The sequence below is a fragment of the Symphalangus syndactylus genome, chromosome 3 (assembly GCF_028878055.3).
Source record: "Symphalangus syndactylus isolate Jambi chromosome 3, NHGRI_mSymSyn1-v2.1_pri, whole genome shotgun sequence".
Lineage (NCBI taxonomy): Eukaryota > Metazoa > Chordata > Mammalia > Primates > Hylobatidae > Symphalangus > Symphalangus syndactylus.
The window spans coordinates 81,995,461-82,139,639 of NC_072425.2; the positions used below are offsets into that span (position 1 = coordinate 81,995,461).

At 35.6% G+C, this 144,179-nt stretch overlaps 1 long non-coding RNA gene across 1 annotated transcript; it reads right to left on the reverse strand.

Annotated features, from left to right (window-relative positions):
- Window positions 1-37,768: 37,768 nt before the first annotated feature.
- LOC129478348 (uncharacterized) lies at window positions 37,769-108,635 on the reverse strand. The gene is made up of 3 exons (XR_008656405.2): window positions 108,461-108,635; window positions 90,649-90,713; window positions 37,769-38,111 (listed from the first exon to the last, which is right to left on the reverse strand). It is a non-coding gene; the product is annotated as an uncharacterized lncRNA (long non-coding RNA).
- Window positions 108,636-144,179: the final 35,544 nt, after the last annotated feature.

Here is a 144,179-nt window from a genome sequence, read left to right on the forward strand (position 1 = left end):
CTAACCTCATGTGATCCACATGCCTCGGCCTCCCAAAGTGCTAGGATTACAGACGTGAGCCACCACACCCAGCCTTTTATTGAATATTAAAACAACTCCATGGCTTAGGCAATATCATTATTACTCTGCTAATGATCAACATGAAGTTAATTGTTTCCTCAAAGTCTCACAGTGGTTCAGTACAGAAACAGAATCTCAACTCAGTACCATTATGCCACATTGCTTTTAACCTAAACTATTATTTTATATGATAATATTATGTTGTAATTAAGTCTCTTGCTTACAATTCTGTCATTATTCTAGTGTTCAAAACACATGCTACAACGAAATAAACAGATCAAACATAGAGTCTGAATAAATATCTTTCAAAGCAGTTGGAGTGTTTTGCTGAAGAAACTACTCAAGTGTCAGTGATTTATCACTTGTCATCCTCCTAATATAAGTAGGTGTCCTGGTGACTATTTCTGATATTTTTTTGACAAGGAAGGAAATCAGACAAGGTAATGTGGTCAGGAAAAGAATCATAAATTTTCCTCTCTTTTTACAACAATTTTGGCCCATTTGATGTCTTACAAAGAAGTGGTGCTTGTTTTGTTCAACTGTCTCTCCATTTGTCAGTCAGTGGATTCATAAGCACATTATAAAAATGAAACAATAGAAAGCTTTCACTTCTACCTTGGTTCAAATTTCCCTTTTCCTTAAATCTTAAACATAAGGCAGTTCTTGCAATGGCTGTTGAAAGATGACACTGGAGCTGTCACCTAGGGGCCAGCTGCTGATGAACTCACATACCAGGACAAGGAGTTTAAAACTCACCTTGATGATAATGGGCAGTTTATAAGCAATTTATCTCCAGATTCATGCATCTCTGTGTTATGGTTAATCTGCAGTCTTTAGAATTAGACCTCCTGGATTTGAATTCTGGCTCTGAGACTTTCTAGGTCTAGGACAAGGGTGCTGTAGAAGCACATAGGAGGGCCCTCTGAATCATTTTAGGGGACACAGGAACAGGGAAAGATCAGACAGGGTAGTTCAGGGAATGCTACCCAGAGGAAAATATTCTAAGCAGAATTGCAAAGGAAGACTTGGCAGAAGCCTGAATATGCAAACAAAGAGGTCGAAAGCTGTGTAAAGTTTTCAAAAATGAGATAGGGACAGAGGGTGGGAGGAAGAGAAGAGACAGAAAGAGAATCTGTTATCATTGTGGTGACTGCAGACAGATGTTTAAGCTAAAATTTAAGTAGTTACTAACACCTGGTACCTAAGCATGTAACTATATTAAAAGAGCCTTTAAAGAGGTGATTAAGTAAAAAGGAAGCTATTAGGGTGAGTCTAAATCCAATGTGCCTGTTGTCCTTTTAAAAATAAGAGATTAGGACACACAGAGAGACACCAGGGTTGCCTGTGCCCAAAGGGTGGACCATGTGAAAAGGCAGCAAGAGGACAGCCAAGTCAAGTAGAGAGAACTCGGGAGAAAACAACCCTGCTGACACTTTGAAATTAGACTTCTGGTCTCCTGAACTGTGAGGAAATAAATTTATTTGCTTAATCAACCCACTCTGCGGTTCTTTGTTATGACAGCTCTAGCAAAACTAAGAAGGGAAAAGCAACTAATAGATGGGATTGGAGAGGTCAGCTTGAAGCCTGGACATTAATAAGCTCATTCTCATAAGATCATGTCAGAGGAAGAAGAATGAAGAAGGAAGGGCAAGGCCAGTTAGCAGTTAAAGATATTCCCTGAACTAAGACAATGAGCATAGGTATGGAAAGAGAAAGAGATAGACAAATCCAGAGAGATAAGACACAAATAACATAATTTAGAGACGGATTTCATGCGAGTAGCAGTGGTGTGGGAGAAGTATAGAACTAAAGGATAGTATCCTTTTACAAACAAGAAAAGAGGTAAAGGATGAAAAATTTTTTTGTTGTATGTTTTTGCTGGTGGATAGTTAGATGATTTAATCAGAGTTGGGGTGACAAATACAAATGAACACATAAAACACTCAAAACAAACATTCAATACCAATGTAGGAAAACAATATAACATGTGTCTTAAAGCTGTATGCAATTAGGTACAAATGCTTGTTTAACAAACTGGGCTTATAAACATGGAAAGATGGGATTCCCTAAACTGGAAGATGAAAAAAGAATTCCTGAAGGTTGGATTTGGTTTTTTAAGAATGTAATATTTGAGAATGTGAGGTTGAATGTAGAGAGAGAGAAAATGAGTAAAATGAAACAAGATTTGTGAGGTTGAATGGAGAGAGAGAGAGAGAAAGTGAGTAAAATGAACCAAGATATTGTGGGAGTATATAAAAGATATTTGTACACAGGAAGCAAAACAGGTTGGGCAAACAGATTAGTGGAAAAATATAGTTGGAAGTGGTTTCAAAACTCAATTTGAAGGAGATTGTAGAGTCTTGAATTCTGACATGCATGTGGGGTTTTAATTATCTTGATTATATTGGGGGTAGGATACAGTTGTCAGTAAATTTGTGACTTATGCGATATAGTACTTTATTTCTCTTGTAGGAAAGAAGTTTAGAGATGAGCAGCTTAGAGGTTATCTTGTGTCATTCAAAGATTGTCCTATACTGTTGTTCTGCTACATGTGGCTTCCATTCCCAAGGTCATTTTATGATCCAAGAATTCAGCAGAAACGCCAATCATCAAAAAGAATAAGTTGAAAGAGAGTAAAAAGGCAACCTCAAGAATGTCCCACACAATACTTCTGCCAACATATCTTCACGCAGATTTTAATTATCTGGCCACAGAACTGTAAGGCAGGCTGAGGAACTGTTCTCTTTTAGCTCTATGGCAATATTCCCAGCTGATAAGTGGAGATCTCTTATTGACAGCTAAAGAGAAAATGAATGTTCAAGATAAAGGCTATCCATACTCTGCTAATGGTTATTTTTGGTTTAAATTCCTCTTCTTGGAAGATTTATTTGTGTCTTATTATTGTTGTATAGTTTCTCTGGATACTAAATATTTTTACTTTTTGTGTCCTTTTATTTCAAATTATAAACTGTTTTCTTCTCACTAAAACTTGATATTACCTAAATAGTACCAAATATTAATGTATAGGATATTTGGGTTTTGCATGCTTTTGGTTTTTCACACATGTAAATATAAAAATATATTTTATAATGTTTTCATGCGTACAATATAATTATATGAGCAATGTGACCTGAAGTCTAAAATAATGAAATCTTCGTGTGACAATACCATGTGGTCAGTATTAGTACAAAGTAGAACAAAAGTAAACTTTTGTCACCTTGAGAACTTATAGCTTCCAAAATATTTTAACCAATAAAACATTTTGTAATTTCCTTTCACATATTCCTGCACTCACAGACTTATCTCTTAATAAAATATAATTCTGAAGAAATTGTTGCTAAAATTGTATTCTAAAGCCAGCAACATAACATAAAACATCAATGAAAAATTTCATTGTTAAATTGAATGTGATATAACATGCTTCAATCCTCTTCCAGTTGACATTGGGTTTTTGAAGCTTTACAAACATGAAGAAGACAAAGTATAGCTTCTGTTCCAAGAACTATACTTACGGTTAGATGAATGTGTCTTTCTGAAAGAGTGCCAACTCACGAATGTTCTTAGTGGGGAGATAAAACAATATCATAGATAGATTCAGTTACTGACTGTGTTGAGTCAAGAAAGCAATGACCCACTTGTTCAAAAGAGGAACTTTTTGAAAGAAAAAAAAGAGTACATGGTATGATTTTAGTTAATGCATTTTATTTATGTTCCTGGGATACAGGGTTTCTTGTGTGTTGTTATTATTTATTAATTTATTTAAATGGTACTAAATAGTTTCTGTTATATAAGCAATAGATACAAAGAGGGTAGTACTTGCTTGAATCTCCTACCCAAGTCGATCAACAATATCATACAGACCATTTCTTGTCCCTTGTTTCTCAATAGAGTTCAATTGTTGAATTGCAACGTAATCCACAAAGTCTTAAATGGTAGGTGACCTTATTAGCAATGATATTATGATTTGCTCCTTCTTTCCTTCATCAAAATAATAATAATAGTAAGACAACTTGGCCCTTCTAACAGTGCTCATATTATTTCCACCAAGAACTGGTTGTGGAATATAAGACAGGAGGTTACTGGTTGACTAGGTGAACTATGGAACAGTCTAAATTATCCAGAAATGAATTAGCTGTAATTATTTTTTATTTATTTTTATTTTTTATTTTTTGAGATGGAGTTTTGCTCTTGTCACCCAGGCTGGAGTGCAGTGGTGCAATCTCGGTTCACTACAACCTCCACCTCCCAGGTTCAAGCGATTCTCCTGCCTCAGCCTCCCAAATAGCTAGGATTACAGGTGCCCATCACGATGCCAGCTAATTTTTGTATTTTTAGTAGAGATGAGGTTTCACCATGTTGGTCAAGCTGGTCTTGAACTCCTGGCCTCAGGTGATCTGCCCACCTTGGCCTCCCAAAGTGCTGGGATTACAGGCATGAGCCACCGTGCCCAGCCAAATGTAACTATTTTTTAGAGCTCTTAAATTATATATATTTAAGGTATACAATACAATGTTTTGACATGCATACACATAGTGAAATGATTACTGCCCCCAAATAAAATAACATATTCATCTCCTTTTACATAGTTACCATATATAACTATGTAACTATGTAAGTATATACCTGTCTGTGTGTGTATGTACATATATATATATATATAAGGTAACTATGTAAGAGGTGTGTGCATATATATGTATACACACACACACATATATATGAGCACTTGAAATCTCTCTTGGCAAACTACAGTGTTATCAAAGGGGCTGGGGTAGGAGAGAGGGTAGAAGTAGGAGGCAGATTGGGAGATGTTGGTCAAAGGATACAAAGGGTACAAAATTGCAGATCTGTAGGATGAAAAGACAGCTAATGTATAGCATGATGACCATATTAACCTTAATTCTTAAGCAAGATTATATGGTACTTTGCTTCCCTGACAGGAATATCAGAGAAGAGAATATCAGGCACATACTGTAAACAACATACTAATTTATAAGCTTGGTCTAGGTAATTTAGCACAATATCATATCTTTTCATTATTGTGCATTTGCACACATACAGAAACACAAAATTTTATAATATTAACAATTAGCTCATGACAGACCTCATCATTGTTCTATGAATTGCCTATTTTTTAAAAAATAAAATTAACTTTTTGTAAGAATGTAGCAAGCAACATAAACCCAAGACTCATAATGAAAGTTGAGATCTTGAAAAAAAAATCTAACCGTAAATCCTCTCATCCTTTAATTAACCTATTTTCCTTTCTTCTTCCAACATCTTTTTAAATCCTGTGTTCAGCAAGGCGCAGTGGCTCACGCCTGTAATCCCAGCATTTTGGGAGGCCAAGGTGGGCGGATCACGAAGTCGGCAGATTGAGACCATCCTGGCCAACATGGTGAAACCCTGTCTCTACTAAAAATACAAAAATTAGCTGGGCGTGGTGGCACACTCCTGTAGTCCCAGCTACTCGGGAGGCTGAGGCAGGATAATCACTTGAACCTGAGAGGCAGAGGTTGCAGTGAGCTGCAATTGGGCCATTGCACTCCAGCCTGGTGACAGAGTGAGACTCCGTGTCAAAAAAAAAAAAAAATCTGTGTTCATCATTTATTTCCTTTTTATATTGTTTTCCTATATCTGTATCTGTTCTAAAAGATAGTTTTATTTATTCATTGAATTTTACATGTATTGTTATACTATCTATATGTAGAATGATAGTTCATTTTTTAAACTGTTCTCTTAAGTGAATATTCATCTACTCTCCCATGATGGACATTTAGGTGACTTCCACATTTTTTAACATTGTGAATAATTCTGTTATGAACATTTTTGCGTATGTCCCCTGCTGTACATGTACAAATAGACCAGCTGGATCATAGAGGATATGCTTTTTCAACAATAGAAGGAAATTTTGAATTCCTTTTGAAAGTGTTTGTACAAATTTACATTTCTAGTAGCAATGTATAAAACAGCATGTGAATATACAACATCTCCATTATAAGTTTATTTTCAGATGTTTTTAATTTTGTAATCAAAAGGGTACAAAATGGTAACTTAATGTGAGATTTGTGTATATGTTTGTGATCAATTATGATTCTCAACATCTCTATATGTTTGTTAGTCATTCTTATTCCCTCTTCTGTGAAGTGCCCGCATGTGATTCTTGCCCATTTTCTAGTGGGTTGTTTGTGTTTTTATTGATTTATAGGAGTTCTCTCTGTATTCTTAGATTTGATTCTTTTTGTCAGTACAAATACAAAATCTTCTCATGTGTAATTCATCTCACCTATTAATTTACCCTTTTCTCATTTAATCTTTTGTTAACCTGAAATGATCATAATAAATGATCCAAGCTCAAAAAGGAACTAAACCACTAAATGGGACAACTGCGACTCTTTTATCAGTATTACCGAAACCAATGCCACATCAAATATTGTGGCATTTTATATTCCATTTATCTGAGATATAATCAAAAAAAGATTAGTGCTGTAATAACTAGAAATCAATCATTGCAAGCTGCCAGCTAAAGCAGGAAATATGCATAAATGCTCAAAATTTTCAAGACTGGATCCATAGTTTAAGAATATGAATATAGCCATTATTACACTAACTCATACGATGATAACTTTGCTCCAAATAAAACATCTTTGGAAAAGAGATATGTTTATTACTTCTATAATACAACAGACCATTGCCTCTGTCACTGCTTGTTATGTTTAATTATATCTCCTGTGGTATAGCAACTATGTACAGCAAAATTTGTAAACATTGATAATATTGTGCCATTTACCTTAACCATAGCAACATAAAAGACAATATGTTGAGTTTCTATTTGAATATAGAAATCTAATCTATGCTATCTTAAATCTTTTTCCTGGGCCAATAAATCTTTGGCTTTTTAGAGAACTCGTCTAAAAAAATAGTGTACTAGGATTTTACCCTGCAGGAGTCTATTGTTCGTACATGTTAAGAAAATCTCAGACCTACTACCCACATTTTGCCTTTCCTGCCTAAGATCTCTTTTTCTATCTTCATGTGTCATGGTTTAATACTTACCTAGATAGGCAGTAATCTCAACTCATAAAATTTTTTATTCTGTAATATAGATAATATTAGGCTTTGTATTAATTTTATTTATTCAATGCCTTAAGATTTTAGGAACTAGTTTATACATAGATATCAACAAAAGTAAATTTTAAAAAATTAAGAGGGGAAGATAATTTGTTACATAGATTCCATGTTCTTACATAAAAATTCAAAATTAGCAAACACAAATTTCTCTGGCTTTAATAGTTATGTCTCATTTAACTTGAGTACTTCCTAATTTGTAAAGAAAAGAGTTAATTTCTTCTTGTTCTACCTTTGTTTTTCTGCTTGTTTTAACTGTAATAACTTGTAATATCTATTCTTCATTTTTTAATGTATTCAGTGAAAAAGTTTTTTTTTTCATTTTGTTTGAAGGTAATATGCTTCCCTATAGGAATGTAAATGCAAAAATATTTTCTTCAGATGTTCCTGCCTTTCCTGGCGCAGTTGAGCATGCTCACCATGGTCACCGAGTTACTTCTATATCTTAAGTAGGTATCTATTGTTATTCTTATAATTTACTTTCAGAATGTACTTGCTTAAATGTCTAGTTCGTAGATTAGATTGACTCTTAAACAGGAATAATAATACATATATATTTGTTTCTCCAGTTCCCAACAAAATTATTACATAGCAGGTGCTAATTGAGTATTTAAATGACTCTTTAACCAAATTAATGTTTATCTGCTATATGTTAAAATTAGATTTGTTTTCAGCACCCTCATAAATGTACAGAGCTGATATTCTTTGTATATTTTTATTCATAGAAATAGTTTATCATGATCACCACTCCTTCTGTTTTATCCAATCATATAAGTAACCTATGTTGATAGGAAGGGTCAGGACACGCATGATTGGAAGAGTCTTATGTACCATGATTGGGATGACCAACCTTCATGCAGATACAAGAACTCATGAATTGATAAATTTTTTAATGATTTGTAATACCATTCAAAGTGAGAAGACCTCCCTTCAACTGTACTTTATAATTTCATACTTTTGCATTATTTATTGTGCATATGCTAAATCAACAAAATGACAGAGCCTAAAAATTATGGTATATTTAATTAGATAGAGCACTGCTAGCGCTCTTACACATTTGGTGGGACAGAATGATGTTTTGTAGGCAGAGTTTATTAAAACCTTAGTAGAATTTGTGTGCGATACACCTATTTTGCTTATAATTGACCCTGTCAAAATTTGAATAGTTAAATTAATCAGCGTCTTCTTTATGTAAAGTGTCCATTTATCTGTTCTCTTTTTGCAATAGCTTAATTATAACCTGCTTCTAATTGCCTCTTCACTTCCGTTTAGCTATGTGGGCTCCTTCCACCTTCAGTATAGCTACATGCAGGAATTCAGCTTCAGTTGTAAAGGGATCTTAATTTGTTAGTTCATGAATTACATTATCAAAGTACTTGTAAATGTGACTTCAGGACTATCTTTGGAGAACTCAGAAATCATAGAGGACCTATGAGAGATTAAAATGGAAATTAGCAAATGGTTTGCTTTGCCAAAAGGCAGCAAGGATAAACCTTGAGAAATACAAGTTGATTAAGAGGAAACTCAACCATGGGAAAAAAATAGACATTTTTTTATTTAATGATTTTTAAGAAAATTTAGAAACTATAGGCACTAAGAATCAACATATATTATCTAAGAATATGTGAACATATACTTTTTAAATAGGAGAAAGCCTGGTATATCAGATGAGAATATAATAAAGGTATGTTTTACTTTCAAAAAAGTAATTCAAATGACCTCCTTTGAGATAAGATGGTGACATTTTGTTTGCATGCAAAACTAGTGGTATCAGAATACTCCATGCATTTTTGTTAATAACTTACTATCAAACTGATGGGAGGGCACAAGTAAATTGACGTAATTTTTTTTCTGTTGGCTTTCCTTTTCATTCAGATTGCATCAATGCTGGATATCAAAACATGTAAAGGATGCAGATGACACAAAGCTGGGAGACATTGCCAATAAAAACAAAAATAGAATCCAGAATGAAAATGATTTGATAATCTCTTCATTCCTATTGAAATTCAACAGGAATTTAAAGCCCAGCCAGTATGCTAAAAACATCAAATACATAGAGAAGAAATGCCTTGGCAACTCTTTCAATGGAGGGAACATCTGTGTTTATACCGATCGATGATGTGATAATGTTAGAACACATTTAATATAGTCTTAAATTGTTTCAAAAGAAACACGGATTCAGGTTTACATGAAGTAATAGATACAGAAAATATGCTGCTACTCAGACCATATCTGAATTGTTTTGTTAAATTATCTGTTATATTTTGGGGTGTATAGTGTCAAAATCTGTCTCTGCAGAGGAAGCTAGCTAGCATTGCATGAGAATCTAAATATCACGTCATATATGGAATGGTTGAGGAGTCTCTTTCACCATCACAAATAGCATGACACATACTAATTTTCTGAAATATGAATATGTAAAGAGTCCATTGTTGAATAAAAGCTAATCAAAACGAAAGGGTTTCTTTGCTGTAGGACACCTCAAATTTTTGATAAAGTGCTTGATGACATTTTAAGGAGTTGATATAAAGAAGTATTTTCCCATATTATTGAACCATGGAGTTCCACCAAACGTTTTTTGTTTCTTGTTTTTTTTAAACTCTGGTAAAAAACAAACAAACAAACAAAAACACTGTAAGAAGAAACGATGGTTATAGAGGAAGTAAAAATTTGTTCTATGCCCTGTTTCAAAGGGAGAATCAGGCAATTTTAAGTTCAATCTAAGAAAAATAAAAGTTCTTTACGACTGTATTCGAAAAGACTGAATGGCTACCTACAGGTAGGATGTAAGGAGAATCCACATGCAGCTGAGACTGGGTGAGACGACCTTTGAAGTTAATGCCCACACTTACAAAGTAATAATCTTTGCTCCAGAAAGCACTACCTGCTGCCATCTGTAAAAGAGACCTCCAGAGATCCTGTGATCCTAGATTTAAGAAGTCCTCAAAACCTATGAATCCTTCTTCCAGAATATACATTGAAAGAGGCTAATTGTCCATGCTTTTATTATGACCCCTTACTATGTTGCTGAGACAGGAATAATACAGGGTGGTTGCAGGAGATTAGAAAATTCCAGGCAGCAGTTTCACATGACTAGTAAAATAGCTTGTTGAAATAGCTGCAGAAATTATGTGCTGATAAGATCCTGAAAAATCAGGATGTGAAGCTGGTTAAACCAACTGGACTCAACATGACATTGGATTTGACCTAGGCTTCACCTAGAACCTCACTATGCAAATCACACAGCCACCAGAGCCCTAACAGTTCCAAGAATACCCAAATTTGGTGTAAAAATGGGTGGCACCACAGTGACACTTTTTTCCAATAACTTTCATGAATATTCCACACCTTGGTTAAAGAAACTCATAAAGGTAGCAACCACAAACCCTTTTGAGCATGACTCTCTCTTAAGTATGCCCCCACTCCGTTTTTGTTGTTGTTGTTTTTGTTGTTGTTGTTTTTGTTGTTGAGATGGAGTTTCGCTCTTGTTGCCCAGGCTGGAGTACAATGGCGTGATCTCGGCTCACTGCAATCTCTGCCTCCCGGGTTGAGGTGATTCTCCTGCTTCAGCCTCTGGAGTTGCTGGGATTACAGGAATGCACCACCACACCCGGCTAATTTTGTATTTTTAGTACAGACAGGGTTTGGCCATGTTGTTCAGGCTGGTCTTGAACTCCTAACCTCAGGTGATCCACCCATCTCGGCCTCCCAAAGTGCTGAGATTACAGGCGTGAGCCACCGTGCCCTGCCCCTTTTCTCGAGTGTATACTTTTCCCTTTGCAATAAGTTGTTTTACTCTCACAATTTACCAACTCATCCTTGAATTCCTTCTCACGGAGGTGTCAAGAGCCTAGACACCAGCTGTGGTGGAGGCCCCACTGGCATTTGGGGACCTCCCCCAACCCACCAGTATCATTGCCATTACTTTTCTTTAGAGTCTAGCGGTGTAATTCTGACTGCTCTTAAGTTTCCATTCTTGCCTCGCCTTCCTTCCCTGCTCCCCACTGCACTCTATTTCTACACACAATAGCCAGAGTACATTTTTGAAAACTCTAAACCAGATTACACTCTATCTATTCATGTTACACTAACCTCTTGCTATACTGGCCTTCATTCTGTTCCCTGGATCTTGTTAGGTTCTTATTCCTTTGCCTGGAGTAAATCACCCCAGGATGTTCTAATGTCTTTACTTCATTCGGATCTATGTTTAAATGTCACCTCTCCAAATAGGCCTTTCTGGTCTACTCTATAAATAGAAAACTTGCCTTTTTGCAGACTTCCTTACATTCCCCACTCCAAAGCCCAGGTCATTCTCTATGATTGTATTTTGCTTTCTTTTAAAAACATGTATATGTTTTAGTTCTGTCTCCTACAATGAAATCAAAGCTCAAAAGGGCAGAGACCTTGTTTCGTCATTTTATTTATTTATCTTAGGACAGTGCCTTACAGAACAGAAAGCTAAATATTCCATTTTTTTTTCAACAAGTAAGTATACAAAAGTATGGTTCATTTTCTAAAATGTAACTGGGTTAGTAATGGATTATTTTTACATAAGATAACTATAAAATTACCAAAATGACACTATGTTACAGCCAAATTAAAATTGCTGTTATTAAGCTAAAATCCAAAAATATGTGTTCTTCAAGTCATTTTTTTAAAGTAGCCTATATGGCATTTTTAAAAAGAAAATGGTTTAGAATATAAAAGAGGCATTTATTTACAACCCACATTGCAACAAGTTGCTAAGGTAACTACAGTATGGCTAAAGCATTTCATCACTTTAATAATTGTATAGATTTTCAGTGAGCAGCACACAAGACATATTAAGTAAGATGTATCACTGTGTAAATTACTTTAGAAATCAAGCTGCATAGCATATATTTACAAGAGGTGCTTTTCAATGCCTAAATATTAATAAATATGCCATTCATAATACAAAGTTATTTTCAAATGCTTGTCTTTACAGTTTCATAAATTGAAATATGTACAAATTAATAATTTGATCTAGAATTTTGCCTAACGCACTATGCCATGGCTAAAAGCCCTCAAAGTGACATTGTGAATAGTTCTTTAGATTTTCTTACTAAAAACAAAAAGAGCTTTCATGCATTATTACCTATGTGGTAGGTACCATTATAAACCACACTTCATATACACAAGAAAACTGGACAAAGATGTCTTAGGTCAGTACTTTACTTAGAGCACCTCGCTCCCTCAAAATAGAGTCAGTAACAAAGTTCAGGGGGATCTTATTTCCAGGTCTGTGCTCTTAATCACTATGATATTCTGCCTCTCCTTTATGTACTTTCTTTACTAGATACTCAGGATACAAATTGTATTTTCCTTAGAATGCAAGTTGCTAGAGATTCTGGAACTTTCCTGGATGTGTAATGTAACAGTCAATATAATGAAGTTAGTCAGCGCTATGAGTAGAAGAGGAAGGGGAGAGGTCAGAAGAACTGTAGCAAAAGGCACTTTATGACATTAGCATCCTATGGAAGTCCTGGTATTTGCATTGCCTGAGAGCAGGTTTCCTTTGGCTTTTGACAATTGATTTGACAGCAGTTAGCTGGTTGAGCTACTTAAGCTCCATGCACCAGTGATGTTAATGCTCAATCAGTTGAAAAATAAAGTATATGTCCCTAAGAGGTCTCACATCATCCAATGCAGATCAGAAGTAAATAGTGCTGCATGTGTGCTCCACCCAAGAATTTCTAGATCCCAGTTTGAGTTAATAGATTCCCAAAGAGACAGGGAACAATCATCTGGGGAGCCCAAGTTACGGACTTAGATCATCCATCTTCCTTTCCAGTTTCCTTTCAAAGGATTGATTAAAACAACAACAGGCAACAGCAGCATTTATCTTAATTATGGTAACTAAATGCAGGATTTGCACAAATGTGATACTTAGATATCTATATACTGAGGATAAAAGTTCCCAAAGTGACTAGTGGTTGAGTCTTTTACTTAGTTCATTTGAATCTATACCAGATTTCTCAATGATAATTCATTGCTAATTTAAAAATATAAACGGAAAGTAAGCACAGACTTTTCATTCCAAATGAAAAACTTCTGGAGCTCACTTCTTGCAAGGAATTTTGTGGGTGTTAATGTTCCTCCAACATCTAATGTATCTAAATAATATTAGCAATCATCTTTTGTCTAAATAGCACTTCACAATTTTCCAACACAGCAATATCCATTTTGTTACAGGATTTTCATAATCCTAAAAGCCAGTATTTTTAATTGACATTTTTACCCAAGAGGAAACAAACTCAAAGCCTAATTTGTGAGTGGAAAGGCTAAGACTGATCAGATTTTCTGATTGGCATGCTTATGTGTCTCTGGCATTTCATTATATTTCCAAAAAACTACATAAGCAGTTTCTTTTTTTCCTTTCTTTTCCTTTTTTTTTTTTTTTAGACGGAGTCTTGCTCTGTCGCCCAGGCTAGAGTGCAGTGGCGTGATCTTGGCTCACTGCAAGCTCTGCCTCCCGGGTTCAGGCCATTCTCCTGCCTCAGCCTCCCGAGTAGCTGGGACTACAGGCGCCTGCCACCACCCCGACTAATTTTTTTTTGTATTCTTAGTAGAGACAGGGTTTCACCGTGTGTTAGCCAGGATGGTCTCTATCTCTTGACCTCGTGATCCGCCCGCCTCGGCCTCCCAAAGTGCTGGGATTGCAGGCGTGAGCCACGGTGCCAAGGCCAAGCAGTTTCTTTTTAGCTAGAGACTTCAGCAGACATAAGGGGAAACTGAGTAGTCAGTTGATCTGTATTTGTTATATAAGATACATCAGAAATATGGCAGTCATGTTACATTTAGTAATGAGCAAGTGGCAATGGATTAAGGAAAAATTGAGTCTTAGTAACTAAACTATGCAACTTTCAGCCGTTCATGGCCTCAGTATTCTCACCTATAAAATAAAAAGGTAAAATTAAATGATATCCAAAGCCATCAATATTCTACTTTTAAAATTATAATGTAAATCATTATAATCAATTATTGGGAATGTTGTACAATTTTTATTTCTTAATGTCTTCTAAGAGCAGGTATAATAGAAATTTTTCTGGAAGCTGGAGATTTTTATTTTCCCACAGAAAATATCTCATATTGTCAGAATTGCCAGGATTATAATAACAGAAGTAAATTGGTTTGCATAATTGTATAGTAACAAGAATTGTTCTTTGTTATAGAGACTATAAATTCATAGATTTGCTTGTGAGACATTTTTACATTTTTCTTACATTTGGAAAACCTGGTTTGATTCAATGTTTTTCTAGATATAAATGTTTTCTTCTTTGATTTTGATGGAAACCAGAGACAGTTCAAATAGGAATATTAACTTTTTTGTGTTTATTTTTGTTACTGACTGAGGTATGCAAAGTTTGGTGACTCAAGTTATTCTGTAAAATAACATATAAGATTCAAATATAAAGATAAATATAAGAGGCATATATCCTTCATATGTCTTATGGCAGAGCACAAATGCTCATTTGAGGTTTGAAATTTTAATCAAAACAAATTGAACTACATGATTCTGAAATATTTCATCAATTTAAGGATAAAATATAAATTATGACTTCTATTTCTAATATTTTCAAGTGATGTCTATATACTCACCCACCCACCACCTATATATAGAACTTTCAACCATGCTGTGTCCACCTCGACAGTGCCAATATTTTATACAGTTTCAGGAAGAGCAAACTTCCCTCTCATGAGGACTTTTGGAGAAGGCCTACTGATTTCATGTATTTTGTTTCACTTTGGCATGATATTGTTGAACAGGAAGGATAATACCAGCTATCAGCAAAAAATCAGATTAATTTCTTTGTATGCCTACAACCACATGCTTAAGTATACAAGACAAAGCTATCAACAAATACTGAGTATTATTAATACAGATAAAGTATAAATAAGACATATGAACCTCCTAAAAAAGCTCTTCTTTACATAAAAAAATGAAATTCAAATGCTATTGACCCTCTCTATCCATGTCTTATTTTCATAGGATGGATGGTTCTGCAAGTAAAGGAAGATAAAGATCCTGTTATTGTTTCATAAGTCCCAAAGATAGAAAAGTCTCCACAGCTTTTGTTTCCATTATAGCATTGTAAATAGATGATAAAACTTTTCTTCTTAATGTATTGAACACCAATATTGTGTTAAATTAGAGAATTCTGAGTCCACTGTCAAGTTGAGACAAAATATGTTCAGCACTATGCCAGAAAAAATAAACAATAATACAATCCTAATTTGTAGCAACTGCAGGTGTTCATGGTACAAATACTCCTACTATAGTGAATCCCAAGCTACCAACTTGTCATCAATAAAAGTGCAATAAAAACTTGGGAAGAAAAAAGCTGGGAGAAGATGATCAACAATCAACTCTCCAAGCTAGTGCAAGCTGGCTCCAGCAAACACCTGACTGGGGGCCGCTGATATTTGTTTTGGCATCTAGTTAGTTTAAGCAAATACAAGAAGAATAATCTTGGAAGTGCTTATACCTTGCCTTTATTTATACAAGCTTCTATTATATTTAATTTAAATCAGAAATGTCACCTATTTTTTCACTTATATTTTACAGGAAAACCGAAACATTTAATGCTGCCAAGTTAAAATAGTTTTGAGTTCAAAACCTACTTCTCTTTCTTGCTTTCTCTGTTCCCAAAGAAATAACAAGAAATGATTTGACTGTAATTCTAGTTTCAGAATTGCTCAGAAAAGAAGGCACCAAATGATAGAAGCCTGGCTCAGTTTTCACTGTAGATTCTTCATTGAGGAAAGTTAATTCCCAATGGGCTATGTCAGCAATTTCATGAAATACACACAGCGAGACACAAAAGCAACATGAGGCAGTACACATCTCACTCTGTTGCCCAGGCTGGAGTGCAGCGGTGTGATCTCGGCTCACTGCAGCCACCACTCCCCAGGCTCAAGTGATCCTCTGAGGAGTTATATCTTTTTACCTCCCAAAGCCTTTAAATATGACCCATATTAATGTCAGTGTTATCAGTGAGGTCTAACATCTTTCTTATATTATATTACAGAAATGTAGTAACCCCAGATAGTGATGTTAAAATAAATAATTAAATCAACATTATAATGATTATATTTGGTTTATAAGACACTCAGCAAAGGAATTGAAGTTTAAAGAACATTTAGAACAAATATTTTAGCTAGCACTTGCAGTTCTTATCAGGGAATATCAATTTCATAGCAAAATATCCATTAGTGTAGCTAGAGTTTCATGACATGTGGTATGCTGGCCAAAACACTGGACTAGGAGAAAATAAATTCTGTTTCTAAGGCTGGTTCTAATGCTGCCACCAACAAGCTATGTGATTAGATCATGACCTAGCTTCTTCGTGCCTCTCTCCTATTGTAAAATGGCAGAGAGGGAGTTTGACACATTCAAGTATTCTTTCCAATTCAATACTTCCTGAATTTATGAATCATGGTGTTTACTGACAAATTCCTTCTCTGCAGCTGTAATTAAAATTTTTGGATTTGTAAATAAGCATTTTAAGTTGTCGTTTTTTTTTGCAATGCCCCAACTGGACAATATGATTGAATTCATGCAAATGCCTAAACTACATGGATAAACTATTAAATTACATAACTCATACTTGGTTCTAGAAAAAGTTTCCATCCAATGCACTGTTTTTACCTAAATACTAATGATTAAAAAAGAAAGAAGTCCTAATTTTAAATAGGTAATTCAGTCAGTCCTTCTGTTATGAATGGAACTGTGTCTCCTCCAAATTTACGTGTGAAGCCCTAACCTCCAACGTTACTGTATTTGGAGAAAGGGCTTGTGAGAACATGATAAAGGTTAAATGAGGTTATAAGGGTGAGGCTCTAATTCTGCAGGGCTTGTGCCTTATAAGAAAAGAAAGAAACACCAGAGTTCTCTCTCCTCATCATTTGATGACACAGTGAGAAGGTGGTTTTCTGTAAGCCAGGAAGACAGCCCTCATCAGAAACCAAATCCGCAGGCACCTTGATCTTGGACTAGCCAGCCTCTGGAAATGTGGCGAAATAAATTTCTGTTTTTTTAAACCACTCAGTCTATGGTATTTTGTGATGGCAGGATTAGCTAACTATGCACTTTCCTTTTTTTTTTTCATTTGAAACATTATGAGGCCTCAGTTTTATTTTTTCTCATTAATTTAGTAATTAAACTTCTATTTCATTGTTTATAGTCCTTATAGTTTTCTATTCGTGCTAATAAAATGAATTTAGTCAGGAAAAATATACATTCTACATCCTTCTTTCTTCTTTAGCCCCGATTCTGAAGAGTTATCATGTTCAGTTATTCTATCTGCCTATCTGCTAAATTTTCTTTTTCCCCTCTCTCTTAATTTTTCTTCCCTACTTCCCTAATTCAGATCCCTTTGCTACACTATGGTTTCCTAATTGGACTCTCTCAACGGCCCCCAATTTTTGCCTCAAAATGGCCCTACAATCAGCTTCTTCACATCTACATTTTTTTATTAAAATTTTTCAATGGTTCCTGGACACCCATAAGATAAAAATCTCAAACTTCTGCACAGATCTTTAGATCCTTCATATCAGCCCTTTGCTTCTTATCTTTGTTTATGTTGTTGCCTTTCTTTGGAATATTTTCCTACAATTATTTACCCACCAAACTGTTCCATATCCCTCAAATAATAATAATATCAAACACTTAATACTATGTGTTAGACATTGTCTTACATATTTTATGTGTATCTATCTATGCATTTAATCCTACAAAAACTCATGAGGGGTTTTGTAATAACTATTCTTACAACTATTGTATAACTATTCTTATAACTAATGTATTACTATTTTTATCTGAGTTTCTTTAATTCAGACTACTGAGTGTCATAAGGATTAGTAAGTTGGCCCATCACACAGCTAGTAGGTGGTAGAGCAGAGAATCTAACCTAAGCTGTCAAGAACCAGAATCTAGGCTTTTCTAACCTTAAAGCATACTGCCTCTCTGAATACAAATGTCATTCATTTACTTTGTGAAGTCTTCTCTAAATTTATCAGAAAATCTCTGATGATTTCTTCTTTTGTGCCTCACTGCACATTACCCTACTTTATTAGTTAACTTGCTCCATTTTCAGGTTATTTTATTCACCTTCACTTAACTGAAAACTCATTGAAAGCAGAGACCACAAATTTTCACCATTTTATCCTTGTAGCAGTGCTTAGTACATGGTCAATATTTAATAAGCGAAGTTTAAATAAGATCATTTTAACATTTTGCAGAGATCTTAAAATATTTTATTTTCTTTGAAAAAAGGAATTAACTCTTGATATGACTATATAATTTATTATCTTTAACTATTTTGATTGTGTAATTTTCAAGGAAAAATACAATAACAGAATAATCCATGCCAATAATTTTTTATCAATTATAATCTATTCTTAGAATTAAACAAAATATTTTTCCATTTATAAAATATTTTTAGAAGGATGACATATTATTCTTATTTTGAAAATATTCAAGCATCTCCTAAAATAAAACTATGAGCTGCAGTAAGAAGTCATCATTTTCAAAATTAGCTATTTTTGGCATTACATATAGCTTGAAAATTGATATTATAATTAAAATTGAAACAATTAAAAAAGGAGGTTTTTTTATTCAAACAAGCTAATTATATTCCAGTTTATTAATCATGAATCTATACAATAAAATATGATACCACTGAAGTCCACATGAACTGCCACCACCACATAGAGAACCATTATCATAGTTGGGCTTATTGAAATCATAAAACACAATATGCTTTACCAATGTCAGGTCCAGGTCTGATTCCACACCGTTATATTTCTCTCTTTTTTCCGTATAAACAATTGTCCATTCATCTTTATTGAATCCTATCTAAAGAGTCTTTGTGAATTCAAGTTTGTAATGAAAATTCTGCCTGTATACTTATAAATTATAGGAGAAGTAAAGTGTTTGAAAGGCTTTTCATATACCTACAGATATTTCCTAAGTCTATTCATGGATAACTCTATTGAAGAAGAGAGATAATCAAGAGTCTTTGTCATATATACTTATGTAGCAACACATATAAAATGAAAGCAAATTTAAGCAAAATTAAGTAAAATGAGGGTAGTTTCAAAGTTTAGGGAATAGCTTTTACCTCAGTTGGTGAAACTTATATCACAGTAAGCCATGAGATAATGTCTCACCACTCTGTAGCCAGTCCTGACACCTAATCCCTCAATCTTTCTCTGTAAAAGGGAAAATTCATGTTTCCCTGAACTTAAGTTTATGAACAGTGATGATGAACATAAGATGTATTTCATTGAATTAGTGTACTGGAACATCAAAGTATTTCCCAAATCAACTAGAGCTAAGTTGACATTTTAGTTACTTCCTCATGCTTTTTATAATTTTTATAATTTCTTCTCCAGTATAGTCCATAGGTTGGCATATTGTAATCTGTAATAAGGTTATAGAGATTGGATTTATAATGTAATTCAATTAAACCAAGTGTGGCCCCTTCAGCCTGTGAAATACAAAATAAGGTGATATAGAATGGTTTTTACTTGAACTTAACACCTAAAGAGTCTGAGATTGTGAAGACTGAAAGTAACAGGCTTGTGCTGTTACTTGTACATGGTTGGAAAAATTGAGTTTTACACAAACTTCGTTAAAATGTAAAAAAAAATGTGTTAATATGATATTTTATTAAATTTTTATTTTTATTGTATGAATTACTTCATGACACCCTAATTTGGCTTCTCTAAATTCTAAACTATAGAGACTTTTAATCTATGTGACAGCATAGTCAACTATTATAGGCTATAATGTTTACTATATCAATGCAGTATATGATCACAAATTCATTTCAACAAAAAGAGCAAGAATGCTGGTGGTGAAGACATAAAAACTGCCAAATATCACAAGTAGTGAAACAGTTCTCTTTTATGTAGCAGATTGTTCAGGAATGTTTGTCTATTTGTTACCTGATTAGAGCCTTCAAATGCCATAGAATGCCTGGATCTTCCAATCCTGGCTAAGGCTTAAGGATGACTGAAACAAAATTATATGTAATCATGTGCTGAATTATACCATTTACATCAGTCCCGAGGCCCCTTGTATTTTGTAGTAAGCATATCTTAGTGATTTTAGTGGATTTTTTAGAGTGGAATTAGAGACTACTTCATTGCCATGGAGGAAATGGTTTGAAGTTTTAAAAGTTCTGCAACCAAATATATGTGAATTAATTTGGAGTTTAACTGATGCTATGTTCTTGGTGCCCAGATATTTGTCCCAAGGAAAGTTTTATAGTAAGGAGCCAAAGTAAAGTTTTAAAAAGAACAACTAATGCTAATGGGGATTTAAAGCATTTTATTAAGGTTTCTGTCATTTCTCCATAGTCCTTATGAGCTCAGGACTTATTTCTGCTGGTCCAGGCCTCTCCTTAATGTAGAAGAAACGAATTTCTAAGAGTCCTTGCTATGCACGGAGAGGGAGATTTACTATCTTAGCCACTGCATTCTTTAATTTTTTAAGTGTTGTCTTTGGCTTAAAGGAATTATTATTTTTCTAAATTTATTTTTTGTATGTATTTAAGGTGCACAACATGGTTGTGTAATAATACATAATCATGGTAAGATAATTACTACAGTTAAACAAATAAACATATCTGACATTTTCCATAGTTACCTTTTGTACGTGTGTGGTAAGAGCACCAAAAATCTACTCTGGAAATTTTCTGTACACAATACAGTATTATCAACTATAATGTTCACGCTGTGCCTTAGATCTCTAGACTTACACATTCTACATATCTACAAGTGTGTACCCTTTGATCTACTTCTAATTTCTTCCCTCTTCCTGCCCCTTGTACATGAAGGAGATACTGCCATTTGTAACTACATGGATGAACCTGGAAGATGTTATGGAAGGTGAAATTACTCAAATACACAAAGCAAAAAGTGCATAAAATCACTTATATGTGGAATCTATAAAAAGCCACTATATTCTTGGAGTGAATACAGAGTCATGAGGCAGTCATATGGGAAGGGAACATAAGTAGTGAGCTGCCTTATGGAGTATGAAAACTCATTTTTTACTCATTAAGGATGATACTGACAACCAAGATGATGATGTAAAATAGCTCTGGTATTCTAGGAATTACATCTGTATCTATCTATCTATCCATTTTTTTTAACATAATGTATTTTACCTTCTCATTTTATGTTTATTTTAATCAGGAACTTTAGCATAAGTCAATAATTCATGGGTAAGGAACACATGAACAATGAAGGACATAGCGAAAACTCAACCTGAAATTAAAAAGTAAGAGGCAAATAAAACCTGATCCAGGAAGAAAGGTTTAGTTGTCAGAGAAAAGAAGAATTTTGAGAGTAGGTTGGTGACTTTTCCGTGTTCTTGCCCTGACTGATCTCCAGGATTGAGGAAAATGAGGCTGACATTAATTTCTGCAAGAACAGTTTCAAAAGCTCTGTGAAACGTGGAGTCACCTATAACGGTGCTTTGTGATCCTTCTCACAGAGTTAGCACAAATGCGAGAGAGGCTTTTGCTCCTATCTCCCCTTCCCACACTTTTCTTTAAGCTCCATGTTCCTTAGCAATTGTAGATGCTTCAGTGCACTGGTGCTGGTGCCCATTGAGAAAGACTCACAGAAACAACTCCAGGAAGGAGAAACATTATGCGAGTGAAACATTTGTTATTATTACTAACTTCATGTCATTTGTACAAAGGGCAGATATAGCTCTGAATATATATAGATGGCACTATTTTTTCCTGCTTTTCACCATGTATACACATTTACATATGCAAAAAGACATTCTCTTAAATTCATATAGGTCTAATTCAGCATAGACTATTGTTTTAGGTAAGGTTCCTTAGAAGCAGAGCCTCAGATATAAATTTTTATGCAAATGAAGCAAGAGAGGGCTCCCAGGTGAAAAAATACGACACTTAGTGAAGCCGGTGGAACAAGGGGAGGAGGTAGGCAAAGATGTGAGTTCTGCTTTGTGGTTTTTAAAATGTGGTCCCCAGACCCACAGCATCAGCATCACGTAAGAACTTTTTAACATGTGAATTCTCAGGGCTGGATGTACTGAATCAGAAACTTGAGGATGGGACCCAGTAATCTCTGCTTTACCAAGCCCTCCAGGTAATTCTGATGCACACTAAAATTTGAGAATCACTGGCCATCTAAAGTCTAACCTCAGCCTGCTCTTACAGAGAACCCTAGAGCATAAATGGCACTGCAGACTTCTCTCTCTTTGAGGCAATTAAGGCAGTTTTTGTATTCCCTGTGAATTAGTTATTGGCTGCAGACCAACCATGGGGGGGGGGCATAGTCTCCCAGCATTTCTGGGTGTGGCATTACTATAGACCGTTCTCATGAGAAGGATGCCACTGAGGACTTCTGGGAAATAGCATCTAACCAAGGCACCAACCGCATCTACTGCAACTGTATGTTCCACCAAATGGAGTTTTGAGTCAGTAGAAAAAGTTTTGTCACAACCTGAAATCCAGACTTCTAGGAGGTTCTCCTGGCATTGAAGAATCTAACTTTGGTGTCTACTACATCCCCACTTCATTGTTTTTTCCTAACCAGCATTCTGATTCCCAATATAAAGAGAAATGTTCAGTCCTAGAGCACTATGGACCCACAAGGGAAGAAACTATAATAAAACTATTGATAATATTGAAGACTTCTCACTCCTTTAAACATCTTAGTCAATGCATATTTATTGGGCACTACCTGAGGAAAAAAAATTTCTTAAATTAGAATTATTAGGGAAAGGATATTGAAGAGGACATGAAAAGAACAATGGCAGTTCCCTGCAATTTGGGGGAGTTCTTCTGAGGAAGTACCCTGATCAAAAAAGGAACTTGCAGGAATTGGTCACATGTCTGAAGGGAGAAGATAGCAGTGGCCTAAATGGGCATGCATCCAGCACAGTGTCCAAAGTGGGAGGTATCATGGAAAAGAAAGCCACAGAAATTAAAAAGGCCTATGTCCCAACGTCATTTCTGTCCTGTTGCTGGGACTTTCGCTTGTTTCTTCTTCTGCTTATGCTCACTTTTCATAGCTGTGACAAGACACTCCAAAAGGAAGTGTTAAGTGTAGACTTCAGTCATCTTTGATCTGGCCCTGCAGCTGATTAAACTTCAGTGTTAATGTCCTACTGGAAGCTTCCCTTGAGGAAAGCATATGTTTTCTCAGAACCACACATTTAGCTCCTTGATTATTTTTAAGTTGGTATTTTCATGTTTATTAACTTTGATTGTCCCAAATTTGTGGAGTCTTTAAAGGGCAAGAGATTTCTCACAGGTATACCTTATTTACAGTCCCCTTCAAATCTAACACAATGTTGGACAAACAGTATTTGCTCTTAAAAAACTTGCTGAACCGATTTCTTTCATTTTATCAGGAGTTTTTCACTTCTCAGCTTAAAAAAATAACCCCACCGAAGTAACATAGAAATATAAATCAACTCCAAATAGCGCAAATTGTAAAAATCTGAAGGATACTACCTGCTATTCTCCAAGCACACACTAAAAGCAATGTTTTAACACTTATGTGAGTCTTTGGGCCTCTTATCTCTGACACCATCCTTCTATTTTAACACAATGAAATTTTGTTTTGTTCTGTTTCCCACTGCTGCTGTATTGCACCATGCTTAGAAAATTCAGGGACCATACATAAATTTTTATACTAAAATTTGCATTCAACATTGGCTTGTTTCAGGTACACATAAACATAAGCACACTACAAATTAATACCTGAACCAAACAAAAAATGAGAATTTAAATTTCCCATTAATAGCACATGAGGGTGTGTGTCTGACACTAAACTGCTGAATATTTGCTCAGTAAAAGCACAGGCAACAGGTCCAAGCACCAGGAAATCTACATGCCAGTTGAAGTTTGAGTCATCTCAGGCCTCATCAGGCAAAGCTGATAAATAGCTTTTCCTGTTTAAGAGGAGGGTGATGGATGGCAATGCTGGTTTCAGACAATTGAAATGCAATGATTGTCATAAATCATCAAAGACCAATGGTGTCACTTTATTAGCACTGAGGTTGCAGAGGACAAGTCTTGATATGCTCCTCTGAGACACAACTATTTATACAGAAACCACTTCTTTTTATCTTGAGGTCCTTCCATCTCTTTAAGGAAAAATAAAAATATTAAAAAAAATAAACTCAAATCTATGATATTTTCACACAGTTGATTCCCAACTTTTTCATTGCAAGGAGCAAACGAAACTAAGACTTTGTTCTGATACATAATAATAGAAATGTCTTCTCTTCAGTGTAAGTTGTATTAATTCACAAGAATACAAGGGAATCACTCAGCTAACAAAGTGAATTGTTCAACAAAAGAACACATTGCAGTATATTATACTCTAAATCCTGATTAGTATTTTCTAAGTGGATTGAACCCAGATGAAGGCAAGAACAATCCCCAGAACTTTTGTAAATTCTAAGACAATGCCATATATTAATAATATCAGTGCTAAATTAATATATTGATTAATTGATTACTTTGATTTTCATATGATTGCCAATTTTTTGCTTTATTTTCCCCTTTCATAGGTGATGCTTTAAAAAGGACTTTAATCATATTAATTTACTATATTTTATGTCATAATTACAATTTCATTCAATGCTAATTCTAACATTCACCTTGTGCCCAATCTTTTTGCAGTGAATTTAATGCTTAGAAGGTTTAACAATGTTACTTTCAGGACACTTGCAGATTATCAAATTATTCCAAATCCTACGAAGTTTTACCAGTTTATGTAAACATTCCAGAAGATTCTTCTTCCCTCAAGCTAATATTTGTGCCATATAACTAGTGAAAAAGATAAAATTATCATTATTATTATTATGTTTCATTTTGAGAAATGGACAGCATTTCTCCACAGACTATTTCAGTTTGTATTCTTTTGGCATTCCAGTATGTAAATACTAAAATCTCAAAATTATAATCATCCCACTCAATTCAAGGTTTGGTTTCCTTAGTGCCCATCAACAGTGGATTAAAGAAAATGTGGTACATATATACCATAAAACACTACACAGCCATAAAAAAGAACAAAATCATGCCCAGTGCAGCAACATGGAGCTGGAGGCCATTATCCTCAGTGACCTAACACAGAGACAGAAAGCCAAATACCACATGTTCTCAGTTATAAGTCAAAACTAAACATTTAACACATATGATTGTAAACATGAGAACAGCAGACACTGGGAATCCCTAGATGGGGTGGGCGAGAGGAGGCTGTAGGCTGAACTGCCTGTTGGGTACTATGTTTATGGCCTGAGTGACAGGATCATTGGGACCCCAAGCCTCAGTATTACACAATTTGCTCATGAAACAAAACTGCATGTGTGCCCTTTAATCTATAATAAAAGTTTAATTTTTAAAAAAGACAAGGCAGGTAGGATATTTGAAATAGGATATGAAACACAAAGAGAGAAAACTTCAGTGAGAATAAGGTGGTGTAATGGCTTATAGCCTTCACTATCCATGTCATCATCTTCTACGAGCAGATCTCCAGAGAAAACACAAAGGGAATAGAAAAACAGAAAGAAAGGTGAGCACAGAGGGAAGGTATCAAAGAAAAACTAAAGAAGGAAAAATGGAGACAGTTACAACAAGGTTATTTTATACAGGCGATGAACAACATTCACAGCATTAAGTAAAAATAATTTTTTCCTTTATAAAAATAGAATTCTGAAATGAATTGACACATATGCATATTCGTCAGGCTGATATTTTCATCTACTCATTTATTCATTCAAAAAGTAAACTAGATCTTGTTAATTGATTATTAATGATGTTAAAGAAATTTTCATATTTTAAAAGGCTTTTCCTCTCCTTTAAAACTGTAAAGTATTCATACGCCTTATCTTTCTCTCACTTTCTTCACCTTGGACTTTAGAAGCCTTTAAGGACACTTGTTTTCTCTCCAGTTCAAGAGAACTGGCACTTATGGCTGGGTGTAAGCTTATAGGAGAGAAAAGAAGAAAATTCAGGATTCATATGATTATCCAATTAACTACAGTCAGGGTCTTATGCAAGGTCATTGTGTTCATTTGGAATTTTAGAATAAAATCTTATTTGTGACTGTGAACACTTTTTTTTGGTAAGAATACAACAGGCTGTTTCATGGACATGCAAAGATGAGAAATAAAATAAGATGATCTTATGGGGAATGAAATTAGAAACTCAGAAAACAATTTCTCTCAATCTCTCTCTTCTTTTCTCTCTGTTTTAACATAGTGCTTTCCTCTGCTGTGGAATATTATATGGTACAGGGTTTAAGGGTTCCTTTGTTAAATGCATTACATTGTCTTAAATAAACACAATAGACAAAAATACTTGCTGGACACACTTAAAACCAAGCACATGGTAATTTTGTACTGTGTCTGTTTAGCTAAACTAGAACTATGTTCCTTGGAATTTCCCTTCCTATAAATTTCTAGGTTAGGATTGGCCAACAGAAAAATCAGCATGAGAATTAGAAGGCAAGACGTGAAACAACAACCCTTACCTTTTGAAGGCTGATTTAGGGTAACAAGCTGCAGCTTGAAGAAGTGGTTGCTACTTTGCCTTCACCTTATTGGCCATACCCAGCAGTAATTCAGTTCCTACCTGGACTTCCTCTTGCAATTTCTCTGAGTCCTAAGTGAAGCTTGAACTTTAGTTTCTTTTGAAGATCATCTGTGGCAAAAGGTTGCAGTTTCTTTTGAAGATCACTTGTGTTGTTGAGTTTCGGGCTGGAGGAAGTTGGGTTTTGGTTTGTCTTCCTCATGGATTCTACTTTGTCCTTACTCTTCTCACTTCCCCCAACACACTTTATGTCCAGGTTTGCTTTCAGAGAGCTGGTCCTGCTTACATTTAACAATTTAAGGCCCACCACTAGATGTAGAAAATAGTTTTGTGTGGACTTTTTCATCAATTTCTACAACTATGTAAGGTTCAATCTCTATAATAATCTCTCTTATTCCATACCATTCTAGCAATGCACTTCCTGATGAAACCTTAATTGGTACAGAAATGAGCTAAGCAAAGTGGATCCAGAGGAAATAACTTATGGATGGCTTATGTGACTTGATTCTGGGTTATCTGGAACTGTTTTTATCTGAGCAGACTTAATGCATTAGTAAATCTGTTGCTACTGGTAAAGAGGACACTACCAGCTTATGACATGCAGTGACACAAAATTTATTGAATTGCAGCAACATGCAGATATCTTTAATCAAGTGCCTATAGAAGGAAAATCTTTGAGTGGCCAAGTATTTGCTGCCATGGGGCATTTTCATAAAAAATAAAGATGATCCTTTTGCTTGGTTATTTCTAAATGTGCCAGAACACTTGGGGAGAGGAAATAGTCAGCTAAAAGCTTTCAATTCCCACCACGAGATCCAAATAAAGAAGCAGAAATATCCTATGACTGCTCTGAAACAAAGCAAAGCAAAACAAAACAAAACAAAACAAAACTTAACTTTATCTTTCGTGGCTCCAGCACCAAAGTTTGAAATGAAACTAAACCAAAATGAAAACCAGACTCAAATTATGTGAGTAAATAGATTTGATTAAAGTAAATTGAATTCATAGCTTCATAGGGTCTCTTATTTTAGATTTAGGCATTGATTGGGAAAGACTTGCACCCTGGAAATGGTTGAGGCTATGTCAGAAAATCTGAAGCTAGTGTCCTTGAACCCTTAAATTTTGTCAAGTATCGTTTGCTAGTAGAGGGAGCCCTCTCTCCCCAGTCTTGGGGAAAAGAATCTGAACAATTTTATAAAAAGACTATAGTCCTTCTCAGGACCTGCCCTTCCTACCTCTCATTGTTTCTAGCACACACACACAGACGCAAGGATTGTCACACCCCATAATTGAATCACAGGGCCAATTCTTTAAGTTTTTGTACAAAGCCATGGCATCCTGTCAAACTTCTCTCTTGAGAAATAGCTTCTGGCCTACTGCCCAGCCATTGTAGAGATTGTTTTACCAAGGGCCATTATGTTTTGATGTGACTTGAGCTGCCTGTCATGAGGTAGATGTTTCCTGACATATCCATTCCTAAAGCTGGGCATGCACAAATGGATTCCATCATTGCACAGATGTGACAGGTAAGAGACTGAGCTCAAACAAGTCAAAAGTCATAACTAAGTTACATGAGCAAGTGGTACAGATGCTCATGGCTCCTACTCCTTCTATGCTGCTTTCTTGCTCACAACTTGAACACTTAGCTATGTAGAGGGCTCCTCTATATCCATTTGCTGAGGAAGAAAAAAACTCGTGGCTAGTTTATGGATGGTTCTGCATCATATGCTGGAATGCCCCAAAAGTGGATGGCAGCAGCATTATGATTCCACATATGGGTGCTAAAGAAGGGTGGTTAAGGGAAATCCTCTTAGTGAATAGAAAGTAGCAAATTTGTTTGTTCACTCTGTGTCGGAGGACGTATGCCTGGAGATATGGCTGAAGTATAGACCTACACTGATTCATAAGTATAAACTAATTATTTTATGGAAAATCAGGGAATTAGGAACACAACTGGTAATTTAGTGATAAGGAGCTATAGGGCACAGATATGTGGAAAGATCTGTCCAAATGGACAAAAACAGCAGAATTATGTGTACTTCATGTAAATGCTCTTCAGAGAGCAAACTGGCAGATGAAGACCTTAACAATCTGATGTACAAAATGATCAATTCTGTAGATATTAGTTAGCTTCTTTTCTCAGCCACCAATTTTGCCCAATGGACTCTTGAACAAAGTTGTCATAGTGGCAAGGATGGAGGTTATGCATGGGCTAAGCAACACCGATTTCCACTCTTCAAAGCCAATCTGGCTGCAGCCACTGTTTAGGCCTTAATTTGCCAACATCAGATTCTAACTTCTAAGTTAGGTATGCGTGACTTAACTAGAAGAGAAATGAACAACTCCCAAAGTTTGTTAAAATACCATAAGGAATTTATCACTTAGTAAAGTCATATTTTTAGTTGTATAGTAGATGGTTTTATCAAGTTACATTTTATTAATGTCTTTATTTGGAAGTTAAATATAGATAACAGATTGCATGGATGTCACTTCAACAAGGATACACTAGATGTTTTATGCTGTTTCAGCCTGATTAAGCCAAACCTTCCCCCAGAATCTCTGTCTCTTTATGGCTTCAGGTTAGAGTTGGCAAAAAAGAAAATTTGTAAAAGTTTAAAAGGTAAATTAGTTGGGCATGGCGGCGGGAGCCTGTAATCCTAGCTACTTGGGAGGCTGAGACAGAAGAATCACTTGAACCCGGGAGGCGGAAGTTGCAGTGAGCCGAGATCACACCCAGCCTAGGTGACAGAATGAGACTCCATCTCAAAAAAAAAAAAAAAAAAAAAGGTAGAAGTGGGGCATAAGACATATACTAAAGGCTGTTATAGGACACCAGACCCCACTGCAGCTTGTGCCAATTGTCAGTGAGCTGGTGACTCACATTTTTGATGTGGGCAGCAGCCAAGCCTGCAGCTCCCTATGCTTCCACCAGATATTCTTTTTCAACTTCTCCTAATCTTGTATCATGTACCTGTGCAGCTTTATGGTAAGTCCCAGCTTTTTCTTCAGGTTACCCACTTCATTGCAATTGGACGTAGTTTCAGTTTGTTTCTGTGTGTAGCAGTTTGTTATTTCTTTCCACTGCTTCACATTCACCTTTTCATCTTGACTGCTGTCCCTTGTCATCTATAGGCACTTCAAGCCCATCACCATATGCACAGACAAATGCCTCTCATGAACTCTGTAAGGTCTAATCCCTGTAATAACTCCCTTGTTTTGTATCACTCATGGGAGTTCTGCTTTTTTGATGGAGCCCTCACTGAAACAGTCTGTGGAAGTCAGTTTTTAATAAAGAATAAGAAAGAAATTTCCCAATAGTCATTGCCAATCTAATATCTGTAGAAACAGTAGGCTAGGCATTGACCAATTGCTGAACTTTCTCAATTGCTAATGTTTAGAAGTATGCATTTAATCTTCTATGTCAGCTAAAAAAGCTGTCACAGTGGACAACTCTAGCTTACAGGAGCATTATGGGAACAGCCTTTTGTGCTTTCACCGAGATAGCAATTGCTGACTTGGTAAGTCCAAAGATCCAGGATGTGTCTAGAAAAGAGTATATGTCTTCACATTTGCTGTCTTCTGCGTCAGAGAACCCATGCTATTTAGTTGGCCTAAAATATCCTATTTTAGACAGTGGTCATAAGAAGGTGACCAAGTTGCCCTGTTTAAGTGCCGTACCCCAAATAATTGGTTTCTATGTTTACAAAGTTGGTTTAGAAATGAGAATTGGTTTACAGGACTATTCCTGCAGGAGAAGTGGGGTTCTCCTAGTGAATAAAATAAAAAGCTGGAAGGGAAGTGATGTTTACAGAGAAAAACTCTAATCTAAATCAAAGTCACCAAAGAGGTTCAATTTTTCCCAGGATACCAATGTTAGTGCACAAGGCTTAGAATCTAGGCTAGAATTTTATATTTTGTGGTAATAGTGGAGAAGAATATTATTATCAATATATTCTATGGATTTGTTTAAGTATCTTTGAGAGTTTTTTGTAGCACCTCAAATTGGATTGAGACTTATGATCTTCACATTTAGCAACCATTATCCACATATCATTAGCTATATACTTATTTTTTCATTTTGAAACACATAAGCAGCACCAAATGTATTTACATCTATAGAGAAAATATATTTTAAAAATTAAGTATTTTACCAAATGTACCTTTTAAAATTAAAAATATAGAAAGAAAAAAAGAAGAAAAAGAAAAGAAGAGAAAGAGAAAGAAAGAAGAAAGAAAGAAGAAAGAAAGAAAGAAAGAAAGAAAGAAAGAAAGAAAGAAAGAAAGAAAGAGAAAGAAGAAAAGAATCTATAATGGTTTGTTGTATTTTGAATTATCAAAAAAAATTAGTTTTAATGCCCTCAACTTACTAATTGTATTTTATCTCTTGTGTTTGGAAATTAATTACCAAGTGCAGTAAGGGAGAAGGGATAGATGCCTTTCCCCTTTTCTTGTACAACCACCTCCCACAGTACAAACGGATGTGCATAGGATGACATCTCATTTGGATCTCATTGTTTTGTCTTGGAAAGCCGATATCATTGGTACATGGGGAACTGAAGTATTTGTTGTAAGTAAATAATAATCTGTTCTGTTCTGGAAACTTTATTTTGCACTCAGAATAATATTTAAAAATATAGACATTAAAAATGTAATAAGGTCTTAAGAATGAAATGCAATATAGGGGCATTTCCTTTTCTACATTTGTTCACAAATAAGGAAATGTTTAAAAATACCAAAACTAATAAAAATGTTTAGCAACCCTTAGTCTTGAGTTTCTCCAAACCAGTTATTCTCTCTAAAGGCTTTGGAGGCTATGGGATCCATTGTTCTTTGGATCAAAGAAACTAATCATAGTCCCTCCCTAAAAAATAAGTTTAAGACCCATTGTAAATCTCGGACAGAGCTTTGTGCTACCTTCTTTACACCCACTGTTTTTCCAGAGTCAGAAGCCAGAAATATTTGGTATAAATAAACTTTGACCAAGCTTATGAGGACAAACCGACTTAGACAGAATGTGAATTGAGTATACTGTATACTCCATAAGTAACAGGTAATCAAATGAAGTTTTAAATGTTAAACCCACTCGAAAATGTCTTACTTTCTCTCTTTATAAATGCACTTATTTGTGTGACGTATCAACGTAAATAAGCTCATTTAATTGAAATTCTCTTATATGAAATGATTTTCATATGGTGGTGGGCCCCTGTAGTCCCAGCTACTCGGAGAGGCTGAAGTAGGAGAATGGAGTGAACCCAGGAGACGGAGCTTGCAGTGAGCTGAGATCGCACCACTGCACTCCAGCCTGGGCGACAGAGCGAGACTCCATCTCAAAAAACAAACAAACAAACAAACAAACAAAAATTCTTATTACAGCCATTATGAGATATTGATGCTACTACCATTCAAACAAAACTTTAGCAGTCATGTTCAATTGAACATAGTTAAAATAAGTCATACAATAGAAAAATCTAAGTTAGTAGAGCTTACAACTAGACATGGTGAAACATGAATAAAATATTCTACTTAAGTTATGGTGACACTCTATCTCTTTTTAAAAAATGCATACAAGAAGGCAGAGGAATTGATAATCCAAGCACTTAAAGCTGAATTCTGAAATCTACATTAAGGCGTTTTTATGACACACAGCAGAGAAACCAGAATGACTAGTCTCATGTGAGTTCAGTTCTAAGTTTCTCCATCAACTTATTGCATCCCCTTAGGAAAATTTATTAACTTTGCAGTTTTTCACCATCTGTAATATGGGAATAAAATATTTGGTACCTACAGCTCAATGACTCTGTGAAGAAAACCAGGTCATATTTGTGGCATATCATCAAATCTTATAGGAAGAAAGCACTCTAAAATATGAGGCTTTATTGTATCTTTTCTTTCAAGAAGGAACAGACGCTAACATTTCTCTAGAGTAAAACAATTAAAGTGGATCTGTAAAAGCATGCCTTATTACACAGATATATTTCCAGGCATTTCATCCTCATGTCCCTACCAGTATTGGTAGTGCTGGGTTATTTCTCTTGACAGATACTTTTTCTAGAGTAACACATGCAAATTGATTATCTTAAATAAAGTTAAGATTATAATTTTTTTCTGGAGTCATTTCAATTAATCTCCTTGCACTTCAGCCAAAAATAAGAAATAATAATTCTCATGAAACCTTGGCAGGGACATAATTCTTGGTACCTAGAAAGGCAAGAGAAAAATATGGTCATGTCACTTCTAAGAATAAAAGGAAAATATATTTATCACCACTTTTACATGTTCTTTCAAACTTTAAAAAAGTATTATTAAAAGAATTATTTTTTGTTTTCACATTAAATGCTTTATAAAATGATGTGTGGGAGAACTCAGCAGGGGAAAATTACTTGTAGTTTCCATGAACAGGCTTACTGCCTTTTTGAAGTGTGGCAAGTAATTGAAACCTTTAAAAAAATACCCTCCATTTCCATTCCTAAATACCAAGCTACCTTTAGACAGATGCAACGTGACCAACCTTCAGCCTGAAACAATAGCATCTTCAAACCCAAGACATTTAATTTTATTTCTTCTTTTCACATGAACTATTTTGAAAATTTGACAACAAATAAGCATCTGATTTAGGCTGCTTTCTATCAGGAAAGTATTGTTATAAAATTTATGCAGTATTTACATCACTACCCCTTTCAATAACAAGCTCAACATTAAATTCTTCAACTTGCCATCTCATGTTAATATCATGACCACATTAAATCCATGATTAGTGAGCTTTTTGTTGTTCCCATGGAACTTAAGTCAATATATTTTTATTTCTCTAAATAATAACATGTTGTGTATTGTCTTGGAAATAAATTTATCAAAATCAGAGTAAAGGTTTGACCAGTGTGACTGCTTAAGAGGATATATGAATTAAAGAGCAACTGAGTCAACAAATGTTCATTGAGTCCCTCTTGTATGTAGAATATGGATCCAGTCAATACAAATAATAATAAAAATAGACACTGTGTTTTCCTTTGATGAAGACTACTTTTTATAAAAAGCCTTCCATAATTAGTATCTTATTATCTACTTTAGTCCTCACAGTATCTCATTGGAACCTGTACTATTCTTATGACCATTTTTCAAAGAAACAAATGTTTAGAAGTTGTGTAAACTTCGCAAGTTTGCAAATCCTAAAGTAGTAGTGCTGAAACTTTAGGCCAATTCATTCTGATACTAGGGTCTATGCCTCAGCTTTCAATAAAGACACTGTGTATCTTCACAATAACAAGTTTACATGTGGGCCCTAATTTTAAAATAAATAAATTTTCCCAAGGTTTTATCTTTAGCTTATTGGTTAGATCTCAGATTGTTTGAAGAGTAAGGCACAAAAGCTGTTATACCATTTATGTGGCGGAACCGCTATACTGATTAGATTAACCAGAGTAGCCAGACAGCATTTTCCATATTTAAGTGCAACCCCTTAGAACACGGTCTGACACACAGATGGACTTCTCATCCTACTTCAGCCCCTCAGTTTCCATTATGAGAACTGATTCACCTTAGCTACAAATGCTTCTCATTCTGTAGGACTTTTAGTGGGGGTGTGTGTATGGGTGGAGGAGAAGTACATTCAATTGGACATAACTGTTAAAATTTTGTATCAGTGTATCAAAGATTGTAATAAAAATTTCAAATCTAGGAAAATCACCCTGTGTGAGAGAATTTTCATTTAATAAGCTTACTTATGTTGATGTAGCAAACAATAACATTCATAGAGAGATACAGAAACTAACACATTTTCTAGTGGGTTTAAGACTTAAAACATCATTTGAATGCCTGTTACTTTTTGTATATGTAGTATATTCAATCACACACCACTAGCTTTATCCAAACAGTGGAATACCTCATTCCAAGGAAAAGCCAAAATCTCAGCAAGCTATAGTCAGCACTTAAGGAACAAGGTATTGGGGAAACCATTCTATCTTCGGAGAAATCAATCATTGGTATGGAAGAAATAATAAACTCTAGCGCTCTGTGCTCCTCTCCTAGCCAGGAATTTGGTAAAACTCAGTTTCAATTAATGTAGAAAGGATGGGAGCTAATTTTTTTAATTCTCAAAGGAGGGTCACTTAAGTTTCCAATGGTTCACTTTTAACAAGTGTGTCACTTTGTGGCACACTTCTTTATGCTTTTCTCAATGTTAGTCACCCACATTAATAAGAAAGACTTTTCTGGAACTTGCAGGGAAAGTTGAACAGTGAGAGGTCTTGTATGTTCATTATTCATTTTCAAAATGGACTGATATTCAAGACTGGGTTAACTTTGGGTCTTTGGGCTTTTGGCCTTTAGTGGTACCTTCTTCAGTGCAGTCTCCAAATGCCAGGTGACCAGCATCTCTGAAGATAGTGGTTCATTCAAATGTCTAGGTCATTATCAACAGTGTTGATAAAACAAGGACAGACTGTATTAATCTTTGTAGACTTAAAAACATAGCTTCAATAACAAATGTACAATGAATAAAGAGTTCTGTTTTGACTTTTGCAAGACGAACTTTTAGCATAAGGTAGACCAGAACATGACTGAAGGAAAACTGTGCAGAACTCTTAAAAGGTGGAAAAAAGCCCCACCTTATTTGATTTACATCCCTATGATCACAAAAGTAGCAGCACACCTTTCAATTCTCCCTACTCTCTTTTAGGAAATGGCAAATTATAAAACTATCACAGAGAAATATTTCTTACTCCTTTAGGTACATAATAAATAAAACAGCCATTGAGCTTATCATAAGAGCCTTATGACTTTTTTTTTTCTATACTGGTGAGCTACATGAGTTATAAAACTCACATAACAGAGATAAACTTAGTTAACCTGTTGTAACAAAAATAAGATTGTCTCTTCAGTGTCACAGAGATGAGCCCCACAACTAGCAATTTGCTAAGCAGCCAAATAAAGCATTCTGTCACTTCTTTAATATTTATTTTTTGTTTAGGTTATTTTGTCTCCTAATTTATGATGTTTATGAGCGCAAAGTTTCTGGATTCTTCTTTTGAGACCATTTCAGTAAGAAACAAATAAGTAGAGTCCTTGGTCATGTCGCCTGCTGGCTATTTATAAATTCCTTGTGACACATTAAAAAAAACTTAAAAAGAGTTGCTTGATAGGATCTTTTATCTTACAGTGATGATTTCTTTATTTCAGTTCCAAATTTTAATTTTATTCTCTAATTTTATGAAAAAATTGTATTATTTTTCATTTTTTTCTCAACGTTTTCTCCCTTTGAAATGTGCTTACTTTAAACAACTCATAATTTATTATTAATTTTCTACATCAGGAAATTTATTTGCTTTATTGTTCTTAAAGTGTTGTTTAATGTCCTCCTAAGGGATACTCTATACCTATTGTTTCATAACACAGAGTATCAATAGCAATCTTGGTAAATCATCACCTAGGAACTATTGCTTAGCTTTTCACATGCAGATACTAAATTTTGTCAGCACAGCTAGGTTGAACTTTTAAACGCAGTTTCAAATTTAACAAGTTCAATGACATATAAACCAGATTGATTAATTAAAGTTGATATACCTAAGAGGAATCAGAATACTGAAATGTGCATGAACGACTCATTCTCCTCCTATGTATTAACTTAATAATGCCAATGTGTCCATTTAAGCTGAAATGTGAACATCACATAAATATTCAAAGTCCACGTGACTTGACATGGTGGCCATGAAAATGTACCTCCCAGATCTCCTATTTAGGGGATTATAATTGACTGATGACCGTAGCTGCTGTACACTGATTTCACCACCTTGTTTATACCAAGGCCAGTACAATGATTTCACCACCTTGTTTATACCAAGGCCACTGCAATGAGTCATTAACTCTGTATGGAGAGCACTAGGGCAAGTCCCGCGAGATGAAGGACTCCTCTAACAGGTGGGTTTTGGTGCTGGACTCCCCGCTGGCCTTGCTGAAACTTTATAAGAACTGCATGAGCATTGAAGGATTTTTCTCCTAACCTTCCATGCCTCTCTTTTCCCCATATCTCACATATAAGAATCAAGCCTGTGGTTTACAGTAGCCCAGTCCTCTTGGATTGTCATATTGTTTTAAAATATTTATACAAACATTTCAGTTTAGCCCTACAGATGTGAGTGTTTTGAATAAATTGACCTATTTTTTCCTAACCAGTTATGTATTGTAGTTCATAACATTACAAGTTTGTAAGAAGCATTTTACTAGGTTCCCCAAGTAGTAAACACCAAAAGATAATAATGTAAAATTATAAGGGGTTGTGTTATTCATCAAAATTAAAAATTTGTAAGAATCCTTGACTAAAATGTTATATTATAAATCTATTAAACATTAATAGATTTAAAATATTTATGCAGCCAAATCTAAGTAAGTATTCACATAAGTATAGAACCTGCAATGCAGCAACATCTGAAGAAATCAAAACAAAAATATAATGTCCTGATACTGCTCTCAGAATAATATCTTTTATGTAATGTGCCAATTAGGAAGTCTATACATTATCCTCAATTCTGCTTATGGATTAGGAAGAACCCATGAAAATGTGTAGAAAAAATCTAAACATTCTGAAATGTATAGAAAGAAATAAAACAACATAGTGAAATAATTGTTTGTTTAGTTAGTTTACAAAAGAGATGAAAAATAAATGTGGTAGATATTTGTGAAATGTTGAAAAGATGTTGTGTAGAAAAATTGTTGATATTTTCCAGTGTATCAGCAGAGGACAGAACAAGAATTAGTGGCTGACAGTTGATAGTAGGCAAGATTTTATTCAATATGAAGATAAACATTCTCACAATAAGTGTTAGTCACATTACAGATTTGATTACCTCAATATAGTATGATATTTTAAGTGTAAGTGAATCCTAATTTTGGGAAAAAAATATATATATATACATATGTATATATTTCCAGTACTCTTGTAAGTTGGAACATGAATATATTTTTATTAGGTTGCTCACAGAAATGAATGACACATTAGCACAGGAATCAAGGATGAAGTTTTTAGCACAAAATATCTTCCAAAGAAAATCGTCACCCAGATGTTTCCTCTGATTTAATAACCTCAGCTGAGTGTTCCACCAGTTCTTCATGACTTTCCTAGAGTGCTCTATCCCAACAACAGGTGCCACTTCACAGAGATCCAATGGCCTTTGCCCCTGTCTCTGCTGTCTAAGTCCCATGCTTCCTTTCAGGCCTTGGTCAACCGTTTGTGTGTCTTGTTAGCTCATGTCCCCTCTAAAATTCGCAGCTTGATAGTTCTGTGTGTCTGCCACCATCCCAGAAGTAAAGAGTGAGTGGAGACTGAAATTACATCAACATAGAAAAACATTAAGAATAGTTATTAGTAACTGGATATGTGAGTATATATATTTATAGATCCCTATATAAAATCTATCTATAAAATATAAAGTTATCACATATATACATACACATACATATGTTATATACACATATTATATATAAGATATATATAAAAAATGCTTATAGGTAGAACCCATGCCTCCTCCTCAAATGACATATGTCCTGTAGAGAACAAAGGAACCCTTCATTAATTTATGTATTCAACTACGAGCCATAAAAAATAATGTCTTTTGCAGCAACATGGATGCAGCTTGAGACCATTATCCTAAGCCAATTAACACATGAACAGAAAACTAAATACCACATGTTCTCACATATAAGTGAAAGCTAAACATTGAGTACACAGGGACATAGGGATGTGAACAATAGGAACATAGGATGGGAACAATAGACACTGGGGGACTACTAGAGTGGGGAAAGAGGGAAGGGGTCACAGGCTGAAAAGGTACCTAGCGGGTACTGTGCTCATTACCTGGGTGATGAGATCATCTGTACTTCAATCCTCAGCATCAAGCAGTATACCCATGTAACAAACCTGCACATGTATCCACTGAATCCAAAACAAAAGTTAAAAATAAAATAATGCATTATAATATAAAATATACATTCATAAAATACCTCAGTATGCTAGGGACAAGGAATACAAAAATAAAGTTGTTTACTGTCCAAAGATATTTTAGATGGAGAACATGGGCTAAAAATTACTATAGTATGTCCTTTTGTACTTGTGCACAGTATACTCCTGCATACAGGTGTCCAATAAGAGTTGGCTGATAAAAGGATAGAGAATTTCTCTACTGTGGCTCAGCACACCTTCTCCTGGCTCTTTTCTGACTCTGGATGTGGCCAACGCATTTTCAAAGGGGAAGAAGAAGAGACAAAAACGTAATACAGAAATCAAGAAACTATATTTAGTACTGCAATTTCTAACAAAGATAAATTAGCTGAAAACATTGTGTGCTAACCCGAAGACTGCTTAAGGACACACACACACACACACACACACACACTCACCCATGATTCTCCATGGGGAAGGGTCAATTGGAAAAAGTACACAGAGACCACAGGTTTTGACCAAGAACCTCTTAATGAACTGCTGGACGGCTCCTTTACAAAGTTAATTGCAGTTGCCTGACTGCTGAACCGGTTCCAGTAGTTTATTTGCTGAGGCTGTAGGCTTTTAACTCATGTCAACCTCTGATTACTGTGGTTCTGCTGTCTACCTGCTCTTCAATGAGCATTGCCAAATCATAACAGTACAATCTATTTCCTGTGTTTTAATAGATAAATCAGGGCCATCTTCTTCTAAGTAAATGTTGAGCTACTTTTCTCCGAATGCATTACCTTGAACAATCATTATTGCAATTCACCTACTATTCCTGTCTACTCACACACTCTCTTGAGAACTTTCACCAGATATTTCACTACTCATAGAAGAGACAAGAGACAGCTATCTACTAATATGATCAGTTACTCCTTATTCAGATCAGTTACAAAGAGGCTAAGTTAAATGCATTCTAGGGCAATGTCAAGTCACATTTTTCTACTTGGAGAAGCACATTTTATATATGCTTTCCCCCATATCTTTACTTATGCTTTTTTCTTTCTTTATAATATTCTGGAATTAGAGTCAAGAGGTAGGGTTCAGGAAGGGGATACAGAATCGCGTGAGAAAGCTGGCTTTAGAGTAGGGATCATATTGATCACCACTCTGAAGTCCCTATTCCACTGTCATCTTCGATGAGTAATCACCAGTTTTTAATCACCCATAATTTGTTTAGAAACTCAGAAACTGGGTCAATCATAACTTATTTTGTAAAAATAAATACTTAAAACAAAATAATAACATACTCTAGGGCCTCATCGAGGAGTTTTTGAAAATATAAACATCATAATTTCGCTCTTACCTTTATCAATATACAAATTTCTTTTCTTCAGAAGGAAAAACAACAATAGGTTACTTATGTATGTTTGCTTACTTCTTATGAAAGCTCCACTTCCTAATTATTAATTTATGTACTATGTTTATCTTAATATTCAGTAATTCTATTCTTTATAATGAACTTTACCAGTTTTTATCATGGAAAATTATCAGTCTTTGATCATTAAGATTTCTTTCTAAAAGAATTAGAAACCTCCTATCAACAAAGACAAGTTTGCTGTATGTATCAGAAATCCCCAGTACAAATAGTCTTAATAAGAAAAGTATTATCTCATGTAAGAAGAAGTCAAAGTGTAAGATGTGATCAAGGTATAAAATATGGAAGCTGTGACTTAGTTTCTCTGCAGTTCTCTTAGTTCTACTCTAATTGCAGGTGATACAGCTAGAGTTGGGAATGTCTATTAGAAGGAAGAGTTCATATTTTCTTATGTCGTCTTCTTAGCAAAAGGATCTACTTTCCAGAAGTCCCACAGAAAACTTCTCTCACATTGTGCTGTCTTGCATTTGGTTACATGCCCCTTTCTAAATGTAGAGTGGCAAGGAGAATACGATTGGCTTAACCTAACCATTTAGTCAACCACAGATGATTTGGGCAGCAAAAAGTATATATGAGGGTGGATGTTCTTGTAAAAAGTATGAAAATTTCTATCTATTAGTTCTTTTAAAACTAAAGGGCAGATGGCTTTCACCTGGGCACTAAAAACCATACATGAATGATGGAATCTTTGCAATTTTATTATGAGTATATGCAAAATAGCAATCTTCTACTGAAAACTTATTAAGTAACTCATATTCTAAAAGATGTGATTTTAAAAACTTTGACTGAATTAGAATTGATTGGATATCTAATCATGTTTTGTAATTAAATTATCTCCTATCAATGAAGATATATAATACCAAAAGATTATAAGAAACTATTTAAATTTCCCTCAAGCTTCCTTTATGCTCAGATCACTCACTCTTTCTATTTGGTCTTCAAAAGGTAAGAATAATAGCTGCTGTAATGTAGCCTTATAACTCTTGTTACAAATAGTGATTTTAATTTTTAGTTAGTTTGATCATTTATAGTACTTATGAAGTCTTACTTCTTCTGCTTCTGGAAAGATATAAGAAAAATTCACCATATGACCACTTATTTTCCAAAGAGTTTATCACTGGCAATGGGTGGAGGAGGACTGATGTTTTAGGGATTCACAAGATGGAAAATATTCATTCATGATAAGTACCTTTGCAGGTCAAATGGTCTGGTGATGCAGTAAGAAAATCCATTTATCTTAGTCTTACTAATCATTTATCAAGCTATTTCATCATGAATTTATATTATGGTAGAATAAAATTTAATGTCTGAGGGGATCTTGTTTCCTAGAAAGAAACTCTTGGAAATGCTGAGTTAAGGAGTGGTCAAATGAAAGTATCAATAATCACAGAAGGAGGATTTGGCTTGGAAGCTTTTGAAGGTTGAGTCTCTGTAAGCAGAAGTGGAGACAGAGTTTGTGATGCAAGGTGTTGATTAGGTTATCAACACCTGTGAAAGGAAAAGGAAGAAGCAAGATTGCACAAGAGGAGTAGATGAACTGTGAAGCAGGCCTGACAACACCTACCTAACTGGAGAACTCTGAACATCATCCCCAGATTTGGCGCAGGTTGGGTCAGAATTTCTGAGCCCCTATATCTTCACCACGCTTAGTCAGCAGGTGTGAGATTCTTGGGGCAATAATGTTTCTTCAAGTGACCCTCTGTAGATGAGACGGCCAATTGAAGGGGATGAGAGCTGGAGGCTGTCTGCTGACTGCACTCCCTACAACTGGGCGCAAGATCTTCTTTGAGAAGAGATCTGAGTAGTTAATCTCTGCGTCTACAGTAGTCCTAATTGGTGTTTCTCATATCCTCTTCTCCATATACAACCAGAAAGCTACTCCTCAAGGATTCCTGTGGGCTTCTCTTCCTGAGGAGAAAGTGGCAGTCTTTGCAAACAGGGAGCCCCTAATTTTCAGATTAGGATAGAAACATCCGTTGGCCAAATCAAGTCAGCTATAGTTAATAATTCAATGAGGCTCTTGCTGTATTTGCTAGTAAAAGGTTGCCTCTTTTGTAGAGCAGAGTATTTAACCCTTCAGAGTACAAATTGCAGGTTCAGAAAGCACAAAGCTCCCCAGTGGGTCATCAGGAGTGAAGATAAACAAGATCGCTTATTTCACCACTTGATTTCTGGACCTGTGTATTTATCCTATTGGGGACACTTTGCCATATAAAATTTTTAATGCATATACTGTGTTCTGGAGGAAGGTACCCCATTCTTACAGAATAATGCTTCTCAGGTAGCTCTTTATTTGTACCTTCACAGCCACTCCAGCACTCTGGCAGACCAGCACTTCCGGGTAATGGAGTAAGTCATACATCCAGTGGATCCTGTGGGCATCATTAACTCCCACACCTTCTTTGCTGTAAAGTGTTTTCTTGTTTTTTTCTCTGGTGTGATGCTTTGGACACCCATTCCAAAAGATCAGTCACTCCATAAGACCTTACGTAGCTGTGTTTGCTGAAGTTCTGTGGGCAAGTAAGGGAAATCCATACTCTAACAGGTGTCTATTCCTATGAGAACAAGTGACTGGACCTTCTAGTATGAATGGAGCCCATTTGGTCTCCTCAAGAAATTTTGTCATATTGGAAGATAAGAGATGTTCTCTGTTGCCAGTGGGTGGAACATTAGTTGGTAGCAGAAGCTAGATCAGCCTTGCTAGTCTGAAACCCATGTTGTTGGATCCATGCATAGTTTCTATATCTGCCACCACAGTCACCCTGTTTATATATCTATTATATCCACTTTGAGGTGGCTGTTGCCAAAAATTACTGACAATATCAGGTGTTTATTTAGTGCTGTTTTATGGTTAATGCTTTCTAGTGGCCACTAATATGTAACATAAAAATCTGCACTTCATGCCAACTCTCACATGTTTAATCACATGCTATTCAAGATGTGTGCTTATACTTGACCTTGCATTTTTTTTCCCTTCCAGGGCCCTGATCAGCTTTCTAGGCCATTCACTGCTAATCATAAGTGCTTATATATTCTAATCTCAGGAAGCTTCTTTCTCAACACAAAGTATAGGACCAGGGACACTGCCCAAAGTTATGAAGCTATGCCCATAGGAAGAATTCATGGCAGTCTTTCAAGGCCATCTCTAAGTGAGGTTGCAGTGCAGCTAAAATCCATTTTTGGCTTGCACCCACATATTAAGCCAACACACTCATAGTCTGAGTTTTTTTTCTTTCAGCTGGTCATATGGGGGACCCTACTATGCTAGAGTTGTGAACTGAAGGGCAGGCACTAGGGCAATGATGGTGGATGCCATTGTTGTCTGGGTTTCCTACTCATGCAGCTTTCTTATGCCCTGTGGTCCTTCTCGTGTGCAATTTGGGATATACCTCTTCCGTCTTATGCTGAATTTCTGCTAGGCCCATCACTTATTAATTTGTTGGCTGATAGACCCAGCTCTCGACAAGCAGGTTCAGACACATGGTCAGCTGTTCTGTCTATAGTAGAGCCTAATAGCATTCCACAAGTTGTTTTTGAAAGATATGTAATTGTCTGCTTTATTTGGCATGATCTTGCTCCAGAACCCTTGGGATTTTTCAAAAGGCATATGATTTTCTCTGACAAATGGCATAGCTTTACTCCAGAATCCCAGGGGCCCACATTATGATTCTTACACTGAGACTTGCCACAAATTCCACACTGCCTCTTTTCTACTAGCCATTATATCTCCAGTACCATAAGGTCTGCAAAACCATATGACTCTAGTGTCAGGGCTACTTTCACTGTAACCTGGATCTGCTGTAGAGCTGTTTTTTGCTGTAAGATCTTTCCAAAGCTAACAGCATTTCATTCCATGCAGTATGTGGGCATGAGCAGTATTCTTAGTTGTGTAGGATGCTGCCATAAGAATCTAAAAAATGTACCAGTACTATTCTTTGTTCATGGTAGGATGTGCAAAATGCAATAATTTTTCTCTTATTTTGGAGGGGATGACTCAGCATACACCTGTCCACTGGGCCTTTAAAAGTTGTATGAATGTGTTGGGCTCTTCACTCTCTGTAGAATTATCTCCAACCCTCTGGAGTATGTGTATTTTATTGAGATCTTCAGCATTGTCTTGCTCACTTGGTCTGATGAACGTAATGCCATTGACATAATGGACTAATGTAATGTTCTGTCAGATATCTAGATGATCCAAATCTCTTTAGACTATGCTATTTTATATATATACACACATACACACACACACACACACACACACATAGAGAGAGAGACTGTGTGTGTGTGCACGCATGTGTGTGTGTGAACTTAGCCCTGGGACAAGCTGGTAAATATATACTGTTGTATGTTCTATATGAATGTAAATTGTTTATAATATTTTCAGATTGGGAAAGAAATGAATGTGTTTATCAAATCAGAGGCCAGATATCATGTTTTTGAGGCCATATTAATCTGCTTTTGCCAAGAAATCCGTTTGACATAGTGGTTTCAGTCAGGCTAATACTTCACTTAATTTGAGTAATCTGTCATTTTCCATGATCCATCTATTTGGAATTAAATGGGGAAATGATAGGGACCACACCCCTACTTCGTTTAGATTATTGGGGTCACAAATCTCTATCATGCCTTCATGATAGGCATGATGGCTAGGAGTGGGGCAATTTCAAAGGTGTCCACTTTACTTTGTCACTATTATAGCTCTTATGCCAAGGCAAAAAAAAAATGAGGCTTGTTACAAGCTGCCAAATATATAACTCCAAAATATACCTATGGAGACCAGGAAAGTGTCAATGAGTAGGTCTGTAGACCAAGTGGAACCACTGGATGACCATGACCTTTGTTACCAGCTGCCAAATACATAACTCCAAAATATACCTATGGAGACCAGGGAGTGACTACAGACTGAGTAGATCTGTAAACCCAGTGGAAACACTGGATAACCATGACTAGGATTCTATTTATTACTTAGCCCATATATGACACCTCTCTTATGGGACTGGAATGATGGTGAAGATTCTGGTTACCAACTCAAACCCTGTGTCCAACAGTCTCCAAATGTGTAAGTACCCTCCTTTTAAAAATATATTGGTACCTGAGAAAATGGCCATAGGTCACTTGGAAAAGTAGTGGAGAAATCATTACTGTGATGTTTTTCTTCATAAAAAATTGGAAAAAAATTAGTCAATGAATTCCATATCTGAAAACAGGTTCAATCTAAAACTGTACAAGGAACTATAATTTTTATTGGGGTGACTTCTGTAAGCTACTTATTCATTCTTATTTCCTCTGATGACAAGGGTGTCTACCTATTTTTGCCTCTCGATAAATGATTTTCTTTTAATCATGTCAGTAACTCTCTACAGGTCAGAAAACCTTGGCTGTCACTCCAAACTCATAATTCATTACAATAATTGCAATACCTTGCCTTCTGGTTCTGAATCAATATCATCTGCCCTCTACTTTTGGGAGATTATTTTATCCCCGGTGATATCAGTGAGACAAGTTCTGTAACAGCCTCTCCTACCACCAACACTGGCACAGAGAAGAGGCCACCACTAACATTTTTAATGATACTCATGCTCCTGTCACCATGGCATTCCTTATGGCCTTGATATGGGGTGGTGTCTCCAATGGAATACAATCATCTGGAGGATTTGGGGGACATATATTGGATATCTATTTCCAAACATCCACCCCTTTCAATCTGTTCCTTTACTATTTGCGGTGGCAATCCTGCCCTTTCAACTTCCTTTCTATGGGTCATCACTTTTCCTATGCTTAACATCATCCTGGTAGCAAGTTTGCCACCTCTCCCTGACTCCTTGCCAAGTGTTAAATCTAGTGTCTTCTGGGTGCCCTCCAAAATAAATGAATTCTTCCTGACGTAATTGTATATTCAAATGACCTTTATTAAGCATCTTCAGAATCCAGTTCTTTCTTCACTCTCCTGGCCCCTGCCATTCTGTGACAGCTAGATATTCCAATTACTTTGTGATATAGTCTTCCCCCTTCCATCAAACCAAGCAATGCCCCAGGAAGGTTACAGTATAACTTAACCCCAGGTATTAGCATAGAGACTATGGGTAGAGGTGAGGTCAAATCCTGGGAAGGTAAGACCTGTTATCTTACAGACTCTGCATTTTCTTCCACCATGAGGATAAGAGGTGGTGTGTGTCTGTGTGTGTGTGAATTTGTGTGTATGTGTGCATGTGCATGCACTTCTTCAGGCTCAGAAATTTGGGAGGAGAATGGGGAGTTAAAATATAATAGAGAAATCCACTCAGACGTCATCATCCCATTCAGAGACATCCACCCAAATAGCAAAATCTCAAAATGTCTTAACCAAGGTCCTCACCTTGGCATAATAGACCTGACTTTATCTGTCATTTAACTATCTTTGCAGTTCTGTCACTCCAACATTTATATCATAGACATGGTTCTCGGCTTCCTTTGCTCTTCTGTTGCAGGAAATGAGAGCTTTGATGCAACCAAGATCATTTGGTTTTCACCTTGCTTTTCGATTGCCTTTTACTCATCCTCATCTGTTCTCTATATTTCTGTAGTGCATCAATAACATTTATAAACAGTCATTCTATACTAAAACTCATCAGTGTATCCCATCCTACCAGCACCATCCCAACTCACCCCTGTAAAGATTTTAACAACTGGACTACCATTGTGCATCCAGGACAATGTGTGTTCCCCCTACCACCAGTGACAGGGTCCTCATTTAACAGGACATTGATTAATCCAAAAACCTCATCTTATTGTCCACTTTATTGGGCCAGTTTTGATATCTCTGATCTCAATTTGAGTTTCTCTGAAGTGGAAGCTGAGACACTATAGAGTTCAAGAGGTTTATTACATATCAATACCTGTGAAAGGAAAGAAGAAGAACTGTTGGACAGAGGGTGAAGTTGTGATGAAGGCTCTCCAAAGCCTTGGCTAACTCAGAGGGAAACCTGGCAGTGATTCATGCCTCTCTGAGTTGATCCTCATCAGGCTGAGGTATGTCAGTGCAACTGAGATAGACCCTAAATGATGGGACAGATGAAAGCCATCTGCCAACTGCACTGTGTATCTGGGCAACAAATTACCTTGAAGGGAGATATAGGTGGTACAATGTCAGGTCTATACAGGGGTAGAAAAAGCTGTCTAAATGGCATTCTATCTTCTCTCTTATTTTTTGTAAAGCCAGAATTAAACAAGTCCAGACAGACAAGAAACTGTCTTAATTCTAAATGACCTTAGTAAAGAAAATTCTAAAGCCTATTACCTTCTATTTCAAAACCGTGCTAAGGTAAAACTACGCTTGTTCGAAGAGAGCAACTTTTTGACAACTTGTTCAGGAAACATTTATTTTTCCTTCCTGTCAATGCAGAGAATTATAAGGCTGAATACACTGTGAGTGTAATTATCCAGACTCTTATTGTTAGGTCAACCATCCTGGCAAACTAAGCACTCTGTGTGCCCAGAGACAATCTTTCTTTTAAGGACACCACTAAGTTCCTGCCTAAAGATAGGTAACAGCCTTTCCAAGTGCAACAGAGATTTCATGTAGAAAAAAAAAATTGCCAAAATAAATGAATAAATAAATCTACATAAACTGGTGGGTTTTATGAATTTCCACTCTGATTTTCTTTCTACTTCTGACTTTAGTGTCAAGTATTCTGTATGATTGTTTCATATAAAATAAGGACTACTTTAAAAATATTTACTCCCAAGTATTTAAAAAGTCATAACTCACCCTACGTTTAGGGAGGATGTTGCAGCTAAGAATTTATGCCTTGGGTTTTATAAATACAATTTCGTTGATTGGGTGGCATTTTGTAACGCAGAGATATTTGTAATTTTTAATTCTTTGTGATTCCATAGCATATGCGAACATCTCTATTTTGTTCAGTTATGCCTAAATTTTGTGTTACTACTATGTGGCACTCATTACATAAGGGGCTGGGAATACAAAAATAAATAAAATATAGACAACACATTGTTAGCTGCTCATGAAAATGTTATGTCCAAAATTAAACTGGGCTTGTCGTATTCAAGAGAGTGTACATGGCACCCTGAGGTTCTTTCATTAGGAGACTTACATGGAAGAAGTAAGGAAACTTCATTACCTATATTTTATGCAGACCTAGATTCTGTGTATTTTATACTGGCCTGTGATTCCTGTGTACATGATGAGACATGAATCTCTGTTATGTCTCAGATGGAGATCTCTAGGCTGGTCTTCTTAGGGTTCAAGTTGGCATATCAAAGGGTCTAACCAAAAATGAACTGTGGGAGAGCTTGTAGCCAGATCCTCACTACCCTCAAGTTCTTTGGTTCTTGATAGGAAAGGAGAGAACTTTTGTGCCTAGTGTGCCTTGAACCAGAGCCTTTCTCAAAAACAAGTGTAAATGTTAATGGTAAAACACAAATTCCATCACGCTTTCTACTTTTTTATGTATTATGAGTTAACATGTCTATTCATAGGAGTTTTGGGTCATTGATGTTATTGAATTTTCTATTTGGAGCTACACACAGATATAAAGAAATGGAAAGGAAGTCATTCATGCACCTTTTCTGGAATCAATAATCTCAGAGTCTGACTGGTTAGTGTCTTCAAATGCTATCACAGTTGATTGCAGAACCCTGAGAATAAAGGTATAGGTGGTGCAGGAACAATTATTGTTCTTACTTTGAACTCTGATTTTTTTCTCAGGTTTCAGAAGGAAGAGCCTAAAGGAAAATGTAGGTCAAGTGCTTTTATCCTGTGAAACTTTTAGAAGAGCAATCATAAAATCACAGTGACTGGCCCTGATTTTCAGTGATGGAAAAAGAAGAGCAATAGGTGAAAAAGCAATGGACAGGTATTTTTAAGTAGTATTTTAAAATACATAGCAGCAAATATAAATTTTTTTAAATTAGGAATATATTTGATTGGTGTAGTCTAATTTGACTTTGGCTTATTAAATTTGGCTTTCTATGTTACTAATTCTGGTCACTATCATATTAATGTGTCAAAGTGCAAAAAGAAAAAACTAAAACATATGTTTATAAGGCATCATGTTTAATGTGCTACAAGTCTCTAATTAACATACAACCCTTCACAAAACAATTGTTTCCAAGCCTGTAAATGTTTAAGAGAATGGGGCTGCTTTGCTCATTACTGTAATTATTGTAAAATCAGGTTTAATAAATTTCTTGTTTATAGGTATTATATTAATTTTAAAAAATTATTTATAACAATTTAAAGTACTCTATTATCTCAAAAGCAGATCTTTCTTTTCTAAATGAATGTTTTATATTTCAAGAATAATGTTATTTTAGTTGGGACAGTATCCATTTAGTTAATATTATAATTAAATATCTAATGAAACTTTCTATTGTATTAGAATTGGCTATGATAAATCTGCAATTCCAATACATTAAAATTGCTACAAATATGACTGGAGTATATGTGTGACCTGAAAAAGCAGGCATATCTTGTTTTATTGTGCTTAAGTTTATTGCATTTTGCAGATGCTGCATTTTTACAAATTGACACTTTATGGAAACCCTGTGTCAAGCAAGCCTATTGTGGCCATTTTCCAACATCAAGTGGTCACTTCCTGTGTCACATTTTGGTAATTCTCACAATATTCAATCTCTTCATTATTATTATGCCTGTTTTGGTGATCTGTGATAAGTGATCTTTGACATTATTATTGTAACTGTTTGGGGGTGACACAAACTGGACCCACATAAGATAGTGAACTTAATAAATATTATGTGTGTTCTGACTGCTCCACTGGCTGGGTGTTCCCCCATCTCTCTCCCTTTCCCTATTCACTAAAACACAAGAATACTGAAATTATGCCAAATAATACATCTACAGCGGCCTCTAGGTGTTCGAGTGAAAGGAAAATTTGCATATCTCTGATTTTAATTCAAAAGCTAGTAATAATTAAGCTTAGTGAGGAAGACATGTTGAAAGCCTAGACAGGCTGAAAGCTAAACCTCTTGCAGCAAACAATTAGCCAAGTTGTGAACGCAAAAGAAAAAAAAGTTATTGAAGGAAATTAAAAATGCTACTCCAGTGAACATACAAATGATAAAATCATGAAACTGTCATTGCTGGCATGGAGGGTTTCAGTGGTCTGCATAGGAGATCAAGCCAACCACAACATGCCCTTAAACCAAAGCCTAATCCAGAGCAAGACCCTAATGCTCTTCAATTCTGTGAAGGCTGAGGGAGTTGAGGAGGCTGAAAAAGAAACGTTTGAACTTAGCAGAGGTTGGTTCATGAGTTTAAGGAAAGAAGCTGTTGCTATAACATAAAAGTGCAAGGTGAAGCAGCAAGTGGAGATGTAGAAGCTGTATCAAGTAATCCAGAAGATCTAGCTAAGAGAATTGATGAAAGTGGCTATACTAAACAATAATCTTTCAATGTAGACAAAACAGACACAGTTGTCTATTGGAAGAAGACGCTGTCTAGGATTTTAATAACTAGAGAGGAGAAGTCAATGTCTGGTTTCAAAGCGTCAAAAGACAAGCTCTCTTGCTAGGGGCTTATGCAGCTGGTGACTTTAAGTTGAAGCCAATGCTTATTGACCATTCTGAAAATCCTAGGGCCTTTAAGAATTATGCTAAATCTACAGTGCCTGTGCTATGTAAATGAAAAAACAAAGCCAGTATGGCAGCACATCTGCTTACAGCATGGTTTACTGAATATTTTAAGTCCACTGTCCAGATCTATCCTTTCAAAATATTACTGCTATTGACAATGTACCTGGTCACCCAACAGCTCTAATGAAAATATACATGGAGATTAATGTTGTTTTTATGCCTGCTAACACAATATCCATTCTGTAGTTTATGGATCAAGGATTAATTTTGATTTTCTATGACTGACACTTTAAGAATACATTTTATGAGGCTATAGCTGCCATAGATAGTGACTCCTCTGATGGATCTGGCAAAGTAAATTGAAAACCTTCTGGGTAGGGTTCACCATTCCAGATGCCATGAAGAACATTCATGATTCATGAGAGGAGGTCAAAATATCAACATTATTAAGGGGTTGAAAGAAGTTGATTCCAGCCCTCATGGATAGCTTTGAGAGATTCAAGACTTCAGTGGAGAAAGTAATTGCAGATAAGGTGGAAATAGCAAGAGAACTAGAATTAAAAGTGAAGTCTGAATATCTGACTGAACTGCTGCAATCTCATAATAAAACTTAGATGAGGACTTGCTTCTTATGCATGAGAAAAGGAAGTGGTATACTCCTAGTGAAGATGCTGTGAACATTGTTGAAAAGACAACAAAAAAATTTCAAATATTACATAAACCTTCTTGATAAAGCAGCAGCAGTGTTTGAGAATATTGACTCCAGCTCTGAAAGAAGTTCCACTGTGAATAAAAATGCTATCAAACAGCTTCACATACGATAGACAAATTTTTCATGAAAGAGTCAATAAGTGACACAAACTTCATTGTTTTATTACTTAAGAATTTGTCACAGACACCAGAACCTTCAGCAACCACCACTCTAACCAGTCAGCAGGCATCAACCTCCAGACAAGACCCTCCACGAGCAAAAACATTATGACGCACTGAAGATTAGATGATACGTAGCTTTTGTTTTTAGCAATACAGTATTTTAATTGAGGTACTTAAATTGTTTCTTAAATATAATGTGATTGTACGTTTAACAGACGATAGCATATTATGTACATAACTTTTGTATGCACTGGGAAATCAAAAGGTTCATGTAGCTCACTTTAGTGTGGTGGTCTGGAACTGAACCCACAATATCTCCCAGGTATGACAGCAGCATAAAAATTGTAGTGCTGCAGTAAATTTTTTGGCACTGACTTCGAATTTGAGCCAGGTCAGGATATTTTATTTGAATTTTTGGAATGCAAAATGTTTATGAAAATGTTCTAGTTTGAAGCAATATATTGCATTGTAAGATTTTATTAATTGTAGAGTAATGTTTTGAAAATAGTTTGATTGGGAGAGAGGCATGTGTTGAAATTTGAGGTTATCAAATATCTGGTATAAACAGAAAAGCAAAGGGAGGGACAGAAGGTATATGAACTGGGAAGGCCAGTCATATTTGTTTTATTGATTTCATTATTTTGCCTTTAATTGACCCAGTAGACAGCTATCTGGACACACCTCTTGGAAAATTTGGTGCAATGGAGGGGAGAAAAGGCAATACAGAATAAATGGAGAAGTATCGGGAGAATCACTCTATCTTATCTCTTAGGGTCCCAACTAACTCATTAGAGAATGAAGGTGTTGGACTTGTTCAGTGGTGTTTAACTATAATATTTCCACACAATAGCATACCATAAACAGTTATAAAATGTATTACAAGACATTTGCTCCCTAAGTAGTGGGATAATGTTTTAAAATGTTATGAGATTTTTTCCTTATCAGTATTTTTCTTCTGCCATGATGATTAGTTTTTGACATGAGGACTTGCCTTACCAATGAGAAGAACAAATACTACCAAGGTCAAATAAGAGGTAAGACTTAAGAACAGTTTCTACCATAAAAGAAAGAGAAATATAATGTTTTTTTTTTATGCTGGGGGAATAGATTGCAGGAGTGGATGTGGGGAAGAGGAGAGAGAGGGAGAGAGAAACACATTCAGTGCCAAGTAGTTAGATACAGCATCTTAGCTAATTGATCCTCTGCCCTTCCTTGGGGTTAACTTTTGGAGAAGGAGGAATAGAAAGTAACTGACAAGATCAGATGAATACTTTCTTCTCAAGAAGAAAAAATAAAATAAAGGAGTGGTCCTAGAATTCTGCTCGTACTTCCTTCCATCAGGCATTTTGAGTGAGATAATCAATGCTTACCCCCTCATTTGGTGACACATTTGCTCACCTAGGTGTCTTTAGGACTAAAATAACACAGTGTAGCAGTCTTGTAGAACTAAGAGCACAGAAAAATAGATACAGATTTACTAGCATCAAGAATTACCTTCCCTACTTCTCTTCCAACTGCTCATGGCCAGTGAATTATAATCTCAGAAGTGACTCTTAAAGCTGCTTATCCTTGCTGAAGGAAAAGCCTTGGCCAAAAACTGTTTTGGTAGTGTTTCCAGTGCTTGAAGCTCTTCACCCCAGGATGCATCCATCTTCACTATCCTGCACATTGAGATGTCCATTCTACAGGTACACACGTCAAGCTGCAATATCCATTGAGAGATCTAATCATACTACATGCAGCCTTCAGCTTCAAACCTAAAAGTACCCATCACCTTTACTAGAAACAATCATCTCTTTTATCCCTTGTAAGAAAAAATTAACGTGTGGGAAGTTTTCTTCACTTGGATGTGAAAGCTACAGCTACTTACAACTATATACATACATACATATGTATGTACACATACACACATATATACACACACACATAGTTGTACATATGTATACATATACACCTCTAGTTGTAAGTAGCTATAATTCATTTGTTTTGATTCTTGTTTCATATTTTATTGTATAAATAAACAATGTATTGTATCTTCCTTCACACAAGTTATCAGAACTTAATTATAAACTCTACTAATAAAGATAGTATGTAAGTGGCACAGGGATAGAAAACTGGCTGATGAAATAGAACAGAAAATCAAGAAGTAAGCTTATGCATTCACATTTAAGTACAGCAGAAGTGGCCTGTCTTATCAGTAAGAAAATGTAGGAGGATTCAAAAAATGGAATAGGAAAAATGGCTATCTGCAAAAATAAAATCATCTCCAGATAAATTAAGGACTTGAATATTAAAAACAAACTGTGAGCATCTTAGTAGAACATATTGGTGAACATATTTTAAGCACAAAAAAGCACTGACAATATTTGACAATATTAAAATTAAGAAATTTGGCTTGTCAAAAATAATCCTAAGTGAAAACATGTTATAAACGGGGAGAAGTAATCAGCAATAAACATAGCCAACAAGTACATTTTATGAAGACTAGCTAAAGAAATACAAATTAGTAGATAAAAATCAGCAACTCAAAGAAAAAAAATGGGGCAAATGCATGAAAAGGTATTTCATATCAGAGGAAACACACCTGGCTAGTAAACATATGCTATAAGATGTTTAACCACATCCAAAGTGAGGGCAATGTAAATCAAGACTACTATGAGGTTTCACTTTAGTCACATTATATTGGCAAAAATTTAAAAAGCCTGAGTGTATGCAGTGTTGGAAGCCATATATACCTTGTATCTCTTATAAATTGCTTGTGGGGCTGTAAAATGCTAAAACCACTTTCACATTATCTTATCAGTTTAGATATTGACATATTCTATGAACCAACCAAAAATTCTATTTATAAAGCAGAGAGAAACTCAGATGCATGTATACCAGAAGACATGTACAAGAATGTTTATAGCAACACTGTTCAAAACAGCAAAACCTTAGAAACAACACGTATGCTCATCAACAGGAGAGTTGATGAATATATTGCATATTTATATGATGGAATATGGAAAAACAATCAATTTGAACAAAGTATAGCAAAATTTATTGTATAATAAACATGAATAGTATACTGTTAAATGAAAAATTACCCTAAATTGTTATCTATAGTAACGTTTCCTTTTTAATAAAGTTAAGGACAACTAAAATTATATACTCTATTGAAACATATGTTAAAAAAACATAAAAAGAAAAGTAAGAGAATGATGAACTCAAGAATGCAGATAATGATTTCTTTGGATGAAGGAGAAGAGGAAGCAGGTGTGATGGAGGAAGCAGAGGTGAAGGCCATAAGGCCAGAAATGAATTACAGTCAAGAACTTGACCTTCATTTTGGGTAGTATGTTCACAAATGTTTATTACATTAACGTGAACAATCATGTAAGTTTCAGTAATGTATGCATACACACATAAAAGGTGGCCATGTATGGACCAATTAGATTACTGTTAATCCAAGTCTGGGCAATGAGATCCTTAAAAATTTTAGAAAGTGACATGTTTGCTCATGCTGGTTCTGTAAGTCTTTTAGAAAATCAAAATTAAGGGCGGTTCCAAGATGGCCGAATAGGAACAGCTCCAGTCTACAGCTCCCAGCATGAGCAATGCAGAAGATGTGTGATTTCTGCATTTCCAACTGAAATATGGGGTTCATCTGACTGGCACTTGTCAGACAGTGGGTGCAGAACAGTGGGTGCAGCACAATGAGTGTGAGCCGAAGCAGGGTGAGGCAGCACCTCACCTGGGAAGCGCAAAGGGTCAGGGAATTCTCTTTCCTAGGCAAGCAAAGCTGTGACAGATGGCACCTGGAAAATCAGGTCACTCCCACCCTAATACTGTGCTTTTCCAATGGTCTTAGCAAAGGGCACACCAGGAGATTATATCTCGTGCCCAGCTCAGAGGGTCCCACACCCAGGGAGCCTCACTCATTGCTAGCCCAGCAATCTGAGATGGAACTGCAAGGCAGCAGCCAGGCTGGGGGAGGGGCACCCGCCATTGCTGAGGCTTGAGTAGGTAAACAAAGCAGCCAGTAAGCTCAAACTGGGTGGAGCCCACTGCAGCTCAAGGAGGCCTGCCTGCCTCTGTAGACTCCACCTCTGGGGGCAGGGTATAGCCGAACAAAAGGAAGCAGAAACCTCTGCAGACTTAAATGTCCCTGTCTGAGAGCTTTGAAGAGAGTAGTGGTTCTCCCAGCACAGAGTTTGAGATCTGAGAATGGTCAGACTGCATCCTCAAGTGGGTCCCTGACTCCTGAATAGCCTAACTGGGAGGCATCCCCTAGTAGGGGCAGACTGACACCTCACATGGCCAGGTACCCCTCTGAGATGAAACTTCCAGAGGAATGATCAGGCAGCAACATTTGCTGTGCAGCAACATTTGCTGTTCAGCAATATTTGCTGTTCTGCAGCCTCTGCTGCTGAAACCCAGGCAAACAGAGTCTGGAGTGGACATCCAGCAAACTCCAACAGACCTGCAGCTGAGGGTCCTGACTGTTAGAAGGAAAACTAACAAACAGAAAGGACATCCACACCAAAACCCCATCTGTACGTCACCATCATCAAAGACCAAAGGTAGATAAAACCACAAAGATGGGGAAAAAACAGAGCAGAAAAACTGAAAATTCTAAAAATCAGATAGCCTCTCCTCCTCCAAAGGAACACAGCTCCTCGCCAGCAATGGAACAAAGCTGGAAGGAGAATGGCTTTGATGAGAGAAGAAGGCTTCAGACAACCAAACTTCTCTGAGCTAAAGGAGGACGTTCGAACCCATCGCAAAGAAGTTACAAACCTTGAAAAAAGATTAGACAAATGACTAACTAGAATAACCAATGTAGAGAAGTCCTTAAATGACCTGATGGAGCTGAAAACCATGGCAGGAGAACTATGCAACATATGCACAAGCTTCAAAAGCTGATTCGATCAACTGGAAGAAAGGGTATCAGTGATTGAAGATCAAATGAATGAAATGAAGCGAGAAGAGAAGTTTAGAGAAAAAAGAATAAGAAGAAATGAACAAAGCCTCCAAGAAATATGGGACTATGTGAAAAGACCAAATCTACATCTGATTGGTGTACCTGAAAGTGACGGGGAGAATGGAACCAAGTTGGAAAACACTCTGCAGGATATAATCCAGGAGAACTTCCCCAACCTAGCAAGGCAGGCCAACATTCAAATTCAGCAAATACAAAGAATGCCACAAAGATACTCCTCAAGAAGAGCAACTCTAAGACACATAATTGTCAGATTCACCCAAGTTGAAATGAAGGAAAAAATGTTAAGGGCAGCCAGAGAGAAAGGTTGGGTGACCCACAAACAGAAGCCCATCAGACTAACAGCTGATCTCTCGGCAGAAACTCTACAAGCCAGAAGAGAGTGGGGGCCAATATTCAACATTCTTAAAGAAAAGAATTTTCAACCCAGAATTTCATATCCAGCCAAACTAAGCTTCATAAGTGAAGGAGAAATAAAATCCTTTACAGACAAGCAAATGCTGAGAGATTTTGTCACCACCAGGCCTGCCCTAAAAGAGCTCCTGAAGGAAGCACTAAACACGGAAAGGAACAACCGGTACCAGCCACTGTAAAAAGATGCCAAATTATAAAGACCGTCGATGCTAGGAAGAAACTGCATCAACTAATGAGCAAAATAACCAGCTAACATCATAATGACAGGATCAAATTCACACATAATAATATTAACCTTAAATGTAAATGGGCTAAATGCTCCAATTAAAAGACACAGACTGGCAAATTGGATAAAGAGTCAAGACCCATCAGTGGGCTGTATTTGGAAACCCTTCTCACATGCAGAGACACACATAGGCTCAAAATAAAGGGATGGAGGAAGATCTAACAAGCAAATTGAAAACAAAAAAAGGCAGGGGTTGCAATCGTAATCTCTGTTAAAACAGACTTTAAACCAACAAAGATCAAAAGAGACAAAGAAGGCCATTACATAATGGTAAAGGGATCAATTCAACAAGAAGAGCTAACTATACTAAATATATGTGCACCCAACACAGGAACACCCAGCTTCATAAAGCAAGTCCTTAGAGATCTACAAAGAGACTTAGACTCCTACATGATAATAATGGGAGACTTCAACACCCCATTGTCAATATTAGACAGATCAATGAGACAGAAAGTTAACAAGGATATCCAGGAATTGAACTCAGCTCTGCATCAAGCGGACCTAATAGACATCTACAGAACTCTCCACCCCAAATCAACAGAATATACATTCTTCTCAGCACCACATTGCACTTATTCCAAAATTGATCACATAGTTGGAAGTAAAGCACTTCTCAGCAAATGCAAAAGAACAGAAATTATAACAAACCGTCTCTCAGACCACAGTGCAATCAAACTAGAACTCAGGATCAAGAAACTCACTCAAAACTGCTCAACTACATGGAAACTGAACAACCTGCTCCTGAATGACTACTGGGTACATAAAGAAATGAAGGCAGAAATAAAGATGTTCTTTGAAACCAATGAGAACAAAGACACAACATACCAGAATCTCTGGGACACATTTAAAACAGTGTGTAGAGGGAAATTTATAGCACTAAATGCCCCCAAGAGAAAGCAGGAAAGATCTAAAATTGACACCCTAACATCACAATTGAAAGAACTAGAGAAGCAAGAGCAAACACATTCAAAAGCTAGCAGCAGGCAAAAAACAACTAAGATCAGAGCAGAACTGAAGGAGATAGAGACACAAAAAACCCTTCAAAAAATCAATGAATCCAGGAGCTTGTTTTTTGAAAAGATCATCAAAACTGATAGACCGCTAGCAAGACTAATAAAGAAGAAAATAGAGAAGAATCAAATAGATGCAATAAAAAATGATAAAGGGGATATCACCACCGATCCCACAGAAATACAAACTACCATTAGAGAATACTATAAACACCTCTATGCAAATAAACTAGAAAATCTACAAGAAATGGATAAATTCCTGGACACATACACCCTCCCAAGATGAAACCAGGAAGAAGTTGAATCTCTGAATAGACCAATAATGGGCTCTGAAACTGAGGCAATAATTAATAGCTTACAACCAAAAAAAGTCCATGACCAGATGGATTCACAGCCGAATTCTACCAGAGGTACAAGGAGGAGCTGGTACCATTCCTTCTGAAACTATTCCAATCAATAGACAAAGGGGGAATCCTCCTTAACTCATTTTATGAGGCCAGCACCATCCTGATACCAAAGCCTGGCAAAGACACAAGAAAAAAAAGAGAGAATTTTAGACCAATATCCCTGATGAACATCGATGCAAAAATCCTCAATAAAATATTGGCAAACTGAATCCAGCAGCACATCAAAAAGGTTATCCACCATGATCAAGTGGGCTTCATCCCTGGGATGCAAGGCTGGTTCAACATACGCAAATCAATGAACGTCATCCAGCATATAAACAGAACCAAAGACAAAAACCACATGATTATCTCAATAGGTGCAGAAAAAGGCCTTTAACAAAACTCAACAGCCCTTCATGCTAAAAACTCTCAATAAATTAGGTATTGATGGGACGTATTGCGAAATCATAAGAGCTATTTATGACAAACCCACAGCCAATATCATACTGAATGGGCAAAAACTGGAAGCATTCCCTTTGAAAACTGGCACAAGACAGGGATGCCCTCTCTCACCACTCCTATTCAACATAGTGTTGGAAGTTCTGGCCACGGCAATCAGGCAGGAGAAAGAAATAAAGGGTATTCAATTAGGAAAAGAGGAAGTCAAATTGTCCCTGTTTGCAGATGACATGGTTGTATATCTAGAAAACCCCATTGTCTCAGCCCAAAATCTCCTTAAGCTGATAAGCAACTTCAGCAAAGTCTCAGGATACAAAATCAATGGCAAAAATCACAAGCATTCTTATACACCAATCACAGACAAACAGAGAGCTAAATCATGAGTGAACTCCCATTCGCAATTGCTTCAAAGAGAATAAAATACCTAGGAATCCAACTTACAAGGGATGTGACGGACCTCTTCAAGGAGAACTACAAACCACTGCTCAATGAAATAAAAGAGGATACAAACAAATGGAAGAACATTCTATGCTCTTGGAGAGGAAGAATCAATATCGTGAAAATGGCCATACTGCCCAAGGTAATTTATAGATTCAATGCCATCCCCATTAAACTACCAATGACTTTCTTCACAGAATTGGAAAAAACTACTTTAAAGGTCATATGGAACCAAGAAAGAGCCTGCATTGCCAAGTCAATCCTAAGTCAAAAAAACAAAGCTGGAGGCATCAGGCAACCTGACTTCAAACTATACTACAAGGCTACAGTAACCAAAACAGCATGGTACTTGTGCCAAAACAGAGATATAGACCAATGGAACAGAACAGAGCCCTCAGAAATAATACCACACATCTACAACCATCTGATCTTTGACAAACCTGACAAATACAAGAAATGGGGAAAGGATTCCCTATTTAACAAATGGTGCTGGGAAAAGTGGCTAGCCATATGTAGAAAGCTGAAACTGAATCCCTTCCTTACACCTTATACAAAAATTAATTCAAGATGGGTTAAATACTTAAATGTTAGACCTAAAACCATAAAATCCCTAGAAGAAAACCTAGGCAATACCATTCAGGACATAGGCATGGGCAAGGACTTCATGACTAAAACACCAAAAGCAATGGCAACAAAAGCCAAAATTGACAAATGGGATCTAATTAAACTAAAGAGCTTCTGCACAGCAAAAGAAACTACCATCAGAGTGAACAGGCAACCTACAGAATGGGAGGAAATTTTTGCAATCTGCTCATCTGACAAAGGGCTAATATCCAGAATCTACAATGAACTCAAACAAATTTACAAGAAAAAAACAAACAACCCCATCAAAAAGTGGGGGAAGGATATGAACAGACACTTCTCAAAAGAAGACATTTATGCAGCCAACAGACACATGAAAAAATGCTCATCATCACTGGCCATCAGAAAAATACAAATCAAAATCACAATGAGAATACCATCTCACACCAGTTAGAATGGCCATCATTAAAAAGTCAGGAAACAACAGGTGCTGGAGAGAATGTGGAGAAATAAGAACAGTTTTACACTGTTGGTGGGACTGTAAACTAGTTCAACCATTGTGGAAGACAGTGTGGTGATTCCTCAGGGATCTAGAACTAGAAATGCCATTTGACCCAGCCATCCCATTACTGGGTATATAACCAAAGGCTTATAAGTCATGCTGCTATAAAGACCCATGCACACGTATGTTTATTGTGGCACTATTCACAATAGCAAAGACTTGGAACCAACCAAAATGTCCATCAATGATAGACTAGATTAGGAAAATGTGGCACATATACACCATGGAATACTATGCAGCCATAAAAAATGATGAGTTCATGTCCTTTGTAGGGACATGGATGAAACTGGAAACCATCATTCTCAGCAAACTATCGCAAGGACAGTAAACCAAACACTGCATGTTCTCACTCATAGGTGGGAATTGAATAATGAGAATACTTGGACACAGGAAGGGGAACATCTCACACAGGGGCCTGTCGTGGGGTGGGGGGAGGAGGGAGGGACAGCATTAGGAGATATACCTAATGTAAATGATGAGTTAATGGGTGCAGCACACCAACATGGCACATGGATACATATGTAACAAACCTGCACGTTGTGCACATGTACCCTAGAACTTAAAGTATAATAATCATTAGAAAAATAAAATTGAAATTAAGCTTTTTTGGCATATCTTGCCTCTGGTATGTGTTCATAATATCTTGAATACGGATATGAATTTTGGTTGCACTGATATTTGAAGGTTTATTAGAGATATAAAGAGACTTACATGACTCTTTAGCTGCTATCTACTATTCACACATACTGATAAAACAACAGAGTGTTGTCTTGAATATGGAAAGGTCCGATGGAGAGGTTTGTATCATATCTGATTCTAGTTCTCTGGGATTTTAAGGCAGAATCAGGAATGGAGGAGGGAGACTAGTGCCAGGAAGAGGCAGAAATCCAGGGTAGAAGTAGCAGCTTGATGCAGCAAAGGGTCAAAGCAGAACAAAGGCAGAATTCCAAATGTTGTAGCCATCTTTCCTTGGTTAGATACCATTTCTTTCTCTAAAAATTTAGATATATAATCTTTGCTTCCATACCAACCTACAGCATTTTTTTAATTAGTAAAAATTGTCCTAATATACAAAGAATAGAGAACATGGATGTGAATTTGAAATTGTTCTTCTGAAAATGACTAAACTTTATACCATTTTATAAATATTCATTCCTAAAAATTCCATATAGCAATTATTATAGTTTCTCTGATACCCCAATTAATAGGAATAACTATAGCATAGTTCCTACACATTAATTAGCTTCCAGGTATTATCCAGATTGTTTTCCTGGACTGACATCCGTAGCCATGCTTCTTCCTTGAGAGGCACTAGAGTGTAAACAGTGAGGGTGCGGATTCAGGAATCAGGTAGACCTGGGTGCATATTTGGCTCTGTCACTTAGCTATTTGTTATTAAGCAAGTAATTTAGCTTTTCTGTACTCTGGTTTCTTGATCTGCAATGTCAAGATAACAATAATCGTATGTATTTGATTTTTCGCATGTTTACAAGATTAGAAGTAATAGATGTAGAGCACTTAGCACAGAGAAAGAGCTGAACATATGACAATAAAGGATGTATTCAAATATAATTTTGTTCCAAGAAATGCTTATATAATGATATTTTGTTCTATAAATTTGTCCTAAACTTTGAGAGACTAATTTTCTACCTGAGAGAGGCCAAACTCAAAATCCTTCTCACTTTAGAAAATAAGCTGTAGAAACAGATTCTCGGTGGAATTGTATGTGTTTGGAAACCTATACATCAAACTAAAAATGATTAACTGAATAAAGAAAGAACACACTTGTTTTTATTTCTTGACGGGATATCAGCAACTCAGCGTAACTGTGTGATCCTTTTCACTAATACTCTGTCGATTCCTGTCAAAGCAGAAGAAAATGTGCTAGGCTAGTGTTGATGATTCACCCAGATCACTTAAACATCAATTTTTCAGGCACTTCTTATTACTTCTCTGTATTTTTCCCTGTGCAATTTTGAAATGGCTTCTATATTTTTTCTTTCCCCTCAGTTGAAAGCAAAACAGAAAACTAAATTCAAACACTACCCATCCAAAGAAAATACCTTGGAACATGTACTTGTGCAGCATGATATAACCAGAAACTTAGATATCTGTAATTCTCAGCATGATATAACCAGAAACTTAGATATCTGTAATTCTCAGCATGATATAACCAGAAACTTAGATATCTGTAATTCTCAGCATGATATAACCAGAAACTTAGATATCTGTAATTGCCAGCATGATATAACCAGAAACTTAGGTATCTGTAATTCTTTAAAAAATAATATAGTCTGAAGGTTAAGAAACATTTAAAAATTATGGAATATTCACTTTTCTCTGCAGCCTCTCCAGCACCTGTTGTTTTTTCACCTTTAGTAATAGCAATTCTGACTAGTTTGAGATGGTATCTCATTGTGGTTTTTATTTGCATTTCTCTAATGATTAGTGATGCTGAGCTATGTATGTTGGCTGCTTGTATGTTTTCTTTTGAGAAGTGTTTATTCATGTCCTTTGTCCATTTTTTAAATGGGGTTATTTGTTTTTTGCTTGTTGATTTTTTTAAGTTCCCTATAGATTCTGGATATTAGGCCTTTGTCAGATACATAGTTTGCTAATATCTTCTCCCATTCTGTTTGCTCTGTTGAGAGTTTCTTTTGCTATGCATAAGCTCTTTAGTTTAATTGGTCTCACTTGTCTATTTTTTTTGTTGTTGCTGCAATTGCTTTTGAGGACTTAGTTGAAAATTCTTTGCCAAGGCCAATATTGAGAGAGTATTTCCTAGGTTGTCTTTCAGGATTTTTGTACTTTGAGGTCTTACATTTAAATATTTAATCCATTTTGAGTTAATTTTTGCATATGGTGAAAAGTAGGGGTCTAGCTTCGATCTTCTGCACGTGGTTAACCAGTTATCCCAGTACTTTTTATTGAACAGGGATTATTTTCCCCATTGCTTGTTTCTGTCAGCCTTGTCAAAGGTCACCCTGTAGCTGTGTGGCTTTATTTCTGAGTTTTCTATTCTGTTCCATTGGTCTATGTGTCTGTTTATTTTGTTTTTGCTTTTGTTTTAAACCAGTACCAGGCTGATTTCGTTACTGTGGCTTTATAACATAGTTTGAAGTTGGGTAATGTGATGCCTTTGGCTTTATTCTTTTTGCTTAGGATTGCTTTGGCTATTCAGGCTCTTTTTTGATTACGTATGAATTTTAGAATAGTTTTTAAAAATTTTTGTGAAGATTGACATTGGTGGTTTGATAGGAATAGCATTGAATCTGAAAATTGCTTTGGGCAGTATGGCCATTTTTACAATATTGATTCTTCCTATCGATAATAAACATGAAGTGTTTTTCCATTTGGCAGTGTTTTGTAGTTCTCCTTGTAGAGATCTTTCCCCTCCTAGGTCAGCTGTATTCCTGGGTATTTCATTATTTTATGGCTATTGTATATAGTGATTGTGCTCTTGATTTCACTCTCAGCCTGGTCATTATTGGTGTATGGAAATGCTGCTGATTTTTGTACATTGGTTTTGTATGCTAAAACTTTACTAAAGTTGTTTATCAATTCTAGGAGCCTTTTGGTAGAGGCTTTAATATTTTCTAGGTATAGAATCGTATTGTCAGTGAAAAGAAACAGTTTGACTGCTTCTCTTCTTATTTGGATGACTTTTATTTCTTTCTCTTGCCTGATTGTTCTGGCTAGAACTTCCAGTACTACATTGAATAGGAGTGGTGAGAGTGGGCATCCTTGTCTTGTTCCACTTCTCCAGGAGAATGGTTAGGGTTTTTGCCCATTCAATATGATGTTGGCTGTGGGTTTATCATAGATGGCTCTTATTATTTTTATTTTTTCAAAACAGGGTCTCACTCTGTCACCTAGACTGGAGTGCAGTATGATGGTCCCCACTAACCACAGCCTTGTCCTCCTGGGCTCCAGCAATCCTTCCACTTCAGCCTCCCAAGTAGCTGGGACTACAGGTGTGGATCACCACACCCAGCTAATTTTTGTATTTTTTGTATAGACAGTGTTTTGCCACGTTTCCTAGGCTGATCTTGAGCTCCTCAGCTCAAGCAATCTGCCCCCTCAACCTCCCAAAGTTTTGGGATTACAGGCGTGAGCCACCACACCCAGCCTGCTCTTATTATTTTGAGGTATATTTATTTGATGCCTAGTCTGTTGAAGGTTTCTTATCATGAAGGGATATTGCACTTTATTAAAACCTTTTTCTGCATCTATTGAGATGACCATATGGTTTTGCTTTTGATTCTGGTTTATGTGGTGAATCATTAAATTGGTAAATAACGTAGTAAATCAATAAAATAAATGATAAATCAACATTTATTGATATGCATATGTTGAATCAGCTTTGCATCCCAGGAATAAAGCCTACTTGATTGTGGTATATTAATTTTGATGTGCTGCTCGATTCGACTTGCTAGTATTTCGTTGAGGATTTTTGTGTTTATGTTCGTGAGGGATAGTCCAGCCACTGTGGAAAGCAGTTTGTAGATTTCTCAAATAACTTAAAACAGAACCCCCATTCAACCCAGCATTCCCATTACTGGGTATACACCCAGAAGAAAATAATTCTACCAAAAAGACACTTGTACTTGTATGTTAATCACTGCACTCATCATAATAGCAAAGACATAGAATCAATCCAGGTGTCCATCAATGATGGAATGGGTAAAGAAAATGTTATACATATACACCATGGAATACTGTGTAGCCATAAAAAAGAATGAAATTATGTTCTCTACAGCAACATGGATGGAGCTGGAGGTCATAATCCCAGGCAAATTAAGACAGGAACAGAAAACCAAATATTTCATGTTTTCATTTATAAGTGGGAGCTAAACATTGAGTACACATGGACACAAATATGGGAACAATAGACACTGTGGACTACTAGAGAGTGAAGCGGGGGCTGGGTTACAAAACTACCTATCAGGTACTGTGCTTAATACCCGGGAGATGGGATCGGTACTCCACACACAGCATCATGCAATAATCTCCAGGTAACAAATCTGTACATGCACCCTCTGTATCTAAAATAAAAGTTGAAACAGAAAGATAGAAATGTTGGAAATTTCCAGGAAATACTAGTTTATTGCCATCACTAAACTGAAGAAGTTTATTATCCCAAAACTGGGGTATTCTTTACCCCTCTAATGGTCCACCTAAGAGAGATACTGATTCCTATGACTCATAGTTATTTATACCCTTAATTAGCATTTTTTGCATGAGAACCAATTTATGTAAAATAAAACTATTTAAAGTGACATTTAACAAAAATATTTTTAAAATATATCTTTTAAAAAATGATAAATGATCATTTAAAAATATCTAAACACTACGATAGAATTAAAAAAAAACACCAATACCAAGAAAGTGTATCATTTAACAGGAAACAAAAACATATTTAATTCTCTTTTACTTTACTAATTCCAAAAGGGAAAGACTAAATGTATACAACTCTAATAACTTTATTGTACAAAATATTTCCAATGGAAAAAGTTGTGTGTGTGTGTGTGTGTGTTTCATATTAGAAAATTAGCAAGAAGGAGGCAGCTTTCTAAATTCTCATACTGAAATTTAATTGAAGACCATATTGTGAGCCCCATTTGACTCATGGATCACAAATTGGTAACAGCTGATATAAATCTATAGACTACATATAATATTATTTGTTATTATTTCCAATTCTCTTGTATGTTTAATTAAATAAGTTCCACTGCCGGTTAGGACTAGCAGCCTCAAGGTTTACACTTTGATTTCAGTCAACTTAGTGATAGGTTTTTCAGTGGGAACAGTGCCCCTAGGATGCCTAGACACAGCCCACAGTCCAAACGAAGTCTGCAATTGTGTGCTACTGTGTACCTTGGAAACATATCTTTTAACCATCCTCTAGACCCTGGTTTTGCAACTTCGGAACTATTGACATTTTAGATCAGATAGTTTTGGGTCTGTGTTGAGGGGAGGGGTGTTTTGACAATCATTTAGCTATATTCCTGGCTTCTACCCACTAATTGCTAGTACCACAAGCCTCTGTTAGTGACAACCAAGAATGCCTCCAGTCACTGTTAAAAGTCTCTAAGGGGCAAAATTAACCCAAATTAAGAACCACTGTTCTCACCCTTAACTTTGTTGATGATCCCAAGTTCTTACCTTTTTAAGTAATATATCAAATATTGTATATCTTTAAAATGTATGAAATTCCATTCTAACACATGGGGTTTAATTGTTTATTTGTTAATCCTTTGGATGGGTGCTTTGAGGAATGTACATGGTTGGGCTCATTGAAAATATAAAATTTCATTCTTAATAGTCATAACATTAAGGTTTAATGTGAAGAACATGTACCATGGTCCCTTTTGAAGGACTCTGAAGTATAAGGCATACTGAAAACACAACACTTAGCCAATCAAAAATCCTACCTCTTGAAGAACTAGACTCCTTAAGAAAATGATGTTTTATCTTCACCCTAAGGAAATATAACTCAAAATTTTGTCCTAAGAATGTGGACAGCAAACGGTAACTTACAATTATTGAAAGATCAAGCCCTAGCCTTTTCTCTATTGGAGTTTCTGTTTAAAGGAGAATGTGTATGGCCTTTAAAATATTTAAGAGGTCTCTAAAAGAAGGAAGTGGAGAGAAACAAATCATGACTATAAAACCCTCAGGCTGATTAAGTCAGAGCTGAGGAAGCATTTTATTTCCTCTCTGAAGTCCTAATCTTTTTCTCCTAATTCTATTTTCCTAGGCTGATATGCTTTAAACTTCAGATCACCTAAGTCCTAATTTACTAATTGTCTATTCCATTTTTTCAATCACCCTTTCTTCTCTAGTGTATCACTTCTGACAATCTCTCCTTTTCCTACTCATTTAACCTCAGAAGTGTGATGTAGATCCAGGATTCTATTAGAGAATGAGACAAAATATTACTAAACTAACCAACCAAATATATGTACTATGTATTTTTTACTGTTCTAAATATAGTTATTAGCAGAATATCTCATTTTTAAATCAGGAGTTATGCTATATATTTAAAACAAAAATATGAACAAATATGAGACGTATCACTTACTGAATTCATGATTTTGGGCAATTCTTTTATTTCTCTGAACTTCAGTTGTTTTGTTGGTCAGTGGGATAATTAGGATAAATGAGAAAAAGTAAAAACTTTTCAAGTTTATGCATACTCATTTTGCATATAATAAATGCAAAAAATCAGTCCTTAGTAAGTATTCAAGAAGAAAGTCTCCCATTTCCAGTATCTTCTACAATGAAAATAATTTATGATTTCATAAATCTCTGCTCTGGCTTTTGACTGAAAATTATTTACTTCTAATTTCAGGGAAAATATACTGAAGCCAGTACCAGCACTTTGATTACCAAAGCAAAAATTGACTGCTAAAACTGTCAAGTGACAGTAAGTGATTCAACCTTCTTTTTACTGGATTGTTTTCTGGTTAAGTTAACACACATTTCAAAACTTAACCAGAATCGCTGCCTTTTGGCTTTGACATGGAACTTAAAGTGATGCTATTTCAAGGGAAACTGAAATGCAAAGGATGTTATGTTGCATTTACTTTAAGGTTCATTCACTCTGACTTTTACATGACTTGTTAGACATTAGCCTCCCTGTTTTGAAAAGGCCAGGTACATCAGGGTTAGTGCAGAGGGTGAGCACTATTAGTTTGCACTTTATCACTGTCATCCAGCTGCTGAATGGCTGCATTTTACATTATACAGGTAATGAAAGATGTCAGAGCTATTTCAGGGAAATGGTTCCTACACAAGTCAAAACTCAACAGAGGACTCATAGTTTCTGATTTTCAGTAAGAAAAAGTTTTTCTGTCTAAGTACCTCAAATAGCCTGCTTTCAATTTTCAATGAGAATATAGTAATAATGGTCTGTGCGTGCATATTGTTAAACAATAAATGAACTCTATGACAGAATTGGTTCAGAATTTATTATTTTAAAATGTAAGTAAATATAGGATAAGCTAATACTTTGCTTCAAATATTTGCTTTAAGCTGAATTTTTTTTTCTTTTCTTTTCTTTTTTATTATTATTATTAGTATACTTTAAGTTTTAGGGTACATGTGCACAAGGTGCAGGTTTGTTACATATGTATCCATGTGCCATGTTGGTGTGCTGCACCCATTAACTCGTCATTTAACATTAGGTATATCTCCTAATGCTGTCCCTCCCCCCTCCCCCCACCCCACAACAGTCCCCGGAGTGTGATGTTCCCCTTCCTGTGTCCATGTGTTCTCATTGTTCAATTCCCACCTATGAGTGAGAACATGCGGTGTTTGGTTTTTTGTCCTTGCGATAGTTTACTGAGAATGATGGTTTCCAGTTTCATGCATGTCCCTACAAAGGACATGAACTCATCATTTTTTATGGCTGCATAGTATTCCATGGTGTATATGTGCCACATTTTCTTAAGCTGGATTTTAATCAAAACTAAATATCATAATGAGATGCACATTGTGTTATTATTCATTCTTTTTGTTAACTCATATGACTTTGAAAACTTAAATAACAGCGTGTTCTCTCAACACTGTGCTGATCTCACTTGCTCCCATCTAAGCACACCCCAACAAGCTGCCATACCCAAACACTGACAGTTTATTGGGGCATTAAGCAAGGATTTTATTTTACTCTATTACATCTTATCACACTTTTCATTTTTTATTCCACTATGGTAGGCTCATCTTCTTCTCATATTGCCAGAGGCTACTGATCTGTAATACAGCTCAGCTTCAAACCCACTCAAAAGAAGAAAGATCGAATGAGTGAAAATGAAAGCAGACCATAACCATTGTTTCCATTCAAACTCACAAAATTTCTGCACCCTTGGGGGATTTCTTAAGATCCTAAATACAGTCTTCAGGGAAGAACATGAATTATATGTAAGGAGATTTCATTTCCAGTTCTGACCCTGATGTTTACCAGCTGAAAACAGTAATATTTCTGGTATCAAATTTACATATTTACACATTAATAATTGGACTAGATAATATTAGGTCACTTATAGCTTAAAATATTATTCATCAAACAATAAGAGACTGTTTACTTTTTAAGTAAATAATTGTGTACATGCTGTTTGTTCTCAGTGAAATACAAGCAGATTTTTAAACTCTTGGAATGTTTTGGCAGTAATATCACTTTATAAGTAAATATTTGCTTTTGTGATGGTTAATTTTATGTGTCAACTTGACTGGAACATGATTGTTCCCAAATATCTGGCTAAACATTATTTCTGGCTGTGTCTGAGAGTGTCTCTGGATGAAATTAGCATTTGATGGGGTAGACTGAGTAAGGCAGATTGCTATCCCCAATGCTGGTGGGCATTGTACAGTCTTTTGAGGGGCTGAATAGAATACAAGGGTGGAGGAAGGCAGAATTCACTCTCTTTGCCTGACTTATTGAGCTGGGACATTTGTCTCTCTTGTCCTTGGGCTGGGACTTACACCATCAGCATTCCCGGTTCTCAGGCCTTTGGACTTGGACTTGAAATACACCAACTTTCCTGGGTCTCCAGCTTATGGACAGCAGATTATGGGGCTCCTCAGCCTCCGTAATTATGTGAGGCAATTCCTTATAGTAAATCTCTTACTAGATATACAGTTGACCATTGAACAATGTGGGAGTTAGGTGTGCTGACCGCTCCCTATGCAGTCAATAATTCACACACAAATTTTTACTTCCTAAAAGCATAATTACTAATATCCTACTATTTACTGGAAGCCTTACTCATAACAAAACAGTTGATTAGCACATATTTTATGTTATATGTATTATATACAGTATTCTTACAAAAAAGTAAGCTAGAGAAAAAAAGTTATGAAGAAAATTATAAGGAAAAGAAAATATATTTGTTATTCATTAAGTGGAAGTGGATCTTCATAAATGTCTTCATTCTCATTGTCTTTAAATTCACTAGGCTGAGGAGGAGAAAGAAGAGGAGGCGTTGGCTTTGCTGTCTCAGGGGTGGCAGAGGTGGGGGGGTGGGGCATGAAAGAGAAGGCAAGAGAGATGGGTATACTCGGTGTAACTTTTATTGAAAAATATTCACATATAAGAAAACCCACGTAGTTCAACCCCATGTTGTACAAGGAATAATTGCATCTATGTATATATGTGTATGTGTATAAATATTGATATTGATATTAAGAAAGAGATATATCAATAGGATATATATGTGTGTATATAGACATACATAGTATATATCTAGAAAGAGATACATACGGTTAGTTCTGTGTCATGGAGAACCCTGACTATGTATTTTTTTCCAAAAAGTGGACTTTTCAAAACTAATGGCAAATTCTTAATTCCTTATATTGGATTATACATTTTTCATGTCATTCAAAACAATTTTCCCTATATTACCTTGTTTTTTATTTATTTTTTCCATTTTTTAAGAAATTTGGGACTCACGTGATATAACTGTTAAAAATCAACATCTTATTATGACATATAGTATATGTGCATAAATATTACTTTGCAGTTTAATAATAGATGTAATGATAACCCTTTTGTTGTTACTGTCACACAGATGAAGTACTCGACCATTCCCGGAGGTCTTCCTCTGTCCCTTTTCTGTGCCAATTATCAGTTAATTTCCTCACACCTTCAATCAAACCCACCCTGTTTTATCTGCTCTGCCACAAGGAAGTTTTAAGCATTTTTTTCTTTCCTGCAAGCACAATATTAAGCGATGTCAGTAGAGGGCACTGGAAGAACTTTGTGGGAGGAAGGGGCTTCTGATTCCAAAGGCCAAGAAGCCTTTGGCTGCCTGCTCCTACTGTGTGGTTTGTAAACATGTGCCACCCTGATGATGAGAGGATTCTGAACATGGTGGTTCCTGGACTCCCTCTTTGCATTTATGAGCCAGTGTTGGCCTCACTGCACTCCAAGGGGTTGTCCAGTGATTGTGGACTAACTTTGGCTTGGAAAACTTAGTAAGCTTACTATCTTATGGGATGCAACTACACCTTCTCCAACGATGAACCCAGTCTTGAGAAGGGGTACTCCTTTGCAAGTCTGTCCTTCCATAACTACTCTCCCTCAACCCAACAGTATTCTTCAGAATTCTGCCTACATATATATAATTACTCCTCTGGTATAGCTCTTTAGATCCTGACTGACAAACCTTGAAAATCGAAATGCCTTTCCCAATTACCCTCAAGACAGCCACTATTCTGACTCATTTATAAAGATTGTCTTGATTTCCTTTATAGTTTGTCACCTACGTATATATTTTTAAACAACATAGTTTCATTTTGCCTTTTTTAGAACATTATGTAAACTCAGTCTGTAATCGTTTTTATTTATTTTTTGTTCAAAATGATGTATTCTAGAAACCCTAATGTTGCTGTATATATGGTCTGCTTTATTCACATACCTCCAATGTATTTTCCATGGATTGTTCCCAGTGTTTGACAAGTATGAGCAATTGCATATATATATATATATATATATATATATATATATATATATATATATCATATATATAAAACTATATATGATATATATTATTATATTATATGTTATATATGTATTGTATATAATATATTACATATATATAATTTTTTAGAGTCAGGCTCTCACTCTGTAACTCAAGCTGGAGTGCAGTGGTGCAATCATGGCTCAATGAAGCCTGAAACTCCTGGGCTCAAGCAATCCTCCTGCCTTAGCCTTCTGAGTACCTAGAACTACAAGCATGCACCACCACTGAAAAATTGCTTTTTAAACACTCTTTTACTTATTGCAAATCACTGTTTTTATCTCTGTGAACTATGCGCAGGGGTGAAATTTCTGAATCAAAAGGAATACATTGTCAACATTTCTAGATTATGGAATATGGATTACCAAAGAGGTGATACCAATGTATTAATACAATCCCTCCAGCCATATAGAATTCTTGTAGCTCTATATCCTTGATAATACATTTTAATATTAAGAAAAATGTTATTATTTAGTAATAAGTACTGAAGTTTAGCACCTTTATACATATTTATTGGTACTTTGACTTCCTCTATGGCAAAATAGAGCCTGTATTAAGCCTTAAAAGCCTGTTTTAAGTCTTTTAAACATTTTTTTATTGGGATGTCTGACTTTTTCAAAGTTTTCTTCATATAAAATCTGGATAAAAGTCCTTCATCAGCTGTACGTGTTGCAAATTGCTTCTTCTGTTCTATGGCTTTTTGCTTTTCTTTTTAAATGGTGTCTTTTGAAGAAGAAGAAATTATGGCTATAATTTTAACAGCGTTGAATTTATTCATCTTTTTCTTCATAGTTACTGCTTTTTTTTGTTTTAAGAAATTCTTTCCTGTAAAGGACATTAATATATCCTTCCATATAATCTTCTAAAAGCTTTATGGTTTTGCCTTTCACATTTTGGTTTTTAATCTACCTGAAATTGATTTTTTTATATGGCATGAATGCTTTTGCTATTGCGCCATAATTTCTAAAAATCCAATGTACACAAGGTCACCATTAACATCTAAAGTTGTGGCAAAGTAACCTAGTGTAGAATAATGCTGAATTAAAGGAAAAAAAAATTTCTTTTTTAAGAAACCCTTAATTAAGTTGTTACTGACTGCCAGACAGAATAGTAAGTGTTTTACTTACATAACCTCAAAGAAGCTCATTTTACAAATAAACCAGTTTAGGGTTGGGAGTTTCAGGTGCTTGGCTAAGGTCACATCATAGTATAAATTTGAACAAGGATTAAAAGTTTACAAGTTAATTCAGAAAACTACTACTTCTATCTTTCTAGGGATAGAAGTTTTGTGTTTGTGTGTTCCCTCCTTATTTTTTTCTCCTTTCGTGACTTTAATATGAAATTTGTATTCCTGGAATTATCAACTATCTTTGATTACTACTCCATGTTTTGCCTATATTCAAAGTCACCCAGGCTGGGTGCAGTGGCTCACACCTGTAATCCCAGAACCTTAGGAAGCCGAGACAGGATTATCACTTGAGTCTAGGAGTTTGAGACCAACTTGGGCAACACAGTGGGACCTCATCTCTAATGTCAGGGTGTGTGTGTATATATACATATAATATATACACGTATGTGTATAATATATACATACATGTATATAATACATGCATATGTGTATATGTGTGTGTGTGTGTATGTGTGTGTGTGTGTTTGTGTGTGTGTGTGTGTGTATTTATCAGATATCTGTTTTGGGTTACCAGTCGAAATTTCATTTGAACGCAGGTTTTTTTCCTTTAAAAATGTCTGAAAATAACTAGTCAGTCAGAGTGAATAATATTATAGAGTTGAATAGGATGCCTTCAATTGTCCAAAAATAAGATTATTTTTAAAATCCACTGGAGAAATTAGATTTAAAGGTTTGTAATTCTAGAATTAATGTGAATTTAGTAAAGTCAATACAAAGTCAATTTTATTTGCATACTACTAACAACATTTGGAAGACGAACTTTAAAAATCATTTGTAAGAGCATCATAAAACTAAAAATACTCAGGAATATTTATTTTTAAAAAACAAAAAGGATCTCTTCACTGAAAACTACAAGTCACTGCTGAGGAAGTTCACAGAAAGCATAAATACATTTAGAATACATTTCATGGGTTGAAAAACTAAAACTAAGTTGCATTAAGACGTATGTTCTCAACAAGTTTATTTCAACACCATCACAATAAAAATCCTTAGCCTAAGTTTTCTTCTGTGCTTGATCTTGATGACTCTTTACTACTTTTTATTTCTCCAAAGCCTTCAAGCTTTATGTGTGTGTATATGTATGTGTATGTGTATGTGTATGTGTATGTGTATATGTATGTGTCTGTATGTGTATGTGCATATCCTTTAACTGGGCCAAAACACCCAAGCTGTGGCTTTCCACCTTGGTACTATTAACTTTGAGAGCTTGATAATTATTTGTCGTGGTAGGCTGTTCTGTACATTGAATATATAGCAGCATCCTTGTTCTCTACCCACTGGTTTCAGTAGCACCCTCCCCTTCCCAGTTGTGACCAAAATGCGTGTAATAATTGCCAAATATCCCTTAGGAGGCAAAATTGTTCCCATTTCAGAGCCACTGACCTAATACAATATTTCCTGAAGCAGAAATCTCACCTTTCAAATAGTTATTTTCTTCGCCTGATAAAATGAAAACTTTAGGTAAATTAAATTTAAAGGAATTTAATTTAGCAATGACTGATTCGTGAATCCAGCAGCCTCCTGAGCCAGAGTACAGTCTGAAACTCCAGCACAGCTACGTGATGGAAGAAGATTTATTGACAGAAAAAGGAAAGCGATGCACAGAAAACGGAAGTGAGGTACATAAACAGCTGGATGGGTTGGTGTTTGCCTTATTTGAACATGGTTCAAACAGTTGGCTACATTTGATTGGTCAAAACTCGGTTAGTTGCACAACTGTAGGGTACAGTCTGTTTACATCTCCACTTGTTATAATTCACAATGTACAGAGAAACCTTTAGGCCAAACTTAAAACATGTAAGGAGGCATCATTAGGCTAAACTTGATTTAACACTCCCCTTTCATTTATTGCTTTAAAACATTATCTTTCATCCTGATTCTTGAACCATTTGCAAGAATTACACTATTTTAAATAATTCATTTATTCCCCATTGATTATAGAATAAATTCCAAATATCTTTACATGGCATTTAAAGCTCAAACTATTTCACCAGTTTCTTGTCTCACCATATCTTGATTCAGACTGAGTATTCTTACATCATTTCTTCTTCTGGGTTGATGGTTTTGATAATATTTTATAAGGGTCCTCAGTAGATTCTACATGATAAAGCACCACTCGTCTTGGTAATGAACCTGATAATGTGTATTTATAGTGGCTTTTTTTCTCTCCCTGTTTTGCTATCCTTATCCCTTACTCTTAATGCTTAGGATCAATCCCCAAAGTACCTGCACACAAGTTTTAGTCTCAGGCTCTGATTTTGGTGGATCTCAAACTAAGACATACTGGCTAAATTTTGCTCATCCTTTAAGACTCTTCTTAGGTATAATTACAAAAAATATTTCCTTCCTCCTTCTTTCTCTCTCTCCCATTTGACTGGTGCTCCTCCCCAATGCCACCCATCAACACCAAACCCTGTGCTAATTATTTGCAAGCCTTTTTGAGAACTGAGCCTGTGTCAGAATCATCTTTGTATCTATAATACCTAGGTATTATAGTGAATAATGTGATACCTAGATGGTCATAATAATATATTCCATGTCAATTTTAAATAAAATAATTTATTATGTGGTTAATTAATATGGTTACTGCTTTTCATTTGTCTTCTGCTAACATTTTGGGAAGAAAAATCTATTCTCTACTAACTCTTTTCCCATATCTCATGCTCAATTTTAGAATATTAATATCTGGTTTCCACTCTCACCATTGATATGTAACTGGCTTATCAAAATTTAGAACTGTATTTTAATTGCTAAATCAAGTGACTCCTTATCAGTGTTCCTCTTTATCAGTCTCTCTGGAGGGCCTGACACTGTTGACTACTTCCTTTTTCTGGAAACTTAGTTTCCAGGATATAACTGTCTTTTATTCCTGTTTCCTCTTTGATCATTCTTTCTCACTTTCCTTTATTATCTATCATCTTTTCCCTTTATATTCCTATTGAATTCTATTTTTCCTGTATTTCTGCCTTTGACTTCTTCTCTGCTAGCTCTGTGCATTTTCTCAAGTGCTTACATAAGTAACAGGTTACTTTAACTTATAGGTATGCATTTTGTAGAATGTGCTATCAAAATGTATTGTGGTATTGTGGGTACTTCTAATTCAATAGAACCAGTATTTTTCTTGCCTTTCTCAAAAATTTCTTTCTGAAAATTAGTTAAACACATCACCAAGTGTCTAGCAGGTTGTCATTCCCTCTTTTTCTAATTGATTGCAGACATGTTTTTGATTTGCTGTCTCTATATCTAATTCTCTCAATTTTATTCTCTGCCACCAGATGATTTATTTGAAATACAAGCCTGACCTAGTCACAGATCTCTTTAAAAGCTTCAGATTGGTCAGCAAAATATAATTTATTTCTGAAATCTTTAGCGTGGAATTCAGGATCTTTCTTAATGTAGCTCTACATTTCCTCCTCTCCACTTCGTTCATTTACCTATCAGTTTTGTTGTTTGTCATTCTGTTAGTCAATAGTAATATTTGGTTGAACAAAACACACACAGTTCCTCTCCTCCTAAATCTTTTATTCCTCTATGCTTCTAGTCTCCACTGTACCCACTAGACTGCTTTTTTAATTTGATACACCACATCTATATAGTGAAATTATTACCACAAAGTTAGTTAACACATCCATCACTTCATCTAGTTATCATGTGTGTGTGTGTGTGTGTAGTGAGAACATTGAATATCTACTCTCTTAGCAAATTTTAAGTATACAATATGGTATTAACTATAGTCACCATGCTATATGTTAGATCCCCAAATCTTATTTATCTTGTAACTGATATCTGTTCCCTTTGATCAATGTATCCCCTGTCTCCTCCAATACCCTAGCTCCTGGCAACCATCTTCTTGGTAAAATTTATTATTGATTCAATCCTTACTTGTTATTTGTCTATTTAGATTCTTTATTTCTTCATGATTCAATCTTTGTAGGTTGTATGTTTCTAGGGATGTATATTTCTTCTGGGTTATTCAATTTTTTGGTTTATAATTTGTTCATAGTAATCCCTTTCAGTCCCTTGCATTTCTGTGGTATTAGTGATGATGGATATTATTTCATTCATAATTTTATTTATGTGCATTCTCTCTCTTTTCCTTGGTTAGTTTATCTAAAGTCTTACCAATTTTTTTGCATTTATTTTTAAATTTTATTTTTTTAACTTTTATTTTTGCTTGAGGGGTGCACGTGCAGGTTTGTCATATAGGTAAATTGTGTGTTGTGGGGATCTGGTGCACAGATTATTTTGTCAACTAGGAAATAAGCATAGTGGTTTTTCGATCCTCACCCTTCTCCCAGACTTTACCCTCAACAGGCCCCAGTGTCTGTTGTTTTGTTTAGCTCCCACTTATAAGTGAGAACATGTGGTATTTGGTTTTCTGTTCCTGTGTTGGTTTGTTTAGGATAATGCCTCCATCCATGTTGCTGCAAAGAACATAATCTCATTCTTTTGTGAGGCTGCATAGTATTCCATGGCATATATGTACCACATTTTCTTTATCCAGGCAACTGTTGATGGGTATTTAGGTTGATTCTATGTATTTGCTATTATGAATGGTGGTGTGATGAATATATGAGAGCATATGTCTGTATGGTAGAATGATTTATATTCCTTTGGGTGTATACCCAACAGTGGGATTGCTAGGTCAAATGGTAATTCTGTTTTAAATTCTTTGAGGAACTGCCAAACTGCTTTCCACAATAGCTGAACTAATTTACATTCCCACCAGCAGTGTATAAGTGTTTTCTTTTCTCCACAAGCTCAACAGCATCTCTTATTTTTTGACTTTTTAATAATAGTCATTCCGACTCATGTGAGATGGCACCTTTTTGTAGTTTTAACTTGTATTTCTCTAATTAGCAATGTTGAGCCTTTTTTCATATGCTTGTTGGCTGCATGTATGTCTTCTTTTGAGGAGCTTTTGTTTATGTCATTTGCCCACTTTTTAATGGGTTTTTTTTTTCTCACAAATTTGTTTAAGTTCCTTATAGATTCTAAATATCGAGCCTTTATTGAATTCACAGTCTGCAAATATTTTCTCCCATTCTGTAGATTCTGTAGGTGATCTGTTCACTCTGTTGATATTTGGTTTTGTTGTGCAGAAGCTCTTTAGTGTACTTAGGTCCAATTTGTCTATTTTTATTTTTTTGCAATTGCTCTAGGCATCTTCATTGTGAAATCTTTGCCAGGTCCTATGTCTGGAATGGTATTTCCTAGGTTATCTTTCATAAAATCAGCTTTTAGCTTTGTTGATTTTTATTCTATTCTCTATTTCTTTTATTTCTACTTTAATTTTTATTATATCCTTTTGTCTGCTAACTTTGCTAGTAGAGAGTGAGATTATATATTCAGGGTATTGAAATAATAAAACTGCCAACTGAGCATACTATACCTAAAAAAAACTTTCCTTAGTAATGAAGGACAAATGAAGAGTTTAAAAAACAAATGAAATCTGAAGAAGTTCATCACCACTATGATATTCTAAATATCGAACCTTATGGGAAATTCTAAAGAGATTTTTTTTCAACCTGAAATGAGACAATGCTAATTAAAAACATAAAAACATATGACTGTACAAAACTCAGCAGTAAAAATAAAAATATAGTCAAGTCAGAATCCTCTAATAATGTAATATTGATGTGTAAATCATTTTCAACTCTATAAAAGTTAAAATATAAATGTATTAAAATAACTGTAACTGCAATAATTTGTTATAAGATACATAATATAAAAAGATATAATTTTTAAAATTGATAACTTAAAATATGAGGAAGGGGGAAGTAAAATTATTGAGTTTTTGTATGCAATGAAAGTTAAGTTGTTATAAGCTTAAACTAGAATGCTATGAGATATATTTTATATAAGCCTTATGGTAAACACAGAGGAAAAACATGTAGTAGATACTCAAAAGATTAAGAGAAATAAATCAAAGTATACCACTGCATAAAGTCATCCAACTACAAAGAAAGCCTGTAAGAGAAGAATATAAGAACAAAGAAACTACATGAGTCAGAAATAAATTAACAAAACGGCTATAGCAAGCTCTTACTTATAAAACACATGAAAAAATGCTCATCATCACTGGCCATCAGAGAAATGCAAATCAAAACCATAGTTAGATACCATCCCACACCAGTTAGAATGGCCATCATTAAAAAGTCAGGAAACAACAGGTGCTGGAGGGGATGTGGAGAAATAGGAACACTTTTACACTGTTGGTGGGACTGTAAACTAGTTCAACCATTGTGGAAATCAGTGTGGCGATTCCTCAGGGATCTAGAACTAGAAATACCATTTGACCCAGCCATCCCATTACTGGGTATATACCCAAAGGACTATAAATCATGCTGCTACAAAGACACATGCACACGTATGTTTATTGTGGCACTATTCACAATAGCAAAGACTTGGAACCAACCAAAATGTCCAACAACGATAGACTGGATTAAGAAAATGTGGCACATATACACCATGGAATACTATGCAGCCATAAAAAATGATGAGTTCATGTCCTTTGTAGGGACATGGATGAAACTGGAAATCATCATTCTCAGTAAACTATCGCAAGGACAAAAAACCAAACACTGCATGTTCTCACTCATAGGTGAGAATTGAACAATGAGAATACATGGACACACGAAGGCAAACATCACACTCCGGGGACTGTTGTGGGGTGGGGGGAGGGGGGAGGGACAGCATTAGGAGATATAGCTAATGCTAAATGACGAGTTAATGGATGCAGCACTCCAATGTGGCACATGTATACATATGTAACAAACCTGCACATTGTGCATATGTACCCTAAAACTTAAAGTATAATAAAAAAACTTTAAATAAGTGGATTAAATTCCCCAATGAAAAGACATAGAGTGGCTGCATAAATTTTTTAAAGCACAGTGATTTGCTGCTTACAAGAGACTCACTTTAGTTTTATGGACACAGATAAGCTGAAAGTGAAAAGCATAGAGAAAGAAATTCCATGCAAATGGTAACCAAAAGAGACCAGGAGTACCTATACCTATATCAGAGAAAGTATATTTTAAGTGAAAACTAGCCACAAGACTCATGTCTGTAATCTCAGCATTTTGGGAGGTCAAGGCAGGTAGATCACTTGAGGTCAGTAGTTTGAGACCAGCCTGGCCAACATGATGAGACCCTGTCCCTTCTGAAAATACAAAAATTAGCTGGGCATGCTAGCACATGCCTGTAAATCCTAGCTACTTGGGGGGCTGAGGCACAAGAGTCACTTGAACCCAGGAGGCAAAGGTTGCAGTGAGTCAAGATCGTGCCACTGCACTCCAACCTGGGTGATGGAGTGAGACTCTGTTTCAAAACAAACAAGCAAACAAAAAGTAGTCACAAGAGAAAAAGAAGGCCACTATATAGTGATAAAGGAGTCAGTTCATCAAGAAGATATAAAAATGGTAAATATATATGCACCAAACATCAGAGCACCTAAACATATAAAGCAAACAATAAAAGAACTGAAAGGAGATATGAACTCCCATACAATGATATTAGGAGACCTCAAAATCCCCACTTTTAATAATAAACAGAATATCCAGAAAGAAAATAAATAAGCAGTGGATTTGAACATTATAACCAAATGGATTTAACACATATATACAAAACACCCCATCCAACAGCAGCAGAACATATACACTTCTTAAGTGCACAAGAACATTCTTTAAGTTAGATAATATTAAGCCACAAAACAATTCTTGAAAAATTGAAGAACATTGAAATCACATTAAGTATCTTTTCTGATCACAATGATATAAAACTAGAAATCATTTAGATAAAGAAAATTGGAAAATTCACAAATATGTAAAAACTAAACAGCACACTCCTGAACAAACCAGGGGCCAAAGAAGAAATTAAAATGGAAATAAAATCTTGAGACAAATAAAAATGTGACACAGTTTACCCAAGCTTATGGGATAGAGCACTGCAGAACTAAGAGGGAAGTTTATAGCTATAAATGCATACATGAAAGAAAATGAAAGATTTCAAATAAACAAACTAATTTTACACCTCAAGGAAGTAGATGAAGAATGTTTAATAGGTAAAGTTTCACTAAATTCAAAGTTAGCACATTGGACTGTTTTAACCTCTAGAAATGTCTTGGCCTGTCATTCATCATGACATTGCCACTGAAATTTTCTCTTACTTGAGTGTTCTTGTATTCTTTGTCCACCTTGCAGTATCTTACTCATCCTTAAAACTAACTGAAATTGCAGCATCTTTTCTCAACTTCTAAATAATTCTCCTACTTAAGTTTCAATAGAATTGGAAGTCCTTGTTAATTAACCATGATTAGTTAATATTATATAGAGACTAACCTAGAATATTTCATCAGTATATAGTACTATTTATTTTAAGGATTAAAAGAAAGGGTTTTGAGTTAGAAAAATCCAGTCTCTAGTCATGTCCCTGATATTTATTATTTATGTGATTCATCCTAGAAAAATTACTTATTCTATGCTTCTCTTTCTTGGTACATGAAACCAATAAATCTAGTTATGTATTTTGATCTAGATATCTAAATCTATGTCTGTATCTCTACAAACACATTTACTCCTCCAATATGATTTGGATGTGTGTCCCCACTAAATCTCCTGTTGAAATGTTATTCTCAGTGTTGGAATTGGGGCCTGTTGGAAGGTGGTTGTTTTATGAGACCAGATGCCCCATGACTTAACACCATCCTCTTGGTGATAGGTGAGTTCTCTCTCACTCAATTAGTTCATGTTAAATCTGTTTATTTAACAGAGGGGGATATCCCTGTTGTCTCTCATGCTACCAATCTAACCATATGACACAACTACTACCTCTTCATCTTCCTTCATTATTGAAAACTTCCTGAGGCCTGCACCAGGAGCAGTTGCTGGAGCAGTATTGTACACCCTGCATAATTGTGAGCCAGTTAATCATCTTTTCTTTATAAATTACCCGGCCTCAAGTATTTATTTATAGCAGTGCAAGAATGGACTAACACATTCTCTAAGTCCAATCAATTGATTCTTTTTAAAGATAGGGTTTCTTGATATGTAGATAATATAGACACAGTTAATTCAGTGCATTTTAAAAAATGTATACTGATATTCTAATATAACTATACCTACTTCCTGTCCTTATCACTCATACTTTTCTTTATTAAAGTACAGATATTAATAAGAATGGTTGTTTAAATAAATGGCAGTGTTTATAATGAAATAGAACATACACTTATGTAACATTTTAAGCAATGACTATATGATATTAGGGAAGTCATTTAGCTATTCTGAACTTCAGTGTCCTAAATTGAAGACTGAGATTGTAGTGTTACAGCCCTTTCTAGTTCTAATCTAAATTATCATTCTAATGTTTAGTTTCATAATCCATGTAACTCTGATTATAAAACAAGCACTATAAAAATGATATCAGAAATTTTGATGGTGCTTCATTTTTTATAAATTTTTTGATATGCTTTATTTTATTCTACCAATTTTTCAAGATGCACATGTTATTACTATTAATTTTTAAGATGAGAAAACTAATAAAAAAGTTGAAATGACTGTCACCTGTCACACAGCTAGTTAAATTAGTTACTCTGTTTTTCAATCTAGTATTCCCTCTGCTACCCTAGTGGCTTGCAAAATTTGGCTCAGGACCCATTGGAAATCTCAGGGCCCTAGAGTTTTACATTTCAAAAGTTATAAGTAGAAACATTCACCTAAATTGCAGTCATGTTTATGCAAGGGTCTGGGATAGTTTTTTTTAGTGCTTTAAGTTTTTTAATTATAAAAAATACAAAAGCATCTGTCTTTATCTCTATTATCTATCTATCATCTATCTATCTATCATCTACCACTATAATTAGTTTTATAATTTTATGACAAGGGACACAATAAAATTTGATAGAAAAATGACAGACTAAGATTTCAAGTGCTTGAATTCCATTTCTGTTATTTCTCCTATTTACATAGTCTGCATTTATCTACATTAGATTCCTCAAGCGTAGAACAGAAAATAATGACCTTTCAATTAATTCTCAATGATACTGACTATATATATGTGTCCTATTTTGGCCATGAATTTCAACCCTCTAATTTTTTTCTGAAGTGTTTTCTTAAGCTGCTTAAAGCAGTAAGGATGCTACTTTTCTATTTAAATTGAGAAGTTTCTTAAAGATTCTGAAAGTGCCACACCAGGCAGGGAAGTGCGAAGAGAGAAACCATGTCAGGAAATGGAGCAGCCATGGTTTATTAGTTAATCTGCAGAATGTGACTATGCCCCTAACAGTCCTTATGAAAACATGAATGTCTTCATGAATAAGGGATTTCTGAGCTGCTGTCCTACAAGACTGATTTTTTGTATAAAAATCTGCTTTTAATTCATCTTTATGTCCATAATATTCCACTATAGTAAAAAGAGTAGGAATCTAATAAATATTTTGAAGTATGGGAAAGAAATAAAATCCCAGCTCTGTAGTTTACATGTGTGAACTTGGGCAAAATACATAATTTTCTCCATTGTAAATAGTAAGAACAATATTTACTTCACAGGATTATTTAATTTTTAAACGTACTTGGAATTTATTTAAAGCTTAGTAGGTGTCAGTTTTTCTTCCATTCATCTTGAATGAATCAATGATTAAATGGTACTTTAGGCAGAATATTTTGAGCAAAGATCCTAATATTCTTTTGAGCAAATGCCCACAGAATATTCTGGAAATGGCAAAAATGTTTATGATTATAGTACAAAATATTTCAAAAGGGCGATTGATGCAGGAAAGTACGACAAGGATGAGGCTGCAGAGATAGAGTGAGTGTACATTTTTAAAGACCTTGACTTTCATGCTCAATAATTGTGACTTTTCTTTTAAGAAATGAGCAACTGTGGAAAGCATTGTAGTTTGCCAGTGCCATACTTACATTTATGACTTAGAAATAGCCTTTGGACAGCAGTTCTCGAAAATTGACTTTTTTTTTTTCTGTCCCAAAGAATCCCTGAAAACCACCCCTGTGAGGTAAGAAGCAGTGGGGCAAAGTTTCCGTGGCCTCACTCAAGGCTGAGGGCTGCTCCATCAAGCCCCCATGGAGTCCTGACACCTGGTAGAACTGAGGCTGGAGAAGGAACAAAACTGGAATCCATGACTTTGTTCTGAGGAGGCGGGAGGAAGTGGACAGAGTCTCATAGTCTTTATTGAAAATGGACTTTGAAAGTGCTAATCCGTCTGAGAAGTCAAAGAAGTCATGATGAGGATCTGGGTGAGTGTATTGGCATTAGGGATGGAGCTGCGTGGATGCATGTGAAGCATATTTAGGTGTTAACTTGATAGGACTTGATGACAGATTAGATGTGAGGGGAGGGAATGCTAAAGAAGAAGAATCTAATGATGGCTCCAAGATTTCTGTTAGATACCTGATAACTACATAATCATATAACTATATAAATGTTCATTGAAGAACAATGATAATGATTAAACATAAAATTATTACTCATTTATTAAGCACCCAAACTGCCACACACTTTATCTCATGTAACCTTCCTACTGCTGCTTTGAGATATATATTATTATTTCCATTTTATGTGTAAGAAAAAATGATGCTGAGATATTAAGTGACTTACACAAATTCATTGAGTAGAGCTAGAATTTGAGTACATATCTGATCGTAAAGATTATGTCCTTAAATTATATGTTGTATTATGAGTCATTAAAGACTTGGGAAGTTAGTGTAATGAGGAAAAAAGCAAAGCATTTGGCCTATTTAGCCCAAGGGAGTAAAGACTTCAAGAGTAGTGTCAATAATATGAAGCTTTTTTATATAGATGAACTTTCTTTCTTTTTTTGGCTAGAGGCCAATAAAAGGTCAATATTTTGAACTTAAGTCATAGCAATATAAGCTGTCAAAAAGAACTCACTAAGCCAAAGAGCTGAAAGGTATTAGAATTCAAATGAAAATTAAAGAGATGGAAAAACACATTTGGGGAATGGTATATAAAATTGTAAAAAGTGTCCTAGTGTATAAACATTTTGTCTCTGAGAATAGCACTCAGTGGGAAAATGCAAGAGGAAATGTATGAGTATTTTTATTTTAGAAATTGTTTAAAGCTATAGACATTGGCTTGAAATTATGCAAAATGTTGTCCTATTAGACAGGAAAGAAGTAGCCTCATTACAGATCAGTAAGCAAAGAGAAAAATACCTACGGCAGCAAAGTAAACCACAGGGACTATAACCAGGCAAGGCACAGAAGAAACATAAAAATAGCCAATGAGGCCGGGTGTGGTGGCTCACGCCTGTAATCCCAGCACTTTGGGAGGCCGAGCTGGGTGGATCACAAGGTCAAGAGATCGAGACCATCCTGGCCAACATGGTGAAACCCCGTCTCTACTAAAAATACAAAAATTAGCTGGGCATGGTGGCACGCACCTGTACTCCCAGTTACTGGGGAGGCTGAGGCAGGAGAATCACTTGAACCCGGGAGGCAGAGGTTGCAGTGAGCTGAGATCGAGCCATTGCACTTCAGCCTGGCAACAGAGCAAGACTCTGTCTCAAAAAAAAAAAAAAAAAAAGGAAAAGAAAAAGAAAAAAAATGGCCAATGAACATATTAGAAACATCCTACCTTACTATTAATCAAAGAAATAAAAATTAAAATAGCAATGACTATTTTTTTGAGACAAGGTCTCAAAAAAACAGTACCAAAAGACACTTTCTCATACAGGCTGAAGTGCAGTGGTGTGATCACAGCTCACTGTAACCACAACCTCCCAGGCTCAGGTAATCCTCTCACCTCAGACTCCTGAATAGCTGGAACTATAGGCACATGCCACGATGCCTGACAGATTTTTTTATTTTTAGTAGAGACAGGGTTTTGCCAGGTTGCCCAGACTGGTCTCAAACTCCTGGACTCAAACAATCTACCTGATTTATTCTCCCATGGTGCTGGGATTACAGGCATGATCCACTTCACCCTTCTACTAAATTTCAAATGTAATAGTAATAACTATTTTTGTGATGATATTGTCATCTAGTTGAAGGTAAAGGACTTTTGATGATAATGTTATTTGGAAATAATCATGGCAATAACAATAAAAAGAAGAATAAAACAAACATTTGTGAGAGTTTCATCTCTGATAGCTACTATTCTAAGTATTTTACATATTTTCATGTATTAAATAATCACCATGATTGTATGAGGTAATTTTATAAATTCCATATTACAGATAGGAAAGTGAGCCACATAGAATCAGCCCATGGTTCTTGACTCCAGACCCTACAATGTACTCCTTTCTGGAGAAAGGTGCATTCTATTTTCAGGTTTCTTAAATAATTAGTTAAATATGCAAACTCTTTGACCCAACAATTCCAGAATTTCTCTTAAAGAAGTGATTAAAGCCATGACAAAAACTTAGGTACAAAAGTAGACATTGTGGCATTATATATAATAGTAAAAACTTAGAAACTGTCTACTGTCCAGCAATAGATAATTTGTAGTTATATATCTGTACTCTGTATGCAGATTAAAGACTTAAATGTAAAATTCAAAACCATGAAAACCCTAGAAAAAAAACTAGCAATACCACTGGGGACATAGGCATGGAAGATTTTATAATGAAATTGCAAAAAGCAATTGCAACAAATGCAAACATTGACAAATGGGATCTAATTAAACTAAAGAGCTTCTGCACAGCAAAAGAAACTATCATCAGTGAATAGACAAACTACAGAATGGGAGAAAACTTTTGCAATCTATCCATCTGACAAAGGTTTAATATCCAGAATCTACAAGGAACTTAAAGAAATTTACAAGAAAAGAAACAACCCCATTAAAAAGTGGACAAAGGACATGAACAGATAAAAGAAGACATACATGCAGTCAACAAACATATAAACAAAGCTCAACATCCCTGATCATTAGAGAAATGCAAATCAAAACCACAATGAGATACCATATCACACCAGTCAGAAAGGTGATTATTAAAAAGTCAAGAAACAACAGATGCTGGCAAGATTGCAGAGAAATAAGAACACTTTTACACTGTTGGGAAGGTAAATTAGTTCAACCATTGTAGAAGACAGTGAGGTGATCCCTCAAAGATTTAGAACAGCAAATACCATTTGACTTAGCAATCCCATTACGGGGTATACACCCAAAGCAATATAAATGATTCTATTACAAAGATGCATGCACGTGTATGTTTGTTGCAGCACTATTTACAATAGCAAAGACATGGAATCAACCCAAATGCCGACCAATAATAGACAGGATAAAGAAAATGTGGTACATACAACACCATGGAATACTATGCAGCCACAGGAAGGAATGAGATCAGGTCCTTTACAGGCACATGGATGGAGCTGGAAGCCATTATCCTCAGCAATCTAACACAGAAACAGAAAGCCAAACACCGCATATTCCCACTTATAAGTGGGAGCTTAACAATGAGAATATATGGATATAGGGAGGGGAACAACACACACTGAAGACTGTTGGGGGAGGGCGGAGTGGGGAAGAGCATCAAGAAAAATAGCTAATGCATGCTGCGCTTAATATATAGGTCATGGGTTGATAGGTGCAGCAAACCACCATGGCACACATTTACCTATGCAACAAACCTGCATGTCTTACACATGTACCCTGGAACTTAAAATATAATAAAATAAAAAAAAAATACTTAGAAAACAATTTAATTACGTGGGTGATAATTTTCATGTGTTAATTTAAGCAAATTATGGAAGAGTCAATACAGTATAATGATAATCTTCATAAACACAAATCTATATTAATACACACACGTGTGAAATATTTGAAAGTTTGTTCACTGAAATGTTACTATATCCTTGTGTGGTTATGACATTGGTAATATTGAATTATTTGTCTGTATATTCTGATTTTTCCATAATGAGAGTATGTTTTCAAAAAAAGTCTCTGTCACAATCACAAGCTCAACATCTGTGACACTTCATGACATTTAGAGAGAGTTAAGCAAGTCCTGCAGAAACTCTGGAGTTCAAAAGGAGTATAAATCAGTCAACTAGGTAAAAATATGCATCTTTTAACAAACATGTGAACTTTCAGCCAAGGACAAAGAAGACTTTGTAAGTTGTATAGAAAGGAGTAAGCAATAAGAAGGTGACTCTTCATTTTCCACTAATGTATCTGCTAGCACTTGCTTTTAGTGGTTCTGAGAGTCTAATCCCTGTTTGTCCTAAATGATGGCAGTTTCACAGCTTCCTGTGGTAAATAGATTGTTCTAAAAACTCACAGTTTAATAGTCAGAGCAATCTTTCCTGAGAATCCATTCTAAGGGTTCCTTCTCAATTTTCTCCTTGTCAGTCTTTCTTACATCATACTAATTATTGATTGCTTCTAGCCTTTGCAGGCTGGCTCATTCTTTGGGTTTTTATGGCAGCACCCTTTATTCTTAGATATTCTCCTCATAGCATAACTCATTTGTATCCTCATCACCTTAGTTTGACTTCTTTGTATTTCCTTCATTTGATTCATATTTATTTGGTTTCCCTTAGTGCTTAAAGCTCTCATTTCTTGTTAACATCATTTAAAAACTATTTTTAGAAAACATGATAACTGGTCAGACTGCTATGATTTATATATTATTAACTTTTAGGTTCTGAGAAAATTTACCCAAAATGTGAAGGTCATAAATTAGCTTTCTTTTGTTTACTAAGCAGAAATATGAGCAATTTATTTTCCATGGATGAGCAGAATGCTTTACTGTGAAGTTTATTGACCTTTTAAGCTGATACTCTGCCATACAGTGTGACATTCTGCCCATGAGTTTCCCCATAGATTGTCCTTGGGAGGAAGAGGAGGAATGGTGTATGCAGATTGCTTAGGGATTGTTTTACCTGCTCTCACTAGACTTCACGTGAATGTTACCTTACCAGGAAACACTCATACAACATAGGCTCTGGAGCCAGACAAGCCTCAGTGTAAGGCCAGATGTGCCACTTCCCAGCTGTGTGACCACAGGCACATTGCTTAAAGTCTTTAAGGCTTTGTTTCTTTATTTATAAGAAGGAGATACTAACATCTACCTTATAGTATTATTATGAAGATTAAATAAAATAATTTATAAAATATTTTATATTCAGAGGATGCTCTGTGAAAGGTTTTTGAATGAATGAATGATATAATTATTTTTTACTCTTCATATTCTTCTCAAAGGTATAATGATAACCTTAGACACTTATTTAGATGTTGTAATAAACGTTTAATTGATGCTCATTTTCTTCTAATACTTCTGTATTAGTTGTTCTCACACTGCTATAAAGAAATACCTGAAACTGGGTAATTTATAAAGAAAAGAATTTTAATTGACTCACAGTTCCACATGGCTGGGGAGGCCTCAGGAAACTTACAATCATGACAGAAGGCAGTGGGGAAGCAGGCACGTCCTACATGGCTAGAGCAGGAGGAAGAGTGAAGGGAGAGGTGCACACATTTTTAAACAGATCTCATGAGAACTCACTGTTATGAGAACAGCAAGGGGGAAACCTGCCCCCATGAGCCAATCATCTGCCCACGGACCCCTCCTCCAACACTGGGGATTACAGTTTGACATGAGATTTGGTCAGGGACACAAATGCAAATCATATCAACTTCCTATGGTTTTAAACGTTTATTTCAATTCAAATAAATAGTATTTTCCAACAAGAAATGACATTAACTTATTTCAAGGGTTACTATCATTAGTCTTGACAATGATTTCCTTCCTTACTGAGACAATGATCTCTAATAAACAAAAATAGAAGTATAATTAAGGACTAAGTTATGTATGTTAATTAGTAGGCATATGTCACTGTGTATAGACTGGTCAATTGTTACTGTCCCACTGCTCTTTAATACAGATGCCTCTGTTAGCTTGCTTGACCCTGTCATTAGGAATGTCAAATTGTACAAAAGTATATACCTTGACATTATTCTTTCACTTTTCCTAGACTTTCTTATTTTAGATCATAGCTGGCCGTTTGGTGACTTCTTGTAGTGTTGTCTACTAGCTTTATCTACGGGTTTGTATCAGGCAGACCTGGGCTGTCTCCCTAGAGCTGTCACATATATTGCGTTCTTGGGTAAGTGTATTAGTCTATTTTTATACTGCTATAAATAACTGCCTGAGAAGGGCAATTAGTAAAAGCAAGACGTTTAATTGACTACCAGTTCAGCAGGGCTGGGGAGGCCTCAGAAAACTTACAATCATGGCAGAAGGAAAAGGGGAAACCAGGCACCTTCTTCACAGGGTGGCAGGAAGGAGAAGTGCTGAACAAAGGGAAAAGAAAACCATCAGATCTCCTGAGATCTCACTCACTATCACGAGAACAGCATGAGGGAAAGCCCTCATGATTCAATTACCTCCACCTGGTCTCTCCCTTGACATGTGGGGATTTTGGGGATTATGGGGATTACAATGCAAGATGCGATTTGGGTGGGGACACAAAGCCTAACCATAGCAGTAAGTTACGTATTCTTTCTAGACTTAGATTCTCTACCAATAAGAAGAAAATAGTAATAGTGTTTACTTTAAGTTGTTATTTTAAGGATTTTTTTACGTAATGCTATTAAAACACTTAGCACAAACCTTGCCACACTTTAACTACTCAATTGTAACTATTTTATTATCATTATAATTTAAAAGGTCATAGTAAATATGTCTATTACAACATAAATGAACAAGATCAAACATGGGACAAATTCTGAGGTTTGCAGTAAAGGAATTAATTTCTTATGAATTGAAATGATGCCAAGTGCCATATTAAAATTTAACCTACATCTAATTTGTGCAGTTATCATTCAGTTGCTTTTTCAAAAGATGTAAATAAGAAACTGATATGGAACAACAATGTTTTAATTCTCCAGATAAAGGGGGATGCATTGCATGATAGAAATGGCTAATCTATTATCCTGAGTCTTTTTATTCAATACAAGTAAGTGAACAGGATGAACACAGGGAAAAAATACTAAGGGAATCTTTGAACTGGAGATTAGCATGTGAAACACAAAACAGAAGTGGCAAGGCAAGGAAGGTAAACAGATTTGTTACAAGAAAAGCTTGAAAAAAAAAGGAAATTTGTTTACAAGGAGGGGAAGCTATATGTGGGAATTTATGTGACATAAAAAGAAATTATTATGATTTCTGGAAATCTTGGAACTGAAAGATGTACTTTATTTCCCTTTTCTCCTCCCAATCTGCCACTCAACTGCATTTAAAAAATTTTTCCTATTGGTTACTGTCATTATCGATGAATTTCACAGTGTTGGTTCTGTGGGAAGCAGACACTGACATAAATTTTAGTGTTTAGGAGCAGCTATTTGGTCAACGCCCATAGCAGAGAGGGGAAGAAATCAGGGCTGGTGAATGGGCTTGGATAAATCAAGCTGTTATGCAGATCTAACAGCCTCAAACCACCCTAGAGGGATCTCTTGAAGTAAAATGGCCCATCAGAGTTCCCCTTTCTTGAGCTAAAATGGCTGGGCCTTTAAAATCTTGTTTCAATTAGTCACTGCATGATAGGCCACCCCTAGAAATGTATGTATGACCTTGGATGCAGCAGCTCTCTGTAACTGAGACAATCCCTGAAGAAGCTCACCAGTAAAGGTTGTCCACTGAGTACTGGCAGCAGATGGAGCTAAACGTTCTTCCCTGCAGTTGGATCTGAATGGTGCATCTCCGTATCAACCAAAATGACCTATTAAAGTCCCACACTCCAGCCATGCACTGGAGGTTTACACCTATTTTAATCTCTGATATTTGGGGAAAGTGAATGACTTTCACAACCTTATTAATGATAATATCTTTACCTGACAAATGCCCAATTTCCTTGTACCTGTTGGAAGTGCTTTCCCACAGACCTCCTTTAACAAAGTCTTAGCTATGCCAATGAAGGCTGCTAACCATATCAGTCTTTCTACTGACTCTATGACATTCTCAAAGACACCTTAGACTCCTGCAACTCTCTAGCACTTTCTCTTTATCTGCAATACCAATTATCAGCCTGATAGCATTCCTTCTTCCACATTCTCTCTACCTGCTTTGAGTTTACAAAGTTTTACCTTCAGAGTTGTTGTTTTTTACTATAAAACAAAATCAAAAGCAATAAACCTTCTTTCCTAATGCTGTATTCTGTATTTTTCACACGATTGGCCACTGCTTCCTCATACATGAAGCTTAATCTTTCTCCAGTTTCTCTTTTCCCTCCATTTCCCCTCTAATCAGCTATTTGTTGCAAATATCAACACATTCTTTTTTATTGTCTTTTAATTTTTATTTTCTCTTCTCTTAACAAATAACCTGGATCCTATGGAACAAAAGTGACAGTAGGTGGCTGATTAAAGAAGCAAACATTCTTTACCTTTTGGACTCTGTGGGTGGTTGCTGAAGGAACTATGTATGCTTGCTTATTTAAAAATATTATTCCCTTTCATATATACATTCATTCTCTTGTGAATGTTTTCTACTATCCAGTGATTACTTCCTTCCGTTCTAATGGATTCCATCTAGCTCAAAATCTCCTTTCTACCACCCTTTCTCTTCAGTCTTCTCAAGCTCTCTCTTGCTTACTGATTCACAGAGAATAAAGATAGTAGATACGATACTGCAACTTAATTCATAATTTAAATTTATTTTTCAGTGCTTTGTACCCTCTTAGAAGAAGTGTTTTTGTTGTTGTTGTTGTTGTTGTTGTTGTTAGTCCGTCCTCACACTGCTATGAAGGAATACCCAAGACTGGGTAACTTATAAAGGAAAGAGGTTGAATTGACTCTCAGTTCTGCATTGCTGGGGAGGCCCCAGGAAAGTTACAATCATGGCAGAAGGCAAAGGAGAAGCAGGCATCTTCCTCATGGGGCAGCAGGACAGAGTGACTGCCAGCAGGGGAAATGCCAGATGCTTATAAAACCATCAGACCTCATGAGAACTCACTCACCATCATGAGAACAGCATGGGGGAGACCATCCCCATGGTCCAATTACCTACACCTCGTCCCACCCTTGATACAAGGGGATTATGGGGGTTATAATTTGAGGTGAGATTTGCGTGGGGACACAGAGCCAAACCATATCATGTATTTTCTTTAATCTTACATTCTCTTATGAATTGGTTCTCAGACTTGAATTGAGCAAATATGATCAAGACAAGAAACAAAGAATTAGCAGGTTGTATAATTTTCTCCCCCTGCAAATTATCTGAAGTCAAATAAATATTTTTATTACAAGGCTTCTTTATTCACTTCTTATGTCCTTCAAATAAAATATAATTTATTTTAAAAACTATAGGCAATACTTAATGGTCCTTGATATTTTGAGCACTGTAGTGGCATCATATAACTGGTGCTGAGGACTCCAGTGTTTCCATTTGATTCCAAGATTATATTAGAAATTATACAGCCTGCATGTCCAACTTAATTAAGAGTTACTGGTGATATAATGTATTTACATGCATCAACATTGATTGATTCAAATATCCCAATCATCAAGAATGAAGATGTAATCTAACTATAGGTAAAATCTGAAAATTTTAAAATCCTTGGTTTTGAAAGATTTAGTTTACCATTAAGCAATCTTCTACTCCTCAAGCAGCATAACTTGCTCAATTGTACTTCAGAAATACTAAGCTCAGAAGTGCTAAAAGTCAATATGACCAAATGAAAGATCATTTTAGTATTGTTTGGAGTAGGTGAAGAGTATCCTTAAAATGTTTGAAAAATACAATGAACCTAGGCAAGATCAGTCTTATATTAAGATTATAAACCACATACAAAAACTTAGTGTTTCAGTGTCTGTTGCCCTTGGTAGAAGTTTCTTCAGTTCCTTAATTTCCATAACCTCCCATTAGTGCCATTACCAACCGAATAGTACCCAGTGGTTTGCCATTGTGGATCTAAAGTTTTAAAAATGTAATATCTCAAAATATGTTGCAGTTTAGGGTTACTTATTAAATATTTTTTCACAGATATATGTATTCATATCCACCTAATTACCCATATATTTATAATATGTTGAAATATTCCATTCAAAAGGGAAATTTGTGTAAAAGAACTACTGAGTTCACTAATGAGTAAAATAATAGTTCATCTTCTTGTGAAATGGAACATCCAACACTGAGGATAGCATGGTCTTGAAAATTCCAATTCAGTTGCATTACTGATGGAAAGAGCAAAATTAATTCATTTCTCCCCAAAACTGGTACTTCTGTTTTATTGCTTTTATTTCTCCATTGGAAAAAGGAAAGAATTCAAGGGCTTTTGCATAATGGATTTTAAGAATTCCAATTGTATGCTCTGATGAATGAGCTATACCAATTAAACTATATATTATTTATATTACTACTTTTAAAATGCTAAATATTTTAAATAAATTTTCATTTAATATGTTTAAAATATTTTATTAGCATAGGTTAATATATTGATGACTAGATAAAAGGCAAATATTTTTCTACTTTATAACCTTTTTTAAAATATGCAAATTGGGATGGAATTCATTAGAAAGGCTTATGCAAAAGGGATGGAATTTGTTAGAAAGTGTTTCCAGTACTTGAAATAATATACACTTTTATCCTTTTGAAATTTCTTTGTACTATACATTTGTGCGTCTTCTTAAAATTTGAGGGTTTATATTTCATAACTGACACAATTTGTGAAAAATTTTTGATGGGGACTGTGAAAAGCTTTGGGAAAGGCATGGTTTAATATAAATGTAAACACTTGTAAAAAACAATGGCAATTCATGTCAGTTTCTATATTTGTTCCTATAAAGAAAAAATAACATCGGAACACACTATACCTTGAACACCTTTTCTGACAAGTGAAGTTTACTTCTAATTATCTCTAATATGGTTTTAGATAAGTACATGTCACAGATACTTGGTAAAAATAATAAGGCCTTACTAACACGAGACCTGATTCTAGCTATATGTAAATGAAATCCTTCCTGCCTGACAGAAGAATATGTCTGGATTTATTCTAAAAAGTATTATATGTATGCATTTATTGAATTAAAAAACGATCAAGCATTACAATTTTTCTGCTTTTGTTGACAATTTAATAAATATCAGCTACCATAAAAACAAGAAGTTTCATAAAATTTGAGATTTTGTTTCCATGGATAGTGTCAGAGAGTAAGATCTATAAATATATTTTAGAGAGTCATTACTAAACTTATTTAGGAGTTGTCTATATGACAATAGACATGCAAAACCAAAATCTGGCTTTTGCTCAATTGCCAGGGTTTCTAGCTTTTAGAACAATAAATACTTGGAAATGCTGAAACATTTAAGTGATGTTTCACTTTTAAAAAATCTTGAAAGTTATTTTTGTTATTTTGTCATGTTGTATCTGTATTACTGTCATGTTGTATCAGCTTTTACACCATATTGATTTATTTGGATATGTTCTTTGTCTCCAAATCACTTATCAACTTCTCCATTCCAGACATATGGGAAATGTTTTATCCCATGGTTTTGTGGGGCATGAAGATTATACAAATTGGTGAGTGGAGGAAGCTCCTCTTTAAAGAATAACAAAATGACAAAAAAATGTACAGTTTGTTTCCACAATGGAGTTAAGTCTTTTTCTGCAAGCATAGAACCCCAGAATCTTAGAGACTAAAGAGACCACAATTTCACATAAAGCAATGGTTCTCAGATATTTGGATTACAGAGCCATCTCATGTATACTGTTTATGAATAAAAAATGCATAAATACACAGGTATTGTATTCATAGTATGGTAAAATTTTTAAACTGTTGTACATGATCAAAATGAAATTTGGAGACTACTGCTCCTGTGAGCTGTGTTTCTCCCACTTTAGGACAGTGTTCATTCTTTGCCTCCTGCCTGAAAGGCTCTCAGGCTTCTTTCATCCCTCATTGTCATTACTTAACTCTTGCTCATTCAATCTCAACTCAGATGACACTTTCTTAGAAGAATTTACCTGATCTCCAGAAGTTACTTATTATACTCTCTTGTGGCTCTTTCTATTTTATCTTCATAGTATGTAAACTATGTAAGCAGTATGGAATTTGTATTCACTGTTTTTTTTTTTTTTTTTTTTTTTTTTTGGAGACAGAGTCTGGCTCTGTACCCCAGGCTGGAGTGCAGTGGCGCCATCTCGGCTCACTGCAAGCTCCGCCTCCCGGGTTCACGCCATTCTCCTGCCTCAGCCTCCCGAGTAGCTGGGACTACAGGCGCCTGCCACCACGCACAGCTAATTTTTTGTATTTTTAGTAGAGACAGGGTTTCACTATGTTGGCCAGGATGGGATGGTCTCAAACTCCTGACCTCGTGATCTGCCCACCACGGCCTCCCAAAGTGCTAGGATTACAGGCTTGAGCCACCGCGCCCGGCCTGTATTCACTTCTATGATTATTTGTTTAATGTCTTCCCCCCACTCCACTCCTGAACTAGTCTTTTGGCTTCAGGAAGGCAGAGTCCTTGTATCTCCAGTGCCCAGCAGCCCCTGCCGCAAACACAATAGTAGACATATGTGAATGAACTAATTGTCTTTAAAAACTTTAGTGCAAATGAGTAACAATTCAAGGACTGGTGTATGGAAATCATAAGTTGGATTAACCTTTTCGTTTTTACAGATAATATAACTGATGGCAAAATAGCTGAAACTGTAATACCTAGATTCACACAGTTTGGAGACTAGGAATTAGGTAACCTGATTCCCAACCCAGAGTTATTAATACTGTCATGTTGTATCAGCTTTTATACCATATTGATTTCTTTGGATATGTTCCCTGTCTCCAAATCATTTGTCAACTTCTCCATTCCAGACCTGTGAAAAATGTTTTATCCCATAGTTTTGTGGGGCATGAAGATTATACAAATTGGTGAGTGGAGGGAGTTCCTCTTTAAAAAAAATAACAAAAAAACTATAAATACATAATTTGATACAGTAAGTGGTTTTATATTCTAGATGTAACTGCAACACCAAGAAGGCTAGAAATACTTTATTATTCTACAGAGAAGTAACTAAAAATCACGGACAATATATCCCCCTTAAAAAAAAAATGGCTGGGTACCATGGCTCACGCCTGTAATCCCAGCTCTTTGGCAGGCTGAGGCAGGCAGATCACTTGAGGTCAGGAGTTCAAGACCAGCCTGACCAATGTGGTGAAACCACTCTACTAAATACACACACACAACACACACACACACACATACACACACACACACACAATTAGCCAAGTGTTGTGGTGGGTGCCTGTAATCCCAGCTACTCGGGAGGCTGAGGCAGGAGAATTGCTTGAGCCTGGGAGGCGGAGGTTGCAGTGAACTGAGATTGCGCCACTGCACTCCAGCCTGGGTGACAGAACGAGACTCCATATAAATAAATCTACAATTAAACCTCTCTCTAGCTAGATGATCCCAACAATGATGGAGAGTAATCCACGGCCTTGACAGGTGTGGTCATGTGGTAGTGCAAACTGGAGAGGAAAATGACAGTGATCTTTAATCATTTTGGTTAAATAATTTACTTTTGAAAATTTTGCAAGATGTATGATCACATTGTTGAGGCCCCTTCCGGGGCTTTGGATGAAAACAGTAGAAATGAGGAGGCTTTGAAATTAAGCTTCATTAACATTAAACACTCCTGTGTTGATATCTTTTGTATAACAGCTCTTGAAATTTGCTCTCCTTGACCTGCTGCATTTGTTCCTTCTCTGTATTGTGTATGCTCAGTAAATTGAATTTATCAAACTGCCAAGCTCCTAACACCATCTTACTAGCTGCTCTACTATTTTCCCCACCACCTATTTATTTATTTATTTTGGTTTATCTCCTTTGAGATTTTGTTGACTTTCAGAGGAGAAAAAAAGTATGTCCTGAATGTTGAATTTTTAAGAACCTCTCCAGAGTGCCTTTTCACCTACGAGACAAGTTCAAAACATTTATTGCTCTTTCAGCTTAAAATGGCACACTAGGGTAGTATCAGTGCTCAAATGCTGCATATATGTATACTCAAGGTATAACATTTAATCTAAAGCATGCACAGTTCCTTTCATGGGGAAGGGAATTGAAAGTTGGAAATAGCCAACCTGCCCACCAGTCAGCAGGTGAACCTCTCATTTTCTTTCTTTCTTTTTTTTTTTTTTGCTTATTTCTTCCTTCTTTTTTATTTATTATTATTATTCTTTAAGTTTTAGGGTACATGTGCACAATGTACTTCAGTCTCCTGCCTCTACATCCATACTCAACATATTTCTCTACCCACTTCTATGTTTTGGATTTCCGCCTATTGCATTTTGACCAATTTAAAAAATGAACTCTGGACTCATTTCTTCCCCTGTATTCATTACTATAAAACAGAGCGATAACATGAATGTTGTAAATAAATAGACTGGAGATTAAGTATAAAATCCAGCTGTTATTAGCTGTGAAAACTTTAGCAAATTAATTAACCTTTCTGAGCCTCAACTTCTTCATCTGTAAATGGAGAAAATAATCCCTTCTTCAAAATGCAGTTTTGAGAACTAAATGAGTTTGTGCATGTCGTGAAGGATTTCTCTACCAAGCAGGAACTCCATGTTATATTTTCTTTTATTTTCTTCAGTCCTTTTACGTCTGCTTAGTACTTATTGTTTAGTTCACTCAACGCTTATTATATTTTTCCTTTAAAAATTATATTGTGTATTCAGCTCTTTGACTTTGACTTTATGCCCCATATGCCCAAGAGCTACATTCTTTCTTCTTTATATTCTTCATAGTGTCTAGCACTGTGGCTTGCCACATATAAGGCATTTATTAAATGTATGTAATTTGAACTAATTCAGAAAGTCATTAATAGGAAAATTTGAAACAATAGTGTTCTAATGTTAAAAGAAGGAATTATTGAGGCTGTATGTAATAATTAATAATAATAATAATTCCAACTATTATTTCAAATTTGGAGTAGGCTTGGGAAATAGAAGCTTCATTTTCGAACTTCAGAGGGAGTGCCCCATCCCCACTCACACACCCAAAAAACGCAGAAAAAAACGGGAGGAAGAGAGGGAGGGAGGAGAGAGAGCGCAGGTGCTTTTTATTCCTCCATGTATATCATCATTTGATCCTGACTTTCTGTCTTATGAGGATGGACATCTTTAGGAGCAGTTACTTTATAAGAAATATTCTATATGGTGTTAAGGAGAAACTAGTTCTCCTTAACATCATATAGAAGGCTCACATTGTTATATGCCAAGTGGCATTTTTAACATTAATCAAGGATTATACATTATCTTCTGATTTTCTGAAACATTTTTTATATAAAATTTTGTGCTAACACAAGTCTTCATGTAGATGAATCTTTTATTACACAGTTGACTGCAACTTCAACTCATGTATAATAATTTCTTTTTGCCAGCTCAATTTTCTAGTTACTATTGATTGCCCACATTTTATACATATTGCTCATAACAAAGAATGCTTGTTCTGATAATTATTGTGCTAGTGTTGGTAAAGACGGCAACACACATAGCTTCAAAGAAAGTTAATGCAATACCCTACCTCAGTTCATCACAAGCCCTATTGGGTTCCCTCTGGAAACATGAAGAGTCAGTCAGGCTCTGCAGGCATAAGAATAATTCTAACATAATAATTGCTTTTCTATTAGTTGTCATCACTACAGAAAGGTGGTTGAGAATTAAGTGCTCTCTTCATCGAAATGATTAGGCTATTAACTGTACAATCTCTTTTTGGAGATTGTTTTTATGAGTATCTGATAATTCAATGCTTTTTCTGCTTCTGGGACATTTAATTAAAAAGCCTTCTTCCACCTCTACAAACTGAGCAAAGTAAAGTGATTTCAACCTTCAATTTAATTAATAAAAATAAACAGCTCTGATGATTTTTTCTTGCATTTCAGGTGCAGTGGGGAGTAATAACTTTTTTTTTGTAAAAACAAAGCATTTTTTCCAGAAATCACTATAATTTTAATTTTCATAAGTATTGTTGTGTTAATCATATTGTTGTGGTCATAAGTCAATGATCTTTAAAAAATCATTAAATATTAAAAATCTAAATGTAATGTTTCCAGGAGACACACACTATTTTAAAGTCATCTAAAAATCTAAAAGCCATATTTAGTTTGAAGAAATTTATGTGACTAGATTTTTATTATAATTACCTGTTTCTTATTAATAAATAATTTATTGTATTATATTTAGTTCCTCCATTCAAAGACATAATGGTGATTTTAATCTTTCTTTCTCCTCTTTTCACATTATTTCAACTCTGATATGCGTTCCACTTAAAAGAAAAGCTGCTATATCTGTATTAATTGAAAACAATTTTGCATTGGCTTTATCTGTGCACATAATCAAAATGGAATTATTTTTCTGTGGGCTTTAGTGCCTTTTGTACTGAGTGATAAGCTCAAAGTCAGTTGCTATATTTGATAAGATTCCACATTTGCTCTTGGTGTCTTCTGTCTTATGTTGGGTTAAAATAAAAGCTTATTACACTTCCCACTTGTTCAATGGTTCTTCTGAAGATAAATGCCACGCATATCTATTTAACATAGTACATCTGCAAGAGCACTTTTTTCCCTTTCTTTTTTTTTGTAGGATTATTTCTGCCTTGTGTGATATTAAATACAGGCCCTTGATTTATGCTTCCTGTGATGAGAAAGTTTTCAAGGTTTTAGAATCTCACTGAGTACAGGCTTAAATATTAAAATAATAACATAGTTCTACATTCTTCAGAAATCTCCATTTTTAGATAAAATGGAATCACATGTGCTCAATAGTTCTAGCACAGAGTATGGTTAACCCTTCATGAATGCGGCAGCTCAGATCTCAGGAAGTAGGGTCACAGAAGCAGTTATATATTTAGTATTCCCTGTTCTTTTTACTCTTCTCCTCCCTCTGTCCACATTTTGTTCTTTTCCAATAGAAAATTGGGCAAGATAGGGGAAAGAACAGTCACTTCTCTGCCTCAGCTGCCATACTAAGTGGGTGACAGAATGAATTAGGAAAACATAACCCTAATTCTGCTTATTTATTAAATTCCTGGTGTCTCAGAATTTAGCCTGAAACTTTTAATCTGATAATGTGTATCATGAACATCCTAAAGTCTGATATAGCCAGTGAAGCTGCTCTCACTGCCTATCTCCACACAATATGTACAGAAGACTGGAGATTTTTGAGAAAATCTTCTTTAGAGGAAACTCATAGATAGGAGGAAGAAGTTGTGGGATTTCCCCTTCCTTCTGATGAGAGAAAGAAAGGTGTATCCTCTTTCTTCCCAACTAAAGCTTAGTGAGGGAGCCCCCCAAAATTACTCCAAATAATTGAGCTGACTGCAAGAAGGTGTACAGTTATTCTATTTTTGGACTAGACGCTTCTTAAATTGTAATTTCCTAGTCCTTACTATGCTGCAACTGGTGATTAATGCAAGAGACTTCTTATTCTCCAACATTTAGAATTTTAAGTTTTAACTTAATTTAATTTAATTTAATTTTAATTTGGAAGTTGGTGGCTGAATTTTGCCTAGGTAGTTTCAAAGGTAAAAGATTGGCTGGAGTAGTCTTGCTTTTGCAGGATAAGACAAGGAAATCCAGCAACAAAAATGTCTACAATTGCTTTATTTGGTAGTAAAGGAAGTGTGAGGTCCTAAGGGCTACATAGTACCTGGAATGGCAGCTGTCTTGAAATTCACCCAAGTGGGTTGGCCAATGAGGTGAGATTTAGCAGAAACAAGCTAAGAGTTTTCTGCCAGGGACAAGAGATGGAGCAGGGTATAAGTGACCAGGTAGGGAATATATCAAAAAGTTAGAGAAGGGGACAGTGCAAAACTCCCTTAAGGGAGGGAGGGAAGGGGGACACTCCAAAAAACACACAAATGGGCCTTAAAATAGAAAGTTAGATTTGGATGACAACTGTGTTGGAGGGCACCAAGGGCCACTTTGTAAAAACAAAACAAACAAAACAAAGTAAAACAAAAACAAAACATTTGACGCATAGCATATGCTTTGTCCTTCTTCCTCCAAAGCCCTCTTCCTACTCATATTCCCAATCCTGGATGTAGAAGACAGGTGGGAAGGAACAGAAAAGTTAATTGGAAAGTAAAACCAAGCCTACAACTCCTTTCCCCACAGGCAGGTCTATAAGCCATGAGGCAGGCCTGAGACGAGCAAGAGGGGAAGAGCACTGAGCCAGATTTGAAGCAGAATTTTTGTTTTAGAATTCACTGGATGTAGAAAGAGATTAGATAGGAGGTCTGGTCGAGATGCTGTTCAACGATAGATAAGCTAGGTATTACAAAGCATGTTTGTAGGCACTGGCGGGAGAAAATTCCTGAGTATACCATACCAGGTTCAGCTCAATCATAAACCAATAACCCATTTTTGGCAGAAATCATTTTATCCTCTCTCATCCACTCCATTAAGTTTGGTAATAGCCCTAGTTTTCTTTTGGGGATCCTTTCTGCTAAACTTAATTCCTGACTCTAAAAACAGGGCATATAGCTCAGGCTAAAATATTTCAGCATAAACTCATTCCTGGAGACGTTATTGGTTCAAAGAAGGGTGGCAGGTGGCTTGGGCTCCTGGGGTAGGGTTCAGTGAGGGCTGGGATGGCAGCTTCAGGGATCTCAGCACCAAGCCCCAGTGGCCCCTTCTGAATCTTTACTCCCCCAGCAATGGCTGTGGCCCTGAGGACTCATTTTGGTCCTTGTAATTGCCCTCTGCTCAATGAAATATATGGCCTTTGGACTTTTACACATGCTTCTCGCCAACTTTTGGATCTGTGAGAGGGGTTGAGAAGATCTCATTCACATATCTCAGGCCAGGGTTGGCCATGAGAATAGCAAATATAATTAAAGAAATAGTCTCTTTCTGATAATCTCAGAACATCATCATCAGCTCAACTGATACAGAGCTGGAATATTAGAAGTCTTCAGAAGTTGCTTAATTTTTAAGGACGAAAATGCTGAGGGTGCTAATGGTCTTTATTTTTTTCATAGACATGGTGATAAGGATCTGTAAGACACAAGGACATTGGCATAGCTCAGAATGTGATTAAATGTTGTACATGAGAAATATGCAATGCAATTGTGTTTGTCAATTAAAAAAATAAAATATATACAGGATTGCTTTGGGGATATTCCCACCACCAGCCAGCATGTTAATTACATTTTGGATATTTCTATATGAGTTGCATTTTGATTGTAAGGTTACTTAACTTGCTATTCTTTATTCTATGGTGGCAAAGACAAGATAATTCCATCTAATTGAAATGCTTTGGAAGCTTTAATATAAATTGCAAGTTAGCTAAAATTATTAAAAGATGGCTAGGAAAATGCTAACGATCTGTGCAATTTGTTTTATATTATTTCTCCTAAAATTAAAGTTGGAGAACTAAATGCAAATCACCAGAACAGCTAATCCAAGTGGTTTTTGTACCACTTGTCTTTCTCATAGGGAGTTTGAACTTTTTAAGTGACATGAGAGCAATCATGGGACACTATACTGACAAAATGTGTTTAACCCTCTATCCAAGTTCATGTCATAGCAGGTAGGTAGGATTGGACACATATGAATGTTGAAGTGTTGTGCCTCTGAAGGAAAATCATAGATTCTTCAACCACATGTATTCATGTAGATTCCTGCAGAAATATCTGGAGTAGCACTCCTGGCTGGTTTGAATTATGGATTAACCAATGAATGCTTTGATGTATATTTCAATGAGAACCAAAGCTGTGTCTCCTAGAGGGTTATGCAGCAGATGTATTTGTCCACATTAGGCTCCTCAGTATATGACAGCTGTGTAGATGCAGGACAATATCAACCATGAGGCTTATGCTTGGTGCAGCCCAAGCAGACAACAAAGAGGTATAAAAACATTCTGCAGTGGCTACAGACGTCTAGGACACCTGAGAAAAAAAAATGTGGGTTTTATATTAAGTTTGGAAGGAGTGGTATCAAGTATTTGATACCAAATATTTTAAATATCATTTTCATAATTAGTTATTCTGGGTATAATAAATGGAATTTGAAATCTGTGCGTGTCTTAAAACTCCTCAAAGAGAAAATTATACCTATTTTTTTAACTTATATTCTTGCAGCTAATTGAGCTTATTTTTCAATAATAGTATTTTTGGTTAACTCTTCTGTCCTGTTTATGGTAAACTCCAGAGGCATGAGAAAAGTTTGAAATTCTACAGAAAGCGGTTTATTTTACGCATTTATTCAGTCTACTAGACACATTTTCCCAATAATACCAATTAACTAATCAGCCATCTTTTTGTTATTTGGAGAACTTTCATGTTATAGTTAGTAATGACAATTGTTATAAGATAATCTTTGTGTTTAGCAGTGAATGATTACAAGTAAAGTGGAAAACAATTTTCCCATGAGGAACAGCCATCCACTTTTCAGGGTCTACCTGAATTGTCTTAGCTCTGCAGTTAATATATCATTTCAAAATTTTCCTGAAAAAGATTGTTACAGTAGTTCTCTATAGATTTCTGAAAATCTACTCTGAATGTATTGTGATTAATGTCAGAGGAAAATGTTATACTAGGTCTAAAACAGAGAACAAAGTAGTGGTTCCCAAACTGACCAATTTCAGAATTAACTAGGGAGTTTTGAGAAACAGAAATTTCCTTTATCCTTCCCAGATATACTCAATCAGAATTTCTAGGGCTGGAGTGGAGTGTAGGAATCTCAAGGAAAAACAACAACAAAAAAGTTTTCCTGCTCTAGGAAGCCATTGTTTTAAAATTAATGGCGATACCAAATTTGCTAAAGTAACAGACAGATCTGTAGGTTTTCACTTTCACTTTTTGAAGGGTCAGCTTTCTAGACTCTGGGAGAAACAAACTGTATCCCAGGCTGATGCAATTAGAAGACAACGCAGCAAGTTAGAAAAGAAGCAAAATGACTACAGAATAATCAGTAAACTGAAGGATTTAAATCATAAATGTATAATTGTCCTTAAGATATATGTTACATATTATCTAGATCTTTTCATCAGGAAAAGTCAAAATTGTTCATCACAAAGATAATTGTTTGCATCGATATGGGAATCTCTTTTGGTCTTCAAAACAGTGAAAGACAGACAGGAACGTTTCTATCTTCCTCATTTTGAGATGCAAAGCTTGTCTCACAGTTGCAGATAATTGAGCCAAGTTACAGAAACCTATGTATGCTGATCTGTTCTATTTGGTGCTATGTTTTACAGGCAGAGCTGTGAAGTCAGGGGACGGTGTTGTGGGTCATACCTCACACTCTTTTAGTGTGACAGGAAAGTGTATAATGCATTTCTTGTAAATGTTGATAGCAAAGGTTTGCAACTTAAAGGGGAATTTCATATATTTAGAAAATACTTTGAGGTGAAACCCTCACTCTTTAAAGGATTATTTAAAATGGTAATGCTACTGCCTAAATTTGTAGATTGGAAGGGAGGTTAAAAGGCATTTAGTCATGTTCCCTCATTTTATAGGTGAAGACTCTAAGGCTCAGAGTGCTTTATGGTTTGCATAGTAATTCATAGCTAATCTGAACAATTTTTGGAAAAAGGACATCTTTTCTATTTTTCCATAATTATTGATTTGTTAAAGATACTAAAATGAACTAATTGGTGATTTACGTTAGTTCAAATTACTAACTTTTTAACTTGAAATTCCACTTTTCATGCAAAAATGAACCATTTTATAATACTTTGATGTATATTTCAAGAAGATACTGAAGAAATCTTCTTTTCTAAATAAGATGTTATACAACTGAGATAAAGTTTATTATTTTACTTATGAAGGATTCCACCATTTCCAAAATTAAAATGTTACTTTCTTTACCTGAACACTAATAATAATGGTGGTTTCAAAGGAGCAGCAAAAGAGAAATATTTTCTATTTTTCTTTACAAGCTATTTACTGTTTTTATTTTGCTATTATGGTAATAGACAGAAAATTATATAAAACAATATTTTGAGGGAATTTTCTCCTGGTTGGTTTTAAATCACTGTGCTCCCTGAAACAATTCAATGTTTAAATTCTTCTCAAGTTATTATATTCACCAGTACCTGATTAATCCATTGCAGATATAAAAATGTATTGAAGAATAATAAATGGATACCATGTGATTTTTTTTAAACTTGAACAGCTAATGAATGTGGCAACATTTTAAAGGAGGGGATAGAAAAAATGTTCTGCATAATCAATAATGCGTAATTCATACTTAAACATCATTAATTTCTAGCACTATGACATTTTTAAATGAATATATTGAAATGGAAACATAATGTTTTACAAAATGTTTTCCATATGGCAGTAATCTGAAAAAATGGGAAAAATTTGTCATTCTTCACTCAGTTTGGCCCAACAAGACTAAATAAAATATTTGCTATGATGTGATGGAAAATAGGGATCTTCTGGCTTATCAGGAAGTTTCTGGAAGTGAGCCTTTCTTACCTAATTGATGTAAAAAAAAAAAAAGAAGAAATGTATAACTTTTCAACTTGTAACTGAAAGAAATGGCAATTTGGGAATAATGGTAATATTACTGAAGGTAAAGCAGAGTGCTGTAGAAAAGCTATCTCTTGATGATATTCTGTGGTCCTTCAAGTAAATTAAGTCCGAAGGTTGGCCTCTTTACTTTTATTTACCTAGGCCAATTAATGCCCTTAATTTTTAAGCCACTTTGTGCTTGAGTTTTCTGTTGCTTGTAAATTAATGCCTCTTTACTGGTAGATCATTTTAAAATCTAAAATTGTACCATGTGCTGCTGTCATTGATGCTGCGTTTTTCTTTGGGTTTTTAGCCAATGATGTAAATGTTGTAAAGCCTGAAGCTATATAAGCATATCCATTTGTAAATCAAATAGATAAATAACCTTTAGGTATAAAAAATAGCCTCAACAGGATTATTGTAGAATTCCCCTAGGAATATCATGACAAGTAAAAATGCCTTTTAATTGCTGTAAACCATAGTGTGAACTATAAAGTTTACACTATTGACATGCAGGATCATGACCAATTTTAAAGATGAGTTGATAAATATTACTCAAGAGAATAAATTCACATCCATATCTGCTCCAAAGTAATTTTCTAAAACTTGCATTTGTGTCCTAGTTACTTTATCAGGAAATGAGTCTTTAATTTGGAAATATAGTAGTATGGAAAGTTTGTCAAAATTTCTTTTTGTAGAAAACTTGACTGCCCATATATGATCTTAATAGGATAGTTGGAAACAGTTAATAAAAGTGGACAGTCTATTTCACTGGCATAAAGTCATCCTTTTTGAGGTCATTTACATTTGTCTATCTTTGAGAAAGCAACATACTTGGTTTCAGTTTCTAGGTGGAACTTCTGAGTCAAGCTGCTGCTCAGAGCACGTGGTATTTTGCAGACTTCAACTCTACCTCAGCACTTGGTTACAAACCACATTTTTCTCTAAAATATGGGCAGTTTATATATTATGAACATTGTGTTTACCTTCAGGAATGGTAGTAAGTAGTTTCAGCCATTACAAATCATTATTTTTTTCTCACATCCTTAAGAGCCTCTACTGGCGGGGCACGGTGGCTCAAGCCTGTAATCCCAGCACTTTGGGAGGCTGAGGCGGGCGGATCACGAGGTCAGGAGATCGAGACCATCCTGGCTAACATGGTGAAACCCCGTCTCTACTAAAAATACAAAAAAATTAGCCGGGCGTGGTGGCGGGCACCTGTAGTCCCAGCTACTCGGAGAGGCTGAGGCAGGAGAATGGCGTGAACCCGGGAGGCGGAGCTTACAGTGAGCCGAAATCGCGCCACTGCCCTCCAGCCTGGGGGACGGAGCAAGACTCCGTCTCAAAAAAAAAAAAAAAAGAAGAGCCTCTACTAGGCATTTCTAAGTTCTTCCAAGCTTCTCTCTCCTTTCCCAACTCAATATTCTGCTCCTATTCTCCTCAGCTACTCCTCATTTTATTGAGTCATTGGCACATGACTCATCCATTACTGAGATTAAGCTGTGTCTACCCCAAAATTGTGACAAATTTTACCATATCTGAATGGATGTATTCGTCAGTTGGGGCTATCATAGCAAATTACCATAGACTGAGTGGCTTCAACAATAGAAATTCATCTTCTCATAGTTCTGGAGGTTAAAAGTTCCAAATCAAGGTCCAACAGGGTTGGCTTCTGGTGAGAGCTCTCACTTCCTGGCTTGCAGACATCTGCATTCCCACTATGTTCTCACGTGGTCTTTCCTTGGTGGGTATGCAGGTAGAGAGAGAGAAAACTCTGTTGTTTCCTTTTATAAAGAAACTAATCCTATTTGATCAGGGCCCCACCATTATGACCTCACTTAACTGTAATGATTATCTTAGAGGCCTCATTTCTAAATACATCCACACTGAGGGTTAGGGCCTCAACATATAAATTTTGGTGGGAGGACACAAACGTTCAGTCTCTAATACTGAAGAACAGGTAGTGGGAGATTTCAAAGTTATTATCTGCATGAGTTATTGAGCATAACTCTGGGAGGTGGGAGTATAGGGAAACACTTCCTAAGAGAGAATTGAAGCATGCTTGCTTCGCGGTCAATGGATGAAATCCAACCAATGCAGAGAATATACTCATAGAATATTATCTCTTTCTCAAATACTTCCTAGAGAAAATGATAGTGTAAGATATGAATAGCCTAAACATTCGTGACTTCTATTCTGAAATACAACTGCGCTAGACCTTTGTCCAGTGATTAAAAAGTGTTTTGGGGCCGGGCGCAGTGGCTCACGCCTGTAATCCCAGCACTTTGGGAGGCCGAGGCGGGCGGATCACGAGGTCAGGAGATCCAGACCATACTGGCTAAAAGGGTGAAACCCTGTCTCTACTAAAAATAGAGAAACTTAGCCGGGCGTGACGGCGGGCGCCTGTAGTCCCAGCTACTCGGGAGGCTGAGGCAGGAGAATGGCGTGAACCCGGGAAGTGGAGCTTGCAGTGAGCCGAGATCGCGCCACTGCACTCCAGCCTGGGTGACAGAGCTAGACTCCGTCTCAAAAAAAAAAAAAAAGTGTTTTCGGATTCATAAATGAAGGTCATTAACACCCTTAATATTGAAATAAGCAAACATTGGACATTAGCATCCTTGGTTAGGCATTAGTAGGCAATGGAGTACCTCTGGTAGGCATCATCAAGAGCATTCTGGTGCTTTTGATGAAAACCTAAAGTGTGATTTGACATAGGTATTCACAGAGGAAAGGGAGGGAGGATGAAGTCTATGAAGTGCTTGTGAGAATCTTGTTTTTGTAAACATATGAAACAACCTCTGTAATTTCTGCAGAGGTTAAACTGAAATAACAATATTTAGAGATAATATGTTCAGAATACCTAGTATTTACTTAACATTTAATCTTTTAGTAATCCTATGAAGTCGTCACTAATATTATTTTCTCATATTACTGATGAGAATGACAGAGATATTTAGCACCTTGCCCCAGATAATTTAGCATGTGACAGAGCTGGCATTAGAAGCAAGACAGTTTGACTCTCTACTTTTTAGACTCGTGTTTTTTAAAACTGCCGGAATTCTTGTACTTTGCTTAAGTACTATTGTTATACTAGCTTTTACCCTGAAGCAAAAATGGGTTTTGAAATTCAGGTTCATTTAATGGGTGCACAATAAAGTTTGGGGAATTATAGCAATGAAAATATCTTTAGCCTGTGGGTAAGATATTACCTTTACTTTATTCATCTGGCCATACTATTGCAGGCTAGTCAGAGATTAGAGAGTAACTTCCTTTCCTGCAGGTTGAAAGATACATTTATTCATTTATCAATTCACAAAATTTTTTTTAAATGTGTAGCTAAGATACACCAGAAGTACTGGGCACAAAAATGCAGTCATAAACAAAAATGGATAGAAACTTTTCTGGAAAAATTCCTTTCTAGCCGGTAAGTAGCAGCTAAAGAGCTGTGAACAGTGGTTAATTGATTGATTAGCAGTTTCAAAGAATACTGTTTTAAGGTGATAAATATTCTGTGACCCAGTTAAAGAACTAGCAGAGTGACCTAAAAACGAATTAACATATCCTGCAGAATCAGATAAACGTCTACATTCTTTTATTCATCTCTCTGTTTTGTGTGTCTATTGTCTTATCTTTCTGTCCATGTCCCTGTACTATTTTTTTCTTCCACTTCCTTTCTCTTCAAAACATTTAATCAAATAGAATGTAGCTAAATTGTTTTTACTGTTTTTTCCATTGACCCAGAAAGCGTAGGCAAAAATACGTGTTTGAGGTTTTTGTTGTCATTGTTGTTTGTTGCCTTTTGTTTTTTTTCCAACTCTAGAGGGACACAGAAGTTTTTCTGGGAAGAGGAGACCTCATCCTTAGTGGAAGGGTAACTGTCAAATGATTAGGAGTCCAGCCAGCAGATGGAATAGGAAAAGGAACCGTGGTACTGGTGACCCCCCCAAGCAAGTGAAATAATCCGTTAGAGGAAGAGACAACTTTAAATGGATACTATTCTAGAGAAAACTGAAGCCAAATTTCCACGTTATCCATCATTGAGAAAATTTGTAACTCATACCTTTACTCCTCTTTTTCCCTTTTCCTTGTATATTTTCTGAAGATAAGAGAAAAGTCCAATTATAAATCCCTCTTCCAAATGGAAGAGAAGGGGGAGTTTTAACTTTAAACAAAGATTGAAGCTCCGACTATTACATGGGACAGGACATATTAATGATTAAATTGTGGCTGACCTGTTAGCCTTCAAATGACCTGAGAACATTTGATAGTGTATAAAAGTAATCAGAAATTAATGGGGCTTGCCGGAATCTTCATTGTAGGGCAGGGGATTTGCTAGCCCCAAAGATCATATGAAAGGGGCAGAAAGACAAAAATAATTTTGCTTTCTAAAAAAATCGACTTTATGGCTTTACCTCCTGTCTTACTACAGTTACATTTGCTTATATGTAACGATATCCTCTAGAGCATATCCTGGGAGTAGATTTGCAGAGACAGCTTATGCACATATTTAACTGCTAATTATAATCCTGAATTGTTTTTGACTTAGACTGCCTAAATGTTTTCCTCAATTGGCTAAACTTTAGACAGGTTTCCTCTTTCCTCTGGGCCTCCAACCTTCCTCTCATCCAGACCTTTAGAGAATCTTGATGGCCTAACCATGGAGTTCCCTCCTCCCCTTCCTTTTCTTAGAAAATTTACTTAAGAAAACCTGTAATTATAAATTCTTTCCCTGCCCCTTTCAGATGTAAATCTTGTAAAAACCTCTTGCCAGTTTCACAACCCAGGAATATTTTCCTCAAAGACCTGAAATTCATTCCTTTGAAATGTGATAGGAAAGGAAGACAGAAGCACTTTCTTTCAGTCTCTGTGGCAGGGTAGGAGCCTAATGTCACTGGGCATGTAGCTCCAAGTTCTAAACCTACTTTCTGTCACGAAGGTAAAAGAAAGTTTACTTTTTCTTTGAATAAAGCCAATTAGTAAACACAGATGGCCTATGATTACCTTCATCCCAGCTCTATAATACCCTCCCGCCATTGTACCATCTTTTTCTTCCGTGGAGTTGCGTTCAAGCTGAGCTCTGGCCTCTCACTTCTACTGCAATAACCTTAAATAAAGTTTTCCTTGCCCATTTAACTATGTCTGGTACAATTTTTTTTTTTTTTTTTTTTTGAGATGGAGTCTCGCTCTGTCGCCCAGGCTGGAGTGCAGTGGCGAAATCTCGGCTCACTGCAAGCTCCGCCTCCCGGGTTCATGCCATTCTCCTGCCTCAGCCTCTCCGAGTAGCTGGGACTACAGGCGCCCGCCACCACGCCCGGCTAATTTTTTGGTATTTTTAGTAGAGACGGGGTTTCACAGTGGTCTCGATCTCCTGACCTCGTGATCCGCCCGCCTCGGCCTCCCAAAGTGCTGGGATTACAAGCGTGAGCCACCGCGCCCGGCCTGTCTGGTACAATTTTTATTTTGACATTTTCCAATTACCTTATCATCAACGGTGTATGAGAAATTCTGTTATTGTAATTTCTAGTCATAACTTGGTATTTCAGTTGTCTGTTTACTGTTTTCATCATGGTGGTTGTTCAGTTACATCTCATTTTAAATTTAATTCTCATTTTACTGATATAAGATTGATCATCCACCTTTTCATATGCTTAGTGGATCTGCATATTTTCATTTTCTGTGAATTGCTTGATGAAATTATTTGCTCATTTCTGTTTTTTTTTTTGTTTTTGTTTTTGTCTTGCAGATGTTTTAGACTTTCCCCATATATTCAACATACTAACCCTTTGTTGGCTATGTGTAACACACATCTTTCTCCAGGTACAGGCATATCTACCTGCTTAGTATATGAGTCTTGTGAAGGATAGAAAATAACCATTCAATGTAGAAAATTCTATTTTTATTTTATATAGACTTTGTGATGTTTCATTTGAAAAAATCTTCCTTTGCATTGCCACCACAATATGTATATTTAGAGACAGGATCTCACTTTGTCACCCAGGCTGGAGGACAGTGGTGTGATCACAGCTCACTGCTGCCTTGAACTCCTGGGCCCAAGTGATCCTCCTGCCTCAGCTTCCAGAGTAGCTGGGACTAAAGATGCATGCCATTGTGCTTGGTTAATTTTTTTATTTTGAGAGAGACAGGATCACACTGTCTTGCCAGACTAGTCTTACAATCCTGGTCTCAAGCATTCCTTCCACGTCAGCCTCCCAATGTTCTGGGATTATAGGTGTGAGCCAGCCTATATTTTTGAAATTTTGCTTTTTATATATGACTAATTCGCTTAAGTAGAATATGAGGTACAGATCCAATATCATCTTTTCGTGTAGCTATGTATTTTTTCTGGCAATACTTCTATATGCTTGATATGATTAGTTTAAAAATTAAATTGAACAGAAATACCTAAAAATTGAATGTGAAATGTCACAAATGAATCTAAGTATTTATCTGGTGACATTGATTTTTTTAAATCACTCTATTTATTTTAAAACATAGTAATTGACTATACATCCTTGTGGAATATAACTTAAAGACAAGGTAATGGAAAATATTTCAAACTGTTTTCAGTGACATAATAAATTACAACAATGGTATTGTTATTTTGAAATAACAATGTATGTGTCTATGAATATATATATGTGTCTATGAATATATATGTGTGTCTATGAATAAATATATGTACATATATTTATGTACCTATATGTATAGTACTTATGTATAGGAGAAGGAACCTATAGATTAAAAGAGATTTAAGAGTACATAAACTAATGATAATGTGTAGATCCTGTTTGGATCTTAATTTAAGCAAACCAAATATTAGAAAAATGTTTTAAAGACTGGGAAGGAAATTTAAACTTAAATATTTGATGGTCTTATTGTTAACTTTTTAAAAGTGTGTGATGGTTAATATTGAGTCTCAACTTGATTGGATTGAAGGATGCAAAGTATTGTTCCTGGGTGTGCCTGTGAGGGTATTGCCAAAGGAGATTACATTTGAGTCAGTAGACTGGGAGAGACAGACCCAACCTCAGTCTGGGTGTGCATCATCTAATCAGCTTTCAGCATTAAAAGCAGGCATGAAAAGAGCAGACTTGCTAAGTCTTTTAGCCTCCACCTTCCTCTCGTGCTGGATGCTTCCTGCCCTCAAACGTCAGTCTCCAAGATTTTCAGCTTTTGGACTCTTGGACTTACACCAGTGTTTACCAGGTGCTCTTAGGCCTTCAGCCACAGACTGAAGGCTGCACTATCAGCTTTCCTACTGTTGAGGTTTTGGGACTTGGACTGGTTTCCTGGTTCCTCAGCTTGCAGATAACCTATTGTGGGACTTCACCGTGTGATCGTGTGAGTCAATTCTCCTAATAACTCCCCTTCTTATATTCATCTATCCTATTATCTCTGTCCCTTTAGAGAACCCTGACTAATACAAAGTGTAATGGTAAAAATTAATTATGTATTTTTTAAAATTTTCCTTGCAGTTCCGGGATACATGTGCAGAATGTGCAGGTTTGTTCCATAGGTATACGTGTACTATGGTGGTTTGCTGCACCCATCAACCAGTCGTCTACATTAGGTATTTCTCCTAATGCTACCCCTCTCCTAACCTCCCACCCCCTTAACAGGCCCTGGTGTGTGATGTTCCCCTCCCTGTGTCCACGTGTTCTCATTGTTTAACTCCCACTTGTGAGTGAGAACATGTGGTGTTTGGTTTTCTGTTCCTGTGTTAGTTTGCTGAGAATGATGGCTTCCAGCTTCATCCATATCCCTGTAAAGGACATGACTTCATTCTTTTTTATGGCTGCATAATATTCCATGGACCCAGCAATCTCATTAGTGGGTATATACCCAAAAGATTATAAATCATTCTGCTATAAAGACACATGCACATGTATGTTTACTGCAGCACTATTTACAATAGCAAAGAAATGGAACCAACCCAAATGCACATCAATGATAGACTGGTAATTATGTTTTTAAAAATATTACTTATCTTTAGAGAAACATAATAAAATATTTACAGATGAAATGATATGATGCCTGGGATTTGCTTTAAAATAATCCAGAGAGTAAAGGGAAAGCAGGTGGGTTTAGAAGTGAAATAAGATTAGCCAGGAGTTAATAATTGTTGAAGCTTGGTAATGGGTACATGGAGCTTCATTATATTATTTGCTGCACTTTTGTATATGAGTGAGAGTTCTACAATAAAAATAAAGTGTTAAAAAAAGGAAAATAAATATATATTTTAAATTGCATGGGATACCAAAAATACAATTAAAAACTACACCACAAACATAAAGATAAATTTTAATCAGTAGTATGGAAGATAAATGTGAGATACTTTCAGAGGGACACATTAAGAAGATTAAAACAAATAAAAGTAAGTTTATGCCTTAATAAACCACCCCCAAACAAAGTGGCTTATAACAACAATTATTTATTTTTGTTCATGGAACTGCGTCATCTGAAAGTTGGCTTAGACTGACTTGAGCGGCTTGGCAAAAAGTCCAGGTCTGCTGACATGTCTGCCTTCCTCTGTGGACTAACAGGCTTTCTGGGGTATGACCTTATTGTTGATGGCAGAAACACAAGATGGCAAGCCCAACCATGCCAGAACATTTCATGCCTCTGCTTTTGTCACATCTACTAACTTCCCTTCCATTGGACAATGTAAACTATACATCTGGACTGAATGATAATCAGCGAGGTGCACTCTACTTCTAGTGGAAAGATCAAGTTCAAATGGAAAAGGGGGTGGTTACAGGGTAGCATAAGGAAGTGGGGTAGATAGTTAAATATGTCTGCTACCTTCATCACATTTTCCCAAATTACAGTCATGTAACCTTCACTGATTTTCCCAGGAATCCCAAATCTCTCATCCAATCCTAGCATTAAGCTCAAATTTCAGGATATCAAGATTTACCTTAGGTACAGATGCAATTCCCTTTAATTCAGAGACCAATGAACTAAAGAAAAAACCTCCACAAAACTAATAAAACAAGTTATCTGTTCCCTGAACAATGAATGTATAATAGTGGAACAGGGATAAAATAAATTGGACAAGCCCTCCCAATCCAAAAGTTGAAGACTGTGGGATACAGGGCATTCACTGGCTAATTAGAGTTCTGACGTCTTCCTGGGCGGATGGCAGGCCCTAGGGGGTCTGCACAGAATAGCCCATGGAGTCGCATGCAGACACTGCTTCTTGGTATGATCTGGGAGCTAAAGAACGTTTTTAATGCTTGAAAGAAGTTTAAAAACAAAGCAAAAACATAGAAGGATATACAGACATTACATGTGACCAGCAAGCCTAAAATATTTACTTCTTCACATTAAAATGTGTCAAATGCTGCCCTAGAGCTAGGGAATTCGCCTTGACTGAGCCTGACATCTACTTTCTGGTAATGACTTCCATAGTTAACCATTGCTCTTGACTCCACAGCCCTGTAGAAAATACATATTTTTTTCCTTTTTGTGCCTGGGCAGCTTTCACAATCTGCTTTCTGCTTATAGAAACTTGGAGGTCCAGAGAGGTTTTACATCTCAAATTGTCTGTCTCCTTTAGTCCAGGCTGGCAGGGCTTTATGCTAGTTCTGCCTTCTTATAAACTCCACGGAGTTTCTGTTATACATCAGACTTCCGTGGAGCCACACCTTTAGCCAGTCTGTAATCATCTTTGGCCAAGAGAATCCACTAAGTGCTCATATTAACTCGGAGTTCTTATAAAAGGATGTTAGAGGGACACCCTTGGTTTTGTCTTTTTCTGAGGCCACGCCTTACTGGTCCTATCTCCATGGCACCACTTCAGATTTGGTCTCTCCTCTAAAGTTAATTTGGTAAGAAATAGTTTTATCTTCCATCCCCCAAATTTCTGGCCTGACTATATTCTCTTCACATTCTGTTTTCTGACTGGCCAGTTCCTTTCTGAGCTCAGCTTTTTCTCGTAGTACCTTACCAAACACATCTGGTAACAACAGCACACTCTTTCAAATTCTCCTTCAAATTACCTCCCCCAACTCTACAAATCCATTAGGTAGATTTTCTCCCTTCCACATTATCACAGGTGGTAGATCCTAACCAAATATTTTCTCACTCCATAATACAGTTTGCCAATTTTACAGCTGCTTTGTTTCTTCGATGCCTACCACCTGGTCCCAAATCCACTGCTATACATTTTAAGAATTTATTACAGCAGGACTGCATAGCTAGGTACCAATTTCTGAGTGAATAAGTATTGCATATCAATGCTGACTAAAAGCTACCTGACATTGAATAGCTTAAAGTAGTACTGACATATTTTTGCTGCAGAATTTGTGAGTCAACTAAGATGAACAGATATTAGCCAAGTTTGTCAACTGTAGCAGGCTGGGCTTGGTTCAGTGAGCTCACCAAAACAAGTTCTTTTAATGTACGTAGAAAAAATGAAGGCCCAACTGCCTAGTACATATCAATTCTTTGTGTTTCTTCTGCTAACTACCTTTGTTCCAAGAAATTCACAGGACTGAGCCTAAAGTTCAAGGGTAGGGAAATATACTGGCTCTACAACAGTAAAATTATAACTCTAAGTGTGTGACTATGGGGAAGAATAAAATTTGGGACCAATAAGTCAATCTCCTACTGAAGGTAATTGATACAAAATACAAGTAATGAAAACCCATCTCAACATTTACAGGTGTTTCTGAATGATGAATCAGAACATCTTGAAGAGAAGTGGAAATCAATGTCATATTTGAAGAAAACACATCAGACCTCGTGAAAAAAGACACTCATGTACTTCTGAAGTTCTTACCCTATTATTCAGTAAAACAATTTAAACATTCAATTTAGAAAAATTAATTAAATATATGCAATGAAAGACAAAAATAGAAAACAATACAGATAAAAGTAGGAGTGATTACATTAGAAAATAAAAAGTAGAATTAATTATAAATATGTCCTTCAGCTAATTTTAGAAAAACAAAATGGAAAAACCCTGGCAAATCATGTTAAGCAAAGAAGAGAGAAAAATAAGTAAAAATTAGAAATACAGTTGTCCTTCCTTATCCATGGGGGATACATTCCAAGATCTGCAGTGGATGCCTGAAATGATGGATAGTACAGAAGCCTATATATAAATGGGTGCAGCACACCAACATGGCACATGGATACATATGTAACAAACCTGCATGTTGTGCACATGTACCCTAAAACTTAAAGTACAATAATAAAAAAATAAATAAATAAATAAATAAAGAAGCCTATATATATAAATTTTTTTCGATATATATTTGCCTATGATAAAATTTAATTTATAAATCAGGCAGAGTAAGATATTAACAATGATAACTAATAATAAAATAATCATAACAATATATTGTAATAAAAGTTATGTGAGTGTGGTCTCTCTTTCTCGTTTTTTGAGATCTTGCTCTGTCACCCAGGCCAGAGTGCAGTGGCCCATTTCAGTTCATCGCAACCTCTTCCTCCTGGGTTCAAGCCATTCTCCTGTCTCAGCCTCCCAAGTAGCTGGGATTACAGGTGTGTGCCACCACGCCTGGCTAATTTTTGTATTTTTAGTAGAGATGGGGTTTTGCAATATTGGCCAGGCTTGTCTCAAACTCCTGACCTCAGGTGATCCACCCACCTCGGCCTCCCAAAGTGCTGGGATTACAGGCATGAGCCACTGCACCTGGCCTCAAAATTTCTTATTGTGCTGTATTCACCCTTCTTATAATGATGGGAGATGATGAAATACCTACATGATGAGACTGAGTTGAAGGACATAAGCACTGTGATTTAACATTAGGTTACTATTGACCTGAGGACACATCAGAAAGAGGATCCCCTGCTTTGGGTGATCTTGAGTCATCAAGCTATGAGGCTGAAAATGGTTGGATATCAGGAGACTATTTTGATTTCTAATGGGTGGGTAGAATATGCAGCATGATATGCTGGACAAAGAGATGATTCATATCCAAAGGGATGATTCACATCCTGGGTGGAATGAAGGAGGACAGCATGAGATTTCATCATAGTACTCAGAATGGCACACAACTTAAAATTTATGAATTATATATTTCTGGAATTTTCCGCTTAATATTTTCAGAACTTAGTTGACCATGGGTAACTCAGATGATAGAAAGTGAAGCATTGGAAAATTAGAGGACTACTGTCAAAAAAATTCTGCAGCAATGTATATATTTTCAAAATGTTTGACTTCCTAAAATTTGGTCTGAATAATATAATGGCATTTATGTAATTATAAATTGGATTTCAAAAATACAGTTTTATTAAGCTGATGAATTAATAATTTTGAAATAGTCATATCTTAAAAAAAAAAAGGAATGAATGTGAAATGTTAAAATTTTGGTCCCCACATAAGTTGTCTTTTGATTATAGATGAAATATAATCTAGCTTTTACTGAGTGTTGACTAGGTACCAGTCACAGTGCCTGAACTTTACATGGTTAACCTGTTATATTTTATATATTTATGATAATTTTATTATCTCCCTACAGAGATTCAGTGAAAAAAACTGAAGATTAGAAGATAAAAAATTTTCCCAAGGCCACCTAGCTTGCAAGTGGCACAGTCTGGATTTGGATCCAGGTAGTTGCAGTGAAGAGCTTCTACTTTTAATCCCAATGCCATTCCACAGCTTGCTGCAGATATAACATTTTATATTTTTCTACTTCTAAATTTGGAAGAAAGCATATAAAAAGAAAGTGTGAAGGAGGAAGATGTACTAAATGGCAAGTTTATAGAAATAAAAAGGTAATGAGAAAAAAATACAAAGGCTACATAAGGTCTCTGGTTACCTTGTTAGGTGAAGTAAAAAATAACAAATTGCTGTAGTAATTTGCAATAAAATTCTGGAGTAATTTTAATTAGAGAAAGACATCCAAATTTTAAACAAAGTTAGGACAAAACTTAGAATTATTGAATACCCTAAATATGGAGAAAGAAGCTAAATACTTTGTTTTATGACAAAACAATTACAATTTTAAAAATTATTTATATCATAAAAGTGGACTGGGAAAGAGTTTTTTAAATAAGACCTGAAAAGCATAGGCAACAAATACAAAAATAGACAAATGTAATCTCGTAAAGCTAAAAAGCTTCTGTACGGCAAGGGAAATGATAAATGGGGTGAAGACAACCTACAGCATGGGAGAAAGTATTTACAAGCTATCCATCTGACAAGGGATTAATATCTAGGATATAGAAGAAATTCAAACAACAGCAAAACAAGCAAGCAAACAAAAAACAAAAATGAAGAAACCCAATTATCCAATTAAAAATTGAGCAAAAGACCTAAATAAATATTTTCCCAAAGAAGATATACAAATCGCCAACAGATATATGAAAAATGCTCAATATCACTAATCATCAGGGAAATGCAAATCAAAGCCACAATGCGTTATAACCTTGGACTTGTTAGAATGACTAATGTCAAAAAGACTAAAAATGCATGTTGACAAGGATGTAGACAAAGGAAAAGGAATGCAGTGTTGATGGGAATGTAAGTTAGTAGAGCTATTATGGAGAAAAGTATAGAAGTTCATCAAAAAATTAAAAATAGAACTACCATATGATCCAGCATTCCCATTACAGCGCATATCCAAAGGAAATGAAATTAGTATGTTGAAGAAATATCTGTTCTCCCATGTATATTGCAGTGCTGTTCACAATTACCAAGATACGGAATCAGCCTCAGTGTCCATGTACAGATGAATGGATAAAGAAAATGTGACATGAATATTTACAATGAAATATTATTTAACCATAAAACAGAATAAGATCCTGTCATTTACAGCAACATGGGTAAACCAGGATGAAAGTTTAAGTGAAATAAGCCAGGCACAGAAAGACAAACTCTACATGATGTCACTCATATGTGGAATCTAAAAAATTTGATTTTATTGAAGTAGAGATTAGGATAGTGGTTACCAGAAGTTGGGGGTGGTATGGGGGTGAGGTTGGGGTGGGGGTGGAAGAAATTGGTCAATGATTTGTCAACAAGTACAAAGTTATAAAGTTACGGTTAAGCAGGAAGAATATATTTTCTTATTCTATTACACAGTAAGGTGACTATAGCAAATAACATTGTAGTGTATATTTCAACGTAGCTAAAAGAGAAGATTTTGAATGTTATAACCATAAAGATATGATGATTTCTTAAAGTAATACATACAATAATTATCCTGATTTGCTCTTTATACAATGTATAGATGCATTGAAACATCACATTGTACCCCATAAATATGTACGATTATATGTGAATTCTAAATAAAGAATAATTAATAAAAAATAAATTGGCGATATACCCTGGGTATAAAAATTCCATCAAGAGTACAATACCTCATTGACATACTAAAATCATGTTTTTGGGACAAAAAAAGAAAGTACATTTGGAATTCATATACATTTTATGAAGCCCAGAATACAGAATAAGTAAGATGTAAAAAAAAGGGGTTTTAGAATTGTGGAACTACAAATAGTATTGATTAATAGCAGTTGAATTGTGGGTTAGGATACATTAAAATTATTCTACCTTTCTATTTTTCCTCTATTTTAAAATTGTATAGAAGATATCAACTACTTCAAGTTAGTAAAATGTTATCAACACAATGTTTATATATTCACAAAATAAGAATGCTGAAAAATAATCATATGTTGACAAAAATGTTTCATTTGATTATGAGGACTTCACAGATGCTATAAAGACCATAGATGAACTCATTGGGATACAAGGAGTCCAAGTCAAAAAAAATTGTGTTTTGGGTTATACTTATTACAGAAAGATTAATATTTAATACTTGGTAAATAGATGTTTATGAAAAACAATTATATATTTTAAAAAAGAGTGCAGTTAACTACACGCTAAGTGCTTTCACATCCAAGAAAAGCCAAGAAATTGCCTCATCAATTATAATAAAGCACTTCCATTTATCACAAAAAAGTATATATTATTTTTTGTGACATATATAGATGCAAAAGCATAAAAATAGACCAAAACACATACACATAATTTATTATGGTGGATGTTTCCAATAAGGAGTTGTTTGAATTGAGACAAATGATGATATATTATTATTTATTATTCTTTATTATAAAGTTAGCTTTGGAGTATATATGGTATATATGGCATAAACTTAGCACTTGTCAATCTGACTTTTATATCAGATATTTTTGACTTTATTTTTATTATTTTACATTTTAAAAATCCCAACTAATAAATGTGATCCTTAAACGTCTATATACAAGCAAAGAGTGACAATCTCTTCTCATTGTTTCCCTCCAAAGCAGGATAATTGGAGGATGGCTTCGCTTGGAATAGAAACACATTAAGTTGCATATCTGATTAAGAAACTGATGCAACAGTAGAAATGTGTTGTAGGTTAGTGGAATATGTCTCCAGGGCATAGGGTTTAAAATTCAGAAAGTACTGGGCAGACACCATGAAGCTGCTATTTAATTCTCTTTTGGGTCAAGCATGATACTAACAGCTTTATTTCCCAAATGTATCATCTATAAAATGGGAATCATAATAATACATATCATATATTTATAATTAAGATGAAATAGACTAATATATGTGGTGAGCTTAGAACAGTGAACACACAGTAATATTGCTATTGTTACTATATTGCTGCTTTATATTGCTGCTAAGATTCTTGAGGGGGTTTCTTTATCACTTGTTATCTGATCTTTATTGTTTTTTTTTGGCCAATTTGTCTTCTAATTCATCCATGTAGATTTATATGTCAGTAGTTCTGTTTTGAGGACTTTATCATATTTATTTTTAGGGGAATAATTGTATTTGCTTGTGTAATCATGTGTACATAATGACATTTTGGTCAATGACACTGCATATATGATAGGGGTTCCATAAGATTATAATAGAGCTAAAAAATTCTTATCCCACAGTGATATTGTAGCAGTCATAACACCATAGCACAATGCATTATATACGTGTTTGTGGTGATTTTGGTGTAAACAAACCCACCGCACTGCCAGTCAAAGAAAAGTACAGCACCTAATATTATGTACAGTACACAATATCTTTTAATGATAACAAACCACTGTGTTACTGGTTTATTAATTCACTATACTATACTTTTTATCATTATTTTTGAGTGTACTTCTACTCCTATTAAAAAACGTTAACTGTAAAAATCGCCTCTTGCACAACATTAATTAGAACCGATAAGAACAAGCTCCTTATCTTTTTGGCAATATCTGGGAAAAATGTTAATTTTTCACCACAAGGAGTGATGTTTACTGTAGATATTCCATAAATGCCCTTTAACAAATTGTTTCCTTCTATTCTTAGTTTTTTAGAAGTTTCTATTAATACCATGAATGGATGTTGTGTAGAATTTTGTCGTGTTTTTCTACCTTTATTTTATCTTCTAATTTAATAGGGCGGAATGCAATCATTGATTTTCAAATGTTAACCTATCGCTTTACTCCTGGAAGAGCTCAACTTTAAATGATGATGCATTTACATGATTTAAATGATTGATGATTTAAATGATTGCTTTGTAAATCATGAGATTCCATTGCTAATATTTTATTAAGGATATCTGTGTTTGGGGTGCTGAGGAATAGCCACTTGTAAATTTATCATTATGTAAGTTCAGGCTTTTTTTCAGTACTTTGTTGATTGCATAAAATGATTTGGTATATGTTCCTTCCTTTAATATTTTTTGAATGAATTTGTATAGAATTGGGATCTTTTTCTGTAAAACACTTTTTAACCGGAATTTTCTTTGTGGGAAATTGTTGATTACGTACTCAGTTTCTTCAAAAGATTTTCTGTCTTTTTCTTGAGTCCATTTTAGTAAGTTGTGATTTCCAAGAATTTTCCTATAGCATCTAATTTGTTGGCAATAAATTCTTTGAATTTTGCTCTTCCTTTTTGAAATTCTGTAGAATCTGTAGTGACATTCTCTGTTTTATTCCTGATAATGTTAATTTGTGTCTTCCTGAGATATGTCAGGGATTTATCAATTTTTAGTCTTTTCAAAAAAGCCAAAGTTTGTCTTTGTTGGTTTTCTCTATTGCTTTTCTCTTTGCCATTTGATTTCTTATCCTCATTATTTTCTTTCTTCTACTTATTTTATATTATTATTCTTTCATTATCTTCTTGAAGTGGAAATGTAGATAATTAATAGTAAACCTTTACTCTTTTCTGATATTAGCATTTAATGCTATAGGTTTCCCTATAATAGTGCTTGAGATGCATCTCACAAATTTTAATATGTCGTACTTTCATTATTATTCACTTCAAACTATTCTCTCTTTTTTTACTGTGATTTTTTTTCCCTTGGCCTACATGGCATCTGGAACCGAATTGTTTAATTTCCAATTATTTCTGACTTTCTTCATATCAAGTTTAATGGATTTCTAATTTAGTTTCATTGTTTTCAGAAAATATACATTGTCAGATTTAATACTATGATGGTTATTTTATTTATTTATTTATTTTGAGACAAGGTTTTACTCAGTTGCCCAAGCTGGAGTGCAATGAAATGATCACGACTCATTGCAGCCTCGACCCACGGGGCTTCAGCAATTCTCCCACCTTAGAGTGCCAAGTAGTTGGGGCTACAGGTGCGTGTCACAATGCCTGGCTAATTTTTGTTTTTGTGGAGATGAGGTTACATCATGTTGTCCAGGCTGGTCTAGAACTCCTGAACTTAAGCAATCTGCCTGCCTTGGCCTCTCAAAGTCCTGGGACTATAGGTGTAAGCCACTGTGCCCAGTCACTTTGAAAGTTACTGAGAATTATTTTAGTCCCTCATTATGGTCTACTTTATTAAAAATCTATGTTCTTGCAAAAAATGTGTTTTCTGCACGTAGGTATTATAGTCTATAAACATTAATTAGGTCAAGGTAATTTGCAGTTTAAAAAAATTGTCCATATACTCTCTTATTTAAAAAAAAATTCTATCTTAAGTTATAGGTTAACCTGACTTTACATGCATTTCGAGACTGTAGGTCACAAGCTTTATGAAAACACACACTTTTATCATGACCAGTGGAGGATGTGTCACTTGCGATGCCAACTAATCAACTGTTGTGTAGATTAGTTGGTAGTAAGAGGCACTTACTGAATCGGCCCAGGCTACTTTCTCTAAGTAGGCAGGTGGTTCCTACATTGACTTCGCCTGGTAGTGCTGTGACTACCTGTTCATAGTTAAATATTTTTCCAAACAGATGATTTTCATAATGGCCTCATAAGATAGTGTCAGGTGAATCTCCTGCTGAGAAAACAAGTCACTGGATCCAAAGCAAGTTTATCAGTTTGCCCTCAGTAAATGGCTAAGTATGGCAGCGCGCCATGGTTATATGGAGGTACATACAGAGACAGTGGGCTAACAGGGATTGCTGTTTTGCCTGCATCATCACCTGTGCCGCCAGCAGGTTTGTTTACTGTTTTTAACCCATGATTGATGAGAGAAAAATGTATCATATTTTGCCTAATGGTCTGTGATTTTATTAATTTGGTTTAGAAGTTTTCTTTATTTCTGTGAGTACATATGGGGAGGACAGCTGGGGGTAGAGAAGGCAGTTCAGTCTTCTCTGATGTTCAGTCTCCCATTGCAAACCAGATGCTGCCTGACTGGAAGTAAGAAATATATAAATTGCTTGGCTAATCCCTGCCAAAAACCTACTGTCCACTAGTGAAAAGCAAATTGGTACCTTGTGTCAGTACTGACACTTTTTATTTCCAAACTTATCTTTTGTTTACCCATATCAGGGGTTTTCAATATGTTTTCCAACAAGAAGAATTATCCCTGGTAAACCTGAGCAGTTTCACAGAATTCTCAGTGAGAAAGATATCGTAATTTATAACCAGACAAGCCTGTGTGCTTGAGGGTCTCTGGGATTTTTAGGTAGTGAAGCAAAGCAAGTACTGGAATCTGATTCTTTTCTTAACATTTAGCCAATTTAAATACAAGTTATTCTCAATCTGCTGTGTAATTCCATGTTACCTTAATCAAAATATACTGACAACACACAATAGGGGGAGAGATAGGAAGGAATTGACAGTTATTGAGATATATATATATTTTTAACTTCAAGGCAGACAGCAGAGTCTTTTCCAAAGACTGTGTTCCAACTGTACCTATATTATGTTACAAAAATCCTTACAAATCTTATGAGATGAGCAGTATTAGCCACAGTTTAAAGAAGAAGAAACTAAGCTTCAAAGTTAATACCTACCACTCTAGGACTTTCAGACTATGAACACAAAATCAAAAACACGAATTCAATTATCTACAGTGTTAATGATCATACTAAAGCTTCTATTACCACTTTACCTTTCCTTCACTGATCCAAGGACATTATTATATCTGTCACTGTACTGAATTATTAGATAATGTTACATAAATGCAATGCAACAAAATAATCTAAACTTTCAAAAATCAAATACATATTTTTTCTCTAGAAGAAATATTCTTCCTAAGAAGTGTCTGTACAGTTAAGATATAACAAAAACTATTAAGATATTAATGACATGCTTCTAAACTACATGATTCATTTTTATTCAATGACAATTGATAAATTAACTCTTTTGTGTGAAAGACGATGACTTTAAGGTTCCCCCCCCCACCACAGAGTCTTGCTCTGTGGCCCAGGCTGGAGTGCAGTGGCAGATCTCCACTCACTGCAACCTCTGCCTCCCGGGTTCAAGTGATACTCCTGCCTCAGCCTCTGGAGTAGCTGGGACCACAGGCGTCCACCACCATGCCCGGCTAATTTTTGTCTTTTTAGTAGAGACGGGGCTTCACCATCTTGGCCAGGCTGGTGTCAAACTCCTGACTTCATGATCCACCCACCTTGGCCTCCCAAAGTGCTGGGATTACAGGCGTGCGCCACCGTGCCTGGCTGAGTTTAGCATTTTTTATTTCTTTTTTTTTTTTTTTGAGATGGAGTCTAGCTCTGTCACACAGGCTAGAGTGCAGTGGCGTGATCTCTGCTCACTGCAAACTCCACCTCCTGGGTTCATGCCATTCTCCTGCCTCAGCCTCCTGAGTAGCTGGGATTACAGGCACCCGCCACCAGGCGCAGCTATGTTTTTGTATTTTCAGTAGAGACAGGGTTTCACCATGTTAGCCAGGATGGTCTTGATCTCCTGACTTCGTGATCTGCCTGCCTTGGTCTCCCAAAGTGCTGGGATTACAGGCGTGAGCCACCGCGCCCGGCCATGTTTAGCTTTTTAAAATCCCTCTCATTGCCTCCCTATTACTTCCAAATTTTTGTTTGTCATATTTTTACATTATCTCAATTTAGAGTATTCTAAAATTCCAACTCCCATAGTTATTTAGTAATAAGATTAGTTCTACATTTAATGTATTCAGTACTCATCACTGGCCATTTATATAGTTTCTTTACATTTATGTTAATTGATTCAAATCCATTTTTAATTAAACTTTAAGTTTTGAGATAATTGCAGAATCACATGCATTTCTTTTTTCAGATGGAGTGTCGCTATGTCACCCAGGCTGGACTGCAGTGACGCAATCTTGGCTCACTGCAACCTCCACCTCCTGGGGTTCTAGTGATTCTCCTGCCTTAGCCCCCAACTAGCTGGGATTACAGGCACATGCCACCACGCCTGGCTAATATTTGTATTTTTAGTAGGGATGGGGTTCCGCCATCTTGGCCAGGCTGGTCTCGAACTCCTGACCTCAGGTGATCCACCTGCTTCGGCCTCCCAAAGTGCTGGGATTACAAATGTGAGCCAGCGTGCCTAGGCTCACATGCATTTTTAAGAAATAATTACGAGTGATGTAATGTACTTTTTTCCAATTTTCCCAAATGGTAACATCCTACAGAACTACAGTAAAAAATCACAAGCAGGGTAATGAAATCAATACAGTCAATATATAGAAGATTTCCATCACCACCAATGCCTCACGTTACCCTTTAATAGTCACAATATATCGAAGATTTCCATCACTTCCAATGCCTCACATTGCCCTTTAGTAGCCACAACAAATTCCCTGTTACTTTTTAACCTTTGGCAACCATAATCTACTGTTCATTTTATATGTAATTTCAAGATACAGAAAACATCAAATACTCCTACTCCTTACTTCTTTATACGTTTTCTAAATACAAGATAATGTGAGAGGAGAGCAGAGCAAACCTGGGAGCTAATTGCAAAAATACTTTTTTTCTTTCAACAGTTTTTGGGGTACATGGGTAATTTCTTTAGTGATTTCTGAGATTTTGGTGCACACATCATCCCAGCAATGTACACTGTACCCAATATGTAGTCTTTTATCACTGAACCCCCTCCTTTTTCCCACAAGTTCCCGAAGTCCATTATATCATTATTATGCCTTTTTATCCTCATAGCTTAGCTCTCTCTTATAGGTGAAAACATATGATATTTGGTTCTCCATTCCTGAGTTCTTTCACTTAGAATAATGGCTTCCAGCTCCAGCTAAGTTGCCACAAAATACATTATTTTATTCATTTTTTGGCTGAGTAATATTCCATAGTGTATATAGACCATATTTTCTTTATCCACTTATTGGTTGATTGGAACTTGGATTGGTTCTGTATCTTTGCCATTGCGAATTGTGTTGCTGTAAACATGCGTGTGCATGTGTCTTTTTCATATAATGATTTCTTTTCCTTTGGATAGATACCCAGAAGTCGGATTGCCAGAGTGAATGGTGGTTCTACTTTCAATTCAAAAAAGACATTGTTAATTGAAGTTTTATTGAGATAATTGTAGACTCACATGGCAGTTATAAGAAATATTCCAGAGAAATCTCTTGCGCACCCTGCCGTTTCCCCCAAAGGTAGCATTTTATAAAATTCTTCTGTAATATAATATATCACAACCTGGACTTTGAGATAATACACCAATCTTAATCAGATTTCTTCCAATTTTACTTATACTCACTGTGTGTCATCTGTGTCTGTGTGTATGTGTGTATATACACACATACACACACACACACACACACACACGTATTAAATTCTATACATTTTTTACCCCAGAGCTTGGATACTTGTTCAACTTTTTCCAATAAGTAGGTACATTGTATGTCTTTTGTAAATTTGGAAAATTTTCAGCAATTATTTCTTTTAATACTTTTTAAGCCTCATTCTCTTTCCTTTCTGAGACTCTGATAACACGAATTTTAACCTTTTGCTATTGTCCCACAGGTCCCTGAGGCCCTGTTCATTTCTGTCTACTTTTTATCTCTTGCTCAAACTGGTGACTTTCTATGGTTCTATGTTCTAGTTTATTGGTTTGTTCTTGTCCAATTCTGGTGCTGAGTTCACCCACTGAGATTTTCATTTCAGCGATTGTATTTTAAGGTCTAAAAGTTCCATTTGATTTTTCATTTTGCCTTATATTTCATTCTTGAGCCTTTTTATACATTGTTGAGACTAGTTTATTCATTTGTTTCAAGCAAGTTTGTAAGTACTCATTGACACATTTCATGATGGCTGCTTTAAAATGTTTGTTAGATAATTGTAACATCTTTGTCATCTTAATAGTGGCATCTATTGATTCCTTTTTTCGTGCAGTTTAAGATTTTTCTAGATCTTGGTACAATAACTAATTTTTTTATCAAAACATGGACATTTTGAGTATTATGTTATGAAACTCTAGACCTTATTTCAACCTCATATTTTAGCTGGCTTCCTCTGAAATTGCTCTTGCAGGGGAATAGTGGGTTTCTATTGCCAGGTGTTAGAAGAAATCCAGATTTCCCATTTGGCCTCCACTGACACATGAGGGGGTGCTCCTAGTGGGAGTCGAGTTCTGCCTCCCCACTAGGTCTCCACTAACACCTCCTTGGCTGCAAGATCTAGGAAAGCTTAGTTCTGCCCCTTCTTGGTCTCTATTGACACTGCCAAGACACGTTATCTTTCTTACTGCTGAATGGTGGTAAAATTCTTGACTTTCCACTAGCCCCCTCCAACACTGTAAGCATATAGAGAGGGATTGTTAGCTGCCTTCAAATTGTTTGCTATCATAAGACCCTTAATGCCCCAAATATAAATTTTTTCCATGTCAGTCAGTCATTCTGAGATTGCCCCAGGTACAAAATGTGAATTTCTATATGTAATTTCCAAGGGTGCTTTGGAAGAGAGTGGGATGCTATGGTGTTTAGTATTGTGTCCCTTTGCTTAGTCTAAATTTTTTTCCCTGTTGGTATCCACTGAGTACCACTCTTATACCTGTCTACCTGTCTTCTGTATTTACCACTTTCTCTAATATCCTTTGCATCTGTTCATTTATTTTTGGCTTTTAAAATTTTCTTCTTTACCTCTTCTATTTCTTTTACAGTCCATTCATTGTCCGTATTTGTTCTTATATTCTGTTTGGTTTAGTCTTCATGTCTGAAATATTGTTAGTTTTTTAAAAAAAATAAACTTTTTATTTTAGAACAAGTTTAGACTTGCAAAGAAATTCAGAAGATAGTACAGAGAGTTCCCATAAGCCCATGCCCATTTTCCTCAATTATTAACATCGTGTATTAATTTGTACATTTGTTGTATCTAATGGGCCAATATTGATACAGTATTATTATTAAATAAAGTCCATACTTTATGTTCTAATATCCTTTTTTTCTGTTCCAGGATCCTCTCCAGGATACCATATTACAATCAACTATCATACCTCCTTAGGTTGCTCTTGGCTATGATGGTTTCTCAGACTTTCTTTGTTTTTGATGCCCTTGATAGTTTTTGAGTCATCTTGGTCAGGTATTTGGTGGAATATCCCTCCTTTGAGATTTTTCCAATATGCATTATAAGTTTTAAGTGGGGGAAGATGACAAAGGTTAAGTGCCATTTTCTCCACCTCGTATTGAGAGTACATACATGAAACATGACATCACTGTAGATGTTAGCCTTGATCACCTGACTGAGATAGTGTTTGCCAGCTTTCTCATTGTACTGTAGGTTATTCTCCCCACTACCCCACCCCTCCACCCCCCCTTTTTCTTTTTTACTGTGTTTATAGAAAGAAGTCACTATGCACAGTCCAGACCTAAGGAATGGGAAGTTGTGCTAAATCTCCTTCAGGGTGGATTATGTACAAAGTTTATTTAGACTATTGCACAGTTTATTTGCCTATTTTAGCCACCCTTATCTATTTTTTCATCATTTATTTATAACAATTTGGACTTATGAGTATTTGATTTATACACTGGATTATAATAGTATTTCTGATAATTTCAAATACTATTATTATTACCTCATTTTTTTCTTTTTCTGATTTGTGATTCTTTTAAATATTTATCATTTGAAATGTTTTCTTTCGGTATGTTTGCTGACTTAATCTTTTAATCTTCTATAATTTTTCTCAATTTCTTTTTGCTTATTTTGAAATATTAAACAATAAATTTTATCTGCTATGTGATTAAATGTTAATGGCATGTTTTCATAATATATATAATTGCTATTCAGATTCTTATTCTCTTTTTTGTTATAACAAGTTTGTATGAGATTCTGCTGCAAACTTTCTCTGTTAAAGATTTGTAGGTGAAATGATTATCTTGTGATTTTGGGAAAGAGGTGTTAGTAGGGATATATACTGTAGTTTTACCACTTCAGAGCCCCCTAATCTATTGCTTTCACCAACTAATCACAAATAAATCCTCAATTTATTTCATCAACGTTGTATATAGTTTTCAGTGTCCAGATGTTTCTCCTCCTTGGTTACATTTATTCCTAAGTACTTTGTTATTTTTTATGTCATTGTAAATGGTGGTCCCGGAGATGATATATTCCTAGAATTGAGGACTATAGATGATTTTAAGGTATCAAAAAAAAAAAGAAAAAAAAGCTTCAACTTTCTGGGGTCTTCCTTCACAATTTCCCTCTTGCCTTAGCCTTCTCTAGCCTTTTAATCTCCTCTTTCCTTTGCCCCTACTGGCTGTAATCTGTTTAATTTGGATTGTACTCCTAGCAATGTCTCCTCAATATACGACTCAGACTTGAAAAGATACTTTAGTTTTTTGGTTTCTAGTTTCAAAGGGCCCAGACTTCCAGATAACTTTATCACTCTCAGACATTCCGAAAGTTCTTTGAATCCTCACCCAAATTGGTAGTCACCATGTCCATGTTTAGCTTTTGCTGCTATACTTTGAATGGACTTTGCAGTGAGTCTTTGCGGTTCTCTGGATTTTTCTGTGAGAAAGCTCTTCGCCTTCTCTCTACCTTTTCTAGTAGAGTGTCTGGTATTAAGTAGGTCATTTTGCTGCTGCTAGTTTGTCTTCATCTACTTTCATTTTGCAGTTCTTGAAGTTATCTTTTCGCTGTAGCTATGCTTTGCAAAGAATTTCAAAAGATTTGAGTCTACACTTCTGTCACAGCTACCTTCACAGAATCCTGTTTGTTTATATTTAATTTAAATCTTTACCATTGTCTAATTGGTGATCTGCTTACTTCTGCTCTATTGTAATTATTGTTTTGCAAAACATTTTAAATTAATTGTAATTATCAGCTCATCACCTTTCCAACTATCACAGTATTACCAGTATTGTCATCTTTAATAAAAGGGAATTCCTGAATCTTGCGACTTAAAGAAAACAACCTATATAGTAATTGTTTCCTTCTTGAAGCATATATGTATGTATGAGGATAATGAATAAGATGTGTGATAATCACCTTGAGCAGTTAGAGGAAATATGCAAAGTAAATATAGAGGCGACAATGTATTTATGTATTTGTTTATTTATACTTTATAGCTTCTTCCAAAAGAAATGTGAGATGATATTATAATTATTTTAATTAGATTGCACCTTCTTCTGTTGTTAAATTTGCTAAATTCCTGTGGAATTTGGGTTACATAAGAAGAGATTAAAGTATACAGTCCCTTTTATACTTGATTGACTGCTTCCCTTTCCTTTCATTTTTTTCTTTCTCATCTTTTTCCCTTATGTCCTTCCCCTTTGCTCTTTATAAAAATGTTTCTTTCTTTTTCCTCCCTCTTTATTTCTCTTCTCATTATAAGAGATTTGAACGATACATGATTACAGATACTTCAGTTCTGGTATACCATAAAGTTTAGAAGAATAACAAATGCATTGGATGACAAAATATGACTTCAAATCTATCCTGATGTTTAAAATTTTAAAAATGAAGTTCAACAGTACTGCATGTGGGAAAGAAAGCTGGAACATGAAGCCAACTGCATAAAATTTAGGATGAGATTGTAAAAGTTTCTCAGCAGCAATATTTTAGTCAACAGTGACTATAATTTTACTTAACAATATGAAATTACCACTGAAGTGCTAGACACCCTTAGCCTGCAATGATTACAAGGAAAAGTGAAGAAAAAAACATATTTTTATCTAGAGTGAGATTGATATTCTTTTTTGATGATGCCATAATTTATGTATGATGTTCATATTTAAGCCTGCATTTTAACAGGGTTTTATTCCTGCCAGGTGTGTTCCAGTTAGAGATGCTAGAATTGGAAAAGTACCACTCAAACCCTTTTGAAATGAATCAATGCCCAGGATTGGAGTTTGAGAAAGGGAGGATATTGGAGTTTTCCTCAAATATTGATAGTGTTATTCCATGGAAGAATTATGTTAACAACCTAATGGAGGAATTGGAAAGCATGGGCCAATATGACAAAGATTTTATGTGAATATAAGACATACTTTTATAAAAATCAGATGAAAGGCAGAGTTGGCTGCTTCAGAAGTGATTAGCTACATATTCAGATGAATACTTGGCAAAGATGCTATAGAGAATATTCTACAATCTCAAAAATGATTGGATCATATGTCCTTTAGAATTTCTTCAAGTTTGAATATCTATAATTTTATAAATGATCCATTTCATTTCCAGAGAAATAACAAGTGCCATTTCAACCAAAATTCAAATATAATCTTTAAAAAGAGAATAATGTGTACAAAATTAAAATTTGTATCTAATTCTAAAAACTATTAAAAGTATTCTTTAGCCCCTATTTACACTGTACTCTCATGAGACAATTAAAACTAAAATGGAAATCCTAAAAATGAAAAAAAAATGCTATATGTAGGTTAAAATTTATGATACTGAACTGTTAATATATCACGGCTTTTATTGTCCAGAAAATTAATCCTGAATTGAAGCAAATTGATTTCAATAGCATCACAGAATTTTACACTTCCAAAATATAACAAAGTCACCAAAAATAACTTGCAAAACAACAACAACCCATATACCAAAAAACACTAGCAAGGAAAGTAACAACATGAAACAAGGAATATAATCCAATTGTAATAAACTACAAAAATTATTGATCTATACTAGAAGCAAATATAAAGAAACATCTGAAACAGAGGGGAAGGTGCTGCATAGATTAATTCTTGTTCTTCCTTTCCCCCATAATAAAATGTTGGCAAAACTCTGCATGTAGTCAGTAGGAAAGAAAATTGAGTTGATATCCTTTATATTATAGTTTCCTTTCCCAAAAGAGGAGTACAGAAAGTGACTATTGAAGAGAAAAGAGTAAAAGGGGATAACAAACAAGGGAGCTGAGGTTTTTTTTTTTTTAATTGATATGATGCTTTCAATGCCAAACACTAAATTAGGCTCTAGTTCCAGAGCCAGGAGAATCACCCTCTGAGAAAGTGCCTCCTCCTGCTAATGTAATGAATGGTGGTGGGGCCATTTAGCAAGATTGTAGGAGTCCAGTTTTCAAACTGCAACCTCCATTCAGTGTGTTTTCTTCCCCCACAATTCCCTCAAATTATAAAACAGTGGATGGAGCAGAAAACATCCAGATCCTTTAAACTGGGTCTTTGAAGAAAAAAATAAAATTATCTCAGATAAGAACAAAATGAACAAAATGATTGGTAATAGCTGAATATGCATTATAAAAATTAAGAGACAACCCAATTCAAACGGAAGAAAAAAATAAACTATACAATGACAATTATTTTCATAAAGAGGAAAATGACTCACTCTAGAGAAGAAACCTCCCACAATCACTTAATCATACAAGGCAACTAAATAACAACATAAAATCCATAAAACAAGAGCTCCAAAACAAGACAAGGTGATAAAACAGTTGTATGATGTGGTAGACAGAGTAATAGCCCCTGAATGGTGTCCAAGATCAGATTCCTGAAAACTGTGAATACGTAACCTTATATGCCAAGGGATTTTGTAGATGTGATTAAAGTTTAAAAATTCCAGAAGGGGAAATTATCTTGGAATGTATTTATTTATTTTACGAGTCCAGTATACTCACAAAGGTCCTTATGAGGGAAAGATAAAGGAATGAGTCAGAGACAGAGAAGGAGGAAGATCTGAAGATGCTATGCTGCTGTTTTTGAAGATGGAGGAGGAGAATACAAGAATTGCAGGAGGCCTCTGGAAGTTGAAAAATGCAAGGAACATTCTCTGCTATTTGCTTCAGAGGCAATGCAGCACTGCTAACCCATTTCAAACTTCTGACCTACAAAACTGTAAGAAAATAAATTTGTGTTGTTTTAAGCCATGAAATTTGTGACAATTTGTTATAGCAGAAAAAGGAGGCTAATGAAAGTGACATAAGAGCAAAAATTGCATATCTAATAAACAAATTGAGAGCCATATAAACAAATTTATCAAAATGAAATGAATGAATAGATTCACTGAAAGTTGCATTACTTACAAGTAGGAGAAGTATGAAGTAATTCCAATGGATGAATGTGAAAAAAGAACAAGGGCTTAAACATTAAAAAATAAAAAGGCAAGGAAGAGCCAAAATAGGGATGTGGTTTACATGAAGAAAATATCCAAGTGATACATACAAAAGTTTGAAAGAAAGACAACATTTTTATTCAATGACCAAGGGCATGTAACTGAGCACAGTCATGGCTGCTCACTACTTGCAAAGCCGATAACAAGGATGAAGTGGAGTGGAAGGAATATGACTTTATTTCCAAAGCTGTGGGGAAGCAACCAGGCTCACACTTCAAGAAACCAGTTCAAATTTTGGGTTGAGGGCAGGGGTTTAAAAAAGGGAAGCTTGATATGGGAGGCATGCGGGAGTTATGCAGAGTGCAGGAGCTGTGTGTCTGCCTCTGATACCTATCTTGTGTTACGGCTCATCTGGAGCATGGGTTGGCACCCACTCGACAGTGGCCAGGTTGTGAATTATCCATCTTAAGACCTCTTTAAGTCGGGGAGAATTCTGCAGCTGGGCCTTCATGCCTACTTCATTTCAAATTAGCCCCTGGAATTTCTTAACAGGCATATAAATGTTATTTATATGAATAACATTTAGATAAATGTGCATGGGGTAAGGGGGTATACAGTGGGAAAGGGAAGGGATTGGATTTTCAAAGTACATTTTAAGGCTATATTTTAAGACAATGGAAAAAAAGGGGGAAAGTTTTCTGCAGTTTATGTCAAGGTTACAGATTGAGACTGGGAAGAAAATAGGAAAGGAAAAGTTTTAAAATGCATTTTAAAGCTAAACTACTCATAACAGGTATAGATAAAAATTCTCAAACATGGAACATAAGTTATTTTTAAAAATAATTAAGTGAAAATGAAATTTATGGTTTAACTTCTAGGAAAATGGAGAACTTCTCTTTCCTATTCCTCCTTTTAAGTACAACTAAAACCACTGGATATTATATAAAACAAACATAAGAAGACTTTGGAAGATGGAGAGAAGGCAGATTGGCTGGGGACCTCAGGATCCAAAAAAATGACGTGGTAAGATGTTCCTAGGATTTTTTGTTTTGCCTCATATATCCCAGACTTAGAGCTAAAGGAGCCAGCAACCCAGAAATGCCAGCAGATGAAAAAATAATAATAATAAAAGCACCAACGAATGCTTGTTCTCCTTAGCTAAAGGACTAGGAATAGGGTAGTCTTGCAAGAAACAAAACTCCAGCCAAGCATCATAGAAACACATGTGGCCCCACATCCATATGTCACTTATGAGCCGAGAAGCCATCCTATTCACTTTAGAGCTAGGCACCCTAAGACCCCAGACCTTACCAGCGGGTGTCAGAGATGACCAAGTAGAGAAGTAGAGAGCCAGGATCTCATCCCCATCAGCAGTTAGGAGCACCACTACCACCAGCACAACAGCGACAGCAGAAAACCTGCGGGCAGACCGTGACTCCAGAAAAAAAAAAAAGGAGTCTTACTTAAGATATTAATTTCAAAACAGAAGAAAAAGAAAAATAAGTGAAGGAAAATCCTACATTGGGCAAGAATGAGAAATTTTGGTGAAGAGCTGAAAATGAGACATGAAGAAAGAATCTTTGGGACAGATATGGGATGAAATACAAGTGAAGTGCAAGAAGAATGGAGGTGGAAGAGAGAATTTTAAGAAGATGACTACAATTCATGTTCATTGAATAACACAAATAATGGCATTAATAAATATTTAATTGCTTTGAAAAAATGTTCAAAGAAATAAAATATCATCCAAGGAATCATTAGCCAGAAAATCTAATTTTAAAAATATAAAGGCCACAGACAAAATATCAATAATACTTAAGAACTCAGGGTGCATTTTTCATTAGCATTTCATGATTATATCTGTAGAGAATGCACTTCAACCAAAATGACTGAAAAAAAAAATAACATAAGGACTAGAAATGGGCACTAACTATATATTTTCCACACAACTAAAACTTGATGTTGATAAGACCATCCTGGCTAACACGGTGAAACCCAGTCTCTACTGAAAATAGAAAAAATTAGCCAGGCATGGTGGCGGGCGCCTGTAGTCCCAGCTACTTGGCGGGCTGAGGCAGGAGAATGGCGTGAACCGGGGAGTCGGAGCTTGCAGTGAGTCGAGATCGCGCCACTGCACTCCAGCCTGGGCGACAGAGCGAGACTCCATCTCACAAAAACAAAAAACAAACAAAAAAAAAAAAACAAAAAAAGAGAGAGAGACAGTATAAGTATAGTATGTGATGTAAACAGAAGCCCTAATTTGTGTTTGCTGATTTCTGTGGTGTAAATACTGTCAGCACAGCCAATTTCAAGCTAACAATTTAAAGAAGCTCCTACTGGTCAAAGATGGGACAATTTGAGCATCTGTAAAAATAATAACTGTGATAAACCAAAGCATGTCAAATATGTTTAACTCCATGGACTCATTATGATACTAAAAAAAGAAGCTTTCTCACCACACACACACTTCATTGAATACCATTAGTCCAAGTAATAAGGAATTAACCCATATGAAAACTCTGTAAAAAAAAGAAACAAGCATTTATTCTGCCTTTTCTATAAATAGTACTTCAGAGAAACAAAAAGACAGGTAAGGAGTAGTAGACCTTTATAAAAATATCCCAGTTTATACATGAAACAAAAATAATTTAATTAAAATGTAAACATTTTGCAGCTTTAATGAAATTTGGATCCAAACACTAAACATTAATGGCTGCTGACATCACAAAATGAGACAACTTGATGTTAGGTTTCTTGTAAAGGAAGTACAAAATGCCTCCTATCAAACAGTCCTGCAAATGGTCAGTCTAATCACCAGTTTTCGAGAAATATAAGAAAGAGGCCGGGCGCGGTGGCTCACGCCTGTAATCCCAGCACTTTGGGAGGCCGAGATGGGCGGATCACAAGGTCAGGAGATCGAGACCATCCTGGCTAACACGGTGAAACCTCGTCTCTACCAAAAATACAAAAAAATTAGCCGGGCATGGTGGCGACTGCCTGTAGTCCCAGCTACTCGGGAGGCTGAGACAGGAGAATGGTGTGAACCCGGGAGGCAGAGCTTGCAGTGAGCCAAGGTCACGCCACTGTACTCCAGCCTGGGTGACAGAGCAAGACTCTGTCTCAAAAAAAAAAAAAAAAAAAAAGAAATATAAGAAAGAAAGAAGAACACATTAAATGATGTCACAGGGATGCAAGTAGTACATGCAGATTACTGGAAAATCATAAGACAAAAAATACTCTCAATCCTTTTTTTGTTATTATTTGATTTTCTTAAGTTTCGGGGTACATGTGTAAGATGTGCAGGTTTGTTACACAGGTAAAAGTGTGCCATGGTGGTTTGCTGCAGCTATCCACCCATCACCTAGGTATTAAGCCCAAATGATGTCTTAAAATAGATTGTAAGAAGAAAAAAAAAGAGTGATGACTAATAGTCAAATAGTCTAAAATGACTATTTGAAATTAACTAATCAAATGTATGATACTTGTTTGGATCCCAATTTGACCAAATATTCTGTAAAATAAAAAGAACAATTGTAGGACAATCAGTAAGAGGTGTCTACTGCCTACATATTTGGTGATATTAGAAATTATTTTGGGGGAGTGTGATAAGGATATTTTGGTTATGTTTTCAAAGGTAGCTATTGTGTTTTAGACATATATACTAATATGTTTATAGATGAAATAATGTGCTCTGCGATTTGTTTCAAAACAATGAAATGGAGGGTGAATGTGTGAGGTTATGGAGAAGGAAAGAATTGGCTATGCTTTGTTAATTGTCAAAGCTAGGTGATGGGAATGTAAGAGTTAAAAAATACTCCTAAGTCTGAAATTCTCTGTAATAGAAAATGTTAAAATATGACCTTGTCACTATGAAGTGTAAAATTCCAGGACATCACAATAGATAAACTATTGTTTATATCTAATAATTCTGAAGAAAATTGAAAACAAGTGTTTCAGCATTAGACCATGTGCTTGTGTGACCTCTCAAGGTTTTCTCTAGTCTTGGCTGTACTTCATTTCTTTAGAAAGCAACATATTTTTCAACAGTTCTACAGTGCTTTTAAGGATTTTACTACCAAGAAACTTTTTATTATGGTGACTTTGTTTTAAATGTGTCTTTATTTTCAATATATCACTGCACTAGAGATAACTACACTTAAGACAACCCACTTTAGGTCACTGAACATACTACTTTTGTCTCAGCTAATGGCTGGGAGATTAATATTATGGCACTAGACAACAATCATAGATGAGTCTAGCTTCCAGATATTAATACAGAGAGTTACTGAACTCATGAGCCTATTATTTGATAGTCACTTTTGATTTTTTTATGTGAAAAGCAAACTTGCTATAAGATAGAAAAGAATGAGTTTTCGTCCTCAAGGCTGTGTGTTGCCATATTATTGATTTTTACAGAACTTAAGGCTGTCCCAAAATGTATGTTTCTTAAATGTACAAAAAAAGTATTCTTTATAAATTTATTTAGGAAGAATACTATAATTACTTTGGCTTCATATTTGAATAGCTTTATTAAGTATGGAAACAAAAAGTGACATTTAAACAAAAGTGAAATGTTAAAAAAAATTAAAAAGAACAGCTATGTACCAACTTAACAATAGAATGTTAGCAGTTTCTTTCAAAACCCTTGTGTAATCTTTACATAAACCCATCACTGTCCCCACCCTCACAGAGGTAACCACTATGCTGAAATTTGCATTTATTCATTTTCTTTATTGTTTAATCCAGTATGTTCTCATAATATGCTGTCTAGTTTTTCAAGCGTTGAAGCATATATTAATGGAAACACACTGTATGTATTCTTCTAGGACTTTCTCTTTTTAAAAGATTAGTTTTTGAGATTTACCCACATTAATGAGTTTCGCTGAAGTTGATTCATTTCCATGTCATAAAATATCTGAACTTAAAATGTACTCCATTTTATTTATCTTCTATTCTGTTGATAGAAATTTGTGTTTTTTTAGTTTTTCCTCTTATAAGCATTTCTATGAGCATTCCTGGTGTGTGAGAATGTGTACATAGATATGTCTGATATACATATATAATAATTTCTCTAGAATATATAACCAAATGTGGAATGATTGCATCAGAGAGCAAGTAGCTTTTCAGTTTTACTAGATAGTGCAAGACTCTATCCAAGTACTATAACAAATTTGTGATTCTATCAGCAATAAGAATTCTAATTCATGGACATCTACATTAGCAGTTGATATTGCAAAATCGATGCTAATTTGGGTGTAAGATAGTATGCCACTGTGGCTTTAGTTTACATTTGCCCAATTACTAATATCACTGAGCATCCTTTAATGTTATTTGTGTAGTTGTGTTCATCTTAACTTATCTATTTTTTTTTATACCAGGTTTCCACTTTGTCATTTAACTTTTTAATTTTTTTTTAAATTTTACTTTAAGTTCTGGGATACCTGTGCAGCATGTGCAGGTTTGTTATATAGGTATACATGGGCCATGGTGATTTGGTATGCCTAGCAACCCGTCATCTAGGTTTTAAGCGCCACATGCATTACGTATTTGTCCTAATGCTTTCCCTCCCCTTGACCACCACCTCCTGATAGGCCCCGGTGTGTGATGTTCCCCTCCCTGTGTCCATGTGTTCTCATTGTTCATCTCCCATGTATGAGTGAGAGAATGCAGTGTTTGATTTTCCATTCCTGTGTTAGTCGGCTGAGAATGATGGCTTCCACCTTCGTCCATGTACCTGCAAAGGATATTAACTCATTTGGCTGCATAGTATTTATGGCTGCTTTATGGCTTTATGGCTGCACAGTGTTCTTTGCAGGCTGCATAGTATTCCATGGTGTATATGTACCACATTTTCTTTATCCAGTCTATCATTGATGGGCATTTTGGTTGGTTCCAAGTCTTTGCTATTGTGAACAGTGCTGCAATAAACATATGTGTGCATGTGTCTTTATAGTAGAATGAATTATATTCCTTTGGCTAGATACCCAGTAATGGGATTGCTGGGTCAAATGGTATTTCTGGTTCTAGATCTTTGGGAAATTGCCACACTGTCTTCCACAATGGTTGAACTAATTTACCCTCCCACCAACAGTGTAAAAGCATTTCTATTTCTGCACATCCTGTCCAGCATCTGTTGTTTTCTGACTTTTTAATGATCGCCATTCTAACTGGCATGAGATAGTGTCTCATTCTGGTTGTGATTTGCATTTCTCTAATGACCAGTGATGATGAGCTTTTTTTCATATGTTTGTTGGCTGCATATGTATCTTCTTTTGAGAATTGTCTGTTCATATCCTTTGCCCACTTTTTGATGGGGTTGTTGGTTTTCTTCTTGTAAATTTGTTTAAGTTCCTTGTAAATTCTGGATATTAGACCTTTGTCAGATGGGTAGCTTGTGAAAAATTTCTCCCATTCTGTAGGTTGCCTGTTCACTCTGATGATAGTTTCTTTTGCTGTGCAGAAGCTCTTTAGTTTGACTAGATTCCATTTGTCAATTTTGTCTTTTGTTGCAATTGCTTTTGATGTTTTAGTCATGAAGTCTTTGCCCATGCCTATGTCCTGAATGGTATTGCCTAGGTTTTCTTCTGGGGTTTTTATGGTTTTGGGTTTTACATTTACATCTTTAATCTATCTTGAGTCAATTTTTGTAAAAGGTGTAAGGAAGGGGTCCAGTTTCTGTTTTCTGCATGTGGCTAGCCAGTTTTCCTAGGACTATTTATTAAGTAGAGAATCCTTTCCCCATGGCTTATTTTTGTCAGGTTTCTAGAAGATCAGATGGTTGTAGATGTGTCGTGTTATTTCTGAGGTCTCTGTTCTGTTCAACTGGTCTATATATCTGTGTTGGTACCAGTATGATGATGTTTTGGTAACTGTAGCCTCATAGTATAGTTTGAAGTCAGGTAGTGTGATGCCTCCAGCTTGTTTCTTTTTGCTTAGGATTATCTTGACTATATGGACTCTTTGTTAGTTCCATATGAAATTTAAAGTTGCTTTTTTTTTTCTAATTCTGCAAAGAAAGTCACTGGCAGCTTGATGGGAATAGCATTAAAACTATAAATTATTTAAATAGCATTAAAACTATACTTTAGTATGGCTATTTTCATGATATTGGTTCTTCCTATCCATGAGCATGAAATGTTTTTCCATTTGTTTGTGTCCTTTCTTATTTCATTGAGCAGTGGTTTGTAGTTCTCCTTGTAGAGATCCTCCACATCCCTTGTAATTTGTATTCCTAGGTATTTTATTCTCTTTGTAGCAGTTGTGAATGGGAGTTCACTCATGATTTGGCTCTCTGCTTGTCTATTGTTGGTGTATAGGCATGCTTGTGAGTGTTGCACACTGATTTTGTATCCTGAGACTTTGCTGAAGTTGCTTATCAGCTTAAGCAGTTTTGGGGCTGAGACGATGGAGTTTTCTAAATATACAATCATGTCGTCTGCAAACAGAGACAATTTGACTTCCTCTCTTCCTATTTGAATACTCTTTATTTCTTTTTTCTTGCCTGATTGACCTGGCCAGAACTTCCAATACTATATTGACTAAGAGTGGTGAGAAGAGTATCCTTGTCTTGTACTGGTTGTCAAAAGGAATGCTTCCAGCTTTTGCCCATTTAGTATGACATTGGCTATGGGTTTGTCATAAATAGTTCTTATTATTTTGAGATACATCCCATCAACACCTAGTTTACTGAGAGTTTTTAGCATAAAGGGCTGTTGAATTTTGTTGAAGGCCTTTCTGCATCTATTGAGATAATCATGTGGTTTTTGTCTTTGGTTCTGTTTATGTGATGGATTATGTTTATTGATTTGCATATGTTGAAACAGTCTTGCATCCTAGGGATGAAGCCAACTTGATCATGGTGGATAAGTTTTTTGAAATGCTACTGGATTTGATTTGCCAGTATTTTATTGAGGATTTTTGCATCAATGTTCATCAGGGAGAGTGGCCTGAAATTTTCTTTTTTTGTTGTGTCTCTGCCGGGTTTTGGTATCAGGATGACGCTGGCCTCATAAAACAAGTTAGGGAGGAGTCTCTTTTTTTCTATTGTTTGGAATAGTTTCAGAAGGAATGGTACCAGATCATCCTTGTACCACTGGCAGCATTTGGCTGTGAGAATCTGCTTGGTCCTGGGCTTTTTTTTTTTTTGGTTGGTAGTCTACTAATTACTGCCTCAATTTCAGAACTTGTTATTGGTCTATTCAGGGATTGGACTTCTTTCTGGTTTAGTCTTGGGAGGGTGTATATGTCCAGGAATTTATCTATCTGGATTTATCTAGATTTTCTAGTTTATTTGCGTAGAGGTGTTTATAGTGTTCTCTGATGGTAGTTGGTATTTCTGTGGGATCAGTGGTGATATCCCCTTTATCATTTTTTATTGTGTCTATTTCATTCCTTTCTCTTTTCTTCTTTATTAGTCTAGTTAGTTGTCTGCCTATTTTGTTAGTCTTTTCAAAATGCAACTCCTTGATTCATTAATTTTTGAAGGGCTTTTTGTGTCTCTATCTCCTTCAGTTCTGCTCTGATCTTAGTTATTTCTTGTCTTCCACTAGCTTTTGAATTTGTTTGCCCTTGCTTCTCTAGTTCTTTTAATTGTGATGTTAGGGTGTCGATTTTAGATCTTTCCAGCTTTCTATTGTGGGCATTTAGTG